The sequence below is a fragment of the Geotrypetes seraphini genome, chromosome 3, assembly GCF_902459505.1.
Source record: "Geotrypetes seraphini chromosome 3, aGeoSer1.1, whole genome shotgun sequence".
Lineage (NCBI taxonomy): Eukaryota > Metazoa > Chordata > Amphibia > Gymnophiona > Dermophiidae > Geotrypetes > Geotrypetes seraphini.
This window is the reverse complement of record NC_047086.1, coordinates 117,549,382-117,693,560: the sequence shown is the minus strand read 5'-3', so window position 1 is coordinate 117,693,560 and position 144,179 is coordinate 117,549,382. Positions and strand designations below refer to the sequence as shown.

At 42.8% G+C, this 144,179-nt stretch overlaps 1 protein-coding gene across 1 annotated transcript; it reads right to left on the bottom strand.

Annotated features, from left to right (window-relative positions):
* Positions 1–51,788: 51,788 nt before the first annotated feature.
* Positions 51,789–115,865, bottom strand: LOC117356564 (cysteine-rich venom protein tigrin-like). The gene is made up of 7 exons (XM_033935935.1): positions 115,845–115,865; positions 110,804–110,920; positions 97,897–97,987; positions 86,671–86,813; positions 74,800–74,894; positions 69,762–69,850; positions 51,789–52,287 (listed from the first exon to the last, which is right to left on the bottom strand). The coding sequence occupies exons 2-7, from the start codon at positions 110,813–110,815 to the stop codon at positions 52,163–52,165; spliced, it is 555 nt and encodes a 184-aa protein (XP_033791826.1). The 5' UTR covers positions 110,816–110,920; positions 115,845–115,865; the 3' UTR covers positions 51,789–52,162.
* Between the last annotated feature and the right edge of the window lie 28,314 nt (positions 115,866–144,179).

The window sequence follows — 144,179 nt, the reverse complement described above, 5'->3', positions numbered from 1 at the left end:
CATAAGAGCACTACAAAACATTACATTACAGAACAGTGCTTAGATGTCCTTCTCACACTTTTGCAGGTAAGTGTACACTTACAAGTGTAAGTATTAGTATTTAGTACATTTAAGCACTCAGGGCCTGATTCTGTATAGAATGTCATTATCGGCAGATGCCAATCGTGTATCAATCACTCATTGGCATTCCATTCAGAATTGTGTCTATACTCCCAGACAGGTGCCTTAAAATTAAGGTGTCTGTCTCACGTCTACGGAGATGCATGCTGATGCTTAAGCCTGCCCAAGGCCACTTTCAGGCAAACTCATGCCCACGTCCCACCTTAGGCATGCTTTAGCATGGGTACGCATCTGTGTAGACATGCTACAGAGGCCTACAATGTAGGCATCCTGCCTCAGACACGTTTAAAAAAAACATGCATCCCAATTGGCAACCATATGGTGGTAGGACTCCTACTACCGCCTGCAATCGGGATGCGCATATCAAGAATCAGGCCCTCAGTGGGTGCCTAAATTCAAGCACCTAGATTTTAGAATTGCTCTTTTTGGAGGCAATTCTATAACAGGCTACCCACATAAGTGTACAGAATATTATGGCTTTTGCAGGCAAGTATACACTAATGCACTAAAGTGGCAATGAAGCCTAAGTGCTATTCTGTAAGAGTGTGCATGAGTAGCATAGCATGTAAATTCAAGGGAGAGGTGGAGTGCAGGATGGGCTGCCTCTTAAGCATACAGGCTCAGATTCTACAAATGGCACTTAGCAGCTAGGTGATGCTCAGTACGGTTGTCAATCAACTGCTTGGTGCCATTTGTAAAATCATGCCTAATGGCGCCAAGTCAACTTAAATGCCGGTAAGCATCATAATGTTAGGCATAATGTTAAGTAGGGTTTTCGTGGCCTAATTTACCAACATCTAACATTGACATCTACTAGCACCTAAGGCAATTCACACCCAAACTCTGCCCTTAACCACATCTACTTTTCAGTTAGGCACCAGTAGACACCTACATGTCACCTACCCCAAAATTAACTTTTTAGAATTGTTTTTAATTGCTTTTTAATGGCGTTGTTTCATTAACAATGCTAATTGAACCAATTGAAAAATTACCCACCCACCCTTTTTTTTACAAAGTCGTGTGACAAAGCCCCAAAGCCCTTTAAATGTCTATGGGTTTCAGGGCAGTTACCGCAGCGGCCCATGCTTTCATGCTTTGTAAAAGAAGGGGTAAGTTAGGCACCTAGATCACCTAGGCACCTAGATCTATATGCCTAAGAGTAGGCACTTTTTTATAGAATTAGGGCCCCAACGTACAAATTACAGTAAATTACATGTACCTTTGCAGTGGTGTACCTAGGGTATGTGACACCCGGGACCAATCATTTTTAACACCCTCTTCATATAAAAAGGGTTTGGAGGAGCACCCCTAGGATCTGTAGCCAAGGTGAATTGCCCCCCGCCCCCCCTCCTTTGGTATGCCACTGCCTGAGGAAGGAAATTTTGGTCTCCAAAAGTTAGTATAAAATTTATTAAAATTAGTCCAATAAAAATATTATTTAATTTCCATTGTCTGTTTATAAATGTTTATCAATACAGCTACAATACTGCTTTATTCTAAAGCAACAAAAAATATTTTTTTTTTCTAGCTTTTGTCATCTCAAGCTTCTGCTTTCCTCATCTTCTCTTCACTCTCCATTCAATCCAGCATCCATCTTCTTTCTCAGTCCCTTCCATTTTTCTTTTTCTGTCTCCCGCCCTCCCCCATGCTCTGGCATCTCTCTATTCTATAACATGGGGCCTAACTTTTCCCATGCACAACCCAAAAGGGAGTATGGCCATGGAAGGTCTGGGCAGGTCATAAGAATATAAGAATTGCTGTACTGGAACAGACCAAAAACCCATCAAGCCCAGTATCCTATCTCCAACTGTGGTCCGACCAAGTCACAAGTACTTGGCAAGATCCCAAAGAATAAAACTGATTTTACGTGGCTTAATCTAGGAATAAGCAGTGGATTTTCCCAAATCCATCTTAATAATGGTGTCATGTTACAGTATAATACCTATACATGTCTAAATTTGGACACTGGACTTATACCTGATAGAACAAGTATAAGTCCAGCATCCAAAGTTAGGCATGATTTGTGCACTATGGTAGTATTCTATAAAGGTAAGATGCCCTTTATAGAATATAAGATTTGAACAGATTTACCTGGTGCCTAACTTCCGATGCCATATATAGAATATAGTTCAAAATATATAAGTGCCAGGCTAGAAAATCATCACTTTCACATGTAAATGCAAGCACTTCAACATGGAAGCTGTTGAGTGACGTCACTCTATTTTCTAATGTATAATATTGAAAAATTATTTTTCCTGCTGCATTTGTTGGGGTCCTTATAGTTTTTTTACAAAAGGCTCCTCATTTAGCAAATCATTTTGTAAAATACTGAGGAAACATGAATGTCCTGACCTTGATCCCCCATTTCTTATATTCTGCCTCTGTGCTGTTAAAGTATATTCTGTAACACTTATCTCATTTGTGAAACATCTGAGTTAACAGATTATTTTACAATATGATAAAAATCTTATTTTTCTGAAACATTCTAATCACTATTCAAGTATTATTTTCTAATTTTAAGAATTTATTCCTTAAAAATTCAATGTTTTATATAAATGTGAATCCATTTAGTGATATCAGATATTTTGGACCCCTTTTACTAAGCTGCAGTATCGAGTACCGTACAGCAAATACTCCGACACCAATTCAATCTGTGGGTGAAAGAGCATTTAATGTGTCAGCGTGTGCTATTGGGCATAGAAAAAAGGGGGGTTATTTTTACCTTTCAGTGCCAGCATCTTCAAGGTATCTTCTTTCTTCATCAGAAGTTCCTAGAAATATAAAGCAAAGTCATGTGTAGCATTTTATATAGCATTTCTGCTTCCTTATTTTGTTAATATGATCTTAAACAACACAGCCAAATAAAATAACTTCTTTGCTTAGGGTGGATCTATTATAATATTTATGCAGGGATTAACTTCTACAATACACAGTACAGTGGTACCTCGGTTTACGAGTGCACCGGTTTTGAAAGACGAGCAAAACATTCGTAAAATCAACGCCTTGGAAACCGAGCTTGCCTTGATTTGTGAGTGGCGCCCTCCGGGATCCGGCATCCACCCCGCTCACATTGCACCTCCCCCGCCGTGATCTGGCATCCCCCAGCACCCACCCAAACACACTGCTTACCCCCATCTGGCACCGGCACCAACGCACAGGACATGACGGTGCCGGTGGCCGAAGATCTGCATCTTCTTGTTTGCTGGGCCTTGAGTATCTGCGCATGCTTAAGGCCTTCGAGTTCACGCTCTCTCTGAGATTCTCAGGGGGGTGGAGCAGCGCCACTGGCCTCGGGGGATGGGTGGGAACGCATCAAGCGAGTTTCCCTTACTTCCTATGGGGAAACTCGCTTTGATATACGAGTATTTTGGTTTACGAGCATGCTTCTGGAACAAATTATGCTCGTAAACCAAGGTTCCACTGTTGAATTTTATAAATAATATGTTATTTCATTCTTATGATATGCAAAATTAGTAATAATCCATGTGCCTTCTTTACTGGATTGCTAGATAAAAAGGGCAAGTGATGGGATAATAAAAATGGCCGAGCCACTGGAACGAGGGTAAGAAATAATGTGGTAGTGGGTGAGGGGGGTGGGAAGAGGGGATTGGAATTTATGATAGTGAGAGGTCGAGTAGGAGAGATGGTAGGGCAGAGAAAAGGTTTTGCTGTGGGGATTTGTTGAGTTTAAGGTAGTTGCTGAGGAAGTGTGTTCATTGAAGGGTCCTGTACGAGCTTGATTGGCTGGATTTAGATTGGAAGTAGGGTCCTGAGTGAAGAAAAAAAAAAATATTATTGGGGGAGGTTGGTGGAAGGAGAGTGTTTGAAGGTGTAGGATGGCAGGGGTAGTTAGGAGGCTTGAGGGAAGATTGGAAAAAAGTTAGTGACTTTCCTCACCCTGCCCGCACTTGTTTTCTTCTCTCGGCGGCAAAAAGGGCAAACAGAATGCTAGGAATGATTAAGAAGGGGATCACAAACAGATCGGAGAAGGTTATCATGCCGCTGTACCGGGCCATGGTACGCCCTCACCTGGACTACTGTGTCTAGCACTTGTCGCTGTACATGAAGAAGAAGAAGGACACTGTACTACTTGAAAGGGTCCAAGAAGAGCAACTAAAATGGTTAAGGGGCTGGAGGAGTTGCCATACAGTGAGAGATTAGAGAAACTGGGCCACTTCTCCCTTGAAAAGAGGAGACTGAGAGGGGACATGATTGAAACATTCAAGATAATGAAGGGAATAGACTTAGTAGATAAAGACAGACTGTTCACACTCTCCAAGGTAGGGAGAACGAGAGGGCACTCTCTAAAGTTAAAAGGGGATAGATTCCGTTCAAACGTAAGGAAGTGCTTCTTCACCCAGAGAGTGGCGGAAAGCTGGAATGATCTTTCTGAGGCTGTTATAGGAGAAAACACCCTCCAGGGATTTAAGACAAAGTTAGACAAGTTCCTGCTAAACCGGAACATACACAGTTAGGGCTAGTCTTAGTTAGGGCACTGGTCTTTGACCTAGGGGCCACCGCGTGAGCGGACTGCAGGATATGATGGACCACTGGTCTGACCCAGCAGCGGCAATTCTTATGTTCTCTATTGGTGGGCTTGAGTGTTTTGTTTGGTAAACAATGAAGGGTTGGTATGGTGTAGTGGGTAGCAGGGAGTTGCATGGAGTTGCAGCTGCAGAAATAGGGATCCTCCAGGTGGCCATGCAGTTTGTTGAAGCTGTTTAAAGGAGTTATGGGTGTGGATTACTTGTATGCGATACCACTACAAGTAGTGGAGAGGCTGAGTGATACCGTAGGTCTCATTGGGGAGAGTGGAGGGAATACTGTTTACTGTATATTGAACATGAACACAATTTTGAGAAAGGGCAGCTAGGTCATCACTGACTAGCTGACAGTAAAAATTGTTAGTAGGTGGCTGGCCTGGAAGATGGGTTAGGCTGATTGTGGGATACCATATTACTATGTTGGAAGTTGTTAATAAATCTGCGGCCAGTAATTTTTGTCCAATAAATGTGAGTCTATGTGAATTTGTTGAGTGGCTGATATGTTGGGGAAAGGGAAGTGGTGCAAATGCCATTATTATGTAAATGTTATAGTAGCCTTATTTATTTGATGGATAGGTAAATAAGGCTGATTTTGTAAGCGGTGCCCGATGCAACAGGTGCCTAGGAAACTTGCACCTGACACAAGTCAATCATGGACAGGCATCACTTACAGAATTGTGGCTAGCAAGACCCTAGGCACCGGAAATATAGGCCAGGGTTTTACAGGCCAACATTTCTAGTGCCTGGGGTCCATGTAGAATCATGACCAACAGTGCCTAGTGATACTGAAGTCCAGCACCACCCTGAAATATGCATATGGAGAGGAGTTGCAATCTTTGAGAAACGTGCAATATTAAGTCAATAGAATCTATAGAAAATAATTTATAAAGCATTACGTCCTTAGTGAAGTTTTTAAACATTTTTCAATACTGTCTTAAGAAGAATTCTATACTCAGTGTTTGCTATTATATGTAATCTAATACTATTTTTTTGTTTTAGATTTTGATATCAGGAGTCTCAACCCTGAAGAGAGTTTTGAAACATAGACATGTCGGTAGAGGCACTCACCCAATAAATAAATATACTCTGAGATAAGTACTATTTTATTACTAAATTAAATTATAAATTATAAAGAAATATGATTTAATGATAATCAATTCATAAAAAATAATAAAAAAACAAAAAAAATTGATCCAGTGATGATCAAGTTAATGAGATTATTTCACATAACCTATAGAGGCATTTTAATAGCCCATTGAGGATCACAAAAAGAAATTATATATAAAAAGATAAAAAGTGACAGCTGGAATTTTGATATACTACTGAGTGACACTTCTGGACTTTAGCATCACTAGGCACAGCTAGGTACCACACAGGAGCCTGTCCTAGAGGGTGACTAGCAGTGTCTGTAAGGTACATAATTGAAATGAAAATACATCTAAAATCTCGCCTAAATCGGCACTTGGATGATCAAAAAGACAGGTCATCCAAGTGCTGATAAACAAAATGGGTTTTAGATGTATCTAGAGGCTGCTTAGGCCTCTTGACTGCCACTGTGCGCCCAGAGCGAAAAAGGGCATTTTTAGAGGAGTGATTAGGGCGGGAGGTGGATGGGATGTAGGCTGACTAAACTTAATCATCTTGCAGCAATAATCAACAGTTTGATGAAGTTGCCTGAAAGGAACTTATACATTTTGACTTAGATGAAGTCAAAACAGGTAGAAGTTCTGATTGGGTTGCCGCTGAGCTGACTGTGGTTGCTTTTGGTAGGGTGGGAGTGTCCGGCAGGAAAGACTGGGCATCCCTCCTGCCTGCGAACTTTATGATGTTCATGGGGGTGTCTGGCAGAAGAGATTGGGCTTCCCTCCTGCCGGTGATCATACAGGGGTTTTTTTTTTGGGGGGGTGACTGGCAGGAGAGATTGGGCATATTTCCTGCTGGTGATCATTCGGGGCTTCGAGGCTGGGGGGAGTGGGGTGTCCAGCAGGAGAGATTGGGCATCTCTCCTGCCGGCGATCATTCGGGGTTTGGGGGAAGGGAGTCTGGCAAGAGAAATTGGGAATCTCTCATGCTGGCAATTATTGGGGGGTTCAAGGGAGTGTCCGGCAGGAAGGACTAGGCGTCCTGCCACAATCGTTGACAGATGGCGGTTAGAGAATTCTGGTTTTAGGTGAAGGACTGGTCCCTCCCATGCCTAAAGGGTCTTTCTATGGGCATTTGGGACTTGGGCGAATTTTTGTTCAGGAATAGAGCTTAAACATAAATGTAGTAGTGGTCTGGACAATTAATCGCCTGAACTTACAGGTAGGTCATTCTATTAAAAAAAACCACATTTTGGATGGTGGGTTTTTTTGTTTTTTTTTAGAATGGACATTTCCCTGCTGCCTAGCACCTTAGGCCAAAAAGGGACCTAGCACAAAGGGACTTAGATATTTTTTCGATTATGCCCCTCCACTTTAAAAAAAAAATCCATTTCAATTGTTTTTTAATGGCATGCTCAATTATCATGTCACTTAAAACCAATTATGAGGACTGACAATTAAGTTCATGAACTCATCCTAGTAAAAGTACCTCAGTGCTGAATATTACTACAGTCACCTTCGAAGTGCTTCCCTTGGGAAGCTATGCTCTGACACCAGCGCCTAGTCCACCCTTCAAAGCATTTATGGAACTCTTTTTCTAGAATTGCCATCAGAGCTATCGTATTACCCTTGATGTCCTGAATATCATCAAAATGTCTTCCTTTCAATATTTCCTCTATCTTCAGGTAAAGATAAAAGACATTGGGGGTCAGATCAGGTGAGTAGGGAGGATGTTTCAATACAGTTATTTGTTTACTGGCTAAAAACTCCCTCACAGACAGTACCTTGTAGGCTGGTGCATTGTTGTAATGCAAGAGCCATGAAGGATCATTTTTCCACACATCTTTCTCATGCCAAGGTTTTCAGCTAAGATTTTCCTGTTTCTCTATCAATGTTTTTTGTGGTCTGCTATGCTTCTCATAGTCAGCCGATGATTTTGATCTACAATTCAATGAATTTTTGCAATGTTTGCGTCAGTTCTGCTTGTTACTGGCTGCCCTGACCTTTCTTTATCAGTGATGCTTTCTATCCCCTCAGAAAAACATTTAATCTATTTGTACACTGCCGTTTTCTTCATGGCATTACCCCCATCAACTTGGACTAACATGTCCCTAATATCACTCTTGCCAAGTTTAAGAAGAAATTTAATGTTTGTTTGTTGCTCTAATTCAAGCTCCAAAAACAAAAGCAAAACTGTGCATATGATGTACTTGATTTCAGAATTTATTGTAATATTTATTCACAAATAATTTAAATGGTGCAGATGAGTTAATATGCATTTGTACAACATACATCAAAGGATTATGGTGCGGATCCAACATGGTCTGTGTTTCGGCTATGAACGCCTTCTTCAGGGGGTCCAAATGCCACAAAAGCATACAATGGTGTTTGAATGAGAAAATCGACGAGATAGATGAGTGGAGCAGCTCGCGATGGCACACAAACATATGCAATAACAATAATGAACGCCACTCGGCAAGACACCATCATACATCGACACGGACACAGCTTTGAGACACTGATATACCAGGGTTATGAAACCTTACCGAACTGTTGTACAGTGCTGTCAATATAACACATGGAGGCAAGTTCATGTAGTGTAGTGATTATCCCGTTTGCCTCACACGCAAAAAGTCCATGGTTTGAAACCAGGCAGAAACTGCTTATATATATATGCCTGGTATGTAGTGAAAGGAAGGAGCCTAGTCGACCAGACGTTATCCTGGAAGATGCCAGAGTTCTGGTAAGTGCTCTGCTGTGTGTCTGTCAGCGAGCTAGACAGAGTGGGTTGGATAGCTTTCTCTAGGAATCTCCTGTGGCTCAATAGTTAAAGGCACTTCTTCCACCTTTCCAAGGTGGTAGGTTCAAGTCCCTAGTATGGTCAGGAACCTAAGCATTACTACTGAAACGTGTTGCCAGAGGTTATGCTAAAAGCAGATAGCAAAGCTGGTTTTAAGAAAGGTTTGAACAAATACCTGGAGGAAAAGTCCATAGTCTGTTATTAAGACATGGGGGAAGTCTCTGTTTCCCTGGATCAGTAGCATGGAATGTTGCTACTCTTTGGGTTTTGACCAGGTACTAGTGACCTGGATTGGCCATCGTGAGAGCAGGCTACTGGGCTTGATGGACTATTGGTCTGACCCAGTAAGGCTATTCTTATGTTCTAATTGTCAGACCTCGTAAAACACTTAAATTAGGTGTTGGCAGTCACGATCTAGGCCAGGGGTGCCCACACTTTTTGGGCTTGCGAGCTACTTTTAAAATGACCAAGTCAAAATGATCTACCAACAATAAAATTTTATAAAAACACAAAGCACAGAGAAAATATTAATTATCATTTATATTCCGGGGGGGGGGGGGGGGTTTCAAAGAGGTCAAGGCAGATGACTCTAAGCACTATCACCTTAGTAACAACCATACAAAAATAGACAAATATACTCCCTCCCTTTTTACTGAACCATGATAGCAATTTTTAGTGCATGGAGCTGCTCTGAATGCTCCGTGCTGCTCTTGACGCTCATAGGCTCCCTGTGCTAAAAACCGCTATTGCAGTTTAGTAAAAGGGGGCCATAGTGCAAAATATAGATAGCAGATATAAATTCTCAAAACGGACGCATTTTGATCACTAAATTGAAAATCAAATCATTTTTCCTGCCTTTGTTGTCTGGTGATTTCATGAGTCTCTGGTTTCACTTTCTTCTTCTGACTGTGCATCCAATATTTCTTCCCTTCTTTCAGCCTGTATGTTTTCAGCCTGTATGCTTCCTCTCCTCCAGACCTCATTCCTTCCCCCAACTTTTTCTTTCTCTCTCCTTGCCCTTTCTTTCTCCCTGCCTCCCTTTCTTTTTTTCTCTCTTCATGCCCCTTTTTTTTCTTTTTCACTGCCCTCCCCCAAGCCACTGCCACTGCCATCAGGGAACAAGCCCCCAAGCCACCGCTGCCCCAAGCTCTCTCTGCTTCTCTGCGTCGGGCTGATCAGCCTTCCTCTCCCCAACATCATTTCTGCCGTAGGAGAGGAAATTCCAGGCCAGCCAGGCAGCGATTGGCTGGCCCGGAACTTCCTCTCCGACGGCAGAAATGATGTTGGGGAGAGGAAGGCTGATCAGCCCGGTGGATTGTGAAGGCAATGCGAGTCTATCACGGAGCCCGGGATGGGCTCCGCGATCGACTCACTTTGCCTTTGCAATCTACCGGTCGATCACGATCGATGTATTAGGCACCCCTGATCTAGGCACTTGCCAGCACCTAACTTTATCTGCAAATGAAAAATAGAATAATATAAAAACATGAAACGCATATGTCATATGCAATGATGGTGAGTAAGCTCCGCGACGGAGCTTGTCGCCATAGAGCTTCATATCTCTGAGCATATGTGAAAAAGTGAAATGTTTTTTGTACTGAGTAAAGTCATCTTTGAAATTTATTTATATACCTTATGAGAGAGATTCTTCACATATAGTTTGACAACTTTGTCTTTCTCCATTTTTGACTTTATATAGCCTGGGTTATTTTGTTTTCACAGCGCCTAACTTTAGGCTCCTTTTTTGAGAACCCAGCCCTTACTGCTTGGGTCCACATTACATACAATGGCAGACAATGGGGGTACACCTGCACTAACCGCCCAAGCCAAAATGACAAAGAAAAAACAATCATAGCCAGTAATCCCCTCATTTTCCCTTCACTTCCTGATTGCTACTACTACTACTTATCATTTCTATAGTGCTGTACACAGCTCAGTCACAATCCTCTCTCCTCTGTGAACCCAAGATCCTATTGATAGCCATCCCCATGGAACACAATTGTTTTCAATAAATAAAAGCATAAACATATCTATCTATCCATCATATAATACGGTACTATAATTTTTACGAGATTGGTCCTTTTTATTTAGCAATCCAGGAAAGGAGGCATGTGGATTATTATAAACCTGGTTTATCATAAGAATGAAATAACATATTGTTACTGAACATATTGAAAGAACATTCAGTTACTGTGTGTTGTGGAAATTAATCCCTGCATAAATATTTAAAGGAGATCCACCCTTGGCAATTAAGTCATACCATCCTTGACAAAAGAACTCCCTCAGAGAGCCCTCATCCACAATCCTTATTCTTCTACCATCCATCCCCCCCCCCCCCTAACCTTCATACTCACCCAGGTGTATTCCTGGTTGTATAATATAGGTCTTTTCAATTCAGTCTTAAACACCCAGACAGTCTGTTTTGCAGAATTTCCACAATGAATGTGAATGAGTAGGCTTGCATATACTTCCTCCTTGGTATGCAAATCTCTGTCATCCATATTCTTTGCAGATATCCTGAAAACCCAACTGATTGGGTGTACCCCAGGGGGTGGGTTGAGACCCTCTGGTTGAGTAAATGGCACAGAAGTGGTTCTCCTTTGATCCTGCCCCATAGCTGTTCTGGGTTCAAATGGCAGTTTTGACCCCTCTACCAAACTTTTATGACTCACTTCAAAATATGAGAGAATAAGAGCCTCAATAATAATTGTCTGGGTTGCTAGGATACGGAGGGGGGAGGGACTATTTATTACCCTTAGTGAACGCCGCGGCCATCTTTTTAGATAGCCAGTGGCAGAAAATGTACGGTTGAGGATTAACCTTATCTCTTGGTGAGTGGAAGATTTAGAATGGTTTAAGTATTTTAGAGATTATCTAGGTGTGATCGCTTATGCTATGTGTGCTGTTTTTCAGTTCCCCCGACCTTGAAAAAGAACTCCGAAACGCGTCGGGAAGGGGAACCGATAAGGATCTAAGTTAAGTGATACACTTTTAAATCCTTTTCTATTTACAAGCTATTTAAGCTATAATAAGTTATTTGGATGTGATAATAAATAAGGATATAAAAAGGAAAAAGAAAAAATCTCAAAAAAATATATATCTCCATAAAAGATATTTATTACTCTTCATGTAATGGGAATGGTGAAGAATTCCAACACCACTGACTCGTTTTGAGAAAAGTGGAATCTGAATTCCCATTGGAGTGTATAAGGTACAATTATTATTGAGTTTTGACCCCTAGCAGCATTCTCACAGTACTACCATTAGAGTCTGATCTGCCATATTATTATTATGCTGATGATTATTATTACAGTTCAATATGTGAAGACTATAAAATTTTGTTTCTCCATTGCTGGCCCTGTCTTATGAAACACTTTGACAAGAATTTTGAGATTTTGTGGAAGTTTGTTACATTTTAGAAAATTACTGAATGCTTATCTCTCTGCACAAGTATTGTTTTGCTAGTAGTACTCTTCCCTGGTTATGATGATGTAACTTTTTTCACTGAGGGATATGATGTAATCTTATTTTAATTTGTTTTATTTTGTTAGTTTTTTATCCACCTTTTGCAGACAAGTGTGTATTCAAGGCTGTTTGTGTATGTTAATTGTGAGCCTGCTTGGCTTATCATGCTTACACTGTTTATCTGAAGGTCTGTTGTAGATAGAACATTGAATCAGAATTGAAATGCCCAGATCAGGGGTGCACAGTTCTAGTAGCATTTTAGAACAGGATCTGTCAACATATAACTTTTGGCAAAGAGATACCTGCCAATGATCATGTTTATTAATTTGTGTGATCTTGACAGACAGTGAGGGCTACTTTTACGCGGTAGTGGCTAGCACGGCCGGCGGTTTAGTGCGTGATATTATGCGCGTTAAAGCACTAGCACGGCTTTGTAAAAGGAGCCCTGAGTTTCACCAGAAACAATTGCAAGCTACTGTTTTTATTTATAAATGTTCAACAAATATACAACAGAACAAATTAAACAAATATAGCTGCATTAATAATATATATTGCAAATGAATACATAACAAGCTACTGTTTTAATAGATAAGCTGTGGGGCCCATAATAAAAAAAACATAGACGTCCACAAAGCATCCTAAATCATCACTTGGATATCCTAATCGCCAGGACTTCCAAGTAGCAATAATCAAAATCTTTTTTCTGTACGTCTAGCAAGGGGTTCCAGCCTCCATACCAGTGTTTCTCAACCTTTTCAAGCCAAGTACCCCCTAAACCTAACAAATACCAGCCAAGTACCCCTGCCCAAACTCCGCCCCCTGATTCCATCCCCATAATAATAGTATTAAGAACATTTATTCTATTTATAAGCAACCAATCTCAGCCAAGGTCTTGGTTTCTTATAAACTTCTTCCATTTATTTTTAATATACAAACAATACTGTATAACCTTATTAACAATACAGAATGGTAACCACAAAAACCTTATTAACAATACAGAATGGTAACCACAAAATTAAACTACATATCAAAAACAATTATGTCTCACGCCCATAAAGTAAACTGTCTGGTCTCTTGTCAGCTGGTATGTTCTTACTGATCATAGTAACTAGTCAGATTCCTTTTTTCATAAAAGATAACTTGGTCGATCACTATGGGAAAATTCTCTATGACTGTAGGCCGTTTGTTCTTACAGTTTTAATGGGAGACCTGGGCTTGTTTGGATGAAATAAGCATTTTGAATCTTGATTTCAATGTACTGATTCCCACAATCAGGTCACTTTCTGGACACAAGCGGTTTCTTATTTTAGATTTGAGAGTAGTTAAATGAGAGAAGCTGGTATCACATAAGTATGTAGAAGCACAAGGGAGAAGTTCTGTAAGAGCCATTTTTCTTAGCTGTGAGTATTCCCTTTTCTGCATCTGCCAAAATGCTGCACTGTTTTCAGTGTACTGTGAGAAGGAAGTTCAAACTGTGTTTCTTTTGCTTCATCTGGAATCTCTGCTGCTTCAATAGCATAACCATCAAAATGATTCAGAATTCAAAGTTTCTGCATATCTTCTCTTTTATCAGTACTGTACTTGGAAAATGATGTTCAAAATTTAACTCCAGGTTTGTCAAATGCTCACTAATGGTGTTTTTAACACTATCAGCCAAAGAGAGGTTTGTTTTTTTTCACAGAATTCTGTGGAAAAGAATTGAAGTTTCCAGATAATGCCCTGGTTTTCCAAACTTCACTTTTTTCTTGAAAACGGTCACCTTATCTTGCAATATGAAAATGTTCATGCAAAACTTCTGCAGTTGTAAGTTCAGATCATTGATTTTGTCAAGCATGTTACTAAGATAAGCAAGTTTGAAAATCCACTATTCATCTACAAAATTACTTAACAGTTTACTTTTCAATCGAAAGGGATGTCTAAGTCCGTTTACATCCATCTCACAAGTCGTCCAAAGTAAAAAACAGCTTAAGACACATTTTCAAAAAATACATCCAACTTTTTTTTCGGTTCGAAAATCGTCTAATTATACGTCCTGCCTATCTGATCATCCAAGTCATTAAATCGTCCATCTTTATACCACATTTTCATCCAACTTTTTGTGAAAGTCAAAAACACCTAGAACAAGCCCTGTTGGATGTGGGAGTGGTCTGCAAAGTGATTGACCGAACACCCAGACATGCCACCTAAATAGTGGGGTACCTTACAGGGCGCTGCTGTGAACTTTACAAAAAGAGTCATGTCTTCTCCTCCATACAGCTACCTTATAGGTTATGGTGAGCCCCCCAAACCACCTACATAATCCCCTAGACCCACTTATCTACCACCCTAATAGCCCTTATGGCTGCAGGAGCCACTTATATTACAGTAAAAAGGGTTTTGGGGGTGTATAGGGCAGTGCACATGTTTAAGTGTCAATGCAGTGATTACAGGGGCTTATGGGCATGGGTCCTCCCCTCTATGGGTCCCTAACCCACCCCCAAGATGACTTAAGCTGCCTCTGGGCTGGACGACTAGGCTTTCCTATGCCAGGCGGCCAGGTGATGATGATCTGGAGGCTGAATTTTAAAGGTGGGATTAATAATTTTATGGGAGTGGTGGGGTGTCAGTGATCACTGGGGTAGTATGTGGGGGTCTGTTTTATGTGTTTGCAGTACTTATCTAGTGAGTTTAGGTGGATTATTGTGACTTAGACCATGTTTTACATGGTCTAAGTCACAACGTCCAAGTTCCGTCGATCGTGGGCTATATAACTTTCGATTATACTTGCTGTACGACTAAATCTAAGCTGGCCCACATCCCGCCCAACTCCCGCCCTCGACACTCCTCCTGAAATGCCCCGTTTAGCTTTGATTGTTCATCGGCACTATGTAGGCCTAGGTCATTTAGAAATACATCCAAAACCCGTTTTTATTATTGGCACTTGGACGTATTTGGGAAATGTTCGCCCAAGTGCCATCTTAGGCCGGTTTTTGGACGTTTTTCTCTTTCGATTATGAGCCCCCTTGCCTTTATAAAGTTGACACTTTTCACAGCAACATCAAGAACATCATTTAAATTTCTGCTGAGTCGTTTTGATGCAAGTGCTAGATGATGAATAATGCATTGATTCTAATTTATGGAAGGATTTAAGGCCCTAAGTCATGCAATAAGGCTGTTTTTTCGGCCCACCATAGACACTGCTCCATCTGTACACACTATTCCCAGGACAATCCATTTTCTAAAATGTGTTTATTTAACACATTAAGGGCTCCTTTTACAAAGGCGCGCTAGTGGTTTTAGCGTGCGCTACAATATTGCATGCACTAAACGCTAACACTTCCATAGAGCTTGCACTAGTATTTTTCATTTAGTGCATGGTTAGCGTGCGCTAAAAACGCTAGTGCACCTTAGTAAAAGGAGCCCTAAATATGTAATTACCTGTTGTGTCCACTTCTTTACAACCAAATATTTCTTCAGCAATCCCTTCCTCACCTTCATCATCAATGAACCAAATATAAATAACTGGGCACAATTTGAGATATCTGTAGATTCATCTATCTGTAGAGCAAACTGTTTTTGCAGGATTATTTTCTTTGATATTTGCTTTACTATATCTTCTCTCATGTCATCAAGTCTTCTGCTAATGGTATCATCAGAGTGTGGAATTTTTTTAATTTTGTGAGCTTCTGCTTTTCCAAACATCATTTCTGCTATTCTAATTGCAGATGGAATGATGAGACTTTCAGCGATGGTGTGATGCTTCTTTACTTTTGCCACCATGTTTGCTATTTCAAAGGATGCTTGGAGAGCCTGGCTAGATGTTGTGGAATAAGACTTCATTGCAGTACTTGCCTTTGTCATGCTTTCCCATTTTCTCTTAAAGAAATGGACTAATTTGTTCGGTACTTCAGGATGTTTAGTGGAGAGGTGTCTCTTCAACAAAGAAGGCTTCATTGAATGGTTTGATAATGTTTCACCACAAAGGTAATGGAGAAATGCTCTGGTCTGAGGCAAATTCATATGATAAATACATTTCATCATATTTTCTCATTTTTGGTGGCAGTGACACTTTTAAGTGCTCATGAACACAGCTTTTTTTTGTTCTGGATGAAGATTGCTCATTTGACCCTTCAAGTTGCTCATTGCTCTGAGAGCCTTCTCCGGAAGCAGAGGAACTTTCTTTTAGCACAAATTGATCCACTGAAATTCCCTATAAAAAAGGGGTGGGGGGAGGATGCTAATTAAACTTTCATACATTAGATATATAAAAAGTACTTGTACTGATTAGTCACTATGGGTAAGTTCTCTCACACACATCCCTTCTCCCCTTCCAGTGGTCTAACATCTCCCCTCCTTTCTGGCCCCCCTCTCAGTCCAATATTTCCCCCTCGTTTCCCTCCACCATTCCAATTCAACAATTGCACGTTTCCTCTCCTCTGGACTTCATTCCCTTCCCCAACCAATAAACAGGGTGCATCTCTTCCCCCCCTCCCCTACTGCCACATCCAACATTTTCCCCTCTCTCATCCCCCAAATCATGTGCAGCATTTTTCACCACTGCCCACCAGCCCCATGCTCATTCCTATCACCTCTCTCCAGCGCCAGGCCACATCTCTCCCTCTATCACTGTCCTTGCATTCCCTCTGTTCCCTCTCCACCACCATATCCAACTCAATAAACAATCAATTAATCTCATCCTTCTCCCCCTCCCTGCCTTCCAGCCTTGTCAAGCAAAAGATTGTGTTCCCTTTGTTGAACTGCATTGCTCCTTCAGTCCTCAGCCCCCAGCAGCACTCCTCACAATGGACAGCACAAGCAGCTACCCACACACTGCACGTGGATGACCCACAAGCCTCCCTCTGATGTCAACTCTGGCGTCAGAAAGAAGGCTTCTGGGTCAGCCACTTACGTTCAGTGCCTGAATCACTGCATGCACCACCCATAGCAAGGAGCAGAGATTGGAAGTAGCTTCAGCGGGCGGATAGGAATGCCAGATCCTTGGCTGTGGTGGCGGTGGCAGTGACAGCAGCGGCACAGTGGGTGCCATCTCTATGGAAGGGCAGGAATTGGCGGCCAGGCTGCGTACCCCCAACAGGTGGCCCATGTACCCCATAGAGTATGTGTACTGCAGGTTGAGAAACACTGCTCTATACATTCAGAGCACAAGATGGGCATGGTGGAGATGTGTTATTTGGGGGCTTTGAGCAGTCTCAAGGGTGGGTTAGACATGGACATCTTCTAGTGATAAAAACTTTGCAAGACATCCTGAATGGAACATATGTTTGGAGCTTTCAAGGCCCTGGTGATAGCATATAAAAGAATCTACGCCACCACCCCAGCATACATAGGATCCAAGCTAACCCTGTAAAACCCCATCTGCCTCCTCTGCTCTGAAACGGAGAAATGCCTATGCATCCCCCTAGGAAGGTCTCTCCTGTCAGAAACTGCCCGCAAACGCTCCTACAGCCACTTCATCCCCCATCTCTGGAACCAACTACCCCCACAAATCAGACTACAGAACTCTCCGATGACCTTCCGGAAAGCAGTAAAGACCCGCCTCTTCAACTGAATTTCATATTGCAAACTATCCCTTGACCCCCTTATATCCTCCCACCTTTCTGCTCTCTCTTGTACTTAAGTTGCTGTATAGTCTTTGAACTGTCCAAAATGTACTGAAGTTGCTTTATAGTTTTGTACTGTTCAAAATATTTTCCATTGTGAATGTTGGCTTGTAACCCGTTCTGATCTACTGGGAGAACGGGATAGATTGAAATACATAAATAAACATTAAAGCATGAACAAAGCTACAAGAGAATATGTGCAAGAACTACGGAACTATGAGAACAAATTGTATCAGCTTAACACAAAAAGTTGTTAAAAAGCAAACATACTTTGAAAGTTTTCTGGGCATTGTCAGATGATGTTTTAAGTGAACTTTCAAGTCGCTAATATGGTACTGTGAATAATTAAATAAAAATGATTTACACAGTACTTTCTGTCAGGGCCACTAGGTGAGTATTGGGCAAACAGACATCGATTGTCACTATATGTACGGGCCTTACAACAACCTTCAAAGATCAGCAACGGTGACAGCAACATGGATAAAGTCTAATAAATAATATATAAAAGATGTATGGTGCTGATATGATAATAAAGCCACTTCCCTCAACTGAACTATACTGAATGAAAATACTCTAATGAAAAATTGTCAGGAGTTATACCCATGCAAATCCCTAAAAAAACTCATAAATTACGGCAATGTTGTAAAGCTGCTAAAATGAATTCCTTAAAAACAAACATTCTTAATACTGTGACTGCCTTCCTGATGCAATGAAAATAAGCAATCCCATGCTGTCAATAAAAGTAACAAAAAATTATGCCGTGCTTCGATGTTGCTGAGCACGGAGAGTTAAAAAACACCCAAACAGCACTTCTTATAAAACTGGGCTAGAGAACCATAAGCCAATCTAACCACTAAATTTATGGTTGGCAGTGTGAGCCCCCCCCCCTACTCTATTGCAATATAGGTGCCACCTGCAGCCATAAGAGTTATTGGGTTTGTAGACAGGTGGGTATAGTGGGTTTTGGGGGCTCACCATTACCTATAAGGGAGTTCTGGTGAAATGTGTGGGTCCAGTGGTAAAAGGAAAAGGACTTTATATTAGGCTTGCATTCATATATGTGATATGTTTTATTTGATAATTATTTTCAATGAACCTTAATTGTTCTAGAGGCTGATGTGTACAGTCCATCCATTCCACACTGGTTTGCTCGAGATGTTTATTTGGCCCCCTTTTTAAGAAGTTCACAGCCGTGCCCTTTAAGGTGCCCCACTGCTCTGTTGCCAGTCTGGGTGGCCAGGACTGGCCCTTCCCACATCTAAATGCTATTGTTCTGGGCGTTTGGGACTTGGACAAAATTTTGTTCGAAAATGTGGTATAAAGATAGACATCCTGACTGTCTGTGCATTCCAATGGCCTGGACTTCCAGAAGATTTAAAAAAAAAAAAAAAAATTTTAGACATATGGCAGTTTGCCTTTCATCAATTTTCATATTGCCGACTTTGGATGTCTAGCGCCATACGTCCAAATCGGACTTAGACTTATGTTTTGAAAATGTCCCTCTGTATGAGTTCTTTTCTTGTTTTAATTGTTTATAACTTTGTTAACTACATAGAACTATTGAAAGCTGAAGCAGTATATCAAATTTTAATAAAAGATAGCCTGCTCTAAAATACATGCAAGAATGGGCATGTATGCACCTGTTATATGCGATGTGGCTGGGCCAGGCCCCAGGTAAGTGGGAAACCCCGGCTCGGACCACAGGTAATATTTTCAGTGCACCTTTTATGTGGTTGGTAGAAGGAAAACCCGGACACTGGATTTATTATAAATAAAACTTCACCAGGTTTATTGTAGGCAACATCAACAGAGTTGCCTTTCACAGTCTCTGGTAATACAGTTCACTTCACTGTGCTCTAATGTCTGCTCTCTCTATGATAGTTCATTGACTGGACTGTCCTTGTTAGCAGATCACAAGCAAACAAAATTCAAACATGCTTTCCAGTTCCTTTAATTCTTATGCTCCCCCTTTTGGGGCTACCGGCTGCTCTTTAGCAACAGTTCTGCCAGTTCTATTCAGGCACTACAGGTGCCAGCACTACTCACTATCACAGTGCAAAAATCAAGTGGCAAAAAAGTATTCTCTCACTCTGTTTTAAATAACAGCAACAAGTCCCTCAAAGGACTCTCACAGCCCTGCACTGCAGGCTGTGTGGGGACAAGCCTCCCTCTGGACTATGCTCTTCAGGCCCTCTCAAATTTGCCCCCAAAAGTCCTTTAGCTTTGGTTCTTTGGAGACTGTGCTAGGCGAGGTTTTAAACCCACTGTAAAACTCAGGCACTGCTGCCTTGTTATTATCTGTAGCTTCAATTAGGCTCAGGTTTCTTTGGCAGAGACTTTTATGTTACTGTGAGGTAGGAAACAGCGAGTGGTGGACACCTGGAATGCTCTCCCGGTGGAGGTTGCTGTGGAACCCACTGTTCTAGGATTTAAGGGCAAGTTAGATGCACATTTCCTCGCAAGATGCATAGAAGGATACAGGTGACTAAGGATTCGCCAGGTTACACCTGGCTGGGCCTCCGCGTGGGCGGATCGCCGGACTTGATGGACCTAAGGTCTGATCCGGAGATGGCAGTTCTTATATTCTTATGGCCATGCCTTCTTCTAGCACACATTCCCCTGGGTCAGTCTTACTGTACCTCCCCCACCCTGTATCCTGGGGCTATAGTCCATTAGGTCTCCTGTTTACTTTCCACCTCCCATCCCCCTTCCTGGTTGTTTGGGACAGATTCAAAGCAGGATTCTTCCTGGCTTGAGCTAACTTCTAGCACTATCTCCCAAGGCTTATATGGGGTATTACTATACCTCTCTAAAGGGAATATTCCTGGCCTTCCTTCCTGACCCGGGAACAATACTCCTGCATTGTTGATAAGGGAAGTTTTCTGGGCTGCCCCTCGTGTGCCTGCCTCCCCTGATAGAGTCAGCTGGAGTTAATTTATTCACCTGCAGTCCAGCTTGAAGCTGATGTGCTTGCTGAGCTTTGGGGTTAACTCCACCCCCCCCCCCCCCACCCGGGTTGATCTTGTATTTCTCTATAACTCTGGGAAAAATAAAACTCTCGAAAAATAAAAGAACAAGAGGGCATTCAGAAAAGTTGAAATGGGACAGATTCAAAACGAATGCTAAGAAGTTCTTCTTTACCCAACGTGTTGTGGACACCTGGAATGTGCTTCCAGAGGACGTAATAGGGCAGAGTATGGTACTGGGGTTCAAGAAAGGATTGGACAATTTCCTGCTGGAAAAGAGGATAAAGGGGTATAGATAGAGGATTACTGCACAGGTCCTGGACCTGTTGGGTCGCCGCGTGAGCGGACTGCTGGGCACGATGGACCTCAGGTCTGACCCAGCGGAGGCATTGTTTATGTTCTTATGTTCTTAATAGATTGTGTTTTCTGTGACCTCCTTACCTGAATACCTGGCTATGACATCACCTGCCTTCTCTCCTTATTCTCAGGCTGTATGACAGCTGGGCATTTGGTAGGCTGTACAGGCTTATTTTTAGGAGGAGATGGTTTGAGGGCTGTACTTTTGATTGGGCTAGCAGTCTTTTTAACTGTGACAGGAGCTTCCCTGCTACAGCGATGAATGCATCCATTTTACAAAGATTAATTTGGTAAATACTGCTACATAGAATTCTGTCAGGATACTGTATACACATATATGTAGAAGGGGACAACACTGCTCCAAAGAAGCAATTTGGATTAACCAAGAGTCCCTAGTAGTTTTGGTAAATCCTGACGTAGATCTCAAAGGACATACAAGCACATTCCTCTTCTGATACGTGAAATTGCATATACATATTTTAGCCCTGCCTTAGCATACCCAAAATATGGCCTGACTTTTCTAAACTCAGTATTGAAATGAGTATGCATTATATATGTCTAGATACATGTTCAAATCATAAACAGGGTTTCTAAAATAAACATCCAAATGTCTTTTCAAGCTTTTAGGCAGGCGAAAGACACTGTTTAAAAGTCTCTTTTTTTTTTTTTTACCATATCCCTGTGTAAGCTTTTGCACATTTACTTTCACAAACAGGTGTAGGAGGTAATATTCTGAAATGGATTCGAGTTTTTTTGGCTTTAAGATCCTATGGGATCTTTCCAATAAAACATCTTGTCACCTTACCTGTTCAACCTGTATAGTGAAACCACCTTTAGAAAAGCACATTAGGAAGAAGAGAGTGCCGGTTTCAAAGTTGGTGGCCAAAATATAAACAACCTGCACTATGCAGATGATACAACACTCATCACCAACAGCAAAAGACATGCAGTATCTACTGAGAAAAGTCAAATCCAAAAGTCATAACATAGGATTAGAACTAAACATAAACAAGACAAAGATCATAAACATGGAAAATGATGAAGATTTTGAGCTTGAAGGCGATAGAATAGAAGTTGTAAAGGATTTCAATCTGAGCTCTTTTGTAAACAAAGAAGCAACTAGCAGGGAGGAAATACTCCACAGAACAGCACTTGGTCACTCTTCAATGAAGGCTCTCGACAAAGTACCATACACACTCAAATATAAACCAGGTTTTTGGGCCCAAAAGTTTGCCCAAAAATTGGGGCACCAATTTATATTTGGGTCAGTGCCCAGACCCACCCACCCCCTCCCAGACTTATTGCAGGCCTCCGCCAGGCTATGCACCCTGTCTCTCTCCCTGCCCTGTCCATCGTACCTCCTCTGTCGCTATAATCCTTGGTGATCCAGAGGTGTGGCAGGCAGGAGCAAGCTTTCTGTGCTCCTGCCCCGTTGCTAACCCAATTGGTCACTGCTGCGAGTTCTGGCTTCAGTCACTGACCGGTACTGAGCAGGAGTGTACTCATGAGAATTTGAGGGAGCCATTAAGGAATCCACTCAGCACCAAGCAGCAGCACCAAAACATGCTCCTGCTTGGTACCGGTCAACATCTGAAGCCGGAATTCGTAGCAGCAACTGACTGGGTTAGCAGCGGGGCAGGAGTGCGCTGATCGCATTAGCAGTAGGGCAGGAATGCAGTAAGCTTGCTCCTGCTCACTACACCTCTGGACCACCAGGGATTCCAGCATCAGAGGAGGTATGATGGATAGGGCAGGGAGGGAGGCAGGGAGTGTGCTGGGTGGAGAGCCTGACAGGGGAGGGATGGAGCGCTGGGTGCAGATCCTGGCAGGGCACTTGAATATTAAGCCTCCCGACTTATATTCAAGTCAACCATTTTTCCTCCTTTTGGGGGTAAAAATGGGGGTCTCAACATATTCAGATCAAATTATATTTGAGTATATATGGTATACAAAGGCTAGGAGGTAACACTCTAAACAAAGATCAGATTTGTCCACGCACTCATTTTCTCAGTGATCAGTTACAGATACGAAAGCTTTGGTGCTGGAGAAGGATTTTAGACATGCCGTGGACCACCAGAAGAACCAACAAATCAGTTCTGGAAGAGAACAAACCGGCTATGTCACTCAAAGCCTAAATGATGAAGCTACAACTGTCTTATTTTGGTCACACCATTGGAAGAGATAGATCACTGGAGAAGGACATCATATTTAGGAAGATCAAAGGAACCAGGTGAAGAGGGCGACCTGCAATCAGATGGCTGGACACATTGAAAACAGCCATAGGGATGATGCTGGAGGTCCTTTCCGGACTAGCACAAAACCGATTTCTTTTTAGATTTGCAATTCGTCAAATCACTAGGACTTGGGTACAAGTAAATGACATCTAACAACAACAATCATACTTAAATCAATGTAGACCACATCGAGCCCTATTTCATAGGGATAATGTGGTATATAAGATAAAAAATTAGATTAGATTAATTTATCCAGTGGATCTCAAATTATGTTTTTCAGTAGTTGACAATTACTAACTATGGATGGTAACCAACTTTCTACCAAAATTTAGTTGATTATACTATATCTATCAGTTCATTGAGTTAGCTGATCTACAGACTTAGGAAGACAACTTAAAATCCTTTTTTGCTGTTGTCCTGCCAGTTCTACATTGTGCTGTGCTCCTGCTCTTAAACACTGGGCAGTGCTCTTATTGGCTGCCAAATATGGATACTTCTTACTAAACATTTACAACATCCTCATCAAGTTATAGTTTGACAAATATTCTTACTCCCTTTCTGGAATTTACCTGGCTCTATTTACTTTTGATGATTTTTTGCAGTCCAAGTGATAAAATATATTCCTATTTTTTGCCTTCAGTACAAAGAATTTTCCATCATAGGTGCTTTCAGCACTAGACATCCCTTCTTACACTTTCACAGCTATTATGCTACTGCTAACATGTGATTCCTTTCATTAGGCTCCTACAACCCACCCCATACCTCCTTGCAATTCTAAACTACAGGACAGTACAGGAAGCCACAGCAATAGAAGCAGCAATTTCTCTCTGAGCATGGGGACTGTGGGACTATGTCTGCTCATTCCATTCCATTCCATTACAATTTGTATACTGTACTGCTAAAGCACTTACGAGTTCATGGCGGATAACAATAAATGTCAACTACTAGAAACAAACCCAGCAAACATAGCATAATGTTAAATATTCATACCACTTATAGAATACAATTAGATGAAAACAAATAAAATAGCATCAGTTTCATGATAAGAATTTCTTAAACAAGAATGTTTTAAAAAGTTTTCTAAAAATTGTATAACAGCCTTCTGACCTAATTAAAGAAGGAAGGCCATTTCAAATTAGGACAACCTGTTAGGAAAAAAGATGCATTCCATTAAGTAAATAACTTAATTGACTTTGAGATGGAAATTGAAGATAAAAATGCTTCCCTAAAGTATGACCCAGCCTGAAAACTACTGATATAATTAATTATAATAAATAATGTTTCACCTGGCAATAACAGATCTAGAGAAACTGAATTTTGAACTGCTATAAATGTTAGTCTGCTTTAACAAGCTAATAGCTTCTGTTTTTAATTAAATTAAAACAGTATTAACAATAAACCTATGTTTTCTATCCTTTATCCCTCCCCTCTAACAATCACAAGATCAATTTAGAAATGCAACGTCAAGACCTTGACTTATCTAATTATAAACCACATAGATTCCTTGTAGAGAATTGCTGTATATAAGACAAAGTGTTGTATTGTATTGTACTGTATATAGAGCTTAAATTGTCAAATCTCCCAGCAAAGTAATATTTACTTACTCAGAGACGCTTCCTTTTCCTTCAGAACTCCATCATTCACATGAATGATGATCTACAAAAGCCAACAATATGGTTTTACTGCTATGACACATATATCCTGATTGAATTAAGAACCTTTTCAAACTCAAAAACTCCTGTAGCTTGGTAAATATTAACTTTTCTGCAGTTTTCCCAATAAAGCAGCTTACAAGCTGGTGTATAATTTCCTTTGATAGAGGAATCTAATTTTGATTCTTTTTAAAATTAATTTAATGATGGAAAAACACTACAGTATAACTTTAAAAGATTAGAGATTATACTTTCCTGCAATTAGGAATTAATGACCATAGTCAGGGGGTTCAAATTTTCAGTTTTTCTGAAATGAAAATTGCAGAGTAGGGATCAGAGCGATTTCTTAGAACTTGAGAAAAAAATATATGTATGTGTGATCACTAGCAGGGTAGACATGAATTGCTTGTTTATTCTTTCCAAAATTACTAGGACTAGGAGGCATATAATGAAGTTAATAAGTTTAAAACAAACTGGAGAAAATCTTTGAAAACTCACTTCTTTTTTAAGGCTTTTTTCTAAATTGGTAGCCCCTTGATGATGTTGAAATTGTAGGAATGATTAGTGTGTTAAAGAGTTCATAGTTCTGTCTTTTTACTTTGTATGTAAATTGTAATCTGCTGTAAAGTGAAATAGATTTTTTTAAAATAAATAAATACATAAATGCTCACCCCCCAATTCTATAAATGACACCTAAATTTCTGTGCATACATCAGTGCACATAGCTGATGTATGTGCAAAGCTTAATTAATAGGCCTAATTGGTGCTAATAATTGGTTATTCAAACCTCATAATTGGTGTTAATTAGCATTAATTGAAAGATACATGTGTAACTTGATAAGCGCAAACCTATAAAAGTTATGAGTCAGTTTAAGTGCATGAAGGTGAGAAGGGGGCATGGTTGGGGGAGGGGGTAAATCGTGGGTGTTCTTTTAAGCTATGCACAAAATTATAGAACATGTGCCGGTATGTGCATAACTTAGATACAGGCATTTAGACATGGTTTTAGCTGGCCTGAATGGTGTGGCTAAAAGTTAGGCAATGCACAGGCATTAAGCATGATTCCATGAGGTGTGTGTAACATTTATAGAATCATGCTTAGTTCCATGCTAGTTGGCACTGATTTTATTAGGCATGAAATATAGAACTAGTGGTTAATTTGCACTACCTCAAGAATGGAATCTACTACCCTTGTACGTTAGAAAGCAATGCAATCTTGATGGGTTCAAGAAGTTATTGAAGAAGCATTTATTTTGTAATATGGGCATTAAGGTATCTGCTTTTGTGTAAGTGCTGGTCACTTATTTTGTTTGTGTTTTTACATGTATTTTATGTATTTTTATTATGTATGTTTACTTTGTGAGCTGCTTTGGGAAAAGCAGGTTTTAAATAAAATAAATTTAAAAAAAAACCAAATTTGCAAGTTAAGGGCCTCTTTTACGAAGCCATAGTAGCAATGCTGCTGAGGTAAATGCACAGGAATTGTTTGCAAAGAATGTGGTAAAAGCAAATAGCTTAGCAGGCTTTAAAAAAGATTTGGATAATCTCCTAAAAGAAAAGCTAGACTTGGGAAAATCCACTGCTTATTTCTAGGATTAGCAGCATACTATCTGTTTACTCTTTTGAGATTCTTGCCAGGTACATGTGACCTGGATTGGCTACTGTTGGAAACAGGATACTGGACTTGATAAACCTTTCGTCAGTCACAGTATGGCAACTCTCATGTTCTTATGAAAGTTTACTCTGGCATATGTGGTTTGTGCTGCTTCTCCCCTTTATCTTTAGTATTAGGATTTTCCTTATTTGGGCTTGCAGTTATTGTAGTTCTTAACAGCTAAATATGGAAGAAACTGAACAACTATAAAGAAAGTGATGTCATTTTAAATTGGATGTCATTGGCTGCCTACTGATTTGAGAATAATTTTTAAATTTGTAACAATTTGGGGGGTTTACTAAAGTATGTTAAACACTTAGGCCCATATTCTATAAACGGCGTTGGTAGGCGCCCTACTGGTGTCTAAGTTAAATTTTATTTGAAATAACTTTTTTAATGAATTTCAAGGCGCCTAAGGGTGCCTAAAAAAAATCAGCACCAGAACCGTGCCTTCAGAGGCATTTTATGACACCTAACGCCATTGTAGGCATGGCTATTGCCACAAGTGGTATTAGGCATTGTAAAGCATCTCCGTAGGCACAATTCACATCAAAGGTAGGCACCAGAAATATAGACCTTACCAGATTCAGTAGCAGAGATGAGGACAGATATAATCACGTTGTTTGTTCTTTACACATTGTAACATAGTAAATGATGGCAATTAAAGACCTGCATATTCCATCCAGTTTGCCCAAGATACATTCATAGCATATGGTATGATGGAATATTACATATACATAGTTGATCTTGATTTCTCTTTGCCATTTTCAGGGTAGACCTCCCAGCACTTTTTCCTCAACTATTGAAACTACCATCAAAGCCCCACTCCAGCCTATCCAGAATCTGTCCAGTCATGATTAGGGCACAGACCAAAGAAGTCTGCCTGACACTTTCTTTATTTCGCAATTAAGTCATCTAAGCATCAATTAAGTCATCTAAGTCATCTAAGCATCTAAGCATCTAAGCATCATTTGGTACCATTCTCTTTCCATACAGGTTTCCTTTGTGTTTATCTCACGCATCTTTGAATTTCATTACCTTTGCATCTTCACCAGTTCTCTGGGAGGGAATTCCAGGTATCTATCAACATATCCATAAAAAAGTAATTCTTGATGTTATTCTTGAGTCAGTCACTCTGTAACCTTAATTCATGTCTTCTAGTTCTATTTCCTTCCATTTCTGGAAAAGATTTGTTTGCTTATTAATATCTTTTAAATACCGTATGTTTCGCTCCATAAGATGCACTTTTTTCCCACCCAAAAGTAGGTGGATATGTCAGTGCATCTTATGCAGCGAAGATACCTTTTTTTAAAAAAACACCCCACTCCCACCCTGTCGTACCTTTTAAAATGTCCCTTATAGCCTGGTGGTAAAGCGGAGTATTGGAAGGCAGAAGTGAGCTTTCCTGCCTGGGCCCACTCTGCTTTCTGAATGACTGCTGTCACTTCTTACGGGACTCACGAGAACTGACTGTAGCCATTCAGAAAACAGCACGGGCCTAGACAGGAACAAGCTTCCGATCCCCGCCACCACTGCTCGGCTCCCACTGTCACCTGCCTGCCGACATCTTCAACTTTATGCTTGACATGAGCTTCTGATCACTGCCACCGCTTCTCAGCTCTCACTGTCACCTGCCCGCCGCCGCCTTCAACTTCATTCTCGGCGTCCTGCACATCCTGCTGCCCTCCTTTCGCCAGGGGCAAGGTTAGTGGGGTCCAATCATGGGGCTGGGGGAGTGCAAAGCATGCGGACAGAAAACAAAGAGCAGAGGGAATGAGGCTGTAGGGTTCTGCAGAGATGAGATCCTGGGAGCTTTCATAAGGGAACTGAGGGCTCACATACTTTTATTGCTGTGCTCCACTGTGAACCACTACAAAACCACAGGAAAAAGGGAAACTTGTACGTGGTGACTTTGGTAAGGGGAAGTATAGGCAGGAGACTAGGGGAATTGGCGAGAGTTAGCTCCGCCCACCCCCGATGTCGACCACTGAAGCTCCCCCTTAAAAGGAGAGGGGCCAATGGCGCTCAGCTGTTCAGCGCACGTCAAAGGCGAGCATCAAAGACGCTCGCCTTAGCGAGAGCGCCTTTGCAAAGGGCCTCAAGAAGGAACGAGCCACCTTTAAAAGAAAGCAGAAGGAGACCACAGCAGGCGCAGAGGACATACAACCAGGCATGCACAGAGGACACAGCAGGCGCAGAGAACACACAGCAAGGCAGACACAGAGAACACAGCAGGCACAGAGGACACACAGCCAGGCAGACACAGCAAGTACAGAGGACACACAGCCAGGCAGACACAGAGGACACAGCAGGCACAGAGGACAGCCACAGCGGACTCAGCAGGCACAGAGGTCAGCCACAGCAGAAGTAGAAGACATCCACAGCAGACCAACAAGCGGGCAGCAATGGAAGCAGCAGACAGAAGCAGGATGTTGAGCTACCCAGTTTTCCGCACTGTCTGCTATATGTATGACTACCTCCCCTCTGGGAGGCGGTCTTACGTATACGCTCGATGCGAAGAACTGGAGAGCCTGAAGAAACAAGTCAGACTCCATGAGGGCAGAATTCTGGACCTGGAGGCACTTCAAGCAATGGAGAAGGAATACAGAGATGCAGGGAACTTCAGGAGGACAGAGATGCAGAGAACATCAAGACAGAGGACACCATCGAGGAAGAAGTCTGAGAGCTGGAGAAGTTCATAGAGGAGGCATACAGGGAGGCCGTGGAGATTCACCAGCAACAGTGGAACTGCCGAGATACACATACAGAGAGTGTGGACCACCCGATGGACAACCACCAGGAAGAAATGGGTGACACAGCAGTGAGATCTGGAAGCAGCAGAGGGAACCCACAAGAAGACAAGCCCTGTGCAAGCTAATGCCAGGATGAGAGAAAATGGATGGGAACGAAGGGCACGGACCTACAGCTGGAGAGATGGACATATACCAGGGACACAGATCTGTGGCTGGAGAATCAAGAGAAGATAGAGAGGACAGCAATCATCATGGGGGACTCCATCATCAGACATAGCGGGAGGAAGACTGGTGATCTGCCTAATAGGAGCCAAGGTAGAAGACATAGTGAGCTGCATCGACAGTGTGGAAGAAGATACAGAAGTGATGATCCATATGGGGATGAACAACGTGAGTAGCAGGAACTACAACAGAGAAGTACTGAAGACCAGTTCTGGATGCTAGGAAAGAAGCTGAAGACAAGAACTTAGAGGATAGCATTCTCAGAGATCCTGCCGGTACCCAGGGCTGATGAGAAGAGGCAGATGGAGCTGCAAGCAGTCAACGCATGGATATGGTGCTGGTGTGAGGAAGAAGGATTCCACTTCATGCGCAACTGGACGATGTTCTGGGGGAAGAGCAAGCTATACAGGAAGGATGGACTCCACCTCAGCAGAGATGGAGCAAGGCTTCTGGAAACAACATCAAGAGGGAAGTTGAGAAGTTTTTAAACTAGGAAGAAGGGGAAAGTCAACAGTCGACCGAGAGAGAGAGTCAATGATTCGGGAACCGGTATACTCAGAGGATACTATGCAGTTAGATACAGGGGAAAACTCACAGGATCACAGGCATGACAGATCGAAAGGGACATAAGAGGGAAGGATATGCAAGAAAGGAACAGGCTGCAAACTCAAGTGTATGTACATGAATGCAAGGAGCCTAAAGAATAAGATGGGTGAATTAGAAGCTATCAAAGTTTAAATAAATGGGAGAAAAAATCTTTTATAAATCTATTCACCTACTTAATAATATAACAAATAAAGTGAATTAAATTATTTAAAGTATATACTATAATATTAAAAATAATTATAGAGTGCTCAGTGTAATATCTTCTTCAAAACCAACAGGTTAGTAGAATAAAGATGTATTAACATTGCATCATTGCACTCACCTACCTACCAGCCCTAAACATTTGATTAAATTTAAGTTGTTCAAGCAGATTAGTAGTAGTGAAGATATATAAATACTTAGCTGAATATAATTGATGAAAAACATAAAAATCTCCACTGTTAAATATGTCGTCTCAAGATAATCAAAAGTATCCTTGAGATCTGCTTGTCGGTACTGGGAGTCGTGCAATGAAGTGCTTCTTATGCAGTTAGTTTAGAATTGGTAATATAAGATGAGTGAGTCCCCAAATCCACCGTTAAAAGTTTATCAAATTCAACATATAGCTAGAACTCCTTAACGTGAAAACAATCCAACATTTCCTCAACACCGATCGTGTTTCACTTTAGTTTGCGTCATCAGGAGGAAATAACTAAGAATAAACAAAACAAAAAAAAATTTTTTAACAGTTCTCAAAAATCAAAAATACTCAAAAAATGTAACTTCTAAACTAAAGAATAAATTACCTTCAGACCTCACAATGGAGAGATCACGCCGACAGAAGATTTCAACAGAAAGATCGAATCAACGTGTGACGTATGATGTCTAAACGTATCAACGTATATAGAGACCATCACAGGATCACATGATAAATGATGTCTTAATGATATATTGTTATATATAATTGAAGAATAATTCATAATAATTATCTAGTGGTCCATTCTATTTCTTTGTTGAGACCATTAGGAACTACTGTATTCCAAGTATAGATTAAACGTTGTTCGTGATAAAGAAGAGTATGAGAGATATCACCCTGTCTATTGAATTCAAAATGCCTAATTACACAGAATTTGAGGTCATTAAGAGAATGGTCAGCTGAATGCCAATGGTCAGTTAAAGGAGCTTCTGATTTGTTGGTAAGATACTGCTCAGATGTTCTGCTATTCTCAATTTAATAGCTCTTTTGGTTTGGCCTATGTATATCTTATTACAAGGACAGAAAATCCCATATATTACTTGAGAGGTGTTACAATCCGAATGACCCCGTAAATAATATACATTGTTCGTATTAGGTATTTTGATTTGATTAATAATCAATGAATGGCAGCAATATTTACATCTGCCACAACTAGTGTGTCCTATTGATTCAACATTATCTTGATGAATTAGATTGTTATTGAAATGTTCACCTAAATTTTTGCTCCTTTTGTGAGCAAACATGGGAGCCTCAGAAAATATTGAATGAAATCTTAGTATGTTTATACAGTGGTGCCTCACACAACGAACTTAATCCGTTCCAGGAGCAAGTTTGTTATGTGAAACGTTCGTTGTGTGAAACGCGTTTTCCCATAAGAATACATGTAAAACAAAATAATTCGTTCTGCAGCCCTGTTTTCCCATAAGAATACATGTAAAACAAAATAATTCGTTCTGCAGCCCTACATTTCCCTCCCTCCACCTCACCTTATATGCAGAGTTTGCCAGCTTTCTTTTTCACCCAGCCGCACGCTTTCAAAAAGCTGTGCACGCGCAGCTGCTGAAGTTGATCAATGTTCTCCTCTCCTGCAACTTCCGGTTTCCGGTTGCGTCAGAGGAGAAGATTGAACAACAGAGCATGCGCGCATGTGCTGCTCTTTGAAAGTGTGTGGCTGGCCGAAAAAGAAAGCCGGAAAACTCGGCATCTAAGGTAAGGTGGAGGGAGATGATGGAACACTGCATTCAGACAGGAGGGTGCTGCTGTTCCCGGCTCACATTAGGAAGCGGCGAGAGTAGTTCCGCCCCCCCCCGGGCCCCTCGGGCGACTTCGTTGTGTGAAACGAAGTTCGTTATAGGGAGCAAGACAAAAAGTTTGTTATGCGCAGCGTTCGCTGTGCGAGGCGTCCGTTATGCGAGGCACCACTGTATATGATTTTTTGTATATGAGAAGTTTTACTAGAAAATGGCAAAACACAAGTCATTCTAGAATCAGTTTGATCAAATTTGTTTTTAGGTAATAACAACCAATCACGGTTGGCGTTCTTGGCTCTCTTGTAAGCAACTTTAATACATCGTTCTGGGTAACCCCTATCTCGGAAACGTTGACTCATGATCCTTGCTTGAGGATGATATTCAACAGGTGAAGAACATAATCGTTTCAATCTGAGAAATTGACCATTCGGGATACTATTTTTAAGTTGTTTTGGATGGAAACTTTTATAGTGAAGAATGGAATTCCTATCAGTATTTTTCCTATATATAGTTGACTGAAAATGATCTGCTGACAAAGAGATCTGAATTTCCAAAAAATTGATGTTCGATTTATCTATATTGGCACTAAACTTAATGTTGTGATCACACTCATTAAGCTGATTTACAAATTGATTCACTTCATCTACAGTCCCTTTCCATATAAAAATAATATCATCGATGAATCTTTTCCAAAATAAAATCTTAGTGAAAAACGTTGAATTGTATACATATTTGTCTTCAAATTGGGCCATGAATAAACATGCCACAGCGGGAGTAACTGTTGCTCCCATGGCAACACTTTTACGTTGTAGGTAGTATTGATCATTATATAGGAAATAATTGTTATTAACCACTAATTGAGCCATAAACATCAGAAGATTCAGTTTATTACCTATTTGAGAAGATTTTGTCAAATAATATTCAATAATTTGAAGAGCTGCATGTTGGGGTATACTAGTGTATAATGAAGTTATATCTAATGTAACTAACATTAGATCCTCTACATTGAAAGCTGAAAGATCTACATCTTGAATTTGCATTAAAAGATCCATAGAGTCTCTTATATAGGAGCGAATAGAAAACATGAATGGCAGTGGTGCATATCCCCCAATACTGAACAAAATATAAAGATAGCAGATGTAAATTTGAAAAAAGAGAAATAACAAATCACTTTACAAATTAACAAATAAAAATAAAAAATAAAATAAAATAAAAAACAAAAAAGAGAAAATAAGATAGTACCATCTTATAGGACTAATACATTTTTTAATTAGCTTTCAGAGGTCAAAACCTCTTTCCTTAGGTCAGTAAAGTATACTGCTGTTACAGTATCCTGTCATGACCTGAGGAAGAATTTGGCCTCTGAAAGTTAATCAAACATGTATAAAAATTAGTCCAATAAAAGGATCACTATTTCTAATTCTAAACATTTATCAACACAGCAATAATACTACTTTACCCTAAAGCAAAAAAATAGAAAATAGATTTTTTTTTTACCTTTGTCATGTGGTTTCTGCTTTCCTCATCTTCTTGTCATTCTCTTCCTTCCATCCATTGTCTGCCCCTTCCAGAAAATGTCTGCCTCCCTCTGCCATCTCTCCTCCTGCCTCCCTTCCCCCCTTGGTCTGGCATCCATCATCTTCCCTCTGTTCCCCTCATGGTCTGGCAACTTTCTCCTTCCATCTCTCCTTCCCTCTCCCCTGTGGTTTTTAGCATCTCTCTCTCTCTTCTCATTTCCTCCACTCAGATATGATATCTCTGTCTCCTTCCCCATTCTTTGGCATCTCTCTCCTTTCTCTTTTCTTTCCTTTTCTTCTCTGGTCTTCCTTCTCTATTTTCTGCATCTGTCTAAATTAAATTATTTCTTACTATTCAGCCCTCAATTTATCTCTTTTCACAGCTTGCCACCCCTTTCCTTCACCCCTCCACTATCTCACTATCTTCTTCCCCCCATCCAGCATGTGGGAAAGCAGCAACAGTGGTAAAGAGGTGAGGGCTGGGCACAAGTTCTCCCCACTTCCATCATCTGCCCTGCCCTGCTCCCTTCTGTCTCCCTTCTCCCCACTTCCATTATCTGCCCTGCCACTTTCTTCCTACATCCATCATCTGCTCTGCTATGCCCCCTTCTCTCTCTCCCTCCACCCTAGGCCCATCTCATCACTCACCTTTCACTCCAATTTTTTTTTTTGTTTTAAACGGCGAAGCCCCCCCCCTCCCCGCAGCATCGACTGGCAACATGGCCCCCCCGATTGGCAATGCGGGCCCGCCCTCATTGACAGACCGATCGGTGATGGACATATTGGTAACAGACCCCCCCCTCCCCCATTGACAGATACTAAAATAAGCAAGGAATGCGGGTAAGAAATTCAACAGCAACTATAATTTTCCAAACGGTGATGCTTGCCCAAAGCTTCCCTCTGATGCAACTTCCTGTTTCTGCCAGGGCGCATCAGAGGGAAGCTTTAGGCAAGCAGCACCACTTGGAAAATTACAGTTGCTGTTACCTTTCTTACCCGTGTTCCTTGCTTATCTTACTTTCCTTCGATGGGGGAGGGAGAGTCCATTGACGATCGGTCCATCGATGGGAGGGACTGTGATGACGATCGAAGGGGGCCGCAATGTCGATCGATACTGGGGGGGAACCCATCGCCGTTTGAAAAAAAAAAAACACCATCCTTCATCGGGCCCCCCTGACCATTTCAGGCCCTAGGCATGTGCCTACTGGGCCTTTTCGTTAATCCGGCCCTACTGCTGAACAGGGGAGAAGAGGTACTGCTAAACAGAGGGAACAGGGAAGGGAGAAAGAGTACTGCTAGACAGGGGGGCAGATAAAAGGAAGGGAGAAGAGGTGCTGCTGGACCTGGCAGAAAGGGAGGGAAAGGAAAGGTGCTACACACTGGAAGTGAGAGTGAGATGGTGCATGGGGAGAGAGCATTTTGGATTGGGGGTGGGAAAGAGGGATGCCACTGAGGGAAGAGGCAATGGCAGAGAGAGAAAGTGTACAGGAGACAGAAAGTGTTGGACGTGGAGAGAATAAGATGGATGGGGAGGGTAGAAAGGAGGGAAGGAGAAATGTTACACTGGGGAAGGGGGAGAGGGCAGAGATTAAAAGTTGTACTCGTGGAGGGAGGGAGAGATAGATGTTGGTTGGGGGAGGGAAGGAGGACCATGGAGAAACATGCAGGACACCCTGGAAACATAGTTAAAAGCACAGAAAAATAAAGTCACCAGACAACAAAGGTAGGGAAAACGATTTCATTTTTCTTATAGTGATTGAAATGTGTCAGTTTTGAGAAAGGAAAGATGTTAAACTTTAACTGTGAGGGCCGCAGAAAAAAATAGTTAATGTCTTATTAAAGAAATGACAATTTTGCATGAGGTAAAAACTCTTATTCTAGCACCCGTTAATGTAACGGGCTTAAAAACTAGTACAATATAACCTTATTAACAACACATAATGGTTAACCACAAAATTAAACTACACAAAGCACACTGTATGCTTCTAAACATTCATTCCTACCAGAACATAGATAACCCCTAAGCCAGAGGTCTCCAAAGTCCTTCCTCGAGGGCCGAATCCAGTCAGGTTTCCGGGATTTCCCCAATGAATATGCATGAGATCTCTGTGTATGTACTGCTTTCAATGCATATTCATTGGGGAAATCCCAAAAACCTGACTGGATTTGGCCCTCGAGGAGGGACTTTGGAGACCCCTGCCCTAAGCAAATATGGGACTACAAACTAAAAGTACTAATGTATAAAAATGAAACACTAAGATGCAAGACTGCATACAATGAAAGACCACACATGTCCCCTAATATAATATAGACAGTAGATGTAAATAGTAGTAGTAGTAATAAATTTGTAAAAAAAAAATGATACAAAACAATCACTACTTTACAAATTAACAAATAGAAATAAAATAAATAATGAGAAATGCTAAAATACCATTTTATTGGACTAACCCATTTTTCAATTAGATTTCAGAGGCCAAATCTTTCTTCAGTACAATACAGTATACTGATGTTATGGTATCCTGTCCTGACCTGAGGAAAAGGGATTTAGTCCCAAAAAATGGCCTTATTTCCATTTACTATTTATAAATTTTTATCAATACAGTTACAATACTACTTGATTCTACAAAAAAAAAAAAAAATAAAAAAAAAAAAAAAATATATATATATATATATATATAAAATCGGAGGTATGTATGTATGTATGTGTGTGTGTATGTGCCGCGATCACGCAAAAACGGCTTGACCGATTTGAACGAAACTTGGTATGCAGATCCCTCACTACCTGGGGTGATATGTTCTGGGGGTCTCGCAGCCCACCTGCACATGTGGGCGGAGCTACAAACAGAAAATCAGATTTCACCCATTCATGTCAATGGAAAAAATGTAAAAAGCTGCCAACGCAAAAACGGCTTACCCGATTTGAACAAAACTTGGTATGCTGATCCCTCACTACCTGGGGTGATATGTTCTGGGGGTCTAGCAGCCCACCTGCACACGTGGGCGGAGCTACAAAGAGAAAATCAGATTTCACCCATTCATGTCAATGGAAAAAATGTAAAAAGCTGCCAACGCAAAAACGGCTTGCCCCGTTTTGAACGAAACTTGGTATGCAGATCCCTCACTACCTGGGGTGATATGTTCTGGGGGTCTCGCATCCCACCTGCACACGTGGGCGGAGCTACTAACTGAAAATCAGATTTCACCCATTCATGTCAATGGCAAAAATGTAAAAAGCTGCCAACGCAAAAACGGCTTGCCCGATTTGAACGAAACTTGCTACACATCTTCCTTTTCAGTTTAAGAGATTGCAAATTCCAGTGATACTTGCATTCTCTATCACAATCAATAAATCACAGGGACAGACTATTACATACTGTGGAGTGGATTTAAGACCCCCCTGTTTTTCCCATGGTCAACTCTATGTTGCTTGCTCAAGGGTGGGTTCACCCAAGAATTTATATGTTCTTGCTCCTGGAGGTGAAACTAAAAATGTTGTTTATAATCAAGTTTTCTGTTAGTTGTATTGTATTCATTTTGGCAAATATTTCACATTATAATTTGAATATTGTACTTTTTATAAAGCTGTAAAAAAATAATTTCATTCACCACTATAAAGTATCTTTATTTGAATCCATTTACAGTGTTATTGCTATAATTAAATACCCGTGCTACGCCGGGGCATCAGCTAGTTATCTATATATATAAAATCGGAGGTATGTATGTGTGTATGTATGTATGTGTGTGTGTATGTGCCGCGATCACGCAAAAACGGCTTGACCGATTTGAACGAAACTTGGTATGCAGATCCCTCACTACCTGGGATGATAAGTTCTGGGGGTCTCGCGGACCACCTGCACACGTGGGCGGAGCTACAAACATAAAATCAGATTTCACCCATTCATGTCAATGGAAAAAATGTTAAAAGCTGCCATTCTCACAGTAATTCAAAAACGGCTTGACCGATTTGAACGAAACTTGGTATGCAGATCCCTCACTACCTGGGGTGATATGTTCTGGGGGGTCTCGTGGCCCACCTGCACACGTGGGTGGAGCTACAAACTGAAAATCAGATTTCACCCATTCATGTCAATGGAAAAAATGTAAAAGCTGCCATTCTCACAGTAATTCAAAAACGGCTTGACCGATTTGAACGAAACTTGGTATGCAGATCCCTCACTACCTGGGGTTATATGTTCTGGGGGTCTCGCAGCCCACCTGCACACGTGGGCGGAGCTACAAACAGAAAATCAGATTTCACCCATTCATGTCAATGGAAAAAATGTACAAAGCTGCCATTCTCACAGTAATTCAAAAACGGCTTGACCGATTTGAACGAAACTTGGTATGCAGATCCCTCACTACCTGGGGTGATATGTTCTGGGGGTCTCGCGGCCCACCTGCATACGTGGGCGGAGCTACAAACAGAAAATCAGATTTCACCCATTCATGTCAATGGAAAAAATGTAAAAAGCTGCCATTCTCACAGTAATTCAAAAACGGCTTGACCGATTTGAACGAAACTTGGTATGCAGATCCCTCACTACCTGGGGTGATATGTTCTGGGGGTCTCGCGGCCCACAACTCAATGTTGCTTTCTCAAGGGTGGGTTCACCCAAGAATTTATATGTTCTTGCTCTTGGAGGTGAAACTAAAAATGTTGTTTATAATCAAGTTTTGCGTTAGTTGTATTGTATTCATTTTGTCAAATATTTCACATTATAATTTGAATATATGTGTGTGTATGTATGTATGTTCCAGCATAACTCTTCAATGCATGGACAGATTTCAACCAAACTTGACATACACATTACTTACTATCTGAGGACAAACACTGTGGGTGTGGGAAGGGGGGGATATGTAAAAATGATTGAAAATGACAGATTTTAGTATCTACCCCATAGTGTTTTCGGGCTCACAGATGAATACTCAGCATAACTCTGAAACGCATGGAGAGATTTCAACCAAACTTGGTACACATATGACTTACTATCTGGGGAAAAATATTGTGCAGGTGGGACGGGGTAAAATACTGTGGGGGTGGGAAGGGGGTGATATGTTAAAATTATCAAAATTGACAGATATTAATGTCCAGCCCATAGTTTTCGGGCTCGCAGAGATGAATACCGACACTCCCGATGCCGTTTAAGTCTAAGTTCAGCCCCATAGAAAGGGACATTCCCTTGGGACATGAAGAAATGGGTGTTGGGAAGCCTGAGAGAAGGGAGCACAGCGGCTGTACCGAGGGCGGCGATTTAAGACGCCAAAGCCTAAGAGCTGGAGACCGACGATTCGCTGGGCCCCACTCTCGGATAAGGCCATAGTGCCCACTCGGGCTTACCCTAAGGCAGCTGGTTATGACCTGTATGCCGCCCAGGAGCAGATGATCCCCACTAAGGGACGGGCCCTGGTGAGGACTGATATTCAGGTATCCCCACCGCCAGGTGCCTACCTAAGGATAGCTCCACGGTCAGGGTTAGCTCTGAGACAGTCAGTGGATGTAGCTGCTGGGGTTATCGACCCAGATTTCAGAGGAAATGTGGCAGTACTCCTGGTCAATCAAGGGGATACTGACTACAAGGTGCAAGTTGGGGATCGGGTGGCTCAACTAATTTGTGAAAGGATTTGGCTCCCTACTATAGAGCAGTGGTCCCGCCTCCCAGAGACAAACAGGGGAGAACAGGGGTTTGGGTCTACTGGGGTAGGTATACCAGAGGTTAGCCCCCGCCCTGAGTTATTACCCGTCCCTCTTGGAAATATAGGGGTGGCTAAAATAGCCACACTTGATGCGGAGATACTGAAGTTAAAGGGGGAATTGGCATCAGCACGTAAGGACTGGGAGGCTAACTTTAAGTCTCAAGCCGAAGCCAAGTTTCAATCTTGGAAAGATCCCGTAGACCAGGATAATAAACGATCTAGGGAAGAAATGACCGCTCAGTGCCAGAGGGAATCAGAGAAACTGATTAGCTTGATAGAGCAAATCACCATCCAGTTAAAGTTAGTTCAGGGGCAGATAAAGGAAAGCCAGGCCCAACAGCAAGCTGTCCAACATAGTGTTAAGGAGATAAAGACTACTTGCGGTGAACTAACCAATAAAACCGGGAAAGCGGAGAGTTGGGTGGTAAAACAGCAGGCTCAGGAGGAACAACTGGAGCAATATGCCCGGCACTTTGAGAAGGTTCTAGATACCTTTAAGGATATGGAACAGGACCTGGGTGAAGTGAGGGAGCAAATCGCCCAGATGAAAAAGGAAGAGTTAGGGGGTATAACGCAGGTGATAGCGGCCTTAGCCCAACGGGTAGATGGGTTAGAGAGTCCTCAAAGGTATGATAGTGGGACCTCAGGAGGACAATGTGAGCCTCCCATTTTAAGATGGCCTGAGGATTTCGAGGACCCAGACCCGCCACCCCTAAGTCAGGGGAAGAGGTTGAATAAACCCCGAAAATGATATTGAGCGTTAATGTGGATAGCCTGTCTAGGATGCAGGAGAGTACAGAGGAAGGTTTGAGATCTCAGGGCGACCATCCCTTAAAGGTGAGGGTATGTCACAATCCTATCCCTAAAGCTCGCCTTGTACCAGACGGCCCTTGGCTAGACCTGGCCCAGCCATACAAAGAGCCAACCACGGGGATAGGGTTGTGACCAGGAATAGGGAAAAACCTGCATTTCCCTTTAATGCTGAGATAGCTGATCTCCAGGGGGTAGAAGCCTTTGGGGAGAACAGCCTGGAACAGCCTCTGAGGAACTCTACTCCCACTGCTAACTCCCAGCTGCAGGAGATAATTAAAAGTCCTAAGAGAGCTAGGCAGAAGATGCAGGAGGCCCCTCCCCCTCAGAGAACAGGGCGTGTTCGCCTCAACGTATTAGAGGCTGCTCTGAGGAGGAGAAAGGCAGTTTACCCTGAGCTAGCTCAGGAAGGGGTCTCACAAGACTGTTCTCCTGAGGCTCAGGACATAGAAATGGTGGAGACAGCTACTGACCCTGTTGCCAGCCAGCCAGCACTACCAGAACAAATGGACTGCCTTGAGCCTACCAGCTTGCCTGAAGATATTCCTATGGAGGAGAGTTAAGTGGCAGGTCTGAGTAGTTGGTTATATGCCTAAGTGTGATTCCATGATTGTCTGCTGTGCAGTGAATGTGGTTCTCCTGGGAGAGAAGGGAGAAGTGTGCTGCACTGCTGGGTTAAGGCAAAAAAAAGGGGGGAAAAAAAAAACCGTTTTTTTTTTTTTAACTTAATGGTTCTGCTCTAGTTAACTTTACATTTTTGAGTTCTTACAAAGTATGGGACTGTGAGGGAGTAGTAATTGGGGAGAAACCACTTGACATCCTGGTTGGGATTGTGGGGCCATTGGTGGCATTCTGTGTAACAGAAAGTATATGGTGGTTTCAGCTACTCTCCTGCCCCGCCAACTCCTGTTAAGTTGGTTGGGGCCAAGCCTGCCTTATTCTGGGGCTTGGACACAGCATTGCATGAAAGTGATACTAGCATTATGGAGTAACTGCCTGGTGCTGAAGGCAGTTATGTTCAGAACTGTTTGTGTTACCTACCTGGATTAGCTGCAGGAAGGTGAGAGCTTAGACCGGAGTTTCTTTGTCAGCTCTATTTTTTTTGTTCTGGACTTACTTATTTTGTTGCTTGGAGAAAAGACTGACCTGGAGTCTCCTCTCCAGTGTACCACCACAATAAAGTGAGACTTAATGAACTTTAAATTGACTCTTTTGGAAATCTTTATCCATATTGATATTGAATAGTGACCAGCAGGACTTCCTTCCTTTATGGGAAGCACGCCGGAGTAGCGCTGTCTTGAGCGTGGACCGGGGCCACACTGATTTACGGACTCCGGCCACGCTACAACCTCCTGCCGGACACCCCCCACCCCCACAAAGGTAGCCCACCTGGACCCCCCTTAACCTTTTTTAGATGGCTGGCCAGATGGCTCTTGAAGATTAGCCAATATTGATCTGTACATGTTGCCCTGGATTAGTAGTATGGAATGTTGCTACTCTTTGGGTTTTGGCCAGGTTCTAGTGACCTGGATTGGCTACCGTAAGAACGGGCTACTAGGCTTTATGGACCATTGGTCTGACCCAGTAAGGCTATTTTTATGTTCTGACATCATAGGAAGAGCTGACAATGGCGCAACAGCAGCTTGAGGGGTTGCTGCTCATGGCAGGAACTTTACAGTGGTATGGGGGAAGGGAAGCAGCACATATGTAAAGGGGGAGAACAATGGGGGGGGGAGAAAGGAGAGCAGGTGCCTGTGTCCTCACCAAGATGGTACCCAGGGCAGATGGCTCCCCACCCCTTTTACTATGCCACTGCCTGGAATATAGGGATTTACAGGGGAGACAGATTTCAACAATGTTCCCTAACAGCTGCATCCTGTAATTAATGCAGTCCATAGCATCCAAATTTCCCTAGTCTTGCGTGCATTGTATGAGAGTGATTGAGGAACACAGAGGCCAAAGGAAACTAGAGGAAGCATTCAGGTCGCAGATTGTGCTGGTGTGAGAGTAGTTTTGGACCTAGACAAGTGTTGAAGGTACATGTTTTAAATGTATTATAGAGAAATGACTGCTTGTGAATCATGCGGATATAAGCTTGACTTTTGAACTGACGTGGTTTAATGCCTGAGGTGAAGGTGTGGTGTGAGGTGTGGGGGAAGGAGTGCAGGCGAGCATGCAGGCAAGCACATTTCTATTTGTTTTTTTTCCTTTGGTAGAGTTCATTTTAATATGTTTCCATTACAAACCAAATGTTGAGAGATAATAAAGCATATGTGTGGCACTAAGCCTACATAACTTGCAACTGGGACAGAGAGAGCTAGTGCAAGTGACCAGTGGCTCAGTATTAAAGCTGTTTACACAAAAAAGAATGTCACCGCGTGGTTAGAAGAGCAAAAAGAGAATATGAAGAGAGGCTAGCCAGGGAAGCACGAAATTTCAAACCGTTCTTCAGATATGTTAAAGGGAAGCAGTCGGCAAAGGAGGAGGTGGGACCACTGGATGACGGAGATAGGAAAGGAGTGGTGAAGGAAGAACAAGAAGTGGCGGATTGACTAAACATGTTCTTTTCGTCAGTATTTACAAAAGAGGACACATTTAACATGCCAGAACCTGAAAAAATCTTCAAAGGAGATCAAGCAGAAAAATTAACATCCATGGAGGTAAGCCTTGAGGACGTACATAAGCAGATAGATAGATTAAAAACCGACAAATCTCCGGGCCCGGACGGAATCCACCCTAGGGTATTGAAAGAGCTAAAGGAGGAAATAGCGGAACTACTCAACAGGCATGATCCCGGAGAATTGGAAGATAGCAAATGTTACACCCATCTTTAAAAAAGGATCGAGAGGTGACCCGGGGGTACTACAGACCGGTAAGTTTGACTTCGGTTCTGGGGAAGATGGCGGTAGCGCTAATAAAAGACAGCATCGATGAGCATCTAGAAAGGAATAAACTCATGAAAACAAGCCAACAAGGGAAGGGAAGATTGTGCCTAATGAACTTATTGCACTTCTTCGAAGGAATTAACAAACGAATAGACAAAGGGTACCCCATAGATATCGTATACTTAGATTTCCAAAAAGCCTTCGACAAGGTACCCCATGAACGCCTACTACCGAAACTGAAGAACCATGAGGTGGAAGGAGACGTACATAGATGGATCAAAAATTGGTTGGTTGGTAGGAAGCAAAGAGTAGGAGTGAAGGGCCACTACTCTGACTGGAGGAGGGTCACGAGTGGTGTTTTGCAGGGGGTCGGTACTCGGACCGCTGCTGTACAATGTATTTATAAATGATCTAGAAACAGGGACGAAGTGCGAAGTAATAAAATTCGCAGACGACACCAAACTATTTAGTGGAGTTAGGACTAAAGAGGACTGTGAGGATTTACAAAGGGACCTGAACAAACTAGAAGAGTGGGCAACGAGATGGTATATGAAGTTTAATGTAGAGAAATGTAAAGTCTTGCATGTAGGAAACAGAATCCCGAAGTATAGCTATATGATGGGAGGGCTAGTAATGGGTGAAAGTACCTTAGAAAAGGACTTGGGGGTAATAGTGGACAAGACAATGTAGCCGTCGACACAGTGCGCAGCGGCCTCTAAGAAGGAGAATAGAATGCTAGGTATTATCAAGAAAGGTATTACAACCAGAACGAAAGAAGTTATCCTGCCACTGTATCGGGTGATGGTGCGCCCGCATCTGAAATAATGCGTCCAATATTGGTCGCCGTACCTTAAGAAGGATATGGCAATACTCGAGAGGATTCAGAAAAGAGCGACACGATTGATAAAAGGTATGGAAAACCTTTCATATGCTGAAAGATTAGAGAAACTGGGGCTCTTTTCCCTGGAAAAGTGGAGACTTAGAGGGGACATGATAGAGATTTACAAGATCATGAAGGGCATAGAGAAAGTGGAGAGGGACAGATTCTTCAAACTTTCGAAAACTACAAGAACGAGAGGGCATTTGGAAAAATTGAGAAGGGACAGATTCCGAACCAATGCTAGGAAGTTCTTCTTCACCCAAAGGGTGGTAGACACCTGGAATATGCTTCCAGGTTGTGAAAGGACAGAGTACCGGTATTGGGGTTCAAGAGGGGATTAGATGATTTCATGAAGGAAAAGGGGATAGAAGGGTATAGATAGAGGATTACTATACAGGTCCTGGACCTGATGGGCCGCTGCATGAGCGGATTGCTGGGCATGATGGACCTCTGGTCTGACCCAGCAGAGGCACTGCTTATGTTCTTATGTTCTAAGTCTGAGTTTGTAAGCTCAAATCTCAGTAGTGCTCCTTGGGCAAGTGTTTATAAAAAGGATATCTGTGAACTATTTTATATAGGTTTAAACAACAAGGTGTTTTTAACATTATTATTAGTAGCAGGATAGCTACACTGATACTTACAGCACGAGTAAAAGAGGCACACCTGTTGTACCTTCTTGCCAATTTGTCCCAGGCATTTCTGAATTAAAGATAACTTCTCTTCTGGCCTAGGACAACAAAGAAGTGGTGCTCCTTGGGGAGGAAGAGCCTGGCCAGCCTGCTTCAGTAAAATTGGGCTGCCTCATGCATGCCATCTTTCAAAATATAATTTTAGTGTAAAGATCACCATTCTGTCAGGATGCTAAAACACGATTACAGCATTAAACACTGCTAAAACGTCCTTTAGACGTCTAATGGGTGGACGCCTCTAGAATGCCTAAGGAGCACCTAATTGGCATCCATCGAAATTACACCTAAATAAAGCTCAAAAGACCTAGTTTTAGAATTGAGATGTGGTTTAATGATTGAGTGTGTGGCATAGTGGTTAGAACTACAGCCTTAGCATCCAGATGTTGTTAGTTTAAATCCCCCACTATTCCATGTCACAGAATAAAATGGAATTAATACATAAATAAATAGCATATAATAGTGGTACCAGCATTTCACTGTATACAATTTTAATGAAAAACAGCATAAAATCACCATTCTAAAATAAATAAGGATAAGTGCAGGGGTATCTAATCATACTTTAGATTTGAAACCATGACCTTTGGAAGATAGAAGTGCCTTTATCTACTGAGCTATATTACCTTATGTTTAAGATGAGGTTCCTATTATTTTGTAGTGACATTCTGCTATCTAGTTGCATCTTGATGTCACAATAATATCAATATTGTGCAACAGGCACGTCTACTAGCTCTAAACTACAGCCATTATATACTACTTACAATGGTTGTAGTTCCTGTTGCATAATCTTGATCCTTTCCTTAACTTTCTTTAATCCTTTAATCTTAAACCTTCTTTATCCCAGGACAAGCAGGCAGCCTATTCTCAACATCCATGGAGCCCCGATGCGGACAGCTTTGCAAGCTGATTTGCTTGCAAAACTTAGAAAGTTTGCGACTGCCGTGTTGAGAGAAGGCACAAAGTTTAGAACTGAGTCTAGCGCAGTGTCAAAAACAAGACTTCTTGGCTCCACTGAAAACTGAGAACTGAGGAGATGCGCACTCTTGCATGGGCGGGAAGGCACTCACGCATATGCGGTGCGGCAGTCGCAAACTTTCTAAGTTCTGCAAGCAAATGAGCTTGCGATGCTGTCCAAATCGGGGCTCCATGGATGACGTCACTCACATGTTGAGAATAGCTGCCTCAGTCCCTGGATAACACCTGTTACGATAAGTAACTGCTTTCTTTTCTTAACCTTTTGGAAATGAGATTTAGATTGCAATATATACATTTTTTTAACATGATTTGCTTGAATAATGCAATATTAAACATATTTTAACCTTAATATCAACCTGGAGTCCTCTTTAGCCCTCCAAATAGAAGCTTTAGTATGCAACATACTTATATATTTTTCATGTGCCTTGCTTAAGTAAATTTAAATACTGTTTACAAAATCTCCCCAGAGGAACATAGAGGCCAAAAGAGAAATTGTACAAGTGTTGAAAGTACATGTTTGATATTTATCCTATAGAAATGACTGCTTGTAAATCAAGAGGATATAAGCTTGGCTTTGGAATTGACAATTGACATGTAATTTATTATCTGAGTGTGTGTAGAGCAATGGTTAAAGCTATAACCTTAGTACTCTGATGATGTTGGTTCAAATCCCACTCTGATCCCTATGACAGAAGCAAAATAACAAAAAAAGATTAAAATATAATAATGGGTTCCAGCATTTCACTGTATAAAATTTTAATGAAAAACAGCATAAAATCACCATTCTAATGACATCTTAATAATGAGATGCAATAACGTTATAGATGTTGTATAAACATCTATGTGATGCCTATCAGGCGATTCTGTAAAGGATATCTAACTATTTAGATGCAACTAGACTCACTGAACGGTGCCGAGCGTGATTCTCTATAGTGCATCTATGCATTATAGAATCGCGCTCAGCATTTTCCTGTTGGACGTCTAAAGAATGCCTAAATTTTAGACGACCTTTACAAAATCTGGCCCATAATGAAGATTGTCTTGTCAATGGTTTTATGAAACTTTCATGAATGTACTTGATATTGGAAACCGCCTAGATTCTAGGCAATATATAAATGTGTTAAATTAAAAAATGTATGTTCTAATTTGATATTACATTGATGTTTGTGTTTTTAGCCTGTTGGTGAAGATTTTTTGTTACTAATATTTTAAAAATATTTTATGTAATGCTGCTGCATCTTTTAATAATCTATGTCGTTAGTTACATGCTTATAATCATATTTCTATTAATTATGGCCTTAATTATGGTGGTAGGGCGTTTTACCGTCTGCTGGCAAGATAAATACTCCGACTCTCATAGGAACTGAATGAACATTGGAGCATTTACCTCGCCGGCCCATGATAGATCCCTCTACTACGGTTTGATAAAATGGACCCAAATTTAGCCCCTTAAGCAGCGATTAGGGGAAACCTGGCCAAATTGGGTGCTGTGTTCAAAACCTTCCACTCTTGTTGCATAATAAAGATGTTTTTGTATTATTTTGAACTTCTGTAGCCTTTACTGTCTGCTCACCATTTCTTCAGTCATGCTTTAATGGGGAAATTATGTGTGGCCATTATTGGAAAAAAGAAAAATCTGCCTTTTATCAGCAATGTTCAAAAAGTGACTTTAGTATGCAGGAAAGACCAACGTTGGGCTACCATAGACCAATTGTTAGCACTGCTTGCTAAAAAGGCCCCTTAATCTAGATACCCAGTTAACCATGTGGACTTTGGAATGTCACCGCCTATCTCTGGGAGAGAGCATCATGGAATGGATCTGATCATTTGGTTCCTGCTGGATAACTGTGATTTGGCTTGGCCCCTATTAGCAAACAGGGAAGGTGAGGGTGAGGGTGAGGGTGAAGAGTTCATCGATGAAGTCCTCCAAGAACTGTCCCAAAACTCCGAGCAAGTGTACGAAGACGGGTCCATCTTCGAGGCACCTGAATTGCCCAAACTTGCAGTATTGGAAGCAATGACTGGGGTGCAAGAAGAGACTCGAGACGATGAAGCCTGGCAATTAGAAACCTCTGCAAGCTAGCAAAGAAGGTGGTCCTCCTCTTTATTATCTTCATGCAGGCGCAGCAACCCCACACCGACACCACAAATCACCCTGAGCAACAGATTTCAACTCCTACAAGAAGGACCCCACAGCGGAACTTAGGAAGATATTCAGGAGTGTATTCTTGAAACCCAGCAGACGACCCCAACTCAAGAAGCAACAAATCAGCACTCCCTCAAGAAGCAGAGTGGTTGTTATTGGGGACTTTCTGCTGCGGGGAACCGAGAGACCGGTATGCAGACCAGATCTACAATCAAGAGAGGTTTGCCGTCTACTAGGAGCCAGGATCTGGGATGTGGCTACGTGCATAGGAAAACTAATCAAGCCCCAAGGCCACCACCCGATGCTCCTATTCCATGTTGGAATGAATGACACAGCCAGGAACTCGCCTGAGAAGATACCGGAAGATTTTAAAGCCTTAGGTGCGAAGCTGAAGCAGATGGAAGCGCAGGTGGTTTTCTCCTCCATCCTACCAGTGAGAAACAAGGGAAGAGCTAGAGAAGAAAGAATCCAGAAGACAAACGAATGGCTACGGGATGGTGCAAACAGATGAACTTTGGCTTCCTGGACCACGGAGAGACACTTCAGGGACTGCAGGGACCAGATGGACTACACCTAACCAGAAGAGGGAAGAACGTCCTGGGATGACGCCTGGCTCATCTGCTCCGGAAGGCTTTAAACTAGGTGAGCTGAGAGAGGGGACCCACTCTCACACAGGGTAAGTAACTCCATCTTGGAGCCTGAGGTAAGTAATCGCACGAATACCAAAGGGGACAGAGGCAATTTCAAGGGTTACAAGGGCAAGATCAAGGAGGACAAAACGTTTCACATCAGTACAGAGGGAGACAGTGCAAGAGGGAGAGATTCCACCTTGGAATCTGAGGTAAGTATTTGCGTCATCAAAGAAGGAGACAGAGGGAGAAACAGACTCCATCCTGGAGCCTGGGTTAAAAATTTGCGTGACTAATGAAGGGGGCAGAGGAAATACTAAGAGTGATAAAGGCAAGATTGAAAGGGACAAATTATCTCGGGCAGAAAACGCTCCATGCAAGCAGAAAGTATGGACAGCCATGTATGCTAATGCTCGTAGCTTGGGCAATAAAATTCTGGAACTGGAAACAGAAATGAGAAATGCCGACCTTGATGTAGTGGCAATATCAGAAACTTGGTTCTCGGAGTCCCACAGATGGAATATGGTCATACCAGGATATAACTTACTCCGTCAAGACAGAGAGGGCAAATCAGGGGGAGGAGTAGCTCTATACATTAGAGAAGACATCAAAGTTACTAAAATCACAGACATCAAGTATAAGGGAGAATCCCTCTGGGTGAACCTTGCCAGGGTCAATAACAAATGCCTGTATCTTGGGGTTGTGTACAGACCACCAAGACAAAAGGACGATGCGGACCAAGAACTAATTGAAGACATTGAGACCATCACACTGCGTGGAGAGACAGTGCTGTTGGGAGACTTCAATATGCCCAATGTGGACTGGAACAAACTATCAGCTACAACAAGTGACAATAAGAGGCTACTAGCCTCCATACGAGAAGCACATCTCAAACAGATGGTACTAGAACCCACCAGGGATCAGGCGATCCTGGACCTACTCCTCACCAACGGAACAGTGTCACAGAGGTGTCAGTAGGAGAAGCTTTGGCCTCCAGTGACCACAACATGGTATGGTTCCATCTGAAGAAAGTAATCACTAGGTCAAATACAACAACCAAGGTCCTAAATTTTAAAGGGACTAACTTTCAGTGTTTGGGGGACTATGTCTACAAAGCACTGCAAAACCAGAGTACGACAGACAGTGTGGAGGTGCTATGGTCGGTCTGAAATCAACCCTGCAAAAAGCAACCAACATATACATAAAAACTGTGAGCAAACGGCACAGAAAAAACAGACCGAAGTGGTTCTTAGCAGAGATCTCAGAACTAGTAAAGCAAAAGAAAAAAGCATTCGTAACCTACAAACATTCGCAACGGCCAGAAGCTAAAGAAACCTATCTGGCGAAATCTAGAAATGTTAAAACGGCAGTCCAAACTCCAGATGGAAGAAAATTTAGCAAGACGTGTTAAAAAGGGGGATAAATTCTTTTTTAAGTACGTTAGCGACAGGAAGAAGAACTCAACCGATATTGTGCGCCTAAGGAAACCTGACGGCAACTTCATTGACTCGGACGCAGACAAAGCAGAACTACTCAATAACTACTTCTGCTCAGTCTTCACCTGTGAAGCGCCAGGATCCGGACCTCAGCCACAGACAAAAGGGTGCTCGGAGAACCCATTCCGGGACTTTGCAATTACCGCGGGCAATGTCTACCACGAACTATCAAAGCTAAAGGTGAACAAAGCCATGGGCCTGGATAATCTACACCCCAGAGTACTTTGGGAATTGAGAGATGTTCTGGCAGAACCGTTGGCTGAGCTTTTTAATCTTTCCCTAACAAAGGGAAAAGTTCCCTTGGACTGGAAAACTGCCAACGTTATCCCACTCCACAAAAAGGGATGCAGGTCAGAGGCCGAAAATTACAGGCCAGTGAGTCTCACATCAATTGTATGTAAACTTATGGAAACGTTGATCAAAAACAGATTGGACACGATTCTGGATGACGAAGGACTAAGGGATCCCCACCAGCATGGCTTTACGAAGGGAAGGTCTTGTCAATCCAATCTGATAAACTTCTTTGACTGGGTAACAAACTGGATAAGGGAGAGTACCTGGACATCGTATATTTAGACTTCAGTAAGGCTTTTGATAGTGTCCCATACCGAAGGTTACTGAACAAGATGAACGCGATGGGCCTAGGAGAAACACTGACTGCATGAGTAGAAGACTGGCTTAGCGGTAGACTCCAAAGGGTAATGGTAAATGGTATTCCCTCAAAAACATCAGAAGTGTCCAGTGGAGTACCACAGGGCTCGGTCTTGGGCCCAATACTATTCAATATCTTTGTAAGGGATCTGCCTCAGGGACTTTGAGGTAAAATTACATTATTCGCCGATGACGCTAAACTATGCAACAGTGTAGGCAGCGCAGCAGAACCTGATAGCGCAATCATGCCCGGCGCTATGGAGAAGGACCTACTTTTACTAGAACAATGGTCCAGTATTTGGCAACTGAATTTTAATGCCAAAAAATGTAAGGTTATGCACCTTGGTAGCAGAAATCCATGCAGAAAATACACCCTGAATGGTGAAAACCTAATCAGAACTGCAGCAGAACGGGACTTGGGAGTAATCATCCGGGAAGATATGAAAGCTGCGAATCAGGTGGAGAAGTCAACAGCAAAATCTAGACAAATGCTGGGCTGCATCAGAAGGAGCTTTAGCAGTTGTAAGCCTGAAGTGCTACTGCCGTTGTACAGATCAATGGTGAGACCTCACCTGGAGTACTGTGTTCAGTTTTGGAGGCCACATTATCAAAAGGATGTGAAGAGAATGGAGTCAATTCAGCGAATGGCCACTAAGATGGTCTCAGGACTAAAAAATCTCCCATATGAAGAACGTTTGAGCAGGCTGCGCTTATATTCTCTTGAAGAGCGCAGAGAAAGGGGGGACATGATAGAAACATTCAAATACATCACGGGCCGTATTGATGTAGAGGAAGAAATATTTTGTCTTATGGGTTCCAGGGTGACAAGAGGGCATCCGCTAAAAATCAGGGGGGGGGGGGAGATTTCATGGGGACACCAGGAAGTATTTCTTCACCGAAAGGGTAAATGATCGATGGAATGGTCTTCCACGTCAGGTAGTCGAGGCTAGAATCACGCTCGACTTCAAGGGACGATGGGACAGACAGGTGGGGTCGCTCCAGAGAAATGCTTAAAAGATGGAGGGAGGGAGGGTTCTTGAGTGGGCAGACTTGTTGGGCCGTCGGCCCTTTTCTGCCATCATACTCTGTTTCTAGGACTTAATGTATCTATGATATATTTTAGGTTCCTATTCTCCTAAAAAAAAAAAGGAAACAAAACTAAAAATGATAACAGTGCAAAAGTTAAAGTTGAATTACAGATTTATTGAATAATATTGCTAATCAGTTTTACATCACATAATGGAAATGTATTTTGACTAGAATTTAATGTTACAGTATATAGGGAGAAAGATATGATAAAACATTTTAATTATAGAAATTAATAAACAAATATGCAACAATCACATTATATCATATAGAATTTCAGTTATGCGGGAGAAACATTTGTCCTACAATGTATTTAAATGAATAAATACAAATATGTGAAATTTATCTCTTAGGCCCTTATTTACTAAAATGTACCAAGTTTGGAAATTAATGCATATCAAATGCAAAAATTCAGATATTAAGTGCAAATTTTCTGTGGTAAGATTTTAGGCCTTCCCAAACCTTTAGGAAGGTTGTTGGGCAGTTCGTTCAGAGGAAAGTTGTTACCATGCTTTTAGCGCCAGCCACGGTGGTAACAGCTCTGACACTCATAGAATTCCTATGAGCACTGGAGCTGTTACTTACGAAGCCGGTGCTAAAAATTGCGCTACAGTTTTGTAAAAAGGAGGGGGGGGGGATTAGAAAGGAACTAGATAGAAGAAAACATTATTTTATTTCTGTTTTACAGTTGCAAGTAGCAGGGCAAGAGTTTCCTAAGTCTGGGTCGCACGCTCCATCTGTATGAAAGTCAGCACAGTTGAAGTATTTGTCTAGGTATAAACAGGGGTTGGCTGAAATTAAGAAAAAGAATATTTATTTTAAAAAAAATCCCCAAATAATCTACTTTCATCTTCACCTAGTAACAATGGACATCTATGTGCTGAAACATACAAATCCTGATTTTGTAAAAGCAAGAAAGGGACATGAAATACTATAGCAGGGGGATATGTTTTGAGCAGAATTAGGAACAACCTGTAATCTGGATATCTTAGAGTGATTAGCAAATGGGAAGACACATCCATGTCTAAAAAGAAGAACATCCTTATTTAATCCAATTTCAGGGGTAGATGCACAAAAAACTCTGCCTTTGCAACACTGGTCTGTTTTTTAGTGAGAAGCAAAAAGAAAACTGCAGACTAGTATGTACAAGATGCAGGGCAAAGGTTCACAGATGGCAGGTCTGGGATAAAACAAAGCTTGGTCCAACTTTGTTTTATCCCAGACTGCCATCTGTGAACTTATATGTTACAGGTTTAGTTTCATTTTTAGTGACCCCTGATGCAGGCGTTCCTCAGACGCTAAAACACAGTGCTGTGTTGGGTCCACAGCTTCTGCTTGTGTCCTTTTATGAAATAAACAAGTTGGTTTTACATCAGTGATCTTTAGTGAAATGTTCATTGTCCATTTCACTTTCTTTTGTACTCCTCTTTTCCTTCCGTCATATTCAGTAACACTTTCCCTCCATCTTTACATTCAATTTCCCCTGCTCATCCTAAGTCCCTTCACTGGAGATCTCTCTTTTCCCTCCTCACCCCTTCCTCAAGCTCAGCATTTATCTATCTCCATGGCCTCCAATGCAGCACATTTCTCCCTCCTTCCTTGCCCTCTTCCTTACAATGCAGCATCTCTCACCCTTCATGATCCCTCTGACTCCAGCACGTCTTTCTTCCTCCATGACCCCATGACCTTAATGTATGACTTACTATGTACCAGCTGTAAATATTTTATGTAGGTCATTAATGCATTTGTGTGTTAGCTGTTAATGTGCTTCAAATCATACATTAACTGCCTGATAGACTTTAGTAAAAGGGGTCCTAAGAGCTTTGAGCCACATTAAAAATCTAACACAGAATGGGTGAGGACTGAGCTTTGCAATTAATGCATAGGTTTTTACTTCACATTAAGTGCTAACTTGGAAAAAAAAATAAGGTGAAATTTGGTTCTTACCTGTTAATTTTCTTTATTTTAGACTCTCCAGACCGGTACAGGCTTCACTGATGGGTAATAGCTCATCATGACCAGCAGGTGAAAACTGAGACCAAACTTTTGGTTATAGTACTTAATAGCAGTCCCTCCCTCTATCTAACAGTCTGTCGAATAGCAAAGCAGAACTAAGAAAAGCTAAACAAACAGTAACACTCCAAACTGGAATAGTAACTAATATTCAGGAATGCTGTTGGAAAATGCATAGAACAGGCTCTTGCAGGAAAATGTCACCACAGCTCACCAGCTGAACCACAGCCACTGTTCTTTGATCTCCCCGGTCCTACAAAAATACTAGAATCCGCAGATAAAGCAAAATATTCCCATGAAAACCCCACAAGAACAAACAACAATAGATAGAGTGGGTCTGGAGAGTCTAAAAGAAAGAAAATTAGCAGGTAGGAATTTAATTTCTCCTTCTTTGTCAATCTCTCCAGACCGGTTCAGGCTTCACTGATGGGATGTACAAAATCAGTACCCATCACGGGTGGGAGCCCTGAAGGGCCAACACCATAACACAAGAGGAACAGTGGAAGAGGATCTGCCACGAGATGAAGAACCAGATCCATGTACCACGGGCACTGGGGCCAATCCGGGGCCACCAGGATACACAGCTGGGATGCCAATTAATGCGAAGAAGTCTGCCCACCATCGCCCAGGAGACCCGCCATCAGCCAAGGCTGTAACATCCAGCCCTGTGCCGACTGAAGAACTGAGGTGCTTTGGCGTTGACACTCATGACCATCAGGTCCATGACCGGCTGACCCCAAGTCTGCACAATCAACTCGAAGGCTGCGGGACTGAGGAATTTAGCACTTGCTGAGGGACTCTCCGGGATTTAGCACTTGCCGACTGAGGAAGTCCGCCTGGACATTCTCCACTCCTGGTTTGTGGGAAGCTAAGATGTCCAGAAGATGAGACTCTGCCCAGGCCATGAGCATAGCTGCCTTCTGCGCCACCTGATAACTCCTGGTTCCCCACCACCGTGGATTTGTCTGAGAGAACCCAACAAACTTGCCTGTCAATAAGGTCTGGAACACTAGCAACACTAGCCGAATGGCTATGGTCTCCAGAACATTGATCCTCTGGAGATCAACTGCCCTGAGCCAAGTGACCGAGACACTGAGCTCAGCAACCGAGGAGACTTGCGTCCGTAATAAAAACTGTCCACTGGGGCTGATCCAGACTCACTCTCTGCACCAAACTGGAAGACTGTTGCCACCAACAGAGACTACGACGAACCAACCCACGAAGAGGAATGGGAGAATCCATATCATGCACCTGGGGCAACCACTGCCAAAGCAGAGCATGCTAAAGTGGGTGCATGTGAGCTCAGGCCCACCAAACCACATCTAGGGAAGCCGCCATCGACCCTAGAACCTGGAGAAAACCCTGAGCCTGAGGACATCGAGAAGCCATCAGAAGGTGAATCTGTGACTTCAATTTGACCACACAGGCCTCCAGCAGGAAGACCTTCCCCAAGCTGGTGTCGAAAAGAACCCCAAGGGTACTCAAGGCACTATGGGGATCCAGGAAGCGACCACGGACTGCGTACAGAAGGAGAAGGACCCAGGATGGTGGACAGAGGTCTCTGTGCAGACCGAGACCATCCCCCAGTGCTACACTACAGTCTCTACACAGACAGAGGAGGCCACACAGCTGGATGGAGATCTCATGCAGGAACTAAGGAGCCTCAGGGAGGAGGTGATACGCCTGAGAAGCATCCGAGAGGATGAGGCCTATATCGACGGAGTCGTCCAGGAGCTGTCCCAAATCACCGAGCAGGCCCATGACAAGTCCATCCTCAAGACGCCCAAATCATCAGCTTTGAAACCAACAATTGGGATACAGGAAATGGCTAGCGGCACTGACTCCTGGCAGCTGGTGACCTCCTCCAAGGGCAAACATAGGAGACCCCCCCCCCCCCCTTTTTCAATCTCTTCATCTTCTCCTTCTTTTTACAAACAGGGCAGCTATACATCAACCCCTCAACTCACTCTGTGGAACAGATTCCAGATTCTTCAGGAAGGAACTGCCGATGAGGAACAGGAGCAGGAACAGGAGCAGGCCCAACACACAGCTCCATCTCCAGGGACAACTGACCGGCTCCCCCTAAAGAAGCGCAGAGTAATAGTCATCGGGGATTCCATGCTGAGGGGTACCGAGGGACCAATTTGCAGACCGGATATGCAATCTAGGGAGGTCTGCTGTCTGCCTGGAGCCAGGATACGATATGTCACCGCCAGCCTGGATAGACTACTCACGCCCCGAGATCACTTTCCTATGCTTCTTGTCCACATAGGAACCAACGGCACTGCCAGGAACACACCGGCGACCATCACCAGAGACTTTAGAGCACTGGGTGAGAGGCTGAAGCGGACAGGAGCGCAGGTGGTTTTCTCATCGATCCTCCCAGTTAGAAGCAAGAGAAGAGCCAGAGATGAATGTATCCTGAGGACGAATGAGTGGCTACAGGGATGGTGCCGGGATATAAACTTCGGATTCCTAAACCATGGGGAAGTGCTACAAGGACTTCAGGGACCAGACGGACTCCATCTGACCAGTAGGAGTAAGAACGTCTTCGGACACCAACTAGCCCGCCTGCTTCACAGGGCTTTAAACTAGGTAAGTCAGGGGAGGGTACCCATTCACATATTAGTGCAGAAAGGAATTATCCTGATGAGGTGAGTCGAAACTCCGCTTCCATGTCCAAGGTAAGTACCCATATTGGGTACCCACATTGGGTTCTTTAGGAGTCACACCGATTCGGGTAGGATACGCCTCACAGGGAATTAGCAAACACAAGATATGGAGGGCCATGTATGTCAATGCACACAGTTTAGGTAACAAAATTCTAGAATTGGAGGCTGAAATAAGGAATGCCGACCTAGACCTAGAGGGTTCTCAACTTTAGAGGTACAAACTTCAACCGCATGGGAGATTATGTCCATCGGGAGCTACATAAACAAGCAAAATCTGACAACGTGGAGGATATGTGGTCGTTTCTGAAATCCATACTACACGAAGCAACAGACCGATACATAAAGACAGTAAGTAAATGCAGGAGAAACAAAAGACCCCAATGGTTCAGTAAAGAAATTTCAGACCTAGTTAAACAGAAAAAAGACGCATTTATCACCTACAAACATCTAGGCAGGGAGGGGGCGAAGGAGGACTACCTAGACAGATCTAAAGCTGTCAAAACAGCAGTCAGAGAGGCCAAACTCCGAATGGAGGAAGAGCTAGCACGGAAAATTAAGAAAGGGGATAAATCTTTCTTCAGCTATATTAGTGACAGGAAAAGAAACAAAGATGGGATAGTACGCCTGAAGCAATCGGACGGTAATTTTGCGGAATCAGATTCTGAGAAGGCAGAACTACTAAACCAATACTTCTGTTCAGTATTCACCCGAGAAGCGCCGGGAGTTGGTCCACAGCTACAGACGGGAGATAACCAGAAAGACCCGTTTCAAGATTATGAATTTACACCCAGTAGCGTCTACAACGAACTATCAAGACTCAAAGTAAACAAAGCCATGGGACCAGATAACCTGCATCCCAGAATGCTCAGGGAGTTAAGGGAAGTCCTTGCAGAACCATTATCTGTTCTTTTCAATCTTTCCCTAAGCACAGGAAGGGTCCCCTTGGACTGGAAAACCGCCAACGTAATCCCACTCCACAAAAAGGGCTGCAGGACAGAAACAGCAAACTACAGACCAGTGAGTCTCACGTCTATAGTGTGTAAACTCATGGAAACACTGATCAAACAGAATATTGACACATTCCTAGACGAAGAAAAACTGCGTGATCCACACCAACACGGGTTCACCCAAGGTAGATCCTGCCAATCTAATCTGATTAGCTTTTTTGACTGGGTTACTAGACAACTGGATGCAGGAGAGTCACTCGACGTAGTGTATTTGGACTTCAGTAAAGCATTTGATAGCGTCCCTCATCGAAGATTACTGAACAAGCTAAAATCGATAGGATTAGGAGACACTCTAACTACATGGGTTGGGGATTGGCTGAGCGGCAGACATCAGAGGGTAGTGGTGAATGGTACTCCATCTGAAGCATCGGACGTGATAAGTGGGGTGCCGCAGGGCTCGGTCCTGGGTCCGATTCTATTCAACTTATTCATAAGAGATATGACGCAAGGACTTAGGGGAAAGGTATCGCTGTTCGCTGACGACGCCAAACTTTGCAACGTAGTAGGCAGAAGCTTATTACCTGATAATATGACACACGATCTACTGCTGCTGGAACAATGGTCAACTACTTGGCAGCTTGGCTTCAATGCTAAAAAATGCAAGGTAATGCACATGGGAAAGAGTAACCCACGTAGAACTTATGTACTAAATGGTGAGACCTTGGTTAGGACCACAGCGGAACGCGACCTAGGAGTGATCATTAGCGAGGACATGAAGGTTGCCAATCAAGTGGAGAAGGCTTCCTCCAGGGCAAGACAAATGATGGGGTGTATACGCAGAGGTTTCGTCAGCAGGAGACCTGAAGTTGTGATGCCGTTGTACAGAGCCATGGTGAGGCCTCACTTAGAGTACTGCGTTCAGTTTTGGAGACCTCACTACCGAAAGGACGTGCTGAGAATCGAGTCGGTGCAGCGAACAGCCACCAGGATGGTCTTGGGGCTCAAGGATCTCACGTACGAAGAAAGACTAAAGAAATTGCGACTGTACTCACTTGAGGAAAGAAGAGAACGGGGAGATATGATTGAAACGTATAAGTATATCACGGGATGCATCGAGTCAGAAGATGATATCTTCCGGCTCATGGGACCCTCGACCACCAGAGGGCATCCGCTGAAAATCAGGGGAGGGAAGTTTCGTGGCGACTTCAGGAAGTATTTCTTCACCGAGAGAGTTGTGGATCATTGGAACAGACTCCCACTCCAGGTGATAAAGGCCAGCAGCGTGACGGATTTTAAGAGAAAATGGGATACTCACGTGGGATCTTTAAGTGAGTAAACTCAGGGGGGGGATACATGGAATGGGCAGACTTGGTGGGCTATAGCCCTTTTCTGCCGCTTTTTTTCTATGTTTCTATGTTTCTATGTTTCTAGATGTGGTGGCAATATCTGAAACTTGGTTCACGGACTCACATGGGTGGGATATGGCTATACCAGGCTACAATCTACTTCGTCAGGACAGAGAGGGCAGGTTAGGAGGGGGGGTAGCTCTATGCATTAAAGAGGACATCAAAACCACCAAGATCACAGATGTCAAGTACACCGGGGAGTCTCTCTGGGTAAACCTGGCAAGAGGCAGAGAAAAATGCCTGTATCTAGGTGTGGTATACAGACCCCCAAGACAACTGGAAGACATGGACGCAGAATTAATTGAAGACATAGAGAATATCACTCTACAAGGAGAAGCTGTACTGCTAGGGGACTTCAATATGCCTGATGCAGACTGGAACTCATTTTCAGCGACAACCAGCGGTAGCAGGAAGCTCTTAACCTCCATAAAGGGAGCACGTCTCAAACAAATGGTAACGGAGCCCACTAAGGCCCAGGCGATCCTCGACCTGGTACTCACCAACGGGGAAAGCGTCTCAGAGGTCTCAGTAGGAGAAACGCTAGCCTCCAGCGACCACAACATAGTATGGTTCAACCTAGATCAAACACGAAAATAAAGGTACTCAATTTCCGGGGCACAGATTTTGCACGCATGGGAGATTTCGTCCATCGGACACTGCAGGACCAAGTGGAGACCGATGATGTAGAAGCTAAGTGGTTATCACTGAAATCAACCATACATGAAGCAACTAGCCGCTTCATAAAATCAGTAAATAAACGACAAAGAAACAATAAACCCCAATGGTTCTCGCACCTCATTAAGGAGAAGAAAAAAGCGTTTCTCTCCTACAAGCGCATAGAGAAAACAGAGGCAAAGGTAGAATATAGGACCAGGTCTACAGCGGTCAAAATGGCAGTTAGGGAGGCAAAACTTTGAGTGGAAAAAATTCTGGCAAAAAAACATTAAAAAGGGGGACAAATCCTTCTTCAGGTATATTAGTGACAGAAAAAGGAACACAGGCGGGATAGTACGCCTTAGAAGACCGGATGGAAGTTACGTGGAAGCAGATTCCGATAAAGCCGAACTACTGAATGAATACTTCTGCTCAGTCTTCACCTTTGAGGCACCGGGACACGGTCCGCAGTTGAAGGCAACACAAAGCACAGAAGACCCGTTTCAGAATTTTGAGTTCACACCAGGTGAAGTTTACAGTGAACTGGCAAGACTCAAGGTGAACAAAGCCATGGGACCAGACAATTTGCACCTAAGAGTGCTCAGAGAATTGAGCGATGTCCTGGCGAAACCGTTGGCTGAGCTATTCAATCTCTCCCTAAGTAAGGGGAAAGATCCCCTGGACTGGAAATTAGCTAATGTCGTTCCTCTGCATAAAAAGGGTTGCAGGGCAGAGGCTGCGAATTATAGACCGGTGAGTCTCACATCAATAGTGTGCAAACTCATGGAAACACTAATTAAAAGCAAATTGGACACGATCTTGAATGAAGGGAATCTTCGGGATCCCAGTCAACATGGATTCACCAAGGGTAGGTCCTGCCAATCCAATCTCATCAGCTTCTTTGACTGGGTAACAAGAAAGTTGGACTTGGGAGAGTCTTTGGACGTCGTGTACCTGGACTTCAGTAAAGCTTTTGACAGTGTCCCACACCGCAGGCTGCTAAGCAAGATGGAATCGATGGGGTTAGGAGAGACACTAACTGCATTGGTCAATGATTGGCTGAGTGACAGACTTCAGAGGGTGGTGGCTAATGGTACCCTCTCTAAAACATCGGAGGTGACCAGTGGAGTGCTGCAGGGCTCGGTCCAGGGTCCACTCCTTTTCAACATATTCATAGGGGATCTGACTCAAGGGCTTCAAGGTAAAATAACACTATTCGCCGATGACGCCAAACTATGTAATATGGTAAGTGAATGCAGTTTACAGAATTATATGGCGCAGGACCTGCTTACATTGGAAAGTTGGTCCTCAACCTGGCAGCTAGGCTTCAATGCTAAGAAATGTAAGGTCATGCACCTCGGAAGCGGAAATCCATGCAGGACGTACTTCTTGAACGGAGAAACTTTAACTAGGACTTCAGCAGAACGAGATTTAGGAGTAATCATCAGTGCAAACATGAAAACTGCCAATCAAGTGGAGAAGGCTTCATCTAAGGCAAGGCAGATATTGGGTTGTATCAATAGAAGTTTCATCAGCTGAAAGCCTGAAGTCATAATGCCGTTGTACAGGGCCACGGTGAGACCTCATCTGGAGGCCACATTACAGTAAAGATGTGCGCAGAATTGAATTGGTTCAGTGGACGGCCACCAGGATGATCTCGGGGCTCAAGGGTCTCTCTTACGAAGAGAGACTGAACAAATTGCAGCTCTACACTCTCGAGGAACGTAGGGAGAGGGGAGACATGATCGAAACATTTAAGTACCTCACGGGACGTGTCGAAGTGGAAGATGATATTTTCTTTCTCAAGGGACCCTCGGCCACAAGAGGGCACCCGCTCAAACTCAGGGGCGGAAAATTTCATGGCGACACCAGAAAGTATTTCTTCACAGAGAGAGTGGTTGATCATTGGAACAAGCTTCCAGTGCAGGTGATCAAGGCAGACAGCGTGCCAGACTTTAAGAATAAGTGGGATACCCATGTGGGATCCCTACGAGGGTCAAGATAAGGAAATTGGGTCATTAGGGCATAGACAGGGGGTGGGTAAGCAGAGTGGGCAGACTTGATGGGCTGTAGCCCTTTTCTGCCATCATCTTCTATGTTTCTATGTTTTCTATGAGGCAGAGCCAACCGGCTCTTGGACAAAACCCTATCTTACCTTATGTCAGTGATGGCTAACCTTTTTGAGCCCGAGTGCCCAAACTGCCGCAAAAAACCAAAGAATTTCCTCAAAGTGCCAGCACGTCAATTAAACCTTAATAACAAGATTTTAGTATCTAAAAACTCTTTATAAAGTTGCCTGAACTATGTAACATCATTTTTAAAGGTTGGAATCTTTGTATTGTCAGAGAATCAATTTGATTCACAATCCTTTGGTTTTCATTTCAATTTATTGGCAATTTATAATATTTTAATCATTTCATTCAATTTAATGAATTTAGGAAGAATTTGATTCAGTTACACAATATATTTTAAATATATTATTCACATAACATGTCAAATGTATCCTGAGTAAAAAAAAAGATAAACTTCTTAAAACTGTTAACTGTGTCAAGACTCGGTGTATATTCCCAAAGAGTCTATACATGTTTTTTTGTAAAATTTACAATCAAATTAGAAAATAGTTAAATCATTACTTTTCTAATAATATGATGTAAAGAAAACAAAAGAGCTTTCAATTAAACCAACCGTTTTTATTGGAAATTCCAGATTGGAATACAACAGGCCATGTAAAGTCCCTTTTTTAAATAACATCTTTAAATAATATTTAAATAACTTAGAAAGTGTCTTAACTGCAAACTGAAAACACTGCTTCATGTAAACATATGCATTGGGCATGCTCTGAAAAAAATTAATGTGATTTTTGTTGTTGCATGCAGAGGGGCTTACCATGTTTTGCCATGCACAGTGAAATTTGAAAGCTGGCAACTGTAAGATGATTAGTTTTTGAAAGATAGTTGCTAAAACTAAGAGACTGGGAGTGATATTTCTTTAATTTTCCTACAAGGAACTCTTTTCTTTGAGCTAAACCAAGTTCAGCAACACTGTTATGGTTGGTCTCAAAGTGACGTTTGACACTTGATGTGCGAGACACAACACTTTCATTACACATAATACACAATGCTTTCCCACTGCGTTCAATCACTCCATATGTCTCTGTCCAGGCCTCTTCCACTATCTGTTTTTGCTTTTTTTGCTATACTCATTTTCTTTGTTCAAGACTTCAAGTCTACAAAAAGATAAAATTTGTATAATAAAAAAAAATCTAATGAAGTGCTGTATACAAATCCGTTCCCATAAAAAAATATGTGATTGGGGAATTTTACTAATTGTAGACATCCGTTTTGGTAAAAAAATATACTGTCCGGGTGAAAACCGGACATGTGCAACCCTAACCTGGACACCTAGACAAATAGCCAGATAATTCAATAGGTTTTTAAAAAGGAGCCCAGGTAAGTTTATAATTAACATTAGTATTATTGGTCCAATTAAACTTAGGCAGCACAGGTAGGGCAAAGTAGAAGTTTACCTAATAATAAATGATGTAGAATGCAGATTGCGTCTCCTGTTCTCCTCAAGTCTCCCGCCAGGGTGGGAGGGCGTGACAGAAGAACGCTCGGTGCTGTAGGCGAGTACCTGGGCGAGTACCTGGGCGGGTTCAGAGGCGGAGGCGGGGAGTGAGACTTTGCTTCTCACAGCCCCGCGGCGGTTCAGGCAGCCGCGAGGAACACATTGCCAGGCAGGGCCGGACTGGGACAAAAAATAGGCCCGGGCATTTTAGGTTGAGCAGCCCCCACTTCCCCCTCACACACTGCCTGGCTCATAGGATACTAAGGGGAAGACAGGCAGGCTAAACATCCACTCACAGGACTGCAGCCAGCACAGGAGGATGGGCTGCGGCCCACCGGGACAATGCCCGGTCCTCCCAATGGCCAGTCCGGCCCTGTTGCCAGGTGAGCTGCAAAGCAGACACCGGCACACTCGCCTCCCGCCGCGCCGCATATCTTAATTGCGGACCTTCCCGTGTGCCAGCTGCAAGGCCTTCGAGTACCACAGCTGGCACGCGTGCCATAGGTTCGCCATCGCTGCCCTATGTAATGTAAATATGTATTACCCAATGTAATTATTTATAGTTTGTACTGTTTGTTTCTTATTGACTATTTTTTTTACTATGTACATCGCTTTGAATTTGACTAAGCGATTAATCAAGAAAAATAATAAACTTGAAACTTGACAGGTTGACAACCCATCTCAACGACTGCAGGAACTCCACAACCTGAGCCGTAACCAGTCGTCCAGATAGGGGTAAACCAGAATGCCCTCCTTGCACAAGGCTGCTACCACGACCACCATGAGCTTGGTGAACGTCCGAGGAACCATGGCCAGACCAAAGGGAAGTGCACAAAACTGACAGTGGAGGCCCAAGATCACAAAGCACAAGAACAGCTGATGGGAGGCCCAAATTTGAACATGTAAGTAGGTCTCCGTGAAATCAAGAGAGGTCAGAAATTCCCTCAACTGAACTGCCAGAATGACCAATCAAAGGGTCTCCATGTGAAAAGACGGAACTTATAGAGCTCTGTTGACCCCCTTCAGATCCAAGATGGGCTGAAAGGTCCCATCTTTTTTGGGCACCACAAAATAAATGGAGTACCGGCCGGTGCCCCAATCTGATGGAGGCACAGGCACTACCGCTTTGAGATCTAGCAGATGAAGTTCAATGTGGAGAAATGCAAGGTAATGCATTTAGGCAATAAGAATAAGGAATACGAGTATACAATGTCAGGTGCAACTCTGGGGAAGAGTGAACAAGAAAAGGACCTGGGTGTACTGATAGATAGGACCCTGAAGCCGTCAGCACAATGCGCGGCAGCGGCAAAGAAGGCAAATAGAATGTTGGGCATGATAAAGAAAGGAATCTTGAGTAGATCGGAGAAAGTTATAATGCCGCTTTATAGGGCAATGGTCAGACCACACTTGGAATACTGCGTCCAACATTGGTCTCCCTACCTAAAGAAGGATATAAAACTGCTGGAGAGGGTGCAGAGACGAGCAACAAAACTGGTGAAGGGTATGGAAAAACTGGAATACGAGGACAGACTTATAACACTAGGATTATTCTCCCTTGAGAAAAGGAGACTGCGTGGGGATATGATCGAGACCTTCAAAATACTGAAAGGAATCGACAAAATAGAGCAGAGAAGATTATTTACATTGTCCAATTTGACACGGACTAGAGGACATGTAATGAAGCTAAGGGGGGACAGGTTCAGGACTAATGTCAGGAAGTTCTGCTTCACTCAGAGAGTGGTTGACACCTGGAATGCCCTCCCAGATGAGATTATTGCGGAATCGACCGTCCTAGGCTTCAAGAGCAAACTAGATGCATATCTCCTTAAGAGAGGCATGTAAGGATATGGTGGACTATAAATTACGACAGGTGTACACCTGGTAGGGCCTCCGCGTGTGCGGATCGCCGGACTTGATGGACCGAAGGTCTGATCCGGAGATGGCATTTCTTATGTTCTTATAAAGCGTCTGGCGAAAAGCTCGCTGCATCCTTGCTGCCTGACAAGGAGAAGCAAGAAAGTATCTGGCAACGAGTGGGAAAATGCCAGCGTGCAACCATCCCAAATCAACTCCAGGACCCACTGATCTGACATGAACTCGGCAGAGCATTCACCGGAACTAAGGGAGGTGCTGGCAAGGAGTCATTGGGTGGGCTGGGTGGCAGAAGGGCTGGCAGAAAAATCACGTCCCTCCTGATGGGTCCCCCAAAAGGACTGCATGCGCTGAAAGAAGTGATCCCGAGACAACCCGAAGGCCGGGAAGGAAGCAGCACCTAGACCAGGACAATATCTGTGGAACTCACGTAAAGCCCCTGAGCAGTCAGACAGGCACGGTCTTCAGGCAGGGGGGCACTTTAGAGTTCATAAAGATCTGAACCAACTTGTCCAAATCCTCTCCAAACAGAGCAGAACCCCCGAAGCAAAGGGTCCACCACACACGGGATCTCCTGTCTCTCCTCCTTGAAGCGCAAAATCGAGGAGATCTGAAGAATCAGCTCCGGGAGCTTGTCTCACTGAAAAATGCACACCATGGAAGCATCTTAGCTAGTAGACGGAACCGCAAAGGTCCTGCTACCAGCATCTGTCTCCCTGAGAGGATCCTGGATGTCTCCCAGAAGGTCCAGGTCCTCATCCACAGAAAACTGCTCCTCAGAAATAAAATCTTCATCCCAAGCCACCTGTGGCCGCATGGACGAGGGAGGAGGAAGAGGGGATGTGACTGGCGCTGAGGGGGCCGAACCGGAGTGGACGCACAGGGACCCCCCTCCCAAGACCCATGGTGCGGAAGCAGGAATCCCAGCTGCTTTAAAGTATGCCGTGCAAAAGACAAAAAGAAAATCAGGGGAACCCTCCTGGAGGCCCAATGGGACTCACTGACAAAGCAGAGGACCCACTAGAAATCTGCCCCTGTCTTTCCAACACAGGGGGAAGGTCACCTGAAGCTGCAGACAAAATGGAGGTGCTTCCCGCCAAAAAATGGAGAGGTTCCCACTGAAAACGACCCCTCCAAGGCCTATAGCGTCTTGGAAGCTGGAACTGTCCCAGCCGCTAAATCAGGCAAGCCAGCAGCAGTGATAAGGGAATACCCAGCAGCATTGGTGGTAAGGGAATCCTTTTTACCCTGACCATCGGCTGCTGGGGAAAACCCTGCATGGGCGGCAAGTGAAGCCCGGGCTTCCTCGCTGTCAGCTGCTGGTTCGCGAGCACTCGCAAATGGAAAGCTTGGACGCCAGTTCCCAATGCCGATGAGGTTTCCCCATCGCGGCAGTCTGCACAGCACTTGCACAGGCCTACTGCGAGTGCCTCGCATCTGGAGCACAATGAGCACTTTCTCACAGTGAAAGTGCTCATTGCACAATACGTGACCTAGTTAAAATACAAAGTGCCGGTTAGTAAAAAAACAGCAATAATAGGCAATGGAAAGCTCCCTTCAGACCAGCACTGCCTCAGGATTTTTTTTTTATTTTTTTTACAGAACAGACTCCACTGGCTCTCAAAGCCTCTCAAAGCCTTGCCTTACAACTGAGGCACCTCTACAAAATTTTGGGAGGTGGAGGAAGGGGTGTGGAGGGACCCAGAACGCAGGTGTAACACCACCGAAGTCGGACGGATCCCTAAAGAGGGCCTCTCTAAGCTCAGTCCGGCACCAGAATGGGGACAAGGAGCCCTATACAAATTCCAACAGCTCTAACAAGGGGAGATGGGCACAGATCACCAAAACCACCTGCTTGGAGACTGAGAGAAGACAGATAGAGGGATGGACAGCTATTAAGTACTATAACCAAAAGTTGGGTCCAGTCTCCACCTGCTGGTCATGATGAGCTATTACCAATCAATAACAAGGAAATGATGTTTGCGCAAGGTTGATTTTCTGTCAGTAAAATCTTATTATTTAACACATTTTTATACCACCTAAATCTAGGCAGTTTCCAGTAAAAACATTCATAAAATTCCATAAAACAAACAGATAATTTTCATTATAGACACAGGCAACATTCACTGTCTGTGTATATATGGTGGCAATATGCCCAGAACCACATTGGAATCATTCCTTCATCTTACATTTAAGTATCAATGAATAATTGCGTCTTTACTAGTTTCTTAAAGTTAACATATTCTGTGCACAATCTCAGATGTCCAAGCAGATTGTTCCACAGATGTACACCAGCGATACAAAACATTTTTATTTTTGAAGTCACGAGATAAGTAGGTATTAAGACATTGTATGGGCTAATACCTACTTATCTCATGGATCATGTCAATCTTATTGACAAAAAGCCAATTTTGCGCAAACTTCATCTATAAGTATCTATAAGTGTTTTTTTTTTTAATAGAACTTTAGCCTATCAAGCTGGGCTCTGGGGCAAGAATTGTTTGTACCAAACTTTTAAAAGGATGCTGAAAACCAATTTATTTGCCAAATTTTATAGATAAGAATTCTGTAAATAAGTATACAGTATACTGTAATTCCCTGTGCATGTACAGTGTTTGCATCTGTTAACCGCATAGAACTGAGAGGTTTTGTGGTATACAAGTGGCTTGTTATGTTTTGTTATATTTCACTATATTCAGTTAACTGCATTTTGCGTCAGCAGTCCTAACCCCAAGCCACTTGTAAAGCATCCACATCTGTTTGTCATTCCCTCTATAGTCCTCTACCCCATCTACCTTATCATTCCCTTTGTAATTCCCTACCTGAGCAGCAGTATATATATTCACCCTTTTTGTCTTGTTTGTCTGTCATAATTAGGGTTACCATATTTTTCATTGTAAAATCTCAGACGCTTTACCCTGTCCCATTCTGCCTCTAGCCACACCCCATTTCTCCTCCAGCCCCACCCCAGAAAGCTTCATCTTTTCCTGACCTCCAGGTCACATCCGAGGCCCTCCAAGCATGCGCACACATGTGTGATGTCATCCACGCATGCTCAGAGGCCCTCAAGACGCGGCCGGATACTTTCCAAAACACGGACCTACTGCTGGGTTTTGGAAAGTCCATCTGGGCACCTGGACAGTCCTCTTAGAAGAAGACATGTCCGGGTTTTTCCGGACATCTGGTAACCCTAGTCATAATTAGATTGCAAGATTGTTTGAGCAAGGACTTCTCTTGCATGTTTAATGTACAGCGCTGTGTGTGTTTGGTAGTGCAGTTATGCCATCATTGAAAAGGGTCAATTTTTACCCCACATTAGGGAAAGTCTCCAATTGCTACTGAGGAGGTTTTACAGCTATAATAGGTTTTCCATAGGAAAACAGAAAAACCTTACTGCGCTTCAATAAATAAGGTCCTATGGTGTACTAATACAATTGTGAAGATTGCTATTTTCAGAGGGAGTTTTTATTTTTCCATGTAAGAAAATAAATCATTACCATTTGAATGACCTAACTGGACAGTTACATAGCTCCAATAAACCACAGTTAAGAAAACTGAATTAGACTGTAGCAAAATATATAAAATAAAAATGTATGAAAAAGATATGGAAGTTATCGAGTTAAATGACTCCCATGCATCACCTCTTTCTCTTCTTGCCTCCCATGTATCACCTCTCCTCTTCCTTGCACCCCCATCCAGCCGATATAGCAATTCTCTCTCTCTCTTACCTGATCTGACACTCCTGTGCCAGTCCTGCCACTTCTCCAGGTCTGAAAGAAGCTGTGGTATCAGCATCAACATGTCCGTGCAGCAACTGGCTCTGAATATTTCTAGGTCAGGCAGAACCAGCAGCAGCACACACATGCTGACATTGATACCACAGCCTCTTTTCAGAGCCAGAGAAGCAGTGATTCATTTTTAAAACTTTATTTAAAGATTTAGCCTGTTAATCACATTATTAATGTGCTAAATCTGCATTCTTAAATTTTATTTATTTCATTTTTAATTTATTACGTTTGATATACCATCACAGGCCCATAAAAGGTTTCCAAGTAGTATACAATAAAATTAAATAAAAAAGGGCAAAGTTTGCGTATGTGTGTGTGGGGGGGAGGGGGGAGAAATGGGAGACAGAGGAAGATATATATATATAGATAGATAGATAGATAGATATAGATATAGATATATAGCTATATAGATATATAGAGATATAGATAGATATAGATAGATATATAGATAGATATAGATAGATAGATAGATATAGGTATATAGATAGATATATATAGATATATAGATATATATAGATAGATATAGATATAGATATATATAGATATAGATATATAGATATAGATATAGGTGTCAGCCAGGGGGGATCCACATGTTTTAGTGAACAAAACTGTTTTGAGTGTTTTCTTAAAGAGTAGAGTGGAAGACTGATTTTTGCCAAGAGGGGGGCAAAGAATTCTGCTACTTGGGCCCAAGGAAACAGCGGTGGAGTGGGTCAGGAGATCCGGGGTTTCATGGCTGACTAGAGGAATGTGCAATATGGCAGACCTTTTGTTAGAAGTCAGCGCTAGATTTAGTGCATGCCTAAGTGTTGTTAGGGCATCAATTGGAGTGCTTGTTTTAATAATAATGAGCTTGTTTTAATACTAAATAGGTCGTTTGAATAGCAGATTCGGAGGCTGCAACAAATACATGGAAAAGCACATGATGAGCCACTATATGCATCAATCGGTAAATTAGGTCAATGCTAAACCAGTTCAACCTGGTTTAGTGACGATTGTTAAACGCCCGGTGAGTTTAGTGCATCCAGGCCACTAATCCTTGACTTTGCAAGTCCCTCTTCCTTTCCAGCTTCCTGGGTGCCTCTACATGAGAGAATGTAAACATCCTGACATGCACATGGAGTGCAAATTTTACTGCACTTTAGGAAAAGGACTCGGTCTTAAATTGTACATGAGACCTTCAAGTTCCCCATAAGAATGCTACTAAATTAGAAAAAATATATGTGAGGTATGACCATCGTAATACTGAGACTAATAAGCTGTTGGAAAATGTACAGAATAGGATAGTTATAATGTAGTTAGCCATCATTACAAAATACAAATACAGGGCAGCTGGAAAAACTTACTGCATAATCCATTCTCACAGTTATTAGGACAGTTTTTACATAGGTTTCCTTTCTTATAGGGTGTGTTGATTATTTGTTCAACATTTCCACTAAAATAATGATAAAGAGATGCAGTATTTAGAAGCTTAATTAGATTTCATTTAAGCCAACAATTCATCCATGCAAGAAAAAGTTGTAATTAAGCAGAAAGACAGCTAGATAGATAAAGATGTAAAATATAAAGACATAATAACGTAGAAATTTTTAAACATCTTAAAATACATATGGAAACAAAGTTCAGATTCTATAAATGGCGCCTGAAGTTAGATGCCTAAATTGGAAGCATCTCCGATTTAATGTAGGTGCCTAATGTAAAATTTTTTTTTTTTTTTGCAATTGTTTATTTATGACAAAAAACAGCACAGCAAAACATCAGGAAAATACAAAAACAGTACAGGCAGGCAATCTGCAGAACAGCAAGACCCCTGATGTCACCCCCCCAATGACAGCAAACAGCACCTGCATCTCCCGGGAACCCTAGAGCACCACCAGTAGGCACGGTAGCACCCCAAGGAGAGGAAAAGAAGAAAAATCAGAAAAAAAGGGACAAAAGAACACAGAACCACAATAATACAAACCCCCCAAGAGCCAATCCATTCCGGGACCATTACTTCTTCTGACAACAGAACCATCCACATCCATTCCCTCCACTGCCAGGTATCTCCCCCAAATATCGTAATATTGCTGCCATTTTCTAGTCAACAGGGCCGAGAGCCGGTATTTCTCACACACCCAGCCCAATTTCTCTCGAACTAGAGTCAAAGTAGGTACAGCAGTACTGCGCCAGTGGTGAGCCACAGTCAGCCTAGCCGCTGTGAAGGCCAACCGTACCAGACTATCCTGGGTGTCATCTGCCCCTCCTGTGGGAAACCCCAACAAAGCCACCTCCGCCCTTTCCGTGAGGGGCACTTGAAAGAGAGCCCCCACATACTGAAACGCCCATGACTCCGGGTGACACCACCCCAGCTCATGAACCCCTCAACCATTTCCCCTCCCTTCCCCAGCCCTCCATCAAGCATCAATCCCCAATCACACTCTCCTAGGCACCCTCATGCACCCCCCCCCCCCCGTTAACAGTGACCCCTCACATCCATCCCCACACACATTCCAACAAGCACAACAGCCCAGTCAAGGCATGTAAAGTCTCAACTGTCCAAGAACAGCCAGGCAGGATCCGCCGTCGCTCACTCATCAGCTCAAGTGGGAGGTCCAGCTCCACTTCTCCCAGATGGCTCCTCCACCTCTCGACCACCAGCACCCGGTTTTCGCGACCTGGCCCCACGCTCCCTCCAGCAAAATTTCTCCGACTGCTGGGCCCCTTGCCGGTCCAGCATCAGAACCTCTCCAGTAAGGATCCCCTCCTTCCGCAGCAATTTTCCCGCCTCCGCTACAGTGGTCACTTTCTTATGGGTTCCGTTGATAGTAAGAAGGAGCCCAATAGGGAACACCATCAGTATCTGAGATTTTTCTGCTTCAGGACCATCACTATTGGGCGAAACTTTCTTCTGCGTTGCAAGGTAATGGCAGAAAGGTCCTGAAACACCTCCACCTTATGCGTCTTCCACTCAAACGTGCCCAGATCCCGGGCCTTGCGCACCATCCGCTCCTTGTCAGCATAATTGTGAAGACATGCAATAATGTCCCTAGGATAGTCATCTCGCTTGGGTCCCAGTGTGCGATGAGCCCGGTCCACTTTCAAGACCCCAATGGGTTCTCCACCGTCTTCAGTCAAGGAGAAGAGAGATTGATAGATCTCCTGCAGCACCTTCACCGCATCCGTATAATTCGCCGATTCAGGTACACCTCGGATGCGGACATTATTCCGGCGGGACTGGTTTTCCAGATCCTCCACCCGGTTGTAACAGTCCTGCCAGTCCTTTTGGGCTGCCTCAAATGCCCCACTCAGGTCTTGTACCACCTCCTCCTGTTCCCCCATTCTCCTTTCAGTCTGCTCAACTCTCACCATGAGGTCTGCTATCTCTCTCTTGATCTCTTTCACTGCGTCCCGGATTTTCCCTTTGACACCAGCAACCTCCTGCTTAATATCGCAGACCCATTGTTGGAGGTCTGCCTTAGTCACTGCCGCGGAGGAGGAGTCCATGCGCCGCAATCTCAGAGAGGCCCCCCTCTCCGACTCTTCATCGGACCCGCTTTCCCCGGACTCCTGCTGGGATGCGCGCGAGGCTCCGCGTGACTGGCGTAGGCTGCTTTTCTCTAGCGCCTTCTCGTGCGGTCTCCCCTCTTCGCCTTTCTTTTTAGACGGCATAGTAGTGAACCACGCTGCTTCCCACACTCTGCCCACCGGGTGCCCAGCTCTCCACCACCGCGTGCCCACTCCGGGTCAGGGGAACTTACACCCTGGGATCAGAGCTCCGGCTCTAACCCGCCATTCAAGGTGATGACGTCACCGGAAGTCCCCTAATGTAAATTTTTAAATCAGCTTAATTGGTGCCATTAAAACCGATTAAAGAACAATTTTTTAAAAAATAATAATTCGACAGTAGATGCCTAACTCGGTAGACGTTTACACTGAGGATCCTAGAAGTACCTACATGAAAAGTAGGCATAGTTAAGGACAGAGTTTGGGCGTGGATTAAGTTAGGCACCGGTATATTAGGCTTAATATACTGATGCCTAACTTTATGAGGCATACCAGTACCTAAGTTAATTAGGCACCGCAAGGCTCAATTTTACAACTGTTTCCTAACTTTGATTGATAATGCAGTAGGTGCCGTTTTGCTAGGCACCTACTGAGTTAGGTATTACTTATATAATCTAGCCCTAAATGAGTAGAAGAAAAATTCAAGATCCTCTGGCTTCTAGCCGTAAAAAAAACATTCTTTTGGCCAGGCTTGTCCAAATTCATTCCTCAAAGGCTACAAAAGGCCAGATTTTCAGGACATCCCTAATGATATGCATGGCAAACTTTTGCATACAACGGAGAGAGTGAAAATCTCTCTCATGCATATTCATTAGGGATACCCTGCTCTAGGCCATTCAATTTTTAGTGTTCACTGAGGCTCTAAAACTAATTGAGAAATGCATTAGTCCAATAAAATGGTGGGCACTAAATTTTCTTCCCGCCATGCCCCATGCCTCCTTCCCAACTGCAAAATATAAATTGGCGGGCTTCCCAATGCCCGGCCGGTTGAAGCTCTCTTCCTCTAGGAAGGAAGGGGGGATTCTTTTTCAGATGTTTGGGTTTGCATAGAAGAAAAACTGTACACTGGTACTGTTATGGTAATCTTTGCTTAGAATTTTTTTGTGTGTTCAAATATGTTTATTGAAGAATTTTCAATCTTATACAACCGAAGATAAATAATCACAACAAAGGTAATAACATGTAGAACAATCACATCATATCAATGTTCTTCATACAAAATATACGTAATCTATTGGTTTTGAATTTAAAATAAAAGAAATAAAGTGGAAATAAAGAAGTAAATAAAACAGATAAATAAATGGGGTCAGGGCAGGGTGAGGTGGGGCACTGGGCCCAGTATACTTATGTGCCTAGGGGCCCTTGAAGAATTAATCCTGCCCTGCTGCCTAATTACCGTATTTTCACATAGATAACGCGCACCCGTGTAAAACGCGCACACGGGTATAGCGCGCGGAAAACACAAATTTATGTACAGAAATTTTTATATACCGCGCACACCCGTATACCGCACATGCTGCCCGACTCTCCCGTCACCGCCCGACTCTCCTTTCGCCCGCCCCGACTCTCCTCTCCCCCTTGAAGTCCTGTCCCCACCCTGAAAGCCTGATGCCCCCCCGATGTCCGATTCACCCCCCCACAGGACCGCTCGCACCCCCACCCCGAAGGACCACTCGCACGCACTCCCACCCGCACCCGCACCCCCACCCTGAAGGACCGCTCGCACCCCCACAGCCTCCCGATCCCCCCCCAATCATGTAGAAGCTCCTACCGGTGTCCTGCTGCTTTCTCTTGGCGGTCCCGGCCCTTCCATGAGCCCCGCGCCTGCGCTGCTTCCTCTCCAGCGGTTCGCCCTTTCTCTAACGTCAAGCCTTCTTGCCCTGCCGACTCCCCGACTCCCCGACACGATCGGGGCAAGAGGGAGCTCAAGCCCTCTTGCCCCAGCCAACCGTGGTGCCCCCGACACGATCGGGGCAAGAGGGAGCTCAAGCCCTCTTGCCCCCCGACACGATCAGGGCAAAAGGGAGCCCAAGCCCTCTTGCCCCGCTGACTCCCAAACTCCCCGACAATATCGGGCCAGGAGGGAGCCCAAACCCTCCTGGCCACGGCGACCCCCTACCCCCACCCCGCACTACATTACGGGCAGGAGGGATCCCAGGCCCTCCTGCCCTCCCCCCAACGACCGCCCCCCCAAGAACCTCCAACCGCCCCCCCCCAGCCGACCCGCGACCCCCCTGGCTGACCCCCACGACACCCCCACCCCCCTTCCCCATACCTTTGTGTAGTTGGCCGGACAGACGGGAGCCAAACCCGCTTGTCCGGCAGGCAGCCAACGACGGAATGAGGCCCGATTGGCCCAAACAACGGAATGAGGCCCGATTGATCCATCCCAAAGCTCCGCCTACTGGTGGGGCCTAAGGCGCCTGGGCCAATCAGAATACCCATCTGGCCTTAAGAAAAGGTTTGTTTGGTAATTTATGCCCCTCCCCCTTTACGAAACCATAGCGTGGCTTTTAGCACTGGCCACAGAAGTAACAGCTCTGACACTCATAGAAATTCTATGAGCGTCAAAGCTGTTACTGCCACAGCTAACGCTAAAATCTGCATTACGGTTTTGTAAAAGGGTTTTTTTTTTTTTTTTTTGAATGGCTAAAAAAACAATACGTTGTGTGTGGATTCCGAAGTTAGTCATCATTAGGCATCCTTGATTAGGGTGCCATTAATATGTTTGTGTGGTAGCCTTTCACCATTTTCTACCCACATGTTAAGGGCTTAACTGCCTCTAATAAAAGGGCCCCATAGTTTACAATCAATATATAAAACAAAATATGTACGTACGCTGGGAAGTACTGGCAAACATAGTAGTGATTGTATTTTGAAGTGGGACAATGAGCAAAGGCACATCCAATCTCGTTAGACCTATACCACACCACCTAAATGTGAAAAGAATACATGTCTATACAAGAGCAATAAGAAATAGAACCAATAAGCTATCCAGATATTCTACCTCATAATAGAAACATAGAAACATGATAATAATAATAATAATAATTTATTTTCTTATATACCGCCCTACCAGTAGTTCTGGACGGTTTACAACAAGAAAAAAACCTGAAACATTTCAGTGAAAAAATATAATTCAATAAAATACTTATACCTATTTAAAATACATCACTAATATATTGTTAAAAGTTAACATACAGAAAGAGAACATGGCTCATTAATTCCTTTTAGTTGCTAGAAAAATTATAGCGAAGAGCCATGAGAGTAACAATAATTCTGATAGTCCAAACTGGATGTCATTGGAAAAAGAACAGTCAACAAATATTATGCATTCCTTGATCTTGTTTTATACTTCTTCCTTTTCTTATTAAACCCAATAAAACTTTTGAACTGAAAAAAAAAGTTAACATACAAATTTGTCGAATAAATAAGGTTTCAACAATTTCCTAAATTTGAAGTAAGATCAAGATTGAACAATCAAAGGAATTATCCAGGAGTTCATCTTCCCTGCTTGAAATGCTAATGTTCTATCCAGAGAGTTTTTATAACGACACGCCTTTGGAGAGGGGAAGATGAACATACCGGAGTTTCTTGTATATTTATTTGACTTAAATAATTTCAGATGAGAAACCAAATAAAAAGGTAATAAACCAAAAAGTGCCTTAAAACAGATGCACCCAAATTTAAAAATCACTCTGGCCTCGAATAGAAGCCAATGCAATTTGATGTAAAAGAAACCTACATGATCATATTTCTTCAGTCCAAAAATCAAACGAACAATGGCATTTTGAACCAATCATAGTCTTAATAATGTCTTTTTTTTGTTAACCCCAGATAAATGATGTTACAATAGTCTAGGGTGGACAATATAGTAGACTGAACCAATAGCCTAAAAGACTCATTATCAAAATATTTCTTAATAGTACTCAATTTCCATAGGATCGCATAGCATTTTTTGATCAATTGATCAGTATGCTTCCTAAAAGTTAAACAACGATCTAAAGTTATTCTTAGAATTTTCAGGTTAGATACTATTTCAAAATATTGACCATTCAGTTGGATAGTCACTTCCTGGATTTTATCATTGGGACTAGCTAAAAAAATCTTGTTTTTTTCAGAATTAAATTTCAACTTGAACTGCAACATCCACAGTTCTACCTTTTCCAAAACAGTAACCATTATCTCTTTCTCTCTCTGATAGATCCCACGTGCCTTTCCCAGGACCTTTTGAATTCAGACACAGTCTCTGTCTCCACAACCACTTTTGGGAGACTGTTCCATGCATCTACCACCCTTTCTGTAAAAAAAGTATTTCCTCAGATTACTCCGAAGCCTATCACTTCTTAGTTTCATCCTATGCCCTCTTATTGCAGAGTTTCCTTTCAAATTAAAGAGACTCGACTCATGCACATTTACATTATGTAGGTATTTAATCATCTCTATCATATCCAGTGGCGTACCTAGGGTATGTGGCACCCGGGGCCCATCATTTTTTGACACTCCCCCCATGTAAAAAAATATTTTTTGTAATAACCATGAAAAATAAATGGTCATAATATAAACAGGCACTGAAAATTTTCTTTTATTGAACCTCATATGTAACCATTAATCCAAACATAACATAAATTATGTCTGAATTGTCATGACATCAGAAGTACATATGGAGTAGTTGCAGGTAATGCTTGGGACAGTTCTGATTGTGTTAGTGTGGTTTTATGTGTTTTTTGAATAGAAGGGTTTTTATTTCTTTTTTGAAGGTTTTGTAGTTTGTGGTCGAGGTCAATAGGTTGTAGAGTTGGGGGTCGAGTGTTAGGAGGTTGTCGAACAGTTTTTTTTCTTTTGACGATTTTGGTTGGAGGGTGTGTGAATAGTGCGTGAGCTCTCCTATGTCTGGTTGAAGTGGATTTAATTATTTAGCTGAAGAAATTAGTAAACACCCCCCTATTCCACATACATTAATTCTCTTCCATTTTTGTTCCCATTCTAAAAAACACTGATAAGTTCCCAGAAAAAAAAATACCTTAAAATAAGAAGTTAAAACAAAGGCCCCTACAGATGAGAACATAACATAAGAATAGCTTAACTGGGTCAGACCAATGGTCCATCATGCCCAGTAGCCCATTCTCATGGTAACCAATCCAGGTCACTAGTACCTGGTCAAAATCCAAAGAGTATCAACATTCCATGCCACCGATCCAGGGCAAGCAGACACTTCCCCCATGTCTTAATAACAGACTATGGACTTTTCCTCCAGGAATTTGTCCAAACCTTTTTTAAAATCAGCAATGCTATCTGCTTTTACCATAATTACTGGCCACTTCATTTTTAAGCTTAGATCTTTCCTTCCAAACAGAAACCTTGCTAGATGTCAAATACAGAAAGAACAAGGTAATTTCACAAGGACTTAGCTGTGCAGGAAATGTGAATCTCCTCATACACCCACCATATAGTGCAAAAATGTGCAAAGGTCTGTTTTTTTTCTTTCAATCACTACATAGCCTAATGCCACACAAGCAGCGCTGTTACAAACATATTCTGAAGGTGAATGCTAAGGTTAACAAAGTTTCCTTCCTTGGACCACAAGGAGATACTGACAAACCACTGGAAGAGATCCCAAAACAACTACCCAGGCACAACACCCAAAGACCCACTCAGTGTGTGATCCAGTTGAGTGGAGTGGACTAACTGGGGGGTGGAAATGGGCCCGGTGTTTGCTCAGCAGAATTTCCCAGACCACCTCTTCCTCTCAACACATTGACACGCTGCCGCCACCACCACCACCATTAGGAACACCTCGCCGGGTAGGCCAGCAATGCTTATAAACTTTATAAAACACATTATTATATTTTCTTATAAAGCACATATTTTAACTGAACTCTCTGACATCCTCAGTAGAGAATGACACGGTGAAAAAATTGGTCCCCGTCACCGCCCCGTCCCCGTCTCACCATCCTCTGCACCGCCCCGTCACCGCCATTCCCTTCACCGCCCCGTCACCGCCACTGCCACCCCATTCACCGCCCCGTCACCGCCACTGCAACCCCATTCACCGCCCCGTCACCGTCACCGCTGCATACATAAAAGCCTCAAACGGGTACGATTTTATATACTTTTCTAATATCTCCCCTATGTATCTGCCATTGCCCCCCCCCTGTGTCCATATTCCATCCCCATGGCATGTCCCCTTTTTGTCTCTGTCCCTATGCCCCATGCACATAATTTCCCCTCTTTCTGTTACCTTCCTGTGTCCAGATTTCCCCTATCTTCCTCTTCCATACCAGTGTGTCTCTTCTTTTCAACCCCATCTAGCTTTTTTCCCTCTTTCTTCCCCCCCCCTGCTTCTAGCATCTGGCTCACCTGCCTGTCCTTCCCTTTCTTTCCTGCTGTGGGTTTTTCTTTCCGTTTTCATCACCTTGGCCCAGAATCCTTTTCCCTTTCACTCCCTCCTTACAGTCTGAGCCGGGAACACTAGCGATCGCACGGTCCTCGCAGCCCCCACCCGCCTGCCCAATCGATCCTAGTGTTTAGCCAGCTCTCTCCCTTCTCCTCACCTTAATTTGCAGGCTTTCTTTTTCAGCGACCTGCACGCTTTCCCAAAGAGCCGCACACGCGCGGCTGCTCAGTGTTCAATCTTCTGCTCTGCTGCAACTTCCTGTTTCCGGTTGCGTCAGAGCAGAAGATCGAAACTGAGCAGCAGCGGGTGCGCGGCTCTCTGATAGCGTGCGGGTCGCCGAAAAAGAAAATCTACAAACTAAGGTGAGGAGAAGGGAGAGAGCTGGCTAAACACTAGAATCGATTGGGCAGGCGGGTGTGAGCTGCGGGGACCGCGCGATCCTTCATGCCTCACTGCGGGGACAAGACCCATTCACCGCCCCGCGGGGCGGTGAATGGCCTTGTCCCCGTCGCCGCAGCGACTGCTAGTTTTCTTCCCCGTTTTCGGCGGTGACCCGCGGCTAAAATGCGGTGGCCGCGGGTAAACCGCCACCGTGTCATTCTCTAATCCTCAGCCTTGCCATTCACAAAAATAGAAGGAAGAAAAGTTCCCGTTTCCTGCTGTCTCATGCCCGGCTTATACAATATTTTTCTTCTGCAGACCCTTCAAAAGTCTGACCAAATCATCATTTCACTTGCATTATAAAGTACTGAGGATGCCATCTCTCTCCAATCCCAGGTTCTAAAGTCTAAGACAGTAGCGCAAACTAGTGCTGCCCGATTCAAGAAAAAAAATTTATTTTCGATTCGATTCAGCCTATTGAATTGGTTTTTCGATTCAACTTTCCTGCCCAATTGGGTGTTTGTTTGTTTTTTTCAAACATCCCGGTGGGTTTATTTTATAGCTTTTTCACCCCCCTTTGGCTTCTCCTAACCACACTGGCGCTGTGGTGTAAATAACATAAAGAAACAAATAGGACTTTTCCTCTCTGTTAAATCCTAGCTCAAGTTTGCGGTCTAACACCAGCTCTGGCAGGATACACATTTCAAATCTGACATATTGTAATCAAAAAACAGAAAATAAAATTAGTTTTTCTACCTTTTGTTGTATGGTTATTTTTCAAATCTTGTTGGTCCAAGGCTCTGGTTGTCTTCTGATAACTTGCTTGCCAGGGTCTTTCTTCCTTCTTTCTGCATGCTAACCATCCATCTGCCATCTCTGTTCTCCCCGTTTCCCTTCCCTCCCCAGGAGGTTTGGCATCTATCCTTTTTTCGTCTCCCTCCACAGATCCATCTTTTCTTAACTACCCTTTCATCCAGCATCTCTTCCTAATTCCCCACCACCCCAGGGTCCACCATCTCTCCCTTTCTTTTCCCAACTACCCTCCTATCCAGTATCTCTCTCCCCCCCCTCCACACCATCCCTAGTGTCCAACTTCTCTCCCTTTCTGTTCCTTCCCTCTGTAAAAACCATCATCATCTCTCTCTATTTTCAGACCCATTATTTCTTCCCACCCAAAGTCCAGCATATGCACGTCTCTTTGAACCCCGCCATTCCCTCCGTGTATTTCTACACCAGGGCCCCCTCCCTGAAGGCCTGTCCCCCCCTTAAAGGTCTGCATCCCCCCCGAAGGCCTGCCTGCCTGCCTGTCCCCCCCTTGAAGGCCTATCCCCCCCTTGAAGGCCTGCTCCCCCCGAAGGCCTGCTCCCCCCTTGAAGGCCTGCCTGTCCCTCCCTTGAAAGCCTGCCTGCCTGTCCCCCCCCTTGAAGGCCTGTCCCTCCCTTGAAAGCCAGCCTGTCTGCCTGTCCCCCCCCTTGAAGGCCTGTCCCCCCTTTGAAGGCCTGCCTGCCTGAAGGCCTGCCTGTCCCCCCCCCTTGAAGGCCTGCCTGCCTGCCCGCCCCACCCCGAAGGACCGCTCATCCCCCTGACCTCCCTGCACCACCTATGAAGCAATCCGTAGCGGGATCGCGATGTCAGCGATCACTGCACTGCTTCGGAGCTGCTTCCTCCACCGCGGTCCCGCCCCTCCTCTGACGTCAGAGGAGGGGTGGGACCATGGCGCAGGAAGCAGCGCCGAAGCAGCTCAAAGATTGCTGACATCGCGATCCCGCTGCGGGCTGCTTCATAGGTGGTGCAGGGAGGCCAGGGGGGCGAGCGATCCTTCGGGGGTGGGTCAGACTGAACGGCAAGGCCGGGAGCACCCCCTCAGGGCTTGCACCCAGGCGGACTGCCCCCCGCCCCCCCCCTTAATATGCTACTGATCATATCTTCCTTCTCCCACCTTTCCTCCAAAGTATACAGATTGAGAGCTTTAAGTCTGTCCCCATACGCTTTATGATGAAGACCACATACCATTTTAGTAGCCTTTCTCTGGAACCACTCCATCCTTTTTATATCTTTTTGAAGGTATGGCCTCTGGAATTATACACAATATTCTAAATGAGGTCTTACCAAAGTCTTATACAGGGGCATCAATACCTCCTTTTTCCTACTAGCCATACCTCTCCCTATGCAACCTAGCATCCTTCTAGCTTTCGCCGTCACCTTTTCAACCTGTTTGGCCACCTTAAGATCATCACATATAATCACACCCAAGTCCTGCTCTTCTGTCATGCACATAAGCTCTTCACTCCCTAATCTGTACTGTTCCTTGGGATTTTGCAGCCCAAATGCATGACTTTGCATTGCTTAGCATTAAATTTTAGCTGCCAAATTTCAGACCAGTCTTCATACTTCACCAGGTCTTTCTTCATGTTATTCACACCATCCGGCATGTCTAATCTATTGTAGATTTTTGTAACATCCACAAAGAGGCAAATCTTATCTGACAATCCTTTAGCAATATCGTTTATAAAAATGTTAAAAAGAGCAGGCCCAACAACAGAAACTTGAGGTACACCACTGGTAACATCCCTTTCCTCAGAGCGATCTCCACTGATCACTACCCTCTGTCGCCTTCCACTCAACCAGTTCTTGACTGAACCCATCACTTTGGGACCCATCCCATGGGCACTCAGTTTATTTATTAGACGGCTGTGTGGAACACTGTCAAAGGCTTTGCTTAAATCTAAATATACCACATGTAGTGCACATCCTCTATCCAATTCTCTGGTCAACCAGTCAAAGAAATTGATCAGATTTGGGTGACAAGACCTACCTCTAGTGAATCCATGTTGCCTCCGGTTCTATAATCCACAGGATTCCAGAAACTTGACCATTCTCTGTTTTAAAAGTGTTTCCATTAATTTGCTTACCAGAGAAGTCAGACTTACTGGCCTGTAAAGTCCATACTTCTTCCTTACTTCTACTTTTGTGGAGAGGAACCATATTCGCCCTTTGCCAGTCCTCCGGTACCACTCCTGATTCTAGAGACTTGTTGAAAACGACAGTCAGCGGAGCTACCAAAACTTCCCTAAGTTCCTTCAGCACCCTAGGATGTACACCATCCGGCCATCCGGCATGTATACCATTATTTTAGCTAGCTCCTCACAAACACAACCTTCTGAAAATCGATCAGGGACTATTACTCCTCCATCCCTATTCATGTTTGTCTTCTGCATTCCCACTCCTGGTGCTTCAGCCGTGAACACAGAACAGAAATATCTGTTAAGCAATTTGGCCTTTTCTTTATCAGCTTCTACATATTCCTCCCCTTCACTTTTGAGTCTCACAATGCTACTTTTGTACTTCTTCCTTTCACTAATATATCTAAAAAATGTCTTGTCTCCTGTGTCAGCTATTTTTTCTTCCATTTGCATCTTTGCTTTCCTGACTACAAAACCAACCCCTCTTAACTTTTCCAGATATTTTTCCCTATCTTCCTCTTTCTGCGATCTTTTGTAGTTTATGAAAGCTAACCTCTCATTCCTTACCTTCTCCACTACTATTGAGAACCAAAGTGGCCTTCTTTTCCTTTTACTTACATGTCTCACAAAAAGGTTTGTCGCCCTTACAATCGCTCCTTTCAGTATTGCCCACCGCATTTCCACTCCTTCCAGATGTTCTCATCCGGACAATAATTCCTTGACGTAAACCCCCATCTGAACAAAGTTAATTTTTTTAAAAGTCTAGAACAGGGGTAGGGAACTCCGGTCCTCAAGAGCTGTATTCCAGTCGGGTTTTCAGGATTTCCCCAATGAATATGCATTGAAAGCAGTGCATGCAAATAGATCTCATGCATATTCATTGGGGAAATCCTGAAAACCTGACTGGAATATGGCTCTTGAGGACCGGAGTTCCCTACCCCTGGTCTAGAAACTTTGCTTTTGAATGACCCCTCTCTATACCCATCTAAATATTAAACCGTACCATGCAGTGATCACTGGATGCCAGATGATCACCCACTGTAACATCAGAAACACTTTCCCCATTTGTAAGCACTGAGTCCAGTATGACCCCATCCCATGTGGGTTCCATTACCAACTGCTGGTACAGTTCTCCTTGTAGAGAATCCAGAATCTCATTACTTCTAGAAGACCCTGCAATAGGGATATCCCAATCAACATCTGGCATGTTAAAATCACCTATTAGCAAGACTTCCCCTTTTTTAGATATATTCTGAATGTCTACTATTAAATCTCTATCTATTTCTTCCGTCTGTGAAGGAGGCCTGCATATCACACCAATGTGCAGGGCTTCCTCTTCCCCCCATTCTTGGTCGGTGGCATCCTCCAGCGGGGCAGATTGGTACTGGGAGCTGGTCCTGACAATCCCATTTATGGACTTCTTGCCACCCTTCCTTCCAGCTTTCCCCGGGACCTTGGCAGGATCAGAGCCTGACTGGTCACCAACCCATAGCATGCATGTTTAGGGGCAGAGAAGGGCTTAAGCACTACTATTAGACGCCTATAATGTAGGCCTTTAAAACCCTGGACTACCTTACAGGTGCCTACGCTTTAAGTTAAGAGTGATTCTATAATAGGCACTTAAGTGTGATTGACAAGAGATAGGTGCCTATATTATAGGCGCCTATCTGTTTAGACACCATTTGCAGAATTTCCCCCTTAGGGCCCTTTTTACGAAGCTGTAATAGTGATGCTGCCACAGTAAATGCACCAAAACCCATTCAATTCCTAAGGGCTTCAGTGCATTTACTTTGGTATCATTGCTACTGCGACTTTGTAAAAATTTATTTATTTTATTTAAAACATTTATAGACCGCTTAATATCTTAGCGGTTTCCAGCAACAAGCATACATAAAATTTCTAATAAAACATTTAAAAAAATATCTTTTCTCATCATATATGGTGACTGAATATCAAGGCAGTTGAAGAAGGAAATAGCTTCCTTACAAATAGGCATTAACAAAAAATTGTGTCTTTAGTAACTTCTTAAAGTTAACACAATTTGTATACAATTTTAAATGTCCAGGTAAATTATTCCATAAGTGTAACCATAGGCGTCGGAACAGGGGGGGGGGGGGCACAGAGGCCATGGCCTCTGCAAAAATTACCCACCCTATGGGGGGAATCTACTTCTTGCCAGGCTGGGAGTGGCACCTTGTTACCAGCCAGCATGCCTGTTGGTCGGCACTCTTTGCCGCTCCACTTTGTCGGCATCTACTCCTCCCAGCCACCAATGGTGTGTCTACCTTTAACCTCTTAGAAAAGCAATGCGCTGCTCTGGTGCTGTCCCCGGCATCTTCTCTTCACTGGAGCCCGCCCTCTCTGACAACTACCTGTTTCCGCTAGGGCGGGCCACAGTGGAGAGAAGACACTGGGCCAGTGGCAGGGCAGTGCAGTGCTTTTCTAAGAAGTAAAAGGTAGATATGCCATGGGCGGAAGGGAGGAGGGGAGAGAAGTAGATGCCGGCAGGTGTTTTCTAGAGAGGGAGGGAGCATATGGGACTAGGGGAAGGGAGAGATGTTGTACACAGATGAGAGAAGAAAGGAGTGATGTAAGGAGTGGAGTAAGGGAGGGAGGGAGGGATGGATTTGGGGATGGCAGAGGGGGTAGAAGGAGGGCATGGAGAGGGGGCAGAAGAGGGACAATAAGAGATGGATTTGGAGAAGGACAGAGGGAGTAAGAGAGGGAAAGATGGACATGAGGGAAGGCAGAAGGGGGAAAAGGGAGAAATGGATGTGGAGGGGCAAAATGGGGAGAAGGAGAGAGAGAATTGGTGGAGGGGGCAAGATGGGGAAAAGGAAAGAGATTCATTGGAGGGGACAGAAGGGGGAGGGAGGGATGGACAACTCAGGGAAAGCAGAGAAGGAAGAGGAGACATGGCTAGGAAAAGGTGGAGGGGATATGGACTGGGGAGCAGGGAGAGGTGAGAGATGTCATATTTGGGAGCACACCAGGACCTCTGGCCATAATCTGCTGCTGCTGGCTGTAGCTTTGTGCAGAAAGAAGTGTAGCTGGAAAGAAGGAGGAGGAGACCTACTTGGATGTTTTAGAGCCAGCCAGAACACAGGTACACACTCTTGGCAGGGGGCATGAATTTGGGACACAGAAAGGAGGGAGGAAGAGAGGCATATTGGGTCACAGGAGGGAGGGAGAGGGACATTTTGGGACAAGGAAGGACAGGAGCATGAACTTGGGACAAAGCCTGGAAAGGAGGGATGGAGCATTAACTTAGGACACAGAAGGGAGGGATGGGGCATGAATTTGGGACACAGAATGGAGAGAGGGGATGTGTTAGGACACAGAAGCAAGAGAGGGGGCACAAACTTGGGGCAAACGCTGGAAAGGAGGGAGGGAGCACTAACTTGGGACACAGAAGGGAGGGAGGGGGTATGAACTTGGGACATAGGATGGAAGGGTGGGGAAAACAGATGCTGAGGTGGGGGAGGGAATAAAAAGGGAGAATTGTTAAGCATAGGTGTGAGTGAGAGGAAAAGAGATGGTGTACATAGGGAAAGGAAGAAAGAGTAGACTTGGTGATGGGAGAGGAGTGAGGTATAGAGAGATAAGAGAGAGAAATGTTGGATGTAGTGGTGGAAAAGAAACAGTGGGACAGATGGAAATGGATGCAAGAGGGAGAAATGTTAGACGTGGTAGTGGAGGGAATGGAGGAAGAGATGTGGCATGGTGCTGGAGAGGGGTGATAGAAGCAGAAATGTTGAACATGGGGCTGTTGGGCAGTGGCAAAAAATGCTGCACACAGTCCGGGTGATAAGAGAGGGATAAATATAGGATGTGGCAGTAAAGGGGGTGGGAGAGAGGTACCCTAGATCCCTCTTTCCCTCTCTCTCTTTCCCCACTCCCTTTGCTGCAAGGGAGGGAATGAGAGAGAGAGAGAGATGGTAGACAGTGAGAAAGAGGAAGACATTGCACATGGGGGGGTGGAGGAGAGAGGAAGAAAATCTGTACAGTGGTGGGGAGGGGAAAAAGAATGCACTTTCTATAGTTTAATTTTATGGTAACTTTTCTCCCTCCCTCCTCTCCACCACTATCATGTACAACAATTCTCTGTTCCTCCCCCCCCCCCCCACAGCAGCATTTCTTTCTCTTCATTCCCACTACTCCACCTGTTCAGCATCTCTCTTTTCTTCCTCCCCACCCCCCCGTGCATTTGGCCTTCCCAACCCTCTCCCTGTATATGCAGTATCTGTCTTCCCAACCCTCTGAGCATCTGTCCTCCCTGCTTTCTGAACTCCCTACCCCCTGGACCCAGCCTCTCCATGTCAGGCTCCACACCTAGCCCCCTTCCACCTCCGCCCCCCTCTGTCAGGCACTGCACCGTCCCCTCCCTCCTTCCATCAGGCTCTTCACCTAGTCCCCTCCCTCCTTCCTCTGTCCCTCCTTCCCTCTCCTGTCAGGTGCTGCACCCAGCCCCCTCCCCTTCCCCTTCCCAGTGCTGCACCCTTCCCTTTTCAGAAGTTCAGTGCCGTGGCTGTCATTTTGGACCGATGTTTCTCCCCTACATCCAGCTCAAAGCGGATCATATTGTGATCGCTGCTTCCCAGTGTCCCTTCTACTTCTAACCAACTATACTTCCAAATGAGGGCAGAAGTGATCCACATTCATTCCTGCTTTGGCAATATCATTTTGAAAAATGTCAGCACCTGATCTTGGTGATTTGTAAAAATGTAACACTGGGAGTCAGTCTTCCAATTAAGGGAGCACTGTTCCACAAAGCAGACTTTTGTTAAGTGGTGTCTTTAGTACATGATTGTCTAAATAGTTCCCACCAATATAGTTCCCACCAATATTAGCCATTATGATTTTTCAGTATTATAAATTTAAATATCAAACTGAAGTTGCACTTCATCATTGTTAAGCTTGCAAGAGTTATCCTCTCTTCATTATGTCAGTATTTTAATAAATCAATACCTGAGTATAATGTCCAGTTGCTTTACCATTTATTGAACCTTTTCCATATTCAAAATTTGCCCCTTCTCTGTACCACGATTGGATTATATTTGTCCAAGGTTCAGCAGCTTGCGACATGTACAGATTTTCACCAGAAGAGAATCCTTTAAAAAAACTCACACAATCATTAAAGTGATTAATATTTTCTCACAGTAAGTAATGGTCTTTCTAAATAAAGTATTGGGATATTTTTGGTTAACATTTACCCCCTCTTTTACTAAGGTACGTTATGCTTTTTAGCGTGCAGTAAATATTAGTACACGCTAAACACATGCTAAACGCTAAAGCGTGCATGTTATCCTATGGATGCATTAGCAGTTAGCACATGCGTTGATTCAGCGTGCGCTAAAAGCACGTTAAAACACTTAGACCCTGATTCTGTAAAGTGCACCTAACTTTAGGCGTGGTTTAGGTGTCTGATTTAAGTGGATAATGAGCGATTTAAGGGTCTTAACAAACGTTAATTGAGACTTAGACGGAGTTAGGCATCAGATAGGATGTTTTCAAAATAAAGATGTGAGATAGAAGCGAGTTTAGGGAAAATCCGCATCTAAGTTTGTAGATGTGGGCGTAAAAGGGGCGTGGTTAAGGATAGGCACCACATAGACACTAGTTAGGCGGCAGACCGCGTCTAAACATTGTGGAAAATGTAGGTAAAGGAAAAGCTGATCTAAGTGTGGTTTTTGCTTCATTTCAATGCAGTTTCAGCTTTCATAGCTGGCGACTTCCTATAGACGTATGTTAGGCGTGCTTTCTATTTCCGATATAATATGTCCTATAGTGAGTTCAAATATGTTTTTTTTTTCTTGTTTCTCCCTCCTAATAGATTTAATAAGCCATCATATCAATAGAGCACATCAATATAAACATATTGCATGGAAAACATAGTACTTTTCTGCCCAAACAGTAATATGATTTACTCACTAGCTGATGCCCCGGCGTTGCACGGGTATTTAATTATAGCAATAACACTGTAAATGGATTCAAATAAAGATACTTTATAATGGTGAATGAAATTATTTTTTTACAGCTTAATAAAAAGTACAATATTCAAATTATAATGTGAAATATTTGACAAAATGAATACAATACAACTAACGCAAAACGTTAGTTTCACCTCCAGGAGCAAGAAGATATAAATTCTTGGGTGAACCCACCCTTGAGCAAGCAACATAGAGTTGTGGGCCGAGAGACCCCCAGAACATATCACCCCAGGTAGTGAGGGATCTGCATACCAAGTTTCGTTCAAATCGGTCAAGCCGTTTTTGAATTACTGTGAGAATGGCAGCTTTTTACATTTTTTCCATTGACATGAATGGGTGATATCTGATTTTCTGTTTGTAGCTCCACCCACGTGTGCAGGTGAGCCACGAGACCCCCAGAACATATCACCCCAGGTAGTGAGGGATCTGCATACCAAGTTTCGTTCAAATCGGTCAAGCCGTTTTTGAATTACTGTGAGAATGGCAGCTTTTTACATTTTTTCCATTGACATGAATGGGTGAAATCAGATTTTATGTTTGTAGCTCCGCCCACGTGTGCAGGTGGGCCACGAGACCCCCAGAACATACCACCCCAGGTAGTGAGGGATCTGCATACCAATTTTCGTTCAAATCGTTCAAGCCGTTTTTGAATTACTGTGAGAATGGCAGCTTTTTACATTTTTTCCATTGACATGAATGGGTGATATCTGATTTTCTGTTTGTAGCTCCGCCCACGTGTGCAGGTGGGCCGCGAGACCCCCAGAACATATCAGCCCAGGTAGTGAGGGATCTGCATACAAAGTTTCGTTCAAATCGGTCAAGCCGTTTTTGAATTACAGTGAGAATGGCAGCTTTTAACATTTTTTCCATTGACATGAATGGGTGAAATATGATTTTCTGTTTGTAGCTCCGCCCACGTGTGCAGGTGGGCCGCGAGACCCCCAGAACATATCACCCCAGGTAGTGAGGGATCTGCATACCAAGTTTCGTTCAAATCGGGCAAGCCGTTTTTGCATGATCGCGGCACATACACACACACACACATACATACACACATACATACCTCTGATTTTATATATATAGATTACACCACCTTTGGCTTTCCTGCTTAAAAAGAACCCCTTTTTTTTCAACAAACAGTGCTGCAATCAGCTCTTTCCTGAGAGCAAAGAACATAAAAAAGATCATTATTGCACACATTACTTCATTTCTCAGCACTTAAAAAGAGAAAAACCAGATACAGACCTTAACTTGCATTTTCCCTCATTGTAAAATGGAGCTGTGCAGCTTCAGAAAGCTGACTTCATTGTGAGATCAACAAGGTGCACCTTTAAGATAGTATGCCACAATTAAAAGATGAGCTAGGTGTTGAATTTACAACCTCTGTATGATCAGCCCCGAATTTTAACACATTGAGCTACAACAGCTTTTACTCAGGTGATGCTCACTGCCCTGTCATATCATAGTTGACTGACCTGCCTATGTATCATCTGATTAGCTATCATATCACAATCACAACAAAGAAAGCATTTCTGGCTCACCTAGTTAATGCACCTTTTTGCTTTTTGTCCATTTTCTCAAGCTCACCAGTTCAAATCCTACCTGTCCTAATTTTAACAGCTTCCTATTAGCTGTCATAATAACGTCTAGATCAGGGGTGTCAAAGTCCCTCCTCGAGGGCTGCAATCAAGTCGGGTTTCATTGCACTGCTTTCATTGTATGATAATAGATCTCATGCATATTCATTGGGGAAATCCTGAAAACCCGCCTGGATTGCAGCCCTCGAGGATTGCAGCCCGCCTGGATTGACACCCCTGGTTAGATGGTGGACTTTGCCGTTTTTACCAGCACATTTCCTTTCCAGGCAAACTTATTTTCTCCTTCCCATGGCTAGGACATCCTAAGCTGTCATGGGAGGAAACTTCTCTGATAGAAAGATGCCATTTGTGGCTCACCAGGTTAATGTGTCTTGTTGCACCTTGTCCATCTTCTGAAGCTCCCCGTTCAAATCCCCCCTTCACTCATTTTAACAGCTCTCATAAGTGGTAGACTTTGCTGTTTTTCATCAGCATTCTGCAGTTTGCAGTTGCATCAGAAACATTCCTCTTCTCTCTGCTACAAGCCATTGTGGTAGGAATGTATTTCCTTCTATCCAATATCCGCACAGGGCAACAGGTAGAAGAGTTTACTGAAACTTCATAGGGCTTGGACAGGTATTGAAGGAAGGTACATGTTTTTGAGATGTACCCTAGAGACATTCCTGCTGGTATATTCAGCTTGGTTGGTTGTGATTTCATGCTTCAGGAGTGTGTGTTGGGGTGGGGGAGGGGGTTTAGGATGAGAGAGAACAGGTTGCTTTAGACATCTGAGAATTGCTGCAGATCATTTTAAAGTTCAACTCAAATATGTTTAAGCAAAGGAATGGCCAAAGAGTTTGAAGGTTTTCTGGTAGAAAAATGAATATCAAATATTTGCTAACCGCACTCAAGACTTGAACCCCTGATGTATGGAAGATAAAAGCAGCGCCTTAAGGCATAGAGATATAGAGGGAACTTGGATTCTTGGAGATCTCGAGAATCTCGGAGAGAGCAGGAACTAAGGCCTTGAGCATGCGCAGATGCTCAAGGCCCAGCAAAAAGAATGACAGATCTGGCACCAGTACCGGCATGTCTTGTGCATTGGTGCCGATGCCGGGTGCCAGATGGGGGATAAGTGATGTGTTCGGGTAGGTGATGGGTACGGGGAGGATGTCGGATCGCGGCAGGGGGGGGGGCAGGGCAGTGCCACTGGCCTCGGGGGGGGGGGAACGAATCAAGCAAGTTTCCCTCACTTTCTATGGGGAAACTTGCTTTGATGTACGAGTAATTTGGTTTACGAGTATGCTTCTGGAACGAATTATGCTCGTAAACTAAGGTACTAATGTATTCACCAAAGATAAATATTCTTCTGCATGCAAGAACCCATGCGGAGTTCCGCAGGGCTCTCCCTTATCTCCAACATTGTTTAATTATACTTAGGGCTCCTTTTACAAAGGTGCGCTAGGGCCTTAACGTGCATTACATTCCCGAGCGTGCTAGTCACTACTGCCTCCTTTTAAGGAGGCGGTAGATTTTCGGCTACCGCGCACTATAGCGTGCAATAATTTTATGCGTGTGCTAAAAACCCTAGTGCACCTTTGTAAACGGAGCCCTTAGTGTCTCTGGCTTATTTGCTTCAAAGCTTGAATGTAATGTTTTACATATATGCAGATGATATTGCTATTTTGCTACCCTGTAGGGCTATTTTGAATGAACTAATCACTCAGATTTCTAATGTTTTGGAAAAGGCAGAATTATGGATGACACAGTTCAGGTTGAAGATCATTCCTGAAAAAACTTAGGGCTCCTTTTACTAAGGTGCGTTAGGGCCTTAACGCGCGGAATAGCATGCGCTAAATTGCTGCACGCGCTAGACCTTAACGCCAGCATTGAGATGGCATTATTCTAGAAACATACCATGCAGTATAGTGTGCAGTAATTTTGTGCATGCGCTAAAAACGTTAGCGCACCTTAGTAAAATGAGCCCTAAGATTTTTTTAGCTAGCCTTAATGGAAAAATTCAGGAAACAACGATTCAATTTAATGGTCAAAGCTTTGAGATAGCATTAGATCTGAAGAATTTAGTACACATGAGTTTTATACTTTTTCAAGTTGTAGATGAGAGTTTCAGGCTTTTCCTAAGCAACATATGTCTCCCCGCTCTTCTGTCCATTTAAACTGTAAGATTGACAGCTTTAATATGTTGCTCTAGCCAATAGCGTCTTTGATGACGTCATTCTGGTGTCTATCTCCAATCAGTGGAAATGTTCATATCCGGTTTCCCCCTGTAACAGCCATCTTATACTGAGACGTGGAGACGTCCGTTTTGAACAGGTATGTTCTCTATATACTCTAAGAAATTTTTGCCTGACACATTAGAAAGATAGAGCTTGAGGTTCACTATTTTCTTTTGTGTTTTAGAGTCTGATCGGTCGGGACACACCCTGAGGCAGCATGAAAATGTGAAACGCTGGCCATTGTTGGTGTACCGATCAGCAGGATAAGTGGAATTTATTCCTCTATCATTTTTGTTCATTGGCATTATACAGCAAAGCATAAGACATGAACATAAAATGAAGGTTTTTTGCCAGTGAGGTGACCACTCGACTGCCTCTTTAAGCCGTTTTGGTGAGGTGGGAGGGCCCTTTCTGAGGCTTTTTCCTTCATGTTGGAGTGATCTGGTCTATGCTGTTTCTGTTTAATTTACTTTAGTGGACATTGCCATACTCCTTTTGAAAGTGTTTATCCTATCATACATTGAGTTTTCATAACATCTGGGTTTTTCCGGGTACCTAGCATATGTGACACCCAGGGACCATCATTTTTTAACCCCCCCCCCCCATCTATATGAAAAATATGATTTTTTTAGTAACAATCTACATATCGCACAACAAGAGTGTACTTGGGAAAAGGCAGCATCTTAAACACTGCAGTGAGCACTAGAACACCAACACATACATTGTAAAACTAAACAAGCCAGATAACCGCACAGTCAATTGATCCTGCAGTCAATGCCAATTGAAAACTATGTTCTTTTCATACACACAGAACAGAGATACACCCTCGCCCAATATGGAATAATCACAGACTAAAAATAGAAATATGTAGACAAAAGTTAAACTGAACCGCCAAGAAACCAGACTCTGCATACAATGCAACACCATAACACCACAAAAACAGTAACACATGTCTTCTAATACTGTGCAAAATATAAATACAGTAGATGTAAATTTGAAAAAAACTGATACATAACAATCACCACATTACAAATTAACAAATAAAAATAAAACAAATAATGAGAAATAAGAAAATACCATTTTATTGGACTAATCCCCGTAAGCTCGGTCCCCATCCCTACAAACCACTTGATTCCATCCACACAAGCCTTGAATTGTTTTATATTGTACTTATTATATTAAAGTATAAAAAGAAACAATATTCTGTACAATTATCAATTTATAAATCAGTGTCTTCTCCCCACTCTCTCTTCCCCATTCTCCTCAGCCCACTCTCTCTCCACTTTCCTTCAGTGCACGCACATAAAAACAAGCATTTTCATTCTATTCATTCATAGAAATTAAAGTCTAAATAATGCCAGTCACATAACAAAACATGATTTTACAAAAATAATTCCCTGCACTGTCAGGCCTGCAGGATTTAGAAACATAGAAACATAGAAAAAAGCGGCAGAAAAGGGCTATAGCCCACCAAGTCTGCCCATTCCAAGTATCCCCCCCCTGAATTTACTCCCTTAAAGATCCCACAAGAGTATCCCATTTTTTCTTAAAATCCGTCACGCTGCTGGCCTTTATCACCTGGAGTGGGAGTCTTTTCCAATGATCCACCACTCTTTCGGTGAAGAAGTACTTCCTGGAGTCGCCATGAAACTTCCCTCCCCTGATTTTCAGCGGATGCCCTCTGGTGGTCGAGGGTCCCATGAGCCAGAAGATATCATCTTCTGACTCAATGCGTCCCGTGATGTATTTATACGTTTCAATCAGATCTCCCCGTTCTCTTCTTTCCTCGAGTGAGTACAGTCGCAATTTATTTAGTCTTTCTTCATACGGGAGATCCTTGAGCCCCATGACCATCCTGGTGGCCGTTCGCTGAACCGACTCGATCCTCAGCACGTCCTTTCGGTAGTGTGGTCTCCAAAACTGAACACAGTATTCCAAGTGTGGCCTCACCATGGCTCTGTACAACGGCATCATAACTTCAGGTCTCCTGCTGACGAAACTTCTGCGGATACACCCCAATATTTGTCTTGCCCTGGAGGAAGCCTTCTCCACTTGATTGGCAACTTTCATGTCCTCGCTAATGATCACTCCTAGATCATGTTCCTCCGTGGTCCTAACCAAGGTCTCACCATTTAGTACATAAGTTCTACGCGGGTTTCTCTTGCCCAAGTGCATTATCTTGCATTTTTTAGCATTGAAGCCTAGCTGCCAAGTATTTGACCATTGTTCCAGCAGCAGTAGGTCGTGTGTCATATTATCAGGTAATAAGCATCTGCCTACTATGTTGCAAAGTTTGGTGTCGTCGGCGAACAGTGATACCCTTCCTCTAAGTCCTTGCGTCATATCTCTTATGAATAAGTTGAATAGAATCGGGCCCAGGACCGATCCCTGCGGCACTCCACTGATCACGTCCGACGCTTCAGATGGGGTACCGTTCACCACCACCTTCTGAAGTCTGCCGCTCAGCCAATCCCCAATCCATGTAGTTAGAATGTCTCCTAATCCTATCGATTTTAGCTTGTTCAGTAATCTTCGATGAGGGACGCTATCAAATGCTTTGCTGAAGTCCAAATATACCACGTCCAGTGACTCTCCGGCGTCCAGTTGTCTAGTAACCCAGTCAAAAAAGCTAATTAGATTAGATTGGCATGATCTACCCTGGGTGAACCCGTGTTGGTGTGGATCACGTAGTTTTTCTTCGTCTAGGATTGTGTCAATATGCTATTTGATCAGTGTTTCTATGAGTTTACACACTATAGACATGAGACTCACTGGTCTGTAGTTTGCTGTCTCTGTCCTGCAGCCCTTTTTGTGGAGTGGGATTACATTGGCGGTTTTCCAGTCCAAGGGGACCCTTCTACTAGATGTCTTTCAGCAGCTCCCCTCTCTCCCTCCCCCTTACCTTTATGGCCAAGTCAAAATGATCTACCAACAATAAAATTTTAAAAACACAAAGCATACTGTACGCAGAGAAAATGTTAATTATCATTTATATTCCGCGGGTTTTCAAAGAGGTCAAGGCAGATGACTTTATGCAATGTCACCTCAGTAACAACTATACAAAAATAGACAAATATACCCCTTCCCTTTTTACTAAACCACGATAGTGGTTTTTAGTGCAGGGAGTTGCGCTGAATGCCCCCATGCTGCTCTCGACGCTCATAGGCTCCCTGCACTAAAAACCACTATTGCGGTTTAGTAAAAGGGGGCCATACTGCAAAATATAGACAGCATATATAAATTCTCAAAACGGACACATTTTGATCACTAAACTGAAAATAAAATCATTTTTCCTACCTTTGTTTGGTAATTTCATCAGTCTCTGGTTGCACTTTATTCTTCTGACTCTGCATCCAATATTTCTTCCCTTCTTTCAGCCTCCTGTATGATTCCTCTCCTCCAGACCTCATTCCCTCCCCCAACTTTTTCTTTGTTTCATCAAGCCCCCTTCTTTTTTTCTCTCTCCATGCCCCATTTCTTTCTTTCACCCTGCACCATTCTTTCTTTCTCTCTCCATGCCCCCTTTCTTTCTCTATGTCTGTCTTTCTCTGTCTCCGTGCCCCATTTCTTTCTTTCTTTCTTTCTTTCACCCTGCCCCCTTCTTTCTTTCTCTCTCCATGCCCCTTTTCTTTCTCTATGTCTGTCTTTCTCTCTCTCCATGTCTCATTTCTTTCTTTCTTTGTTTCACCCTGCCCCTTTCTTTCTTTCTCCCTGCCCTCCCCCATGCCTCCGCCATTGGGAAACATGCTGCTGCCACAGCTGCCAGGGAAGGCTGCCACTGTCGCCATCGGGAACAGGCCAGCGCCGAGTTCTCCCTTCCTGCTTTTCTTCCCTGCGGGGCCAACCAACTATCGCCGCCCAACGTCAATTCTAACATCGGAGAGGACATTCCGGACCAGCCAGGCAGCGATTGGCTGGCCCAGAATGTCTGTAGGGGTGTTTCCGTATTTGCACCTGAAGGTTAGGCCTCTCTGACATCATCAAGCCTGAACCATTGTCTGCAAGAAATCTTTCCAGCATGACCTTTGCAAGAAGAGAAAAAGAAGAACACATCTTTTCTGTTTCTGCCTGATGCATTCTGGGTATGTACCAGAATGGTATTCTACTCAAGGACATCCATCTGTGTCTTCATAATTGGACTGTGTGATTCTTGGGGGAGTTATACTCCTATCCTGTTCTTATCTGTCTAACAGTGTCTGTGTCTACCAGCCTATATGAGACCTTACACAGAAAGGCTATTCATCTAAGTTCTGTTTCTGGATTGGTCCGAGGAAGTCATCTGACGAGATCCAAGTGAAAAGGTGCTAATTAGTTTTAGTCTGTGTTGGGATGCGAGGAAGCTCACATCTTACCACAGGTGTCCTGCACGCAACCTTTTCTTCAATAATTAAAACCTGAAAAGTTACCTCGTGTGACTCTCTGCCTAAGAGAGAGTGAATCGGACTTTAAACAGCTCTGAATTCCACCACTACAAGGAAACTTGTCTGCTAATGAATTATAGCCTTACCCAGGGCTGTCGAACACATGTGCCTGTAACAAAGGATTTCTTACGTCTCCTCAAGCTAACAAGAGAGTTTCCATTTTACCTAATCTTCGGCGGAGTCCTAATCAGATGGTGAGAATACGGAACTTATTATCTTATCAGCTGGGGTTAGATAAGTATATCCGATTGTGATATAGGACAAGGTTTGTAAAGCTACCTTGGTGATAACTGTAATCATTTGCTAATCAGGGATTATTATTATTATAAGGAATTGTTTAGTGTGTGTAACAATTAGTTTTACTTAGTTATCTAACAAGTGTATTGTGATAATTATGTACTGAGTTTCATTTATGTAATCAGATATTTTGTGAACAATATTTAGATATTGCAGCTGGCTTGTGAATTATATTTTTCTATTTTCATAATAAAAGTATTTCTCATTAGCCTGGGTCTTATGTCGTGTAAACATGCAATAAAGCTGAACCTGGATCAGCGTTTATGGTTTTCCCTAGACAAAACTAACAGACACGTAACTTGTTTATGTAACTGATTAGTATACTATAAATCTTGCTACAGTTGTGGATCTGATGGATGGTCTGAAGGCTGGACAACCTCTTCCTCAAGTTTGTGAAGTGGTCTGTGCTGAAGACATCAAGATTCCTGGTCTTGTGCAAGATTTTGCTCTGCCTCTTCGTTTGGCCCATGGTCAACGCATGCTCGATGATATTGGCTTTTTCAACTCGAATTCCTCTTTTCTCGAGCATGGTCTGTCTCTAGGTGCTTTACCCTGTCTTGAAGTACCTAACTCTTCTTTCCATGTGTTGATTGTCAATGCTCAACCTATGGAAGTCTTTCTTTCCGCTGGAGAACCTTTGGGTTTTCTGGTGGGTGAATCTTTTCCTGATGTTGAGGTAACTTTGCCTATCATTGGCAGCTTGTCTTCCATTGTCGACCCCTGCCAGGGGGGGGGACATACCGGACCGTATTCTTACCTCACCTAAAGGACTCATTTCACTGGACTTCTTCTGGCCATATGATGCATCGACATCCCATGTAACAGTGGAGAATGACTGTTTGATTTTATCCAGGAAGTTAGCTCTGTCTGACCAATCCAAAGCGGTGAATGCCATTGAATCTTCATCTTTGCAAGAACAGATTGAAGACCAAGTGGAAATCTCCTCCAACCAACCTTTTTCTGAGTTTGATGCCATGGTAAAGGAACAAGTGGACCTAGCTGATGCGTACTCTTCTGATGAAGAAAAGGCTCAGTTAGCATAGTTGTTGTACAAGTATCGAGACCTGTTTGCAGTGGATTCTTATGACACTGGCCTGACCGACCTACATGTGACCAAGATTCCTATGGATCCCCACAGTAAGTCCGTCTTCGTGCGTCAGTATAAGATTCCTTTGGCCTCGTATGAGTCCGTGCAAGAGATACTTGATACCCTGGAAGCTAGGGGTATCATTAGGCCTTGTAACAGTACATACACTATGCCACACTCCAGGAGGCTGTAAGTAACTCTAACCACTACACCGGGGAGAGGTAAGGATGGTTGGTGCATGTTAAAAGCTGCCTGACTCCTTAGCACACCTTAGTAAATAAACCTATAGGTTTGCACTTAAAGGATTAAATGACTTGCCAAAGATTAGAAAGAGCTATAATTAGATTGCTTTGCAGAGAAAACTTATCCTTAGAAAATGAGGAAGCAAAGGATATTTTTTGCCTAGGTGGTTTTCAAAGAGAAAAAAAGCCCATACTTTCCCTTTGAAAACTGGTGCAAAGCCCATGCATAGAAGCATCCTTAGTTTTTGAACATGTGCAGGTACTTTTAAAACCAAACTTAAGTAACCCTTATTTAGTACCAGTACAAGATGTACTACCAAGGACAATAAAATACATTACTCACCATTTATTTTCTTTTGGTCATTAGGACTGTGATTTTGGCTGCAAATATTTGCCCAGAGCTTTGCAGTATTTGCAAGTGTTGCATTCCATTTCTACATTAAAAAAAAGAACATAATATTATATTATACCACAGTATTATTGAATAGAACATTATTGGGGTAATAATAATAAAAAAAAAAAAAAACGTCAAAAAAGTGTCCTAAATGGCTACTTGGACGATCAAAAAGCCTGATCGTCCAAGTACCCATAACCAAAGCTGGTTTTTAGACGTATCTAAAAACAGCTTAGGCCTTTCCCCTGCCTCTAAATGCACAGAGAGAAAAGAGGTGTGTTTAGAGGAGGGGAAAGGGCGGGCAGTGGGTGGGAGGTGGGCCGACCTACACCTAGCCGTACAACAGGTATAACCAATACAGTTTAATCGGCACTTAGACCTTTTTCACTTAGACAATATAAAACCAGGTCTAAGTGCCGAAAAAGGGGCCGCTGAGCTGATGGCCGCTGGCGCCATCAGTTCAGCGGCCCGGCAACCTAACCATCGCGGCAGGAGAGATACCTCATCTCCCCTACCGCGATGCCATCACTCCTCTACCCGAACTGCCGCGGGTTGCGGCAGTTTGGGTAGAGGAGTGATGGCATCGCGGTAGAGGAGATGAGGCATCTCTCCTGCCGCGATGCATCACTCCCTCCCCCCACACACAACATCGGGGCAAGAGGGAGCTCAAGCCCTCTTGCCCCAGCCAACAGTGGCACCCTCGCCATGATCGGGGCAAGAGGGAGCTCAAGCCCTCTTGCCCCCACGACTCCCCGACACGATGGGGGCAAGAGGGAGCCCAAGCCCTCTTGTCCCGCCGACTCCCCAACTCCCCAACAATATCGAGCCAGGAGGGAGCCCAAGTCCTCCTGGCCCTGGCGACCCCCCCCCCCCCGCTAGTTGTTCGGGACAGGAGGGAGCCCAAACTTCCTGGCCCAGCCGATCCTGCCCCCCCCCCCGACAACATCGGGCCAGGAGGGAGCCCAAACCCTCCTGGCCACGGCGACCCCCTACCCCCACCCCGCACTACATTACGGGCAGGAGGGATCCCAGGCCCTCCTGCCCTCGACGCAAACCCCCAAGAACCTCCGACTGCCCCCCCAGCCGACCCGCGACCCCCATGGATGACCCCCCCACGACACCCCCACCCCCTTCCCCGTACCTTTGTTTAGTTGGCCAGACAGACGAGAGCCAAACCCGCCTGTCCGGCAGGTAGCCAATGACGGAATGAGGCCGGATTGGCCCATCCGTCCCAAAGCCCTGCCTACTGGTGGGGCCTAAGGCGCCTGGGCCAATCATAATAGGCCCGGGAGCTTTAGGCCCCTCCTGGAGGCGGGGCCTTGGGCACATGGTCGGGTTGGGCCCATATGCCTCAGGCCCCGCCCCCAGGAGGGGCCTAAGGCTCCGGGCCTATTTTTATTGGCCCAGGCGCCTTAGGCCCCACCAGTAGGCGGGGCTTTGGGACGGATGGGCCAATCCGGCCTCATTTCATCGTTGGCTGCCTGCCGGACAGCGGGAGGGAGAGAGAGACAGAAATAAAGACACACAGACATATATTCTAGCACCCGTTAATGTAACGGGCTAAAATACTAGTACATCCAATAACAGTTCTAAAGGAATCAACACAAAAGAACTGTTCAACTTGGTTACAATAATCAAGATGGCTTAGTATTAGGGATTGAACCAGAATTCTGAATGATGAAGTGTCAAAGTATGCTCTAATGCTCTAATGGTCCAGTAGTATCCCCAGAACCTTCATTGTAGGTTGAATAGGGTATCTGAGTTTGTTGATGCATAGTGATGTTGTGGTGACAAGTGGGTGTGGCGAGGTCACAAAGAATTTAGTTTTTCTGGATTAAGCTTCAGTCTGAATTCTGTTGTCCATTGTTCCATCAAGTTTAATACTTCTGTAGCCATGGGGTAGCTTCAGAGAGAGAAGTAGCGAACGGGATAATGATTGTAAAGTCGTCTGCGTAACTGAATAATTTTATACCTCGCTGGTCCATCTGTGCACCTAGTGATTACATGTAAACATTGAAGAGCAGTGGGGATAATTGTGACCCCTGTGGAACGCAAGATGGGTTTCTCCAGGTATTAGAGAGGTTGTAATTGAAATGTACTTGATAGGTGCGGGACATAAGGAAACCTTGGAACCAGTTTAGAATCTCACCTCTGTTGCCAATTGCATCTAAGCATTGTAACAATTTCTCATGATTGACTAAATAAGGAGCGTAAGTAATCCAGGATCGCTGCGATCATTGTCTCGGTGCTAAACAGAGGTCTGAAGCCAGATTGGATTTCATGTAAAAGAGAGAACTGATCAAGGTATCCCACACACACCACTTCCCCTACCCCCTTTCCCTTCCCGTGGTCTGGCCGGCTCCCTTAGTCCCTTACAGCCCCCCCCTTCCCTTCCCGTGGTCCCGACTAACATTCCGATTCCAGCAGCGTCTGCAGCACTCTACACACTGCTGCTTCAAGGCCTTCTAGCAGCATGTGTAGAGTGCTGCAGACACTGCTTGAATCGGAAGGTTTCAAGACCCGCAGCCCTTGCCGGACCTGAAGCGAGCTCTGGGTTTTTGGGGTTTTTTTACGTGGGCCCAGCCGGAGCAGGAGGAGAGGCCTGGGAGGCAGCAATTAAAGTCCGTTCCGGCCCCCACTGATGTCGCCCTGGCCAGTTCACATCCTTCAGACTGCAAGAGCCGCCGCATCCAACAGGCTCTGAGCCGCCGCACGCATGCGGACTCCTACCTGCGTGTCCCTACAGCTCACGGAAAATGGGAGCACGCAGGTGGGAGTGCGCATGCACGCTTAGGGCTTTATTATATTAGATTAATTTTGGATGAATAGAATGCTTTTTGTTTTTCTTTTATCAATAATTTGTAGCTCTTTATGTTAGATCTCCAATTGTTTCAGTCTGATATTTTTCCCGTTTTTTTCCAGATCCTTTCTAGTTGTCTAACTAATTGTTTCATTTTTAATAGTTCAGAGTCGAACCATTTATTATATTTATTTGAGCAGTTTTTACTGTTTCGTTTAGGGGCAATTTTATCTAGCATGGATGTGCTTGCATTCATCCAATGATCCCAAAAATCATCCCCTTCTCCTATTTCCTCTCGTAATTCGTAATGTGCCCAGTATTCCTCTGGATTAAAATGACCCCTTGTGAGATGTTCTTTTTTTATCTTTAGGTGTGTTTTAGATTTTAGATGATTCCAGATTAAGTTGAATTAGTAAGTAAAATGATAGGACCAGATATCATGACACCAGGTACCGTCGGATAAAGAGATGGAAGGATCTAGGGTCTCCTTTGTGGACATAGCTACCATGTCTAACTGATGGCCTTTTTCATGCGTTTGTGTGGGTAAAGGGAGATTGTAATTGAGCGAAGATAGGAAGCTTTTAAAGTCTTTCACGTCTGTGTTGCCTCGTCCTCTAAATGTAGGTTTATGTCTCCTGCTATAATATTATATGAAGGAGTAATTGAATTATGTAGAACGAATTCGTAGAAGTCCAACTTTTCAGTAGGACATAAAATAGAATACAAGAGAGGGATTCTTCTATTTCCTTGTTACTAATTTTGCATGCTAGTATTTCTAACTGGTTGGTTATTTTAGAGTCTAATAAGTCAAGTTCAATTTCTTCCTTAAGGATGACTGCTAATCCCCCCCCCTCTTTTGTTCTCGTGATTTAGCATATGGATTTTAAAGTTATCTGGAAGAAGGTAATTTAATATTGGATCCTCTTCAGACAGTAGCCATGTTTCCGTTAGAAAGAGACAGGCTATTTGCTTGCTGATGATCCAATCTTTGATTAAGAAAGCTTTGTTCCTTACCGATCTAGAGTTGAGGTAAGCACAGGGAACGGAAGTGGATGTGATGGGTCTGGAGAGTGTGGTTGTTCTGATAGTTTTATTTCCCTTATCCTTTTTTTAAGGGTGCGATGTTGTCTTCCGTTGTTTGTGATTACTTTAATTTGATTTACTCTTTCTTCCTGTTGGTTAATTAGAAGTCTAATGGGTGCATCAGGGTGATATGCAGAGTGAAGTTGTGGATGGAGTGAGTTAACGTCCTTAATGTTATTGCTTATTAAATAGATCAATAGAATCAATAGGAGATTTATATTTACAGATTATAGTGATTCTTTCCTGTAACAATAGTTATGTTAGTTTCCCTGTCACTTGTTAAGATTTAGTTAAGTTTGGATAAGTTTTGTTAGGTTTGGTTCAAGGCCGCTGGGGGGGGGGGGGGAATGCCGGAAGGCGGAGCTGGACTCCCACACCAACCCGGTCTCTCTGCCCTGCCGTGGGACGTTGAAAATCCGTTGGGGCAGCTCCCGATAGCAGTGGAGCTGCCTTGAAGAAAAGAGAAGTGAATTTGAAGCCTTGGGGGGCATCGGGAGGTAGAGCTGGACTCCCACACCGACCCGGTCTATCTCCCCTGCCGTGGGACACTGAAAATCCATGGGGCAGCTCCCGATAGCAGTGGAGCTGCCCTGAAGAAGAGAGAAGTGAATTTGAAGCCGCTGAGGGCGTCGGGAGGTGGAGCTGGACTCCCACACTGACCCGGTCTCTCTCCCCTGCCATAGGACATTGAAAATCCGTTGGGCAGCTCCTGATAGCAGTGGAGCTTCCCTGAAGAAGAGACAAGTGAATCTGGATAATTCCAATTATCATTTCTAATACATTTTTCATACTTGTTTTCCTGATTTATAAAACCCTATTAGTGTCGGCACTTGGACATCCTAATCGCCTGGACATCCAAGTTCCGATTTCCAAAACTGTTTTTCTGGATGTCTAGCAGGACTTCTTAGCTGCTATGTGTCCAGAGTTTAAAGGGGCATGTTAGGAGGTGTGCTATGGGCAGGCTTAGGAGCAGCTTAAACATACACATTTTGTGGCAGCAAAGCATTCGTAGGACATCCTAGACCAGGGGTAGGGAACTCCAGTCCTCGAGAGCCGTGTTCCAGTCGGGTTTTCAGGATTTCCCCAATGAATATGCATGAGATCTATTTGCATGCACTGCTTTCAATGCATATTCATTGGGGAAATCCTAAAAACCTGACTGGAATACGGCTCTCGAGGACCGGAGTTCCCTACCCGTGTCCTAGATGAAGCGTACACATTTTCACTTAGGCCTGTTTTAGAATCGTCTAAGTGCCAAAAATTTCCCCAAACTGACCAAATGACCACTGGAGTTAAGTAAGCATGACCCCCCCCCCACACACACACACACACACTAGTCCAGTACTCACTAACCCTTTCCACTACCCCCAAATTTCTGGAAAAAAAAGTACATACCTGTCTCTAGAACAGCAGCATCTTCTATGTGAAAGCCTAGCAGAGTAGCACACAGGTGTTTTAAGCAGTCTAGTGTGTGGACTAGTGAACCATAGAGACAAAGACCCTGACCCATAAGCCCCTCTAACCACTACATTTATGATAGAAAGTGTAAGTATTTACTTACTCAGAGACGCTTCCTCTTTCTTCAGAACTCCATCACTCACATGAATGATAATCTACAACCATAACCCTACTCTACTGCCATATAGTTACTGCATGCAGCCATAAGAGCTATTGGAGTAGTAGACAGATGGGTATTGTAGGTATTAGGAAAGTTTGAGGGGTTCACCCTAAATTATAAAGGGGTTATAGTAAGATGTAAGATGTGACACCCTTTTTGTGAAGTTCACAGCAGCGCCTTCTAAGGTGCCCCACTGCTCTGTTGGGATGTCTGTGTGGCAAGTTCATTAGAATGCTGGCCCGTCCCATGTCTTAGTGATATCCATTTGGATGTTTCCAATTTAAATGATTTTATATTGAAAATGAGTTTAGGCAACCTGACAGCCTATATGTCCTGGCTTCTTAGATGTCCAAGTAAACAATTTTTGGAAAAAAAAAAATTGGGGGGCATCTAAACTAAACTAAACTAAACCTTAGGTTTGTATACCGCACCATCTCCGCAAGCGCAGAGCTCAGCATGGTTTACAGAGGTTGAGAGGAAAGGAACTATAAAGAAGGGATATAGGAGAGGGACTGAGAAGATAGAGAGGGACAGGGTACTAGAGAACGGGAGGTGATTAGATTTTTGAAAAGAGCCAAGTTTTCAAGTGTTTGCGGAAGAATTGGAAGGAGCTAGAATTTCTGAGCGGGGATGAGAGGTTGTTCCAGAGTTCTGTGGTTCTAAAGGGGAGGGATGTTCCAAGTTTTCCTGCGCGGGATATACCTTTTATAGATGGGAAAGATAGTTTCAGTTTTTGGGAGGGTCTAGTGGAGAGTGGGTTTGAGGAATTCCAAAAGAGTGGGATAACGGGAGGAAGGACGCCATGTAGAATCTTGAAGGCTATGCAGGCACATTTATAGAGGACTCTGGAGTATACTGGGAGCCAGTGAAGCTTGGAGAGGAGTGGGGAGACGTGATCGAACTTGCCTTTTGCGAAAATAAGCTTGGCCGCGGCGTTCTGAATTAGCTGAAGTCTATGGAGGTTTTTCTTAGTTAGGCTTATATAGATGGAGTTGCAGTAGTCCAGTCTAGAGAGGATGGTGGATTGAATGAGGATGGCGAAATGAGAATGATGAACGCAGGATCTTACTTTCCTCAACATATGGAGGCTAAAGAAGCAGTTTTTTACCAGGGAGTTGAGGTGATCATTGAAGGAGAGAGAGGAGTCTAAGATGATGCCTAGGACTTTGCTTGAAAACTCAAGCTGAAGAGTGGAGCCAGAAGGTAGTGGGATGGAGGTGGGTAAATGATCTGAAATTGGGTCGAGCCAAAGTAGTTTTGTTTTGGACTCATTCAGTTTCATTTGTACAGATTGGGCCCAGGATTGTAGGTTCGTAATACATGTGGATATGTTCTCAGCGAGGTTAGAGAGGTTCGAGTCGGTCTCGAGGAGGATGAGGATGTCGTCAGCGTAGGAGTAGAGAGTTTCTAGGGGGGATAGATGAAGGAGTTTCAAAGAGGACATGTAGATGTTGAAAAGGATAGGGGAGAGGGTTGAGCCTTGCGGGACTCCACATTTCGGCTTCCAGGGGGGGGATGAGGTACCGTTTGTGTTAACGGTGTAGGAGCGGAAGCGTAGGAATTTTGAGAACCAATCTAGTATTTCTGCTTCAAAATGGATGTTTTTGTGCTTCCGACTTTGGACGTTTAGTGGGAAACATTCAAATCAGACTTAGAAGTCCTTTTCATAAATGGCCCTCCATGTATCATATGATATGCCCACAGGATTTTGGCTTCTTTCACTGCAAGAAAAGCTTTCTTTAGTCAGAGGGGGATTTCTAGGTATTGAGGGTTCCAGGACATGTACCATTAGATAGTCATGCTCTCTTCTCTCCCCCATCCCCAGTTCCTAAGTTTTAAAGTGTTAAAAAATCACAATTGACTCCTTCTTCCAAACTCAGTCTCATTAAAACATATTAAAATGTGTACTATCATTTTATTACTACAAAATGTCTGCAAGGTTACATAATGTCTGCAAGAGAACCTATATTCACCATATTGTAAATCATGAACTGTGTATCCTATTATTATTATATAATTTACACCCTTAAAACATAGGGCCCAATTATATATATGTCACCTACTATCATTTTATTATTACAAAATGTCTGCAAGGTTACAAATGTCTGCAAGAGAACCTATATCTACTGTAAATCATGAACTGTGCACCCTATGTGCAATTCTATAAAAATTAGGTGCTTATTAAAGAATCATGCTTAGGTAGTGCTAAGCATTCTAACATTTAGGCACACATGATTTATGCCAGGGTTTTCATGGCCTAAATGCATGCACCTAAGTTAGGCGCTTAACAGTACCTAACTTAAAAACATGCCCAACCACACCCACTTTTAACTATGCACTTTGCACTGGGGACCGGATTCTATAAGCATGCCTACTTTACAGTATAGATGCTACTCCATGCGGCTGTTAATCATCCTTTAGGCGTGACTTATAGAATTGTGCTTTGTGGCACCTAAGCAGACTTAGGTGTCACTAGGCGTTCTAGAAGTAGGTTTTACCTGGTCTAATTCACTGGTGCCTATCTCAGCCACCCAGCAATGCCTTAGTCTGCCACACCTATTTTCTCAGGAAATCTGTGGGCAATGCCAGTGGTGCTCACAAGCAATTGTTGGCCCCGAATGGACTGACCCAGGTACTAAGAGGACTTTTAAACTAAAGAAAAATACTTCATGTAACAGCACCCATGTCATATATGCGATAATATGCCCCTGTGACCTTGTCTATATTGGAAGAACTAGTAGAAAAATTATGGTTAGGCTAACGGAGCATAAATCTAAAATTAATACCGGAAGTCTGGAAGCACCGCACTGGCAGGTCATGAAGCATAAAACAACAGATCTAAAATGGAGAATAGTTGAATGTATCGAGTTAGGGTGGGAGGGTGGGAACCATGTAGAGCGTCTAAACTTTAAAGAACAACAACTGATTTTTTCTTTGAACACTGTTAAACCGAATGGTCTGAACTCTGAAGTTGAATGGATGACATTAGTTTAAATCTCCCTCTGCTGTCTTGTGATTTTGATTGGGCACGTTTGTATGAGATCATCACGTTGCCCCCTGGGATAAAACAACGCCACCGCCATAATTCTGCTTTAAACACTATCGGCAGTATTCATGGAACCGGCATAACAAAGGTATATGTTAAGATTCTTTGATTCTTTTTACATAAACTGTTTTTTGGCTACTGATATGGGCTTGAAGATATGTCTGTATGGGTTAGTTGTAAACTATAAGTGAAAATGATATGATTAAAACATTTTATGGTGACTCTCTTTTTTCTTTTTTGTCAGGGGAAAATACCTTGATAAAGCCCCCTGGGCGAAACATAGCCTATGTTGGTGAAGAGCCCCTGCTATGCTTCTCTAAAAGAATGAGTACTTTTCTATAATTAAAATATTTAAATAAAGAAAAATAATTTAAAAAATATATATAAAATAAGACCGATGAAGACTTTAGTGCAAACAATTCTGTGAATGAAATGCTCTCACAGCTTGCACTGCTGAGGTCCTAAACGGGAATAATATGTTCATCTAAGGTTGTATATGTGATACCAATTGAGTTTAACCTTGGAAAAGAAATATACTCTTTATTGCCTTATTTTCTTGTATTTACACCTATTCTCTGTCACAAACCATGCCTACTTTTCAGGTAGGCATCATTAGGCGTCAAAGGGCGCCTGGACTTAGGTATTGCTAGGCACAGTTCTTAGAACTCTTAATTGGTTAATTTTTGGTCAATTACCACATTTTTTAAGCTAATTAAAGTTGAGTTGCATGTGGATTTTTGTTAGGCGTTGCAAGGTGTCCTCAATGTAGGCGCCATTTATAGAATCTTGCCGTGGGTGCTTAACTGTTGTAGAATTCCGTCTACCAAGATAAGCACCTAACTTTTGACTAACTTCACTTAGTGCTAATTAAGAGGAGTAGTGTGCTGATTATTGGTACTTATTTAGCTTATTACTCAAGTTAGCCACCTATATTAGCTAGGAATGACAATATAGACACCTAACTTTAGGCATAATTTATAGAATTGGTGGGGGGGGGGGGTAGTATCCACACAGTGGATTCTCTATTGCACAGTTAGACTACTTTTTAGTACATCGACAATGACACAGCCTTTTTTAAAAAAAAAAACATAAATCCATGTCGGGGTATATGTGGCTGCAATTAAGTTTGTTATAAGATATGTTCTCAGTAAATTGAGCCTTTCCATAAATTAATCTTGATATTAATAAAATATGATAAGACTAGGAGAAGAAGAGCAAAGAAGGATAAACTCTGCAAAAAGTAAATCAGCTAAAAATGAGCAGAGATGACCAAGGTATCCAAGTTGGCAAAAACTTTAATAGGTAGCTCATGGGAAACACATTTCAAATGAACCCCACATGGGCCATGTTATAGCAAATGCCTGCTTCAGGGGTTCACAATCTACAATACCATACAAACCTCAATAAAATATATGAAATGATTGACATTAAAACATTAATTTCAATGAAAACACAACATATATTTTATTGAGGTTTGTATGGTATTATAGATTGTAAGCCCAAGAAGCAGGCATTTGCTGAAACACGGTCCCTGTCAGGTACATTTAAACTGTGTTCCTTGCAAGCTACCTATTAAAGTTTTGCCATCTTGGTCATCTCTGCTTGTTTAAAGGCTAAAACTGAATCAAAATATAGCTTTGCTATTAAAAAAAAAAAAGAGAGAAAACAAAATTTCCCTTGGATCAATGCAGAATGAGACAATTAGTGGACTAAAAAGTGGTCTCACTTGCTGTCTGAGGATCCATTGTGTTAGAAAATTGTAATTGAATTTGGTTCCCTATACAGTGGTACCTCGGTTTACGAGTGCACCGGTTTGCGAGTGTTTTGCAAGACGAGCAAAACATTCACAAATTTGGTGCCTCGTAAGCTGAGCTTGCCTCGCTGTACGAGCGCCCCCCCCCCCTCCAAGAACCGGCACCCTCCCCCCCGTGATCCGGCACCCCCCGCCGCCATCGGGCACCCCCCGCCGCCACCTGAGATCCCCTAACCCACCCGAACCCTCTTCTTACTTCCCTCCGCATCGGCATCGCCGGCATCAGCATGTCCTGTGCCCGAAAATCTGCTTCCTGTGCCGGGCCTTGAGCATGTGCACACATGCTCAAGGCCCGGCACAGGAAGCAGATTTTCAGGCACAGGATATGCTGATGCCGGCGATGCCGATGCGGAGGGAAGTAAGAAGAGGGTTCGGGTGGGTTGGGGGATCTCAGGTTGCGGCGGGGGGGTGCCTGATGGCGGCGGGGGGGTGCTGGATCGCGGGGGGGGGGGGAGCAATGCCGGATCTCGTGGGGGGGGAAGGTTTGGGGTGGGAACATATCAAAGTAAGTTTCCCTTACTTCCTATGGGGAAACTTGCTTTGATATACGAGCATTTTGGATTACAAGCATGCTCCTGGAACGGATTATGATCGTAATCCAAGGTACCACTGTACTTGATTTGAAAACCAGGTTCTTTGGCCATGTACTAGTGACTTGGATTAGCCATCATGAGAACGGGCTACTGGGGTTGGTGGACCATTGGTCTGACCCTGTAATGTTATTCTTATATTCTTATGTTCTAAGTGCTAGCTCCCTTTTTACAGAATCACATTCAAAAGAGGTAATTTTTTATAGCAGGTACTTGGAAAGTGTATGTCTATTAGTATATGATCTACATCAGTGTTTCTCAACCTTTTCAAGCCAAGTACCTCCTAAGCCTAACAAATACCAACTGAGTACCCCAGGCCAAACTCTGCCCTAGACCCGCCCAAACTCCACCCCAGACTCCACCCCATAATAATAATACTAATTGTAATGCAATTTCTTCCATCCATTTTTCATATACACACAATATAATCTTAATAATATATAATGGTAACCACAAAATTAAAAAAAAAACCACAAAGCACACTGTACACAGAGAAAATGTTAATTATCATTTATATTTGGGGGGTTTCAACAATATCGAGGTATATTACTTTAAAAATATGCAATGTCACCTCAGTAACAATTATAGAAAAATTGACAAATATAGTGCAACATATAGACAACAAATATAAATTCTCAAAACAGACACATTTTGATCACTAAATTGAAAATCAAATCATTTTTTCTACCTTTGTTGTCTGGTGATTTCATGAGCCTCTGGTTGCACTTCCTTCTGACTGTACATCTTTTCTGTCTTTCTTTCATTTCTTTCTGCACTCAGGCCCAACAATTGTTCCTTTCTATTCCCTCCCTCCCTCCTTCCTATGTCCTTAGTGCCCCCTCCCTCTCCTGAAGCCGCGCCAAAGCCTGCTTTCCCCCCCAAGCCGACCCACCACCACACACCAGCCACCACCCACCCGTTCCATTTAATTATCTCCCACCTTCCTCTGGAACTGCGCCAAAGCCTGCCTGCCCCCAAGCTGACCCGCCACTGATTCCTCCTCCCCCCGGTCTGCCACCTGCCCACCGCTCACCCCCATCGCCTACTACTTTTAATTACAGCCCCGGTGCCGCATCTACAGGAAGGGAAAGGCCAGGTCAGTGCAGCAATTGCACACCGCCGGCCCACAAGCCTTCCCCCGAAGTCAAAGAGAAGGTCTGGGCTAGCCAATCGCTGCTTGACTGGCCTGAACCTTCTCTCCGATGTCAGAATTAACGTCGAGGGGCAGGCTTGTGGGCCGGCGGCATGCAATTTCTACACGCGCCAGGCTCTCCCCTTCCTGTAGTTGTAGCACCAGTGGGGCTGTAATTAAATGTAGCAGGCAGTGAGCAGCGGCGGCGAGTGCACGGGCAGCGGTCTGCCCACGTACCCCCAACGAGCAGCAAGCGTGCTCCCTAGGGTAAGCATACCATGCACTGAGAATCCCTGATCTACATGAAGGTGTTTCAGGAAGTGCTATTTTTACAGAACAGACATTTATTTATTCAGTTTTCTATACTGTTCTCACAAGGGATCTCAGAATGATTTATATGAATTTATTCAGGTACACAAGCATTTTCCCTGTCTGTCTTGGTGGGCTCACAATCTATCTAATGTACCTGGGGCAATGGGGAAATTAAATGACTTGCCCAGGGTCACAAGGAGCAGCATGGATTTGAAGCAGAAGCTGTAGTTTTAACCACTGTGCCACACTTGGAATGTATGTAGAACAAACTTCTTTGGAGCAGATGTAAATTAGTGCATGAGGTTTTGTCTGCTATTTGGCTTGGATTTACCTGCATAAAATAAATTTAAAATAGGCACCTTTTTGGATTTTCACTCTCCTAAAGTACATTTTTACTTGAATTTTCAACAGTGGTGCAGGTCAGGAATTTTGCAGAGTAGATGCTTGTATACTTGGTCTTACCATTTTTAGCATATTGCTAGCTGTTGGTTTTACTTGACGCCTTAATCTATTGTGCTCATCCACTATAGTATTTTGAACAGTTGTTAAAGTGGTCGACAGAGAATTGAGAGCTGGAGTCTAAAAAAAGAGAATATGATTTACTGCCAAGTCATTATTGGCCTCTTTTACAAAGCCATGCGGAAACAGCCCCGAAGCCCTTTAATTATCTATGGGCTTCAGGGCCGTTAGCGCAGAGCAGCTGCTAGTGCGGCTTTGTAAAAGAGGCCGTATATGAATTTGTTATTTATTAATCATACAGAATCTAAGAGACCTAATAACAGCATATGGATAGTGCTTTCAACAGACATCCTTGACCACAAAGCTACATGCAAAACCTCTACTCCAACAGAGTACCCAAGATATAATTTAACTCTATCCTAATGTGAGAACAAACGTCAGCAGGCAAAACGTTTCCCCAGATTGCATATATGGTGCCTAAAATTGTACACTGATCCAAGTGGTGCGCCCAACTAAAGCCTCCCCCCCCCCAACACACACACACACTTTTACTAGGCCTACGTAGCGATTTCTACCATGGCCCCGAGCTCCAAAGCTCATAGAATTCCTATGAGCATTGGAACATTTAGTGCTCTGGGCAATGGTAGAAACCTCTACTAAGGCTTAGTAACAGAGGACCTAAATTGGCTAATGAGCCAATTGCTGCCAATAATTGGGAGCTAATTAGATCTAATTGGCATCAGTTTGAATCTTTGCCACATCTTACTGCATATCATTCTATAACAATGTGCCCCCAAATCCTATAGCACGCAACCAATAAGGGGGTGTGTCCATGGGAAGAACAAGAGAGAGTCAGAACATTCCTATAATTTGCACACAGTGTTATAGAATACTGGGGATGTGTGTCACAATTTAGCACCGGAGATTAGATCTAGTTTAACAGGCGTACAATAAGTCCTGGTGCTCAAATTTGTATGCTGAAATCGGTATTCAGTGATATTCTATAATGGGTGCTCATCTGTGAATGTCTATTATAGACTAACATTTAGTCTGAGGTGTTTGTTGTTTTGGGGTTTTTTTTTTTACCAATTTACTAAATCTAGTCTTTTGGCTATGGATATGTGTGGCCAAAATAAAAGTTTGGTTTGTGATTGTTTAAAACTAATTTTCAGCATTTTGCCAGGTTTGTTTCACCTATTTGTTTTTTAGGTACTAGCGCTGAACACTTTTGTATTGTGGAATTTATTTATTTAAAATATTTATAATCCACCATTATCCAAGGCGGCTCACAAAGTACACATATATAATTCCAATATGCAACATTACAAAGAAAACACATAACACAATAAAATGAACACTATAGCATGGATAGTAAGGAGAGTCAGAATGCTATGGGTAAAGCTATTATTGAGGTCTTTTATATAGTTAACGAGTAGATTTGATAATGAGGATTGCAATTACTACTACTACTTCTAATCATTTCAATAGCTCTATTAGACATACACATCACTGTACATCAAAACACAGAACAGACAGTCCATGCTCAAAAGAGCTTACATTCTATTCAAGACAGACAAACTGGACAAGAAGGTGCATGAATACACTGTGCTCATGCGGGGTAATTACAGAGGGAATGATAAGACATATATTGGTGCTTAGAAGGTGGGCTGGAGTTTGGAATTGAAAGCATTTTCAACGAAGTGGGCTTTGGGTCTGGATTTGATTATTATATTTGGGGTGGGTTCTATGGATGTGATGGTATAATTATGAGGGAGTGCTGAAAAATTCTCAGCCCAACCAACCAACTTCCTAAATTCGAAAGAGTGTTATCTTATTTCATTAATGCCAATTTGCAGATACAAAGTTCTAGGTTTTGGCATTGTTTCAGATCACTGATTGAGCCACATCCACGTCATTCTCTTGGTTGGGTTGAGAACTTTTCACCACCCCCTCATAGTATAATGACCATAGTATAATGATAATTGTTGTCGTACAATTAGATGTTATTATGTTTGTTATAATGCACTGTTTTTAGAATTGTAAGCTGCTATAGCACTTCAATTTTTAGCAGTATATTAAATATTAAAATCAGAATTATATGGATAACTTTAACCTGATGTAGATTTATTATTTACTGTGATATATACATATATATATATATATATATATATCACCTTTTATGCATGAACATTTCAAAGTGGTTTAGAAGCAACATGTTCTGTATTTTTTATTGCTTTTTTATGTTTTTGACATTAAAAATAAACATATTTAAAAATGAACAAAACAGATGATATGAAAAGTACTCCATAGTTCAGATAGGAGAGGTGAAAGAGAGAAAGAATGAAGAAATGACAAGTTAGAGAAGGAGAAAGGAGCCCAATAGTGTGTCAGTCTACTACTACTATTTATTATTTCTTTAGCATTGAAAGGTGTACGCAGCGCTGTACATTTTAACAAACAGTGCCTACTCAGAAGAGCTTACAATCTAATTTAGACAAGACATTTCAGGGTTGGGGAGATTATACTGGATATAGCTATCTGACAGCAGTGAGGAGGAGTTAAGAGTTGAAAGCAGTTTCAAAAAAGTGGGCTTTCAGCTTGGATGTGAACACTTCCAGGGATGGAGCACGACGTATAGATTCAGACAATCTGTTCCAGGCATACGTCACCGTAAGAAAGAAGGGATGGAGTCTGGAGTTGGCAGTGGAAGAGAAGGGTACAGATAAGAGGGGCTTGCCCGATGAGCGGAGATCACCGGGGGGGGGGGAGGAGGAAGCATAGGGGGAGATGAGTGAGGAGAGATATTGGGGAGCTTCAGAGCAAATGCACTTGTAGGTCAGCAAGAGGAGTTTAAACTGTATTTGGAAATGGACAGGGAGCCAATGAAGCAACTTGAGGAGAGGGGTAATGTGAGAATAGCAGCTCTCATGGAATATGAGTCGCGCAGCAGCATTTTGAACGGATTGAAGAGGTGAGAGACAGATGTGTGGGAGGCCCGAGAGAAGTACTTTGCAGTAGTCATACAAGGAAAAAGGCACATACCTTAAGAAACCTGAATGCCATGGTAAAAAGGTAAGATTTAATGCAGGTCTTTTTTTTTAACTTTATTGATTTTATTGAACATATCAAAAGTGCAACATATATACATTCAAGAATTCAAAAAACAGCACTTACATACTTGCAATTTACTCTCTTTACCCATCCCCCCTCCCCCTTCCCCTCCCAGGATGTGCATATATATATATATATATATATATAAAGAGAGAGAGAGATTCAAGCTAGAGAGCTAGGGGATACCAATTCCAGAATGTTGGAGCTAAAGTAAAAGAAAACACTGGCTTCCAATACAAGCTTGCATACAAAACAAATTCTACTGCACCCTATTCAGAGCCCTAAATGGAACTGGTCCTAGCTACCTAAACAAACACCTAATCAGAAATAAAAAACACATCAAGACCAAGGAGAACACAGGCTCTCTTCACTCATCTCCTAGTAAAAGGTATACAAAGCAAAAAATATATATATACGACGATCTACTAGCTACCAGTGCAGTGAAAATAGACCACCACATCGCCAAGTTATTAACCAAGACGACCAACTACAAAACATTCAGGAAAGAACTGAAAACTACGCTTTTCAAAAAATTTGTCAAATGATCTAACTAAACCTTATAAACCCAACCCCAGATCCCATCGATCATGCTATCCATAAGCTCTTGTAAGCTCCTACCTATCTTTTACCTCATTTTGTGCTATATAGCCCTACAAGGATAACCAGAAATTATAATTTATTTGCATACCCAAGGATCACTGGCTGTAAATACAAGTCCTTTTTTGATATGACTTTCATGTTTCAAGCAAGTAAACAGCAGTCTTGGTTAGGTAACTACATGAATGGAGCCAGGCTGACCTTCGGCGCCTTTTGGAAAGAAATTAAAAACTGTATTGTTTGATAGATTTATCTCTTAAACAGAAGTCACACTAAATTTAATAATCTTATTCTGTCTATTCTTGAGTAATATGTTGTACTTTTATTATTTGCATTTTGTAATTTGCTGATTGTCCAGCTGTCTTCAGTGCGAACCGTCTAGAAGTTGTCTGATCATGGCGGTATAGAAGAATAAAGTTATGTTATGTTATGTTTAACTTTGTAAGCTCCCTAGGAGTGCCCTGACCAATTCCTTTTGTAAACTGCCTACAACTGAAAGGTATTGGCGGGATAGAAAACAGTAATGTAAAACAGAGTGCCTGATAGATTCGAGATGTGAGAGGGACTGAAGGAGAGCTCAGAACGGTTTACATACATTTATTCAGGTGCTCAAGCATGATACATATGAAGGCATCTAGTGGGTTGAATCAAGACATGACTGAAGTTTAATAAGATCAGGATAAAATAATTCAAATTGTACAATGGACTGAATATCAGCAGTGCAGAGAGGTTGTGATCTTCAATTAGAGTTGCCAGAGGAATGAGAAAGATATTAAAGAGAAAAAGGGCCAAAACTAAGCCCCAAGAGACACCATATTGCACCTGAATAGGTGAAAGAAAGCAAAATGATTCAGAAAGGGTAGCCAGTCAAAAATGAGGTGAACCAAGCCAGGGTTTGTCCAGAAAGGTCAATGGATACCAGACAAACATGAGGTAAACTGTGGTCTACTAAGTTGAAGACAGATGTGAGTTCAAAAGAAACTGCGAGTGCATATCTGTCAGAAGTGATGATGCTATGGAGCTCACTAAGATTGTTCAGAATGGTCGCTGTGCTATGGCTTGTATGAAATCCAGATTGACAGGCATGCAGTATATGACATTTTGTTTACATGATGTGAATGTTGAATGGATACTGCCTTTTGGTGAGCTTTGAAATGTTGGTGAGGTATGAGACAAGTCTGTAATTGGGCAGTATGAAAGAGCCAAGGAGCAATATCTTTAAGAGAGGGTGGATGAGAGCTTGTTTCCAAGTAATTCATAAAATGTTTAACTGGAAATAATCTAATGAATATTATGCCCAGTATATCTAAATATTTCTCTGAAGTTTGATACATACTTGCCCAGATGCCTGATGAAGCCAAACTATTAAACACACAATTGTAGTTACCATAGTTCTCTCTGAAAAAAAGGAAAAGAAAAACAATTTTATCTCATCCAGTGCCATTGGAAAATGCTTGTCCATGAATTCCCAAGTCAATTATCAGGTATCTCTAACCAACTGAGTATTCAGGATATGTTGTGAACCTGATTATTTTTTTAAAGTTTGGTTTGTGAGCTCCTAAATTTAGGGGTCCTTTTATCAAGCTGCGGTAGGGGTTTAACGCGCGTAATACCGCACGTTAAACCACCTGCCATGCTAGCTGCTAACGCCTGTATCGAGCAGTCGTTAGTTTTTTAGCCAGCTGCGGGGTTAGCGCGTGATGAAATGTCCGACGCGCTAACCCCGCTAGTGTGGCTTGATAAAAGGACCCCTTAGTTTCCTATCTTAAGTTTGTAAATTTGTCTCCTAAAATATATTCAGCCAAACTTAGGGGTTTCTACTGCGGTCCAGTGAGGTAAATGCAGTGACGCTCATAGAAACCTCTACCACAGCATTGTAAAAGCCAGTGTAAGTGATTTAACGCATACTAATGATTAGGGTTGGATTCTATAAATGGTGCTGTTGGGGGTGGCCACCTATAAAAAGGTTGCTGATTGCGTGTCAATCACGAAACGACGTCATTTATAGAATCACGGCTTTGTGAAAGGTAGGCACCAGAAACTAACAAACAGACAAAAAATACTGAGGAAACATGAATGTCCTGACCTTGATGCTCCATTTCTTATATTCAGCCCCTGTGCTGTTCAAGTGTATTCTATAACATTTATCTCATTTGAGAAACATATGAGTTAACATGATAATAATAAACATATGAGTTAATATTATAATAATCTTATTTTTCTGAAACATTCTAATCACTATTCAAGTATTATTTTCTAATTGTAAGAATTTAGTCCTTAAAAATTCAATGTTTTATATAAAGGTGAAGCAAAAACAAAAAACAAACTGCAGGCAACTATGTACAATGTTTATTATACTAAATATTTATGCAGTTAAAAATACCACCTTATAACAAATCAAGAACTTGATACGGTCCGTGTTTCGGAAAACACTCCTTCCTCAGAGGTCCTAATAAAAATAAATATGAAAGCTAATGGGATATGTATAATACATAAATCATGTGAAATGGTGTGCAAAATTAAAATAAAAATCCATGTGAACAAATATATTAGATCATGAACAGTGAAGATAAAATTTTAATATTTCATGCATAAAAAAATTTTTAAATAAGTAATACCAGAAATGTTGATGAATGTGAACGTGAAATTGAGACTTGTAAGAGGTACAAACGTGTGCTTAAATGTGATGTGACAAAAATATCTTGAGAAAGTGACTGGAAAAAATGTGTGTACATATGCTAAACTTAAAACAAAGAGAGACCACAAAAGAGTGAGTGAAAACAAAACTAAAGAAGACTATGAAAACAAATCCTAAAGGACTACCAATAAATAAGTAAAAGGATGAAAGGGGAAAGAAAGATGAAACAGATAATGACCTACCATGGTTGCTAAGGTATAAAATAAGCTGCATAAAAGGTATAAAACTAAAAGAAAAGAACTGAATGACTAAAATGGTTCATAGTCAAAAGCGCGTGGCGACAAAGGTGCGCCGAGATAACTGAGTGCAAGGCGGAAGCCCGCACCGAAGAAAAACAGTGTTTTAAGGGGTTCCGACGGGGGGTGTTGGTGGGGAACCCCCCCCCCCCCACACACACTTTACTGAATACAAATCGCTCCGGCGTTGTGGGGGATTTGTGGGTTGTAACCCCCCTCATTATACTGGAAACTTAACTTTTTCCTGTTTTTTAGGGAAAAAGTGAGGTTTTCAGTATAATGTGGGGGGTTACAACCCCCCAAATCCCCCACAACGCCGGTGCGATCTGTATTCAGTAAAGTGGGGGGTTCCCCCCCACACCCCCGTCGGAACCCTTTAAAACACTGTTTTTCTTCGGCGCGTGCTTTTCACCTATCACCGAATAAAATACAAGTCATAACTTTAATTCATGTAAAAGGTTAAAAAATAATAAGAAGAAATGGTTAAAACATATAAAACGTTTAATAAAAAGGGGTTAGTTAAAAAAGTTAAAAGAAGGGGGTAAGTTGAAAAAAAAAAAAGAAGAAGCATAACCCATCACGTTAGCCCAAACCTATTACGTCCTAAGCACGGAAAGGGAGAGAAATGAAGAGAAATAATGAGCACCGCTACACATTCTAGGTGCCATAAAAGAAAAACTATCGCTGCATTACATCGTATTTATAAAAACACTTCTATGGGTGGCGTATACCGTTTATATTGTTATAAATATAAATGAGCCTGCTGGGACTCACCCAACCCCCAATCTAAAAGACTCATTGGGAATTCATGGGCTTAGAACCATACCTAAAGTTAGACTAAGCAACGCTTCAGTGACAGGATAAAAGTGCAGACTTACCAACTGTAATCCTTCTTCACTTGGAATGTGTGACACAAAAATAGTCAAGCAAAAGCAAAAACGCTGCGAGGACCTTGCTGATGATAAAGGGGCAGTCTGAGAGTGTGAAACGCTGCGATTGGCTAGAAATGTGGAGACACTGCAAAAAGCTGACAAATCAGAAAAGAGAGCAGGCTTAGGGAATGGATAGTTATGAAAGGCTTAAACAACGTGTCTTAAGATGTCTAAGTGGCAGGAAGTTATTGTATCTCTTAAGGAGAGTGGGCTGAGGGAATGGATAGCTGCGATAGGCTTAAAACACATGTCTGAAGATGTTTAAGAACAACTGTTTGGTTGCCTCAAAAAGCCAAGAAATTATTATATCTCTTAGAGAGATATCTTGCTCATAGAAAGCAAAAAGCACCGTGTGTGTGAAAACTAAAAATAGTGTAAAGCTGGAATAAAACACAAAAAATGAAAAGTGAACCAATTTCTTGTAGATGCTATCTACAAGCAGTAGAGAGAAAAAAAGAAAAAAAGGGGGGAACATGTAAACATAATCTCAGAGTCTCAACAATAAATCTAGGCATTAAACACCAAGGTACACAGTGACTTTACCATTTGAAACCATATGCAGTTCATAAAGAACTGTAAATGGTATCAGATATACATATTGTGATCTAATACAAAACTATAAAATCATATCAATTATGAAGAACTTATTAAATTACTTGAATTATTAAAGGTAAATATATATGATTTGCAATATAAAGCTGATTAAGTTATTTGAACTATAAAAGATAACATGTATATAATTTACAATCAAAGTGCATAATAAGGAATATATGTTCTATGGTAATTTGAAGATGGTATACACCGCACGAATCTTGGTGCGGACATATTAAGACATATATTTAAAACTTATACCCCCATTGTGAAATATAAAAATATATAAGCATGTGATATATAAATAATATAATGCAAAACCATTATGTAAAACGGTATTAGCTATATTAATACTGATATCAAATTCCATAAAACAGTGTTTAACTATGTTAATATTAATATGAACCAAATATTATATCTAAACAAATAGAGATAAGGTAATCTAATATAATTAAGGAACTTATGTATTTAAGTATCACATGTATTTAAATATAGCAGCCTTGATAAAATGTAAGTATGAAAATAGTTAAGTTAACGTGGTCTTTTGTAATAGGAGCTTATGCATATCTATTTTGATCTTAATTTTGCACACCATTTCACATGATTTATATATTATACATATCCCCTTAGCTTTCATATTTATTTTTATTAGGAACTCTGAAGAAGGAGTGTTTTCCGAAACACGGACCGTGTCAGGTCCTTTGGTTTGTTATAAGGTGATATTTTTAACTGCATAAATATTTGGTATAATAAACATTGCCTGCATCTCGTACATAGTTGCCTGTTTTGGCTGGCGGAACTGCAGTTTTCGTTGGATTTTGTTTTTGTGTTGTTATATAAAGGTGAATCCATTTAGTGATATCAAATATTTTGGCCCCCTTTTACTAAGCTTCAGGAGTGAGTGCCGTACAGCAAATGCTCCGATGCCCATTCAATCTGTACGGGTGATAGAGTATTTAACGTGTCAGCGCGCGATATTGGGTATAGTCAAAGAGGGGGCTTATTTTTACCTTTCAGTGCCAGCATCTTCAAGGTATCATCCTTCTTCATCAGAAGTTCCTAGAAGTATAAAGCAAAGTCATGTGCAATACTTTATATAGCATTTCTGCTTCCTTATTTTGTTAATATGATCTTAAACAACACAGCTAAGGGTGGATCCCCTATAATATTTATGCATGGATAAACTTCCACAATACACAGTAACTGAATTTCACAAATAATATGTTCTTTCATTCTTACAATTGATACAGAATACAACAGCTTGATTGATTTTCAACAAGAACACATTTGAGCATGCTATGCGCCTTTTGAGATCATTACGTTGGCTTCCTATTTGGTCAAGAGTGAAGTTTAAATGTGTCTGCCGGAGATCCAAGATGGCGTCCGGTACCTGTGACTGGTGAGACGCTGTGGGAATTATCGACTGTTTTCTTTCTTGATTTCAGTCTCTTTCTTTCCACTGCGATGCCGAAGAGACGGGGTAAGAGTTCTGCTGTAGCCTCGCGGTGCTCTGAACATCCCCCTCTCGCTTCCATTGAGCAATTTTTACAGCGTCTTCAGAGGGAGCCTGCAGTTTTGGGGAGTCGCCTGTTGGACCCTGCGGCTTGGAGTGACGCCAACCCGGAAGTCCTAGGGCTTGATACAACTCTGAGCCCCGATCAGAGGATTCCACCCCCCCCCTCCACCGCTGAGTGCTAACTCGCCACGTGAAGGGAGCAAGCCAGAAGAAGCAGCACTCCCCGACCGAGAGGCTGAACCATCTGGGAGCCAGCAAGGAGAAGTCTCGATGGACTTTATAAGCCCAGAGACAGTTCCAGTGGATAGGAGACCAGAGGGAGGAGAAAACCCGGATCGGCAGACAGAAGGCAGTGAAGGTGAGCCGTTTTCAACTTTACATGAGCTTTCCTTCAAATATGAAAAACTAGCCTAAGTGACTCTTGACTCAATATGGGACTTGGTTTCCAAACTGGGAGACTCACTAACTAAACAGATTAAAGAAGGTGAAAAGAATATAAGAATTCAAAAACAAACAATAGAGGAAAATAAACAGAAAATTTCCAATATGAAAGAAAAAGTAGGAGAAATTGAAAAAGAAGTAACAATGATTAAGCAAGTTCAATCTACAATAATAAAAGATAATCAAATTCTTAGAAGAAAATTAGAAACAATGGAAAAAAATAATTATCGGGCTAATAATCTGCGCTTGCTGAATTTCCCAAAAGTTCCATCTATAAACCCAAAGGAGATGATAAAAAGGTACTTTATAGAGATATTAAATATTCCCGAGGAATCAATACCTCCTCTCACTCGGGTGTACTATTTGCCAACTAAAGTAATGGATCAGCAAGCGGAGGATCAGAAACAGGTTGAACAAGAACCTCAATTAGACTTAACAGCAATTCTGGAAGCATCTGATAAAGATTTGGCTAAACCAGCTACTCTTCTATTATCTGTGGCACTGCTTCCAGATAAAGATTGGATATTAAAAATGTTTTTCAAAAATAAAAATAAGGAGTTCCTGGGTTTGAAAATTCAAGTACTCCCAGATGTTAGTAAAGAAACTCAGAATCGTAGACGTCAATTTCTTTTGATAAAATCAGGAGTTGCGCAGTTGGGTGGTATTTTCTTTTTGCGCTTTCCATGTAAATGTATAGTAAGGTATCGTGATAATAAATATATGTTTTTTGAACCGGCCCAACTTACAGCTTTCTTGACGCTGAAACGTTTGGAAAAGGAAGGAACAACAACAACAACAGTGGACTTGACTAAATAGAATATAAAGCTCCTTAACCCAGATATCAGATACCTTTTTCTTGTAGAGGATTTATTATTTGAATTTCCTTAAAATTCACTCATAAGCTCTTGGATTCAATGTTGAGGACTTGAGATTGTTTGACTAGAGATTTTTTTTTGTGAAAAATTTATTTTCTTTCTTAAATATATGTATAATCAGACAATCTTACTGTACAAAATGTTTGATTTTGTTAAAATTTAAAACATAAATAAAGAAAAAAAAATGTGTCTGCCTAGTTTTCAAAATACTCTATGGAAAATTTGGTGACTTACTGCAGTTGTACCACTAACATTAGGTCTGTCACGACAAAGCTGCCGTAGATCTACACCTTATAATCTGTTTTTTTTTTTCCTTTGTTTAGAGGTATTCAATCACAAGTTTATCATTCTTGTACTTTTCTTTTTGAAGAAACTGCCTATCAAATCTGCCAACATCCTCATCAAGTTATAGTTTGACAAATATTCTTACCCCCCTTTCTGGAATTTACCTGGTTCTGTTTACTCTACTTTTGATGATTTTTTGCAGTCCAAGTGATAAAATGTATTGCTATTTTTTGCCTTCAGTACAAAGAATTTTCCATCATAGGTGCTTTCAGCACTAGACATCCCTTCTTACACTTTCACAGCTACTATGCTACTGCTAACATGTGATTCCTTTCATTAGGCTCCTACAACCCACCCCATACCTCCTTGCAATTCTAAACTACAGGACAGTACAGGAAGCCACAGCAATAGACGCAGCAATTTCTCTCTGAGCATGGGGACTGTGGGACTATGTCTGCTCATTCCATTCCATTACAATTTGTATACTGTACTGCTAAAGCACTTACGAGTTCATGGCGGATAACAATAAATGTCAACTACTAGAAACAAACCCAGCAAACATAGCATAATGTTAAATATTCATACCACTTATAGAATACAATTAGATGAAAACAAATAAAATAGCATCAGTTTCATGATAAGAATTTCTTAAACAAGAATGTTTTAAAAAAGTTTTCAAAAAATTGTATAACAGCCTTCTGACCTAATTAAAGAAGGAAGGCCATTTCAAATTAGGACAACCTGTTAGGAAAAAAGATGCATTCCATTAAGTAAATAACTTAATTGACTTTGAGATGGAAATTGAAGATAAAAATGCTTCCCTAAAGTATGACCCAGCCTGACCACTACTAATATAATTAATTATAATAAATAATGTTTCACCTGGCAATAACAGATCTAGAGAAACTGAATTTTGAACTGCTTTAAATGTTAGGGCTCCTTTTACGAAGCCGCGTTAGTGGTTTAACGCGTGTAATAGCGCACGCTAATTTGCCGGCCGCGCTAGCCGCTACCACCTCCTCTTGAGCAGACGGTAATTTTTCAGCTAGTGTGGGGGTTAGCACGCGCTAAAACGGTGCGTACGATAAAGCCGCTAACGTGGCTTCATAAAAGGAGCCCTTAGTCTATTTTAACAAGCTAATAGCTACTGTTTTTAATTAAATTAGTATTAACAATATACCTATATTTTCTATCCTGTACCCCTCCCCCTAACAATACAAGATTGCATAGATTCCTTGAAGAGAACTGCAGTATACGACACTGTGCTGTATTGTATTGTACTGTATATAGAGCTTAAATTGTCAAATCTCCCAGCAAAGCAATATGTACTTACTCAGAGACGCTTCCTCTTTCTTCAGAACTCCATCACTCACATGAATGATGATCTACAACAGCCAGCAATATGGTTTTACTGCTATGATGACACATATATCCTGATTGAATTAAGAACCTTTTCAAACTCAAAAACTCCTGTAGCTTGCTAAATATGAACTTTTCTGTAGTTTTCCCCCAATAAAGCAACTTACAAGCTGGTGTATAATTTCCTTTGATAGAGAAATCTAATTTTGATTCTTTTTTAAATTAATTTAATGATGGAAAAACACTACAGTATAACTTAAAAAGATTAGAGGTTATACTTTCCTGCAATTAGGAATTAATGACAATAGTCAGGGGTTTCAAATGATCAGTTTTTCTGAAATGAAAATTGCAGAGTAGGGATCAGAGAGATTTCTTAGAACTTGATTAAAAAAAATACACAGTGTGTATGAGAAATCACTAACATTATCTGTACAAGAGGGTAGACGTGAATTGCTTGTTTACTCTAACCCAGTGGTCTCAAACTCAAACCCTTTGCAAGGCCACATTTTGGATTTGTAGGTACCTGGAGGGCCTCAGAAAAAGTAGTTAATGTCTTATTAAAGAAATGACAATTTTGCATGAGGTAAAACTCTTTATAGTTTATAAATCTTTCCTTTTGGCTAAGTCTTAATAATAATATTGTAATTTATAGCTAAAGAGACATATGATCAAAAAAATGTTTTATTATACTTTTGTGATTATGATAAACATACTGAGGGCTTCAAAATAGTACCTTGTGGGCCACATGTGGCCCCTGGGCCATGAGTTTGAGACCACTGCTCTAACCTATTCAGTCTTTCTTCTCATGGGAAACATTATACCCTTTTTCACTTTCTCCTGAATCTTTTCTAAAGACAGGGCTGAACTATTAATCCATACAAAGCATAACTATTTTCATTTTCCATTTCTTTCCTAATAATTCTTAACACTTTGGGTCCTTTTATCAAGCCTCACTAACGGGGTTAGCGCGGACATTTCATCACGCGCTAATCCCCGCAGCCAGCTAAAAAACTAATGCCTGCTCAATGCAGGCGTTAGCGTCTAGCGCGGCAGGTGGTTTAACGCACGGTATTACACGCTTTAAATCCCTACCGCAGCTTGTTAAAAGGACCCCTTTATTTTAATTTAATTTTTTTTTTTGGGGGGGGGAAGGTTACTACCAGCACATATTAAGTCAAGGATTTTTATTTGCTATCCACAATAATCTAAAAAAAATCCCTTACTCAAAACAAAACAAACTCATAACATTTAAGTTCCAATGAAGAATAATAATATTTTTAGGATGAATTAATATACCCTGAAGAGAATAATTTTTTCCTGAAGAGACTATTCTACTCTTCCCCTTTCCTCACAGAACTCCCTCCAACCTGCTACAACATCCAAACAATCCCTTGACTGCTCTACCCCTTTCACCTCAGAAACCTCCTTTTTCTTTCTTACATGCTCTGTCAATTAACCCTTTCTTATCTCATCTTGTAAACTTGTTGATCCTTATTCTACAGACCCTTGACATCACCTCATATATTCCCCTCACCCTCTGCCCCCCCTCCCCCATTTAACCCATACCACCATCCAATAAATATTGACAGAAGGTAATAAATCTGGTGTTCTCTTTATCACTGTCCCTTGACCCTACTAAATGCAAAACAGAAAATGTTGCCCAGGAGAGGGAGTAGTTCCATGTGCAAGCTGTCTTCAGCTTGAATCTCTCATGAAGGAAGTAAAGGAACTGAGAGAGGAGGTGGCAAGACTGAGAAGCATCTCCACATCGATGAAATTGTTCATGAGGCATCAAAGATTTCCAGCAGTGGGGAAGAAGAGTCTGTGCTGAGGGAAGACAGCTGGACTCAGATTATGGAACAGTGCAAGACTGGTATGGTGACTCCCCCCCCCCCCCGCCCTTGAAATGAGGAATTTGTATGTTGTCCTGGAAGTGGAGGAGATGAGAGCATCCCAAGGAGAGGAAGGACTAAAGCTTGAAATCCTAAATATTAATGGGTCCGTGACCACTAGGAGTCGTAAGGTAACGGTAGTTAGTGATTCCTTTCTGAGCGGTACAGAAGCATTCACATGCAGACCAGACATGATATCACAAAAGGTATGCTGTCTGCCTGGTGCCAAAATCCAAGATGTTACAGAGAGCTTGCAGAGACTTATCAAGCCTAATGACTATTATCTGCCGTTGGCACTAACGATACTGCCAGGTATCCCTGCAAACATATCAAAAGTGACTTTGTAACTCTGGGAGAGGTGAAGCAGTCAAGTGCGCAGGTGGTATTCTCGTCCATCCTCCCTGTTGAGAGTAAAGGCCAGGGCAGAAAAGCTCACATCCTGGAGATGAATGCGTGGCTACGTGGATGGTGTCATCGAAAGTGTTTTGGCACCCTGGGCCATGGGATGATTTTCTAAAGGCTGCTAAGCAGGGATGGTGTGCATCTATCAAAAAAGGGAAGAAGTGTCTTTGGTAGCAGCCTGGTTAATCTACTGAAGAGGCTTTAAATTAGAAGTGATGGGGTAGGGTGATCAAAGCCCCCGGGTGAGTAAATCACTGAATACATCTACAGATATGGGAAAAGGGGGCAATATCTGGAAAGCAGTATATACTAAAACAAAATTCTGCATCTAGAATCTGTGATGGAAGAAGATGAGTTGGATATAGTGGTGATCACGGAGATGTGGTTCACAGAGAACCATAGCTGGGATGTAGTTATACCGGGCTATAATCTGTTCAGGAAAGACAGGGTAGGAAGAAAAGGAGGGGGAGTAGCGTTATATGTTAAAGATCATATTAAAGCCACAAAATTGCATGATCTGCAGGGCAAGGAATAGGCAATGGATCAATTTGGAAAGAGGGAATGATGAATTTATTTACATTGGTGTGACATACAGGCCTTCTTCACAAACGGAAGAAGAGGACAGAGATTTAATAGCAGACATTCAGAATATATCTAAAAAAGGGGAAGGTTTAATAGGTGATTTTAACATGTTGGATGTTAATTGGGGTCTTATTGGGGTCTTATTGCAGGGTCTTCTAGAAGTAGGGAGAACTGTTCCAGCAGTTGGTAATGGAACCCATACGGGAAGGGGTCATATTGCTTACAATCGGGGAAAGTGTTTCTGATGTTACAGTGGGTGATCATCTGGCATCCAGTTGGCAATTGGACCTATAATTTGAAGAAATAGTGGGATCCAAATCAACTTGTTTCAAGAGAGGTGTAAGGACGATTTGTCCCATATCAATGGGAAAAAAAAATGTTTTCCAACATATGATTCACTAAAGCAGTTATCCATTTAATGGCCTGATCAGGAATATTTTTTAATAAGTATGATGGAAAAAGATCCAGAGTACATTTACATTTCCTTAATTTTAATAGTTGTGGAACTTGGGATTCCGTTACCAACTTGAAATCACACCAGAATCTATCAGAAGGGGACCCCGAAGTACGAATATCTGGGTCCAGAATAAGATGGTTAAAGTTTACTAAAGGAAAAGAATTCCTTGTAAAAGTGATTTTATCATTAAAGAATTTTGCTAGTACATCAGCATTCGGTGATGAGATCTGCAATGGTTTATCTCCAACATTAGTCAGAGTGCGCCAAAGCCTAAATAGTGCATTACTTTGACTGTTAGAATTAGCAATTTTATTCCCATAGTAGTTCTTCCTTGCTTTCCTCAATTCTATATTATATTTTCTGTTATCCCTCCATTGTTCTTTGACTTTGATGGAGTTTTATTTTTATTTTTTTTTCCATTTGCGTTCCCATTTTTTGCAGCTTTATTTTAACTCTCTATGAGATGGTAAACACCACGGTGCTTTCCGGGCATAGGAAATTGTTTTAGTTGTTAAAGGAGCCAAAGATTTATAAATGCTCTCTGAATGATTTAGCTCTCTGAATGATTTTTTTGTTGTTGTTGCAGTCGTTTATGAATATGAGACATGAAGAAAGGTAAGCAGAATTCATCAAGATAATGGTCAGACCAGGGAACCTGCTGCCACCATACACTATCCAATGTCATCCACTGATTAATGATAAATTTAGTTAAGGCAACCACTATAACATAAGTGACAAACCCCCTCTTCTACTAAACCGTGCTAGCGGTTTTAGTGCGGGGAGCTACGCTGAATGACCCCCGTTGCTCCCGAAGCTCATAAGAACTCAATGAGCGTCAGGAGCAGCGCGGGCCATTCAGCGCGGCTCCCCGTGCTAAAACTGCTAGCGCGGTTTAGTAGAAGAAGGGGTAAGTTTAAGGATTTTTTCCAAGGGATTGGAGTTCAATAAAGCAGAAGAATACTTAAAGGGTGATATATTAACTCATCCCTAATGAATACCAACATATATTCCAAAGCTGGGTCACTGGCTCTGTCAAGTAATTGTACATCAAAAAAACAATTTAAAAATCAAAAGTAAAAAGGCTATTAAAGCCATGTGGGTAGATTTCATTTTGATTGAAAATATCATCCTGAGAGATCCAAGACTCAGTGATACAAACTAAATCAGGATCCATTCCAGATCTGAGATTAGATCCTGGATTATTTGCTGCTTATTACAGACTGGTCTAGCATTGCAATACAGAACTGGAACTGGAATATGGGTCATTCAGCGCGGCTCTCTGCGCTTGAAACTGTTAGCACTGTTTCGTACAAGAGGGAATAAAAGTACTAAATGAGAATAGAATTCTTAGCTTAATTCAATTTGTGACTAAAAAAGGCTAAAGAAACTTAACCACAGTTAAAAGGCCAAAGTTAAAAGGCATAACATTCCTAAAAAATCAGTTGTAGTTTTTTTACCTGCAGCCAAGATGGTCGTGTTTTATTTTTATTTTTTTTTCCATTTGCGTTCCCATTTTTTGCAGCTTTGTTTTAACTCTCTATGAGGTGGTAAACACCACGGTGTTTTTTTACCTGCAGCCAAGATGGTCGTGTGATTCCATAGCTTCTCCACCTGCACCACCAACTGATTACTTGGAGCAAATATGGAAATATTTCTTCTACAACAGGCAAATTCCCTTACTAAATTTACCAGGTATAAGAATGGCTTCAGGGAGGCAGTCAAAAACAGAGGTAAAATTCGCGGCAGGGGGAAATGCCATGCGGGCCAAGCCAGATCTGCCAACTCCATCTAAAATCCCCCTTCCAAAGGAGCTGATGGATTCTGCATTCCTTCGTTGGATGGCTGCGATTGCTATCAAGTGCATCTTGCTTAAGTGGATGGAAGCGGAGGCTCCTGACTATTCCCTTTGGCGTAGTCATATGATTACGTTGCTTTCTTGGGAATGGAGAGGTGTTCAGGACATTTCTTCCTTGCCTGGACGGGCCTTTCAACGAATTTGGGAGCCCTTTTGGTCTACACTATCTCCGGTGGCTCGTAGCCGCCTTTTGAACTGCTAGGGTCTTGGTATTATCCTCTTATTTACCTCACTTTGTTTGGCATCAGTGAGAGGGGGAGGATGGGATGATGGGTTGGGTTGGTAGGGTGGGTTTGACGGTTTTTGTATACAATTTTGAGTTACCTTGTTGTTCTTTGTTCTTGATTTTGATTGTATCTAGGTGCTCAATAAAATATATTTAATGATAAAATGAATAGTAAAGCAGCCCTGCTCCAAGATAATACTACAAAATTAAACCTGGTTTAAGAGGAGGTACATACCTTGTCCCAATAATTAAAGGTGTGTGAAAATAAAATGGACCTCTTAGAACATAGGCTTATTGAGGTGGAAAGCAGTTTACTTTCAGTTCAAACTGCACAAAAGGATATATCTCGCATGTCCAAAGAACTAGAAGATGCGAACAACTGGAGCCATAAATGTAACCTCAGGATTTGGGGATTACTGGAGAGGGCAGAAGGAATAAATCCTATCTCCTTTTTAGAGGACCTGTTGTCACAGATTCTATCACTAACTTTTAAACATCTGTTTGAAATTGAGAGAACTCACAGAGTTCCATCCAGAGCTCTTAATGGACAGAAAGCTCCCAGGCCTCTCATATGTAATCTTCTCAGATTTCAGCAGGCACTGGATATTTTGAACATGGCCAAGCAGTTAAAAATACTCAAATGGAAAGAACACAAAATACATATTGTACTGGATTTTGCAGAGGCAACGGCTAATTGGAGAAGGGAATTTCTGTTGCTGAGATCACAATTGAAACAGATGGGAGTAAGGTACAGGCTTCTCTATCCAGCGATTATGAAGATAACCTTCGATGGGATAGGAAGGATCAAAGATAGCGATGGAGTAAGTCGCGTCTGTGAGAGGCTCCTGCACGCTATTGGCAAAAGTTTCACTTATTTGTATTTTCTTACCTTTGCTATGCCTAAGCGCAGGGGAAGACAGAGGGGCGTTCTTCCAGCCTCTTCAGTCTCTTCGCCATCGCAGCAGACGGCAATTACCTCCTATGCCATCCCAGTTGGATTAGGCGTATCCGCAGACCAAGGGGGGGCAGACCTCGGTCTTGGAGGGCGAGACGTCACTCAGCCCGATGGGACCTGGAATTCCTCCTCGCCCTGAGATGAAGTCGGGGACACCGTTAGCAGTGCAGGAGGCTCTGGAGCTGATGTCTCCGGCAGCGCTGCAGATTTCCCCTCTGACCCTGGAGAGGTATACAGCTTGCCTGCTTTCTTACAGCCGACACTAGAAGATGGAGGAACGGAAGCCTGCATTGAAGCAGGGAAGGAGAAGGTGGAACCCAGTAGAGTAGTTCCCGGTACAACTTTGCTTACTCCTTTAATAAGACCTGAAGTTATAGACATGGAGGCTATTTGGAGTGGCTTGGAATCATTGCATAAGGTATGCTCTCATTTTGTTACTTCAGTCCAGAAAACCAATATTCAGTTTAAGACTTTTGAAAAGAAACTTTCAAAACAATCCGATAGAATAGACAATTTGAAAAAATCCATGACAGAAGTGAAGGCTTCAATCAACTTACAATTGAAGGACAAAAGTTTACTTATTAGAAAATTGGAAAATTTGGAAAATGCAAATAGGAGTCTGAACCTTAGACTTTTAAATTTTCCTATTTCCAAATTCCAAACGGCAAGAGATCTGTTTCATTCCTTCTTAAGATCAGTACTTAAATTTCCTGAAAATAATTTGCCACCGTTACAAAAATTATATTATTTGAACATTTCTAAAGAGGATAAAGGTTAAGGAACCATAGCAGGAGACTTAGATCTCACTGCTATCCTGGAAACATCTCAACAAGAAGAAATAATGGTTAGAGCAACTTTATTGGTAACCTTCGTCTTTCTTCAGGATAAGGAAGCAGTTTTTCGTTTATTCTATAGGACTGATAATTCAGAATTCCATGGTTTAAAAGTCTCAATTTATCCTGATGTATCGAAATGGACTCAAGCTAGACGAAATAAATTTCTGACTTATTGTCAGTCAATTTTGAGTATGGGAGCAACTTTTCAGTTATGTTTTCCCTGCAAATGCTGCATTACCCATCAGAACACTAGATATATATTTTATGACCCTGATCAGTTGAACTTTTTTCTTGAGGGTAAAGCAGCTGGTAAAGCTTCAGATCCCCCCATGGAACTTCTTAACCAGGATGATAATTAATTTAATCCAACTGTTCTCTTTAATGTGATTAAACTTTTCCTGAAAACCCAACTTCCCTTGGAGGTGAAGGATCCTCTCTTCTCAGGTTGTGGACTTTGAATTTAGTTATTTTTGTGGAATTCTATAATTTACTTGTTTTGTTTCCTTTTCAATTGTTTATTACCACTACATTGTTATTTAACAATTTGTAAAACCATATAAATAAATAATAATAATAAAAAAAGATAACCTTCAACAATAAAACTTCCCACTTCGAGGATCTGACTAAACTTCAAAAGTTCATCAGCAGATACCAAGATCCAATGTCTTAAGCAAACATTTTGATATAACGTTTTCAGCGTGTACTGTGGATTATTTATTTCAGAGAGTAAATACTTTGTACATCTATTCACACCTCTTTACCAGTCTATATTCAGCAGTACATATGCACCCAAAAAATTTTTTTAAGAAGTTTCCATATCATATTGTTTTCATAGAAAACAAAGCCTGAAAACAAGTTAACGCTGAAACACAGCACAGTATTCTACCACAACTTAAACAATTGTACAGGACTCAACAAAATCTATCTAAAAATGAACTATGCTGTAGATTACCACTTGCAAAGATCTCTACTGTCATCTCTGAAAATGAAAAGGATGGCACTCAGCACATTTTACAGTTTTCTACTATCCATATGCAACTCTTGTACTGCGAACAGTCAATTTTAAGGGAAATGTATGAATTCTTGCAAAATTGTACATAAATTTTCTGATATGGAAAGCTTTTCGTAATGAACATTGATGCAAATGCACAGGGAAGCTTTCTGATGTTCTATCCAACTTTTAAAACAACTAAAAGTAAACCTTACAAGAAAAATTAAAAATAATTAAAACAAAAGGGAAAAAAAAAAAAAGAAAAGCACACAGGCTGGAGTTAACCACAATATGCTGCTAAACCGGCCATTGTTTCCATGTCCAGTGTAAGGTAACACTGCTGATCTCATTTTGATGATTTACTAAGTTTAGTATTGGCCCCCTGAAGGTGAACCAAGCTTGCATACGTTCTCATAGAACACAACACCCATACTCTCGTTCATACATACGCCACTGCAGGACAAGGAGTCTGCTTCGAGACTGAAGGAGCCTGGATTTGAAAGATCAGCCTGGCTCTACAGCGTTGAGTCCAGACATTCATTCACTGTTGTCCATTCACACAGTGCTTCATATAGCAAGTCAGAGTTGCAAGACCCATTCCAGCATAACTCCAATGGTGTCTGACTCGTGGCAAGCATCTCTCACCAAACTTTGTGCTGACTCCGCCCACTTGAACCCGTTTCTCCTCCAGCCAGGCATCGCATGCTTCAGAATCATAATTTTAAACAGAGAGGGGCCGTTTAAAGCTCTTTTAAATCTTGTCATCAACTACACCACAGTAGCTCTGCTCGAATCTCCCCTTTAGATCCAATTCTAACCCAGACTGTTTGTGTGCCTCCCATCCCAGCAACCAGTCAAATAGCTTCCTTGTCTCCAACCTTTGAAATCCTACCCTAGACCTGCAAACTCGGTTTCCTATTCGGCAGCAAAAACATAGCAAAACTATAGCCAAGGCATTTTCAAAGATCTGAAATAGTAAAGTAAAATATATAATTCAATGAAATTCATGAATTAAGTTTCTAGATAGAATGTTATCTTTCCAGGCAGCTAAGCTGAACACAAGGCTTGGAAAACCCATAATTGAGGCCACTACATATGCAGACTTTAGAAAATCCCTGAAAACTCGATTGTTTAACAAATTCTAAATTCCCAAACCCACCTCTTCCTCGCTACGGCCCTCTTCCCTACTTCGCCCCCCCCAATTCAAGGTCTGACTTATACTCTTTCCACCTTTTATCTCATGTACTGACAAAATGTCTATTTAGTGTAAACCACTTGTATTGTAATCCACTTGTATCCCATGTACTGACAAAATGTATCTTTATTGTAAACTGCTTTGAGCTTCACGGTATAGCAGTATATAAGAAATAAAATTATTATTATTATTACAAATCCATTCATAGTAACATAGTAGATGACGGCAGATAAAGACCTGAATGGTCCATCCAGTCTGCCCAACCTGATTCAATTTAAATTTTTTCTCTTAGCTATTTCTGGGCAAGAATCCAAATCTCTACCCGGTACTGTGCTTGGGTTCCAACTGCTGAAATCTCCGTTAACACCTACTCCAGCCCATCTAAACCCTCCCAGCCACTGAAGCCCTCTCCAGCCCATCCTCCCCCAAACGGCCATATACAGACACAGACCGTGCAAGTCTGCCCAGTACTGGCCTTAGTTCAATATTTAATATTATTTTCTGATTCTAGATTCTCTGTGTTCATCCCATGCTTCTTTGAACTCAGTCACCGTTTTCCTCTCCACCACCTCTCTCGGGAGCGCATTCCAGGCATCCACCACCCCCTCCGTAAAGTAGAATTTCCTAACATTGATCTTGAATCTACCACCTCTCAACCTCAAATTATGTCCTCTGGTTTTCCCATTTTCTATTCATGGTTCAACACCTTTAATATGCCTAATTTGTTCAATTGTTTTAGACTTTTATCTTAAGCAGCCACAAACTATCTATTTTGAACCACTTTAGGGAGAAAACTTTGTATTTTTAAAACTTGCATACCAAACATGCAAGTGTTTTATTAATTGGAAGAATGCCTCTCTTTAACTTATTATGACATTACTGTTAACAATTATACTCCACTGGCTGGGATTATTGGAACATAGTGGGCTTTAGTTGAGGTACTTATAATATCAAATTATATAGGTCTGTTAGAATTAAAATGATTATAATTTGGGAATTAATAGTTTTTTAAGGTTGGTCTCAGGACTGCCATAGATGATGTCTGTCTGGTTTAGCTGGTTTAGGGAAATTTATATGAGTTTTAAGAATTTAATTTACATATCTTATTAATCTAATTCTAATGTAAAAATAAATTAGTTTTCAGTAGTCTTTTTAAGGTATACCGTATTTTCACGCATATAACGCGTGCGTTATACACAATTTTTATGTTCAAATCTGTTTTATTAAGCAATAACAACAGGAAGTACAACAGCAGTTAAAAAAAAACATGTTATATTATGTCACCCAACCATATCCGCGGAGGACTGGACTCTGATGTCCCCCACGATCGAACCCCACCCCCACCCCACAGAGAGAACTCCCCCCACACCCCCACCCCCAATGAACATACAACTCTCAGGCAGGGAACAGCAATGAGAAAGAAAGGCACTGACTCACAGATGGAGCCTATTTAATCCATGCATAACCATGCGCATTATATGTGTGAGCGCGTTTTACAACTTTTTTTTTTCAATCCGATCCGGCATCCCCCCTGCGAACCGCCATCCTCCCACCCCCCGCTCGCATCACCCCCCTTCCCCCGCGATCCTACATCCCCCCCAGCACCGCAAAACATCTCTTACCCGATTGGGCACCGGCACCGGCACCAATGCACAGGATGTGCCAGTGCCCGAAGATCCTCCTTCGTTGGGTTGGGCTGGGCTGGGCTGTGCTGGGCTGGGCGGTGCGGTGTGAGAGAGATCCTCCTTCTTCCTGCGCCGGGCTGGACTAGGCTTTGAGCATTTGCGCATGCTCAAAGCCTTCTGGTCTCGCTCTCTCCGAGATTATCTCAATGCTCCAAATGTCTCTTAGATTAGTTTTAGGTTTTTTATTCAGATATTAATTTATACCACTTGGCTATCTGTAGTGGATAGGGATAGGGAGTTGTTTATTGGCCAGACTTCTAAGGTTTATGGCCCAGATATAACAAAGAAAAAAAATGCACTTTAATTTAATCATGAAATTGTGATTACAAGGCAGAGTGAATGGACCATTGAGGTCTTTATCTGCTGTCATTTACTATGTAGATGCTGGCAAGAAATACAGATGTGCATTTCTACATATTCTGTTGTGTAAGTACAGTCTGTTCTAGCCAATACTGTTGATATTTATGCCTGACTGTTTAGGTCAGGGTAACTGCTTAGCTTGCTTCTCCACCCCAGCCTCTCATTAAAGTGCAGATTCCAGCCTTCATTTCTCCATGTTCAGGTCAGCAAACCTTCTCAAAATTGCCACTTATGGCCTCGAATGCTACTAAGTTGGATGGATTATCTCCATTAAGCACCTCGGCGGCTCATAATGCATCAAAGCGCTGCAGACATGAACCTCCATCGCCTGATAAAGTCTTCGCATCTAGGCCTCCAGTGTCTGATAACTCGCTCTCACCTGCTTCAGCCCAGCTGCCTCCCGACTCTCCTGGCTGCCTCCAAAGCTAGCTGCAGTGGTCTCCGTGCCGTTGGCTCCTCCCCTTTTATGAGAGAGTTCGGCTGCGGGGTGCCACTGACGTCGGAGGGGTGGGCGGAGTTATCTCTCGCATCTGCCCCTCTCTGTGCCTTGCCTGCCTTTCTGTCCTCTCCCCTCCGCTCTCTCTCTGCCTATCACATGCTCACCTGCTTCAGCCTAGCTGCCTCCCGACTCTCCTGGCTGCCTCCGAAGCTAGCTGCAGCTCCTGATTGGTGAGGCCCGATGTTAGTACAGAAAGAGGTGATCGGAGCATACCGCGAGTGATTTCCTTCACTCGCTGGCACTCCAGCTGCCCTCTCCTGCCCGGTCATTCGCAGTTGGAAAATACCGCGAATGACCAGGACTGTTAATCGCGGACCGCGAATGACCGGGGGAGCACTGTATATAGATCCATGCTCAGTTTGGGTTTTCTCATGGATAGATGCTTGTTATTCCTCTGTGAGATTTCTTTCCTTTCTATAAATATCCTATTCTGAGTAAGGTTTTTTTTGGACTGTTTTGCTTTGTGTTATGTATAATTTCTTATCTCACATTGGTTGTTAGTGTATTTTTTGTAAAACTTTTCAATAAATAAACTTTGACTTAAAAAAACAATAGAATGGGAGATCACATGATGCACTGAGCCAAGACAGAAGCAGGCTGCCTGAGCTCCCGGGCCCTGAGTCCTGAAGCGCCCTGTTACTAGCCTTTGGAGGTGAGCCTGGAGACAGCGCTTTGCAGCGCTTGCTGTGCACAATATATGGACAGATTTCTGTCCTCTCCTGCGTCGCCGATGTCTACCCGCACTCAAAAAAAGGATCGGGACCGTCCGCAGCACGGCGCTGACAAAATGGCGCCGGTCACCTCCACAACCGTGATTCAGCAAATAGCGCCGGAGGCGCTGACGGCCCTTACTCAAGCAGTAACAGTGGCAATGCAGCCCAGCATAGAAAAATTTTCTGAACAGCTCCAAAAGCTTGAAAATCTACTTATGGAGACTACTAGCCACAACGCAGCGCTGGAGACTTGGGTTTCCAGCGTCGAGGATACACAGCAGGCACATGACACCACGTTACAGGAACTGCAGGCTCTGACTCAAAAACAAGCAGAAAGACTGGATGATCTTGAAAATAGATCCAGAAGATCTAACTTACGTTTTTTGGGGATTCTGGAAACAGTACCCGGTCCTAAGCTCCTGCAGGTGCTGGAGGCCTGGCTGACCAGTTCCTTTCCCTTGAAGGAGGGACTGGGACCTATTCGACTGGAGAGAGCACACCGGCTAGGCCGAGAACAAGCAAGAGAGGCGAGGCCTCACATGGTAATAGCCAAACTTTTAAACTATAACCATAAAGTGGAAATCTTGCGCAAATATAAACAACTTCGGGAGACTTTAGCATTTGAGGAGTCTGAGGTGCGCATTTTCCAGGACTACTCTGTGGCCCTAATGGAGCGCAGGAAGCAATTCTACCCACTTTGCTCCTCTTTGGCTGACAAAAAAATACGCTTTCTCTTTTTATATCCATCCACTTTGAAAATTTACCATCAGGGACGCTGGCAGGTATTTGAGGCCGCTTCTGAGGTGGCCCTTTATGTGAATACTCAGGTGTTGCCCCAGTCGGACCTTACATGAAAGAGCACATGGTGTGCTTCCTTGTTTGTCACATGCTCCTGTGTGCCTGTGGCATTGTGGATGCACCAGGATCTCCTGGTTTGGGGGAAGCCTGGATCTCAGATAATATGGCTGTTACTTGCTATTCTGGTTTAAGTTTGTTTACAATTTTGTGTTTTTCCTGTTCTAGTTCAGAAATTGTATACTGTATATTTGAGCTCATCCTAACGTTCATTTGCTCTGCAGACTGCTCTTATGACTATTGTATTTACTGTATGGGAACTCGGGGCCCGGAGTGGCATTGTTTTGTGATCTTTCACGCCTTTGGGACCGCCTAGGGCGAACCTGAGGCTGTGACCACAACCTTGCAATTGGGGAGAAGGTTGGGAATGGAGGGGGGGTTGGGGTTCCAGGGGGGGGGAGGCCTTGGCCTACGTGGTTGCTGCTGGTATTCTTTCGATTATTGGGAAGGGTGGGATCAGACCCTGCTGCGAGACTCCTGCACCTGACATTTACCATGGTACTGGTGCTGCTCGCAAAAAACAAAGGAATTGACCCCAAAATATCCACAAAGAAGAAAATCCAGAGAAAACCAAAAAAACTCTGTGAAGTGACGATGTTCCCAAATGGACTTTATTTGAAAGTATCAAAGTTCCAAAGGTACACTAAAATCATCCATCCACATAAAAGTAAATCATCCACATAAGAGCTTTAAAGGACCTAGTCCGCTAGGGATACAGGACCCAACACGGTCCGCGTTTCGACAAAAAAGTCTTCTTCAGGGGTCCCTGGGGGTCCTATAAAGGTGAGTACTTGGGAAACAATTGTGTGGTGAACCGGAAGTGAGACACTGCTTGCATTTGCAATGGAAAGGGACCCCTGAAGAAGACTTTTTGTCGAAACGCAGACCATGTTGGGTCCTGTATCCCTAGCGGACTAGGTCCTTTAAGGCTCTTATGTGGATGATTTACTTTTATGTGGATGGAATTATTTTATGTGGATGATTTTAGTGTACCTTTGGAACTTTGATACTTTCAAATAAAGTCCATTTGGGAACATCGTCACTCCATAGAGGTTTTTTTTTTGTTTTCACTGGTGCTGCTCGGGCAGGTCCTGAGCGTCATGTGGCTGCCCTGGGTATGGCTGGGAACCCGGGGTGGATTTTTTCCGCACTTAGCATTTTATATGTTTGTACTAGCCCCTTTTATACCTGCTGGCTAACACTTTGAGAATAGTATCCTGGAATGTTTCGGGCATTGCCTCTCCCATAAAACGAACAAAAATTTTAACACAGCTCAAACGACATAAGGTCGACATAGCCTGTCTGCAAGAAACCCAACTTACAGACTTGGAACATCAGAAATTGAGGAGGTCCTGGGTAGCCGCAGTGCATGCAGCATCTTCAACTCATAAGCGGGCAGGGGTGGCGATACTGATTAGTAAGACATTGCCTTACACTGCGAAAGTAGTAACCTCGGACCCACGGGGCCGCTACCTCTTGCTGCAGTTGTCAGTAGACACATATTCCTTTTACTTGATGAATGTATATGCACCTAATATCTATGACCATTCCTTCTTTGAGGGTCTAACTGCCATGCTTCTTGGGTGGGTTACTGATCCGGTATACATTGCAGGGGATTTCAATCAGGTGTTTGACCCGACTTGTGATCGTTCTCAGCCGGGACCTGGTGCGAGTATATCTCATACCAGAGGCCTGCCCTATCTTTGCACCAATTTAGATCTGGTGGACCCGTGGAGAATTCGCCATACCACTGAACGGGATTACACACACCGCTCCAGAGCACATAACATACAATCTAGGATAGATTACATCCTTACCACGCGCAGAGCATTTCTAAATGTGGATGCAGCGGTAATAGGCCCGGCGGTGATTTCAGATCACGCGATGATCTGGCTAGATGTGAATGTGGGCTTCGGTTTACGCGGACTTGTACGTTGGCGCTTCCTTAGTTATCTATTTTCTGATGACCATTTCAAAACATACCTAATGACTAAATGGGGTGAATTCCTAGACTTTAATGGTCAGCATAGCAATGATCCGACACTGTTTTGGAGCAAGGCTAAGGTGGTGCTCAGAGGAGATTGTATAGCTTATGTAATATCGCGTAATCGCCGTTTGTCCCGGGGAATACTGCGGTTGGAAAAAGAACTAGCAAGCGCTAAGCTTCAGTATACCCTGTTCCCGACCCGCCACGCTAGGGAACACTTAGCTTCCATGGAAACGACCCTCAACTTCTATATACATGAGCACACTGTGAAAATGCTCTTGTATCAAAAATTTTGCTACCATCACTATGGAAATCGGGCAGGGAAGTTATTAGCCCGCTTGACTTCCCAGGTGCGGGGTCACCGTTATATTTTGGGATTGAGGGATAGTACGGGCCAATTTCAACACACTACTGAACACATTGCACAAATTTTTCAGTCCCACTTCGGGAAGATATATGGGCGCCGGGACTCGGGAGCTGAACCCCTTATTAAGGACTATTTCACAGATTCCGGTTTACAGCCGCTCTCTGACTCGGATGTTAGGTTTCTTAATGCAACCATCACCCCTAAAGAACTACATAAATTTATCCACAATCAACAAAATTTTTTGGCTCCAGGGCCGGATGGCTTTACGGCAGAATTTTATAAACTGCTCTCAGGGCAGCTTAGTCCTTTTTTAAGGGACTATTACTCCCAGGTAATCCAGGATGAACATTTCCCTGGAGAAGCGAATGAGGCTTTAATCACGTTGATATTGAAGCCTGGCAAAGACAGTTCTGCTCCCGAGTCCTATCACCCAATTTCTTTGCTGAATGTAGATATCAAAATTCTGTCCAAAATCTTAGCTGATAGATTAACGACCCTTCTCACCGATGTGATTGCATCCACACAAGCCGGCTTTGTACAGGATAGACAAGCAGTACACAACGTACGTAAATTCACACGCAATTCCATCACACTCCTATGCTTCTACTCAGTTTGGATGCGGCACAGGCGTTCGACCAGGTCAATTGGACGTACCTCTTTGAAGTGTTAAATCATATGGGGATATCTGGCTGGTTCGCCTCGGCATTACGCACTTTATATTCTACTCCAACAGCAAGATTACTTGTCAATGACATTATTACTGACCCAATACCTATTGAGAGGGGAACTCGACAGGGTTGTCCCCTGTCACCCCTCTTATTTCTATTGTACCTCGAACTCTTTCTTCGCACAGTGTCTCAGGACCCCGCCATAGTGGGTGTGGACTTCGGGACTCATTCACTCAAAGTGTTGGCCTTTGCAGATGACCTATTATTTTTGCTAACTGACCCCGCTCACTCTGTTCGATATTTATTGCAAGCGCTTGACGAATTCAAATTTTATTTGGGATTTACGTTGAACTACCAGAAATCTATGGCCCTAGCTAGCCCCCCGACACTACAACAGACCTGGAGCGGTCACTTCCCATTTACATGGGCTCAGACTTCAATTCACTATTTGGGGGTACAGATCCCCCGAGACCTTATGACCCTGTACACCAGCAATATCATCCCATTGCTTCAAGACACCTCACAACATCTACAGAATTGGTCCACTTTTCCCTTATCGGTGGCGTGCCGGGTAGCCCTTTTTAATATGGTGCTCTTTCCCAAATGGTTATATCGCTTTCAGGTTTTACCTCTGCTGCTGTCCCATGCCCATAACATTCGTTTAACGAAAGAGCTACAGCGTTTTCTATGGGGTGGTAAGCGACCACGTATGCCCTTGCTACGGATGTGTCTGCCCAGGGATAGGGGGGGGCTATGGTTTATTAAATGTACGTTGGTATGCTATGGCTTGTCAGATGAGACATATTAATGATTGGTTTAGAGGCACATCTGATTTTTCTGCTACACCACTGGAGTTATCTTTGCTGGCTCCATTCCATGTGAGCTATTTTCTACATGTGGCGGATCCGAGGATGCGTCCTTTGGTTTCTCACTACCCCATTTTTACGCCGGCCAGAAGGACATGGAGATGGGTCTGTAAAACAGCCAAATTGTCTTCTAAGGTGTCTTTATATTTGCCTATACAGGGCAATGGAGCTTTCCAGCCGGGCATGCAAAATGCCACCTTTCTTAGGTGGCAAGCACAAGGTCTACAATATCTTTTTCACCTGTTTTTTTAGAGGAGGGGAGCCTGGTCACATTTGCCGAGCTGCAACGAACTTTCGACCTACAGGCTAATGATCTCTTCGCCTATTACCAGATCCGTCACTATGTTCAGTCCCTCCCAGTGGCTGCCCTTACTGAAGTCTGCAGGGAGGCGCTTTCAGAACTCTTCAGCCTTTCAGCCCTACAGAGGATTCCTCTACGATTTCATATTGTGGGGATCCGGGATTGCCAATCAAGTACGAATCTGGATATATTAGCGACAGCGTGGGCTGAGGACTTGCATTGCCAGTTGACTGCTCAACAGTTACAACGGGTCCTGAAGAACATTCAGAAGGTGTCACCCAATATTACTCACTGGGAAATGCAATTGAAAATTGTTCTTAGACTTTACATTCCACCGGAACGTGCAGCCCAGATGGGGATTACTGTGTCGCATTCTTGCCCGAAATGCAATCAGGCTCATGCATCTTTGAGTCACATGTTTTGGGCCTGCCCCACAATCCAACAGTTTTGGAGACATCTTGGCCTATATACCACATCGCTTTGGGGAAGGCGATGGCTTCCGCAACCGAGGGCGTTATTTGGATTTTATAATATAGCCTCGCCCAAACCCAGGGGAATGTCAGCATTTATCTCCAGAGCCCTTTTGATGGGAAAAAAAGCCATCTTCACCAACTGGCTCTCCCGTGATCCCCCGTCATATGCACAATGGAGATCCCTAATGATAGTGCAGGCAACACTGGAGAGACGCATGGTGGGAGACTTGACTTTTGGCCCAGGTCGCAAATTTTGTCAGGTTTGGGAGCACTTCTGGCAGGACCTCACACCGCGTGCTTGCAGTAGACTTTTGAATCTTTAAGATTTTATTCCCACTCTCAGCTGTTGGACCGGCCATGGATTCTTGGGGAGGGGGAGATGGGAGGGGAACTGATTATATTGTTGAAAATGTTTCGAGTCGGGGGGTTGTTCTCATCATATTTATGGGTCACATTGTAATTCCGGGTCTAGGGGAAGTACACATTGTAATTCTGGGTATATGGGGAGTGCACATTGTAGTTCTGGGTCTATGGAGAGCACAAATAATGCAAATAATGCTAAAGGTGTTCAAGTAGCTCAAGCAGGAATATCCCCATTAAGACGTAACACAAACACAACATGGAGGGCTATGTACGTCAACGCACACAGTTTAGGAAACAAAATCCTGGAATTGGAAACAGAAATAAGGAATGCCGACCTAGATGTGGTCGCGATAACTGAGACCTGGCTCACAGACTCCCACAGGTGGGACATGGTCATACCGGGTTACAACTTGCTTCGTCGGGACAGGGAGGGCAGAATGGGAGGAGGTGTAGCACTATACACTAAAGATGACATTAAGGTCACAAGAATCTCAGATGTCCAGTACACTGGGGAATCCCTTTGGGTTAATTTGGCCAGAGGGAAGGACAAATGCTTGTATCTTGGTGTAATCTATAGACCCCCAAGACAACAGGATGACCTGGATATGGAAATAATCGGAGATATAGAAAATATCACCTTGAATGGGGACACAGTATTGCTAGGAGACTTCAACATGCCTGAAGTGGATTGGGATACACTTACCTCTGCTTCCGGCAGCAGCAGGAGGCTCTTAAACTCTATGAAAGGAGCTGGTCTCAAGCAACTGGTATTAGTCCCAACAAGGGATCAGGCAATACTGGACCTACTACTTACCAATGGAGAAAGTGTCACAGAGGTCTCGGTGGGCGAGACATTGGCCTCCAGTGACCACAACATGGTATGGTTCAATCTTAGGAAAGGTTTTACTAAATCTACCACACTGACCAGGGTCCTCAAATTCAAGGACACAAACTTCCAAGACATGGGTTCCTTTGTTCACCAGGCGCTACAAAGCCAAGCAGAAACCAATAGCGTGGAAGGAATGTGGTCGTCTCTGAAAGCCACCATACAGGAAGCAACAAACCGCTATGTTAAATCAGTAAGTAAAAGGCGAAGGATCAACAAGCCGCAGTGGTTTACTGAGGAGATCTCGGACCTCATCAAGGAGAAGAAAAAAGCATTCATCTTTTACAAACAATCGGGGAAACAGGACTCTAGAGCAGACTACCTGACCAAGTCAAAAGCCGTCAAAACAGCAGTCAGGGAGGCTAAATTCCACATGGAAGAGTCTCTAGCAAAGAACATCCAGAAGGGAGATACATCCTTCTTCAGGTATATCAGTGACAGAAATAAAAACTCAGGCAGGATAGTACGTCTCAGGAATCCACTAGGAGACTATGTGGAAAAGGATTCGGAAAAAGCCCAACTATTAAATGAATACTTCTGCTCAGTATTCACCCGAGAAGCGCCGGGACTTGGCCCTCAGCTACAGTTGACCTGTTTAGAAACTTTGAGTTTACGCCCAGCAGTGTCTATGATGAGCTGTCAAGGCTTAAGGTTAACAAAGCAATGGGGCCTGACAACTTACACCCCAGGGTGCTTAGGGAGCTGAGTGATGTCTTGGCAGAGCCACTGTCCGAGCTCTTCAACCTCTCCCTTAGTACAGGCACCGTCCCGTTAGACTGGAGGACGGCTAACGTCATTCCACTCCACAAGAAAGGCTCAAAGCTGGAGACAGCAAACTACAGACCAGTGAGTCTAACATCAATAGTGAGCAAACTAATGGAAACCCTAATCAAACGCCAATTGGATAAGATCCTGGATGAGGAGAATCTACGGGATCCCCGTCAACATGGATTTACTAAGGGGAGATCATGACAATCCAACCTGATCAGCTTCTTTGACTGGGTGACGGGGAAGCTGGATATTGGGGAGTCCCTGGACATCGTGTACCTGGACTTTAGCAAAGCATTCGATAGCGTACCACACTGCAGGTTGCTGAGCAAGATGAGTTCTATAGGATTAGGTGACACATTGACGAAATGGGTTGGGAACTGGCTCGGAGGTAGGCTTCAAAGGGTAGTGGTAAACGGCACCCCCTCCGAAATGACAGAGGTGATCAGTGGAGTGCCACAGGGCTCAGTCTTGGGCCCAATCCTTTTCAACATCTTTATAAGGGACCTGGCAGAAGGGCTTCGAGGTAAGATAACATTATTCGCCGATGACGCCA

What these genes read in the sequence shown, in the direction of transcription:
- LOC117356564 (XM_033935935.1), bottom strand. An exon ending in CAACTGGACATTATACTCAG is followed by an intron (nt 74,895 to 86,670) that starts GTATTGATTTAT and finishes TTTCACATTTAG; the next exon opens with GTGGTGTGGTATAGGTCTAA. An exon ending in CTGTGAGAATGGATTATGCA is followed by an intron (nt 52,288 to 69,761) that starts GTAAGTTTTTCC and finishes TCTTAATTTCAG; the next exon opens with CCAACCCCTGTTTATACCTA.